Source organism: Symphalangus syndactylus, chromosome 2 (genome assembly GCF_028878055.3).
Source record: "Symphalangus syndactylus isolate Jambi chromosome 2, NHGRI_mSymSyn1-v2.1_pri, whole genome shotgun sequence".
In the NCBI taxonomy this organism is placed as follows: Eukaryota; Metazoa; Chordata; class Mammalia; order Primates; family Hylobatidae; genus Symphalangus; species Symphalangus syndactylus.
Genome location: NC_072424.2, coordinates 23,418,038 through 23,562,216, shown reverse-complemented (window position 1 = coordinate 23,562,216; position 144,179 = coordinate 23,418,038). Strand labels below are relative to the sequence as shown.

Genomic DNA, 144,179 nt, shown 5'->3' with positions numbered 1-144,179 from the left:
TAACCATTCAGTTCTCATTCTAATCCCGTCAAGAGGGGACCAGTATCCTGACTTTACAGTTGAAAAAATTGAGGCTCCAGAATCCATAAATGAGTTGCCCAAGGTTTTGCAGTGAGTATATACATGATAGCATTCAGACCCAGGTCTTATATCCATGTCTGGTGCTTGATCCAATTTAGCTGAACAACTATCCCTAAATGAGCAAAAAAGAAGATTCTGATCTGAGGTCTGAGGACCAGGGATGAAGTCCTGGCCCTTGCCTCTTGGTAGCACATGATGTAAGGCATATCAATTCGCCTCTCTGAATCATAGTTTTCTTATTTGAAAAACAGAGACAACTGTGCTGCTATCAATTTATTCTCATCACTCAGCCCCAAACCCACCCTTTATTGCCTGCTTTGTGAAACTGCTGCTTCCTGAGAGATGCAACAGCCACCTGGCCATTTGGGGTGACTTGTGCCACTGAGGCAACCAGCAGAAAAAGGTGTTACTCCATGGGCTAGAATGATTGATCCCAGTTACCAAGGGGAAATTGAGCTGCTACTACACAATGGGGGAGAGGAACCATGTCTGGAACACAGAGGATTATCTAGAGACCCTCTTAGTACTTCTATGCGCAATGGTAAAAGGTAATAGAAAACCATAGAAACAAACAAACAAACAAAAAGCAACAGGACTGAGGACTTAGACCAATGAAGGATTGGGTCATTTCACCCGGTAAAGAACCTTGACCATCTGAGGTTCTGCCTCAGGGTAAAATGAATACAGGATGGATTGTGGGAGGAGAAAATCATAGATTATTCTATGGCATCTTACAGAAATCAGGACTGTGGTCATGTGAAAGGAAACTGTCTTAGGCCCCCAAAATCACTAAGGAAAACTCAAGCTGGAAACTGCTTAGGGCCCACCGGCCTCCCATTCTATTCAAACTCATCCCTCTGCTCACTGAGATAGATGCATATCTGATTGCCTCCTTTGGAAAGGCTCATCAGAAACTCAAAAGAATGCAACCGTTTGTGTTTCACCTATCTGTGACCTGGAAGCCCCTCCCCTCTTCCTGCCTTTGCTTCAGGTTGTCCCGCCTTTCCAGACCGAACCAATGTACTTCTTATGTATATTGATTGGTGTCTCCTGTCTCCCTAAAATGTATAAAACCAAGCTGTGCCCTGACCACTTAGGGCACAGGTCGTCAGGACTTCCTGAGGCTGTGTCCTCAACCTTGGCAAAATAAACTCTCTAAATTAACTGAGACCTGTCCCAGATTTTCTGGGTTCACAGTAGCTTTGCAGATTTTCTCCTTATTTGTTATATGTGTATGTAAAAAGTAAAGTTTCCTCTTCAAAGAGACTCTCCTCCCTGACTAATTAGGAATATAGTAACTTCCCTTAGAAGCAAAATTTATTCAAAGACCTGTACTAACATTCTTAAATATCTGCTAGCCGTAATAAAAAAAAATCAGTGTACTTTATGTTCTTAGCTCCCACAACTTAGCCTCAATATTTGCCCTGGCATGCTTATACTGGTCCAAGCAAGCATTAGGTCATAGCCTGTTCCTCTTCCGTATTTGGCGGTGCTTTTACCTTTCTCAGCATTCCACAAGTTACTTCCTCCTTCCTTTGTTCTTCTCTGCCTTTGCCTCTTTTAGAGAGTTCTAAGTTGCTAGCCAATTGGGACAAATAGAGAATGCGAGGTCTCGTTCCAGCCAATGGAAACTGGACATAGCAGTAGGGTGGATGCGTCAGGTTATAAATGACCCTGTCTCCTTTATTCGGTGTACTTTCATGGCAAAACTGCTGGCAAGTGTACTCTTTCTGCAGAAAGTAAAAATGGCCTTGCTGAGGAAATTGAATTTATGTTCAAGTGCTATTTCTTTACAGAACTGGGACAAGCATTTTATTACTAAATAAGCATTTCAAACATATATATTCATTTGTATATTATAAAAATATTCATTTCTCTCCTTCCCACTCTTATTTTATATCTAAATTGTTGGAGGTTAACTTTATAATTTAGTGTTCGGGTAACAAAATATTCACTGGGGCCCAGCGCATTGGCATGCCCTGTAATCTCATCACTTTGGAAGGCCAAGATGGGCAGATTGCTTGAGCCCCTGAGTTTGAGACCAGCCTGGGCAACGTGGCAAAACCCTGTTTCAACAAAAAGTGCAAAAATTAGCCAGGCATGGTGGTGCACACCTGTAGTCCCAGCTACTCAGGAGGCTGAGGTGGGAGGATTGATTGAGCCTGGGAGGTCAAAGCTGCAGTGAGCCATGATTGCACCACTGCATTCCAGCCTGGATGACAAGACCCTATCTCAAAAACAAACAAAAATTCATTGGGACTGTGACTGAACTTGAGAATTATTACTATTGGGATTGTGTGTTTCCTTATTTTGAGGAAATGGTGAACACGTGTTCATTTTTACAAAGGGAAGCTGTATTATGTTAGGTGAAAACATAGAGGTGTTTTGTTTTCACGAAGGAGTTCAAATGTTTGTAAAAGGGTGAATATGGAAGCGAAGAAGCCAAAGAGATGGGCAGTGCCCCTTTTCAACAGATCGCTTCTCAGTTCTCTTTGTTGTTCTGCTTTGTGATACTGTGGAGCTGGACCCTATACATGTTGACCTCTGTCAGCCAGCACTGTGTACAGCTTTGTCAATAGAGAGTGCCATAGGGACTCTGCAGGTGCAAGAGGCTTCTTTTTCCAGTTCCAGTGTTATTCTTTCCCACTTGCTCCTATGGCACAGCTATGCATGGATGGCATGCATATAGGATGGCCAGGGACATTAATAATCTTGCAAGTTTGGCTGGCACACTGGTGAGAGACTCCTGGTTCCTTGCCCACCAGCCTCAGCCCACCAGCTGATAACCAGCTCTGGCCTGGGACAACTCAGCAAACTTCTCCTCTATCCAGTGGGCCATAGGTGCACTCCTCCTACATGTCACAAGGTGTGAGATTTGGCCTACCTTCCAAGTTTGTTCTTTTCTTGGTCACTCTCCCTGACTCTTAGGTTATTCTTCAGAGTTCTCTTTTATCTCCTCCCAGTCCCAGTTGCTAGTTCCTTATTACCAGTTGATAATTCTTTATATTACATTTTTTTCTGTTTAAATTTCTGACGATATTTCTCTCTCCTGATGGGAGCCTGACTGATACAAAAATGATATTGATTTTGAGTATTTCACAGGGTTATTATGATGTTTAAATAAGCTAATGCACAGAGAAGCACTTAGAAATTTTTTAAGAATTTGGTAAATCATTGCATACATGGTCTCAGTATATCATCCTTCTTTTATTCATGCTACTTTATAGCATGAATCACTGACGCTAGGATTGGTCGTAACATCTGTTTTGGCCAATGGGACATCTACACACATGATATAAGTAGAAGTTTGGTAAGCATTTGTATATTGATGTGTGTCCCTGAACACTGCCCTGACATTGCCATGTGAAGAGGAATAGTCTAGCCTCCTTGAGGATGGACAACCACATGCTGAGCGAAGCCCAGCCCTAAGCTGGTATACCAGTGGGGTGCAGCTTCACGGGTGAGCCTAAGCAAGGTCAACAGAAGACTCACTCATTTAGCTCACAGAATCACAGAAAGAAAACATCATTGTTATTTTAAGACCCTACGTTTAGGGGTGATTTGTTGCATAGCAATACATTACAGATGCAAATATAACTGAAACAATAACTGAAAAGATATATAAGTCAAAATATTGGTAAAAACTTTTTCTGTGGTAAGTGACTGAAATCTAACTTAAGCTAGTGTAAGCACAAAATAGTATGTATTGATTTACATAGTTGAAAGTCTAGGAGTTGGTTAAGCACACAGTTAGATCTGTATGCTCAGGCTACATCCTCAGGGGTCAGCCGTCTTACCTTCATTTCCTGATCTTCTTTCTTTTATCCTCAGGCAGGCTTTGCCTTCATGGTGGTAAGATGGATTCCAGAGTCTCTTATGTCCTCAAAGCTTCAAGCTCAGCCGAAAGAATCTTGATGGTTTCCACAAAAAATCTTGGGCCTTGGATCAACTGCCCACCCTTGAACCAATCCTTGTGGCCCCCAGGCTGATTGGCAGACCTGAATCACCTATCCCATGCCCAGAACTTTGGCTTGACCAGGCTCATCCAAAACAAGGGAATCCAGAGTGTTTCCCCAAAGAAAATCAGGGGGCTATTACTGGGAAAAAGAATTCCACCACAAGTATTAAAAATACTGTTATCAATAAAACATCACCTGATACTTTGGTTCATTAAAGATATATTACTTTGGTCTTTCTTGGTTGGGAATCATTTGGATACCAAGAATATAAATACTCTTGACTTAAGAAATGAGAAAGTTTATCAGAAGTATGCAGGATACTCCTGAATCCACAGGCAATGTGGCTAGGCATCATGAAGAATTATATCCAAGAACTAGAAAGTCCTAAGAGAGTCTTTTCTTTTTTTTCTCTCTCTCCCCCTCCACAATTACATGGTCTTTTATCTCTGCTTTTCATTGATATTAATTTTTAACTCTAATTTCTGTGGGGAACCCATTCTGCGAGGTTTGGTTAAAGGTGGCTCAACTTCCTGCCACAAGGGCAGTCTCATCTCCCAGACCAGCCAATCAGAGTACGTTATCTCTCAGACCAGCCAATCAGGGTATATCATCATCCTGGCCACAGTGATGAATCTAGCTTGATCATGTGATCCAAGCTAGGTCAATTGGAGTCCTCCTGGGACCTTTCTGCCATAGTGATCCTGAGTCCTTTTTCCTCAGGGGTTCCTAAGTTAATTCAATGTGTATTGAATTTCATGGCCATCATGCTTGGCATATGGAAGAGAGCTTGTCTGCGAGCAGAGAGAAGAAAAACAACCTAATGATAGAATTTGAGATCTCAGATCCAACCATGACCTGAAGGCTTAGGTCTTTTAATTGCTTGAGCCCGGGGGTGGTGCTTCAACTTGGCCTAACTTCTTAGAGTCGGCCTAACTTTGCTCAGTTGCTCTAAGGTTTTGCTATTTCTCTTGGGAGCAAAAATTCCCAAAGGAAAGAGAATTTATGAGGAGTAACTGTGGAGGAGTTAATTTTTTAAAAAATGTCCTCAAAAAAAAAAGTGTAAAAATATTTCTTTAGCGGAGAAAGTCTCTTTCCTTTCCACCTGGCGGCAGCCATCCATTAAACCAAGGTGGATGCACACAAGCACATCCAGGAGCTATGGAGGAAGAAGCAGTGTGATGCCATGCGCTTTCTTTTGAGGGTCCACTGCTGGCAGTACTGCCAGCTCTCTACTGTCCACAGGGCTCACCGCCGCACCAGGCTCCACCACAGCAGGCCTCATAAAGCTGGCTGACTGGGCTACAAGGCCAAGCAAGGTTATGCTATATGTAGGATTCGTGTGCGCCGTGGTGGCCAAAAATGCCCAGTTCCAAGGGTGCAACTTACAGCAAGCCTGTCTGTCATGGTGTTAACCAGCTAAAGTTTGCCCAAAACCTTCAATCTGTTGCAGAGGAGTGAGCTGGATGCCACTGTGGGGCTCTAAGAGTCCTGAATTCTTACTGGGTTGGTGAAGATTCCGCATACAAATTTTCTGAGGTTATCCTCATTGATCCATTCCATAAAGCCATCAGAAGAAATCCTGACACCCAGTGGATCACCACACCAGTCCACAAGCACAGGGAGATGTGTGGGCTGACATCTGCAGGCCAGAAGAGCCATGGCTTGGAAAGGGCCATAAGTTCCACCACACTGTTGGTGGTTCTCGCCGTGCAGCATGGAGAAGACACAACACTCTCCAGCTCCACCGTTACTGCTGATATAAGTAAAGTTTGTAAAATTCCTTCCTAATAAACAATTTAGGACAGTCCAAAAAAATATTTCTTTAAAGAGGCCCTACTCTTTAAAAAGAACTCCAGTGAAAAGTTCCTCTTACATTCCAGTTGTATTAGTTTCCTATTGCTGCTATAATCAAAATGCAACAAAGTTAGTGACTTGAAACAGCATAACTTTGTTCTCATACAGAGGTCAGAAGCTACCAGTGAGTTGGCAGAACTGTGTTCCTGCTGGAGGCTCTAGGTGAGAATTGGCTTCCTTGTTTTTTCCAGCTACCAAAAGCTGTCCCCATGCTTTTTGGTTCAGGGCCCCCTTCCAGAAGTGGCATCACCCCAACCCCTGCTTTCATCATCACATCTTCTTTTCTGATATTGAGCTTCCTTCTTACCTAGTATAAGGACCCATTTCACTACATTGGGCCTGCCCATGATAATCTCCCCATTGCAAACCCCTTAATTTAGCCACATCTGCAAAGAGCCTTTGCCATGTAAGATTAACAAATTCATGGGTTTCAGGCATTAGGATGTGGATATCTTGGGGGAGGGCATTATTTAGCCTACCCCACTGGTGGAATTATTTATTTATTAAAAAAATCTGTGTTACCCCCAAAATGTTGTAATAAGAATAGTGAGAAATTTGAAGTCACCCATTTAGAGGAAATGTTTGTCTTCTAAGTCAAAGTGTCTAACTCAAATAATCTGTCATTCTGCTTTATTCTGGGTGAGGAAAGACACTGGAATTTCAAGCATATTTAATTCCTTTGTAAAGATGATACTGCTCCTACTTTTCTTAAAATATACTCATTTTAATTTGTATTTGTGCAGAAAAGTAAAATGCAGACAGGGACAAGAAAAGACAGAAATACTTGAGCAAAATGTAGAATACAAAGGGCAAAAATTCACGAGCAACTTCTCAGCACTGCTTCAGAAAGGGAGGGGGAGTAAAAGAGAAACAGCAAGGACATACCACAAATATTTGCCATTCTCATAAAATGGAACTTGAGTGGAAAGTATAACCTCTGACTTGGTGGATGGAGAGGGCCAGAGAAAGCTTCTTTTCTCTTTTATCTGACCACATTTCAAAACAAAACCAGGCAATAATTGTCTCTTAGAGTAAATGGCAAAGGGAATTGATTTTTAAATTACTTTTAAATCATAAAATCCCACAATTGTAACTGCATTTTGGGTAGTCATCCGGCAGTATACCGGGAACTTTATTGGAGAAAAAAATCCAGGAAGGCATTGAGAAGCACTAATAAAGCATGTCTCTGTTGAATTGATATTAACTCTTCTCCTTAGTAATTGAGTTTTCATCCTAGGAAAATATTATTTATGAGAGGTGAGCATTTTTTTTAAAAGGCTGCCCTGAAAGAATAGCAGAAACTATGACATTTTTTAATTTGATAAAAGCATATAAGGAGATGCCTGACAACTTTGATGATTGGAAGCTTTAAAACCAAATTAAATCTGTAAGCAGGTTTTTCTCAAAAAGTAAAGGCTTGAATTCAATATACATTTTCTACATTTATGTCAATGTTCTTTCTTTTTTTGTTTTCTTTTTAAATTTATTTTTATTTTATTTATTTTTTGTTTTTTCTTTGTAATGTTCTTTCTTCATTAATGGAAACTGAATAATTTCTGAGTGAATTATCTGAAAATCAACTCGCCAAATGCCAATTTACAGAAATTTAATTTACTCAATGGTAATTTGTCAAATAAGCAATTCTCCAAATTTACCAAATGTATGGATTTATTAAAAAACTTGCTTTTAATAATTATTTCAATGTCATTTCTTACTTTTCAAACACTAAATTAACATTAAAGAGTATGCTAAAAAAACAAGAAGTGGCTTATAAAACCCTACCATGTAATAAATGCTAACATTTTTAGTTCTAACCAGGAAAAATTGTATACATAGCCTCAGTAGCAGTTTGCAGAAGAACTCAATGTAGAAAAGGAAAATTATTCAACTTAGTAGAAAGAATACCTGAAAGGGATTAGCATAACAGACTGTATGATTAATAGTTCAAACTTGAGTTACCTTAACCATAAACATGAAATTGTAGGCCCAGCATGGTGGCTCACACCTGTAATCCCAACACTTTGGGAAGCTGAGGTGGGTGGATCACCTGAGCTCAGGAGTTCAAGACCAGCCTGGGTGACATGGCAAAACCCCACCTCTACAAAAAATACAAAAAATTAGCTGGGCATAGTGGCATGTGCCTGTGGTTCCAGTTGCTTGGGAGGCTGAGGTGGAAGGATCGCTTGAGCCCGGGAGCTCAAGGCCGCAGGGAGCCGAGATCGTGCCACTGTACGCCAGCCTGGATGACAGAGGGAGACCTTGTCTCAAAAACAAACAAACAAAAAAAAACCACCACCACCACCAACAACAAACTGTAAAGGAGGAATTTTAAAAGGGTTGAAAAAAAACCTAAAAAGGCTAAATGAAGAAATGAACCAGACAGTGATGAGAGCAATCACATTATATAATAAACAAGGGCTATGGATAATAAAAATTACAAACAAACATTGATTTGTTACTTGAAAAGTAATGGAGAAAGTATCTTGAAAGTACTAAAATATTAGAAAATTAAACTTTAAGAGTGACCTAAAAAGAGTTAGAAAGAAATTAATGTAAACATAAAAATCCCTCAATGAAACATTAAGGTGTTGGTTAGAGTTGATTTATGATATTAAATATATTCATCAGAATACTAGGCCTCTCTACAATTTGTAGCCATTTGACTATCTGACCATTCCCTAATATGCTGCTAGGGAGATAAAATCAGAACCAGTCAACAAAAACTTCACAGGAATCTTCAAAAGCTGTTAAAAATACTGCATCCAATTTGAGACGCTGCAAGACAGGGAGAGAGCTCTAAACTTCATACATAAATTTAAATAAATAAATTAAAAGAACAAAGTTTTGGTCAATGTTTAAGTTTATTGAACAGGTCATCTTTTGGCAGACCACAAGACTCATATCATTGAAATCTCATAATGGCACCACTGTGCTCTTAGAAAAATCCAATCTCTTTCCATAGCCAATCAGATCTCCCCTTGGAAAGCTCCCACCTACTTAGCTGTTCTCATCTCACCTTCAGTCAGACGTGCTGGCTCCTTTATGTTCCAAAAAGTCCACTTCTGCCCGTTTTGGCTTTGAGATATTTGCTTTTGATAGTCCCTCTGCCTGGAAGACTCTTCCTTCACTTCTCACGACTGTCTTCTCATCTTTCAGGTTTTGGTTCAAACGTGACTTCATCAGGGTGGCCCTGCATGATCACCCTATATAAAACTTCCTTCCCCAGTATGAGTCTGTTTTGGGTTGCTATAAAGGAATACCTGAGACTAGGTAATTTATAAAGAAAAGAGTTTTATTTGGCTCAGAGTTCTGCAGGCTGTCAAGCATGGCACCAACATCTGCTTGGCTTCTGGTGAGGTCTCAGGAAGCTTAGAATCATGGTAGGATATGAAGGGGGAGCAGGTACGTCAAATGGTGAGAGAGGGAGCAAGAGAGAGGAAGACGGGAGGTCCCAAACTCATTTTAAACAACCAGCTGTCTTGTGAACTAATAGAGTGAAAACCTCACTCATTACACAAGAATGGTAGCAAGCCCTTAATAAGGATCCACCCCCATGACAAAAACACCTCCCACCGGGCCCTACCTCCAACACCAGGGATCACACTTCAACATGAGATTTGGAGGAGAAAAATATCCAAATGCTATCACCCAGTTACCCTCTAATTACCCTATTCATTTCTTTAAAAAAAATCCAAAACCTATCACTACCAGAAGCTGCTAGGTTTATTTGTGCCTTCACTTCCTTATTATCTATCTTCCTCACCAGAATATAAGCTCCATGAGAGTTTAAAGTTATACTTTAAACCTAGTGCCTCTTCCTACAAACATTGATTTGTTACTTGAAAAGTAATGGAGAAAGTATCTTAAAAGTATCTTCTGAGTAGCTACTAAATAAATATTTGTTGAATGAATCAAAGGATACATTTATCTTTGAGAACAGATTGCTCCTTAATTTTTTAAGAAATTCACTCAACTGCATCTTTTAGCAATGTCAAAATAAAGAGCTTTTGCTATGGAGTGTTTTCAGACAACACATTTTCTGCCAGTCATTTTTACCCCATGTCCAAATGAATGGAAGATTCCTTTTCCACTAGAAAAACATTCCCCCACCTAGTGGAAAAGTACTTGACTCCAGAATGCACTGACTACGGGGATTTGGAAGGATCTATAATAGGCTGTCTATGAAGAATCCGTGTAAGAATGACTCATCTTATACGAGTTGTCATTGAAGACAAATCTGTGAGGGTGTAGGTGCATGGATCAGCATTAATCAGCCAGTAGCCCATCTGGGAATTGTGTGTGCTTGTATTCATCAATACCTTCTTTGGGAGGCTTGGTTTCAAGGGATATTTTACAGACAACAGTATTAATCCCTAGAATTAGCACAGAGGAAGAGATGAAAGGAGTCCCATTACTTTTGCAACCTAAGTGCCCCACGCAGCCTCTCCGACTTTTTTTCACTTTCCACTAAACTCTTGTCCTTGAAGAAAGGCTAATTAGAAGTTAGAAAGAGGTTAAAGTTCCCCCAAAGACAGAATTTCAGAGAATTGGGAAAACTTTTTCAAGCTTGGCAATAAGAAATAGTTTTGATAGCCATTAAGGTGACCTCATGTTCACCTTGAAGCAAGATTTTGAGAAAACTGGGGTAAGCCTCAATCTATTTTTACTCAATGAACTGAAAGATAAAGGGAAAGAATGTAGACATTCTGTTGCCTGTCCTGGGTAAATCAATAAGGAAACTGCTCTTTTTTGAAGACTTATATGGGCTTAATGATCCTCAGATCCTGAGTTCAGAATTTAAAATACATATGTATATAATTGTTGCATAGCCCACTCTGAAGTACTAGTTGCAAATAAAAGATTCAATGAAAATGCATGTGGAATGCTGACTATAAATTATCACACATATTGTCATCATCTAGTCAAATATTTATCTTTTCTGGGGACTCTATGCTCATGGGGATTGATAATGAGATATTGAGCCTTTTGCCATTAATATTCTGTCTCAAATTGAGCCCAGCTTTACAGAGGAAAAAAAAAATTTTGTCATCTCAGTTTTCGCCACCTGCTCTTTGTAAAGAGGCAGGAGGATACTGTCAGAATTGGCTGTAGGGAAAATTGCAAAGTCGAGGTTGGCATTCACTTTTCCTTTTTCCTGTTTGTCACCCCTCACCCTGAGTCTCTCATTTCCTTAGGGTCTTCCTGTTATCCTCCCGCCTTCCTGAGGGTTTGCAGTATACTGTCCCAATGAGGCAGCCCCCTTTGCTGGGACCTCTACCTTCCTCTCCTCTGTTTGTTACTGCACTGTGGTCTGCAAGCCTTAGAAATGAAGTTGCCCTCAGAGAGTTAAACTCTAAATGAATTCCTAATGCATCAGAGCAGAGATTAGCAAGTACCTTAAAGCGGCCAAGTGGCTCCCCAGGCAATAAGAATGGACATTAACCAGATTGAAGATATAATAATGTATCTAACAAAAAAAGGGCAGGGGAGGATTTGGTCAGCCAAGGAGATAAAAATCACTTGTCAAAGACAAGACTAGCAGTGTTCGTCTAAGCACTGAGCAAAGGTGGAGGCCCTTCTGTCTTCTTATTGTAGTCCTGGGTGGATGCTACCAAATGTCCAAGTTGTAAAACTCCTGCCTCCGATTTCCCTACCTCCAGCTTCTTCCATTCTCTCCAAGCAACTGTCTGATAGTTTGACATCCCATGTAGCTTGCCTACATGCGAAAAAATGCAGTGATCAAGCCAACACAAACATTATGCATGTCTAATAATTGTTTTTCATATTGAAAATTTGCAAGCAAGTACCCTAATTATATGACAGTGTGGGATGAACTATAGAGATCCTTCACCTCTAGGACTCTACGAAGTTTCTGAGACTACCAGGCTAGTATAGAAGGAATGCCCAAATGGGACCAGTCCACTGTGGTCCACTGTGGGTTGTGTGTAGAGAAACCGTAGGATGTCACGGGATCTGTAATTAAAAGCAATGCAAATTTCCTACCATTATGAGTTGAATTGCATCCCCCAATAGATATGTTAAAGCCTTAGCCTCCCAGTACCACAAAATGTGACCTTATTTGGAAACAGAATCATTGCAGAAGTAATTAGTTAAGTGAAAATGAAGTCATACTGAAAAAGGGTGGGCTCTTAATCCAATATAACTGGTATTTTTACAAGGAGAGAGAAATTTGGACATAGACTCAGAGGGAAGACTGTCATGTGAAGTCGGAGGCCAGGCTGAGTGATGTTGCCTCCAGCCAAGGAATACCTGGGCTACCAGAAGCTAGAAGAGGTAATGACAACTTCTCCCTTAGAGACTTCAGAAGGAGCGTGGTCTTTCCAACACCTTGATTTTGGGCATCTAACCACCAGAACAAATTTCTGTTGTGTAAAGCCACCCAACTTATGGCAATTTGTTATGGCAACCCTAGGAAATGAATACACAAACGTAAGAAGAGAAGGCACTTGGTGGCCTCACAACCCTGCACTGTATGAAGTGAAGTGTGGCAGGAGAAAACAGCCTGTCAGACCTAGGGCTTAGTCCAAAGGAGAAGGGGAAGGATAAGAGGATTTGAGATGGAGAAGTTGGTGAAGTCCTGCCTTAGTCTGATTGAGCTGCTATCACAAAATACTTTAGGCTGGGTAAATTATAAACCACAGACGTCTACTGCTCACAGTTCTGAAGGCTGGGAAGTCCAAGATCAAAGTGTCAGCAGATTCAGTATCTGGTAATCCCATTCATAAGGACTCTGCCCTCATGACCTAATTATCTCCCAAAGGCTCAACCTCTTAATACCATCACCTTGGGGGTTCAGTTTCAGCATATGAATTTTGGGGTGACACAAACATTCAGACCGTAGTAAGTCCCCTCTCAGAAATAAAGTCTCAAGGCACAGAACCCATTTGGGCCTCTGTTTAGCATGACTGAATAAAATAAAGGAACCAGGAATTAGAATTTTAAAAGTTTTTATTATCTTTCTGACTGGGCACGGTGGCTCATGCCTGTAATCCCAGCACTTTGGGAGGCCAAGGCAAGTGGATCACCTGAGATCAGGAGTTCAAGACCAAGATCAGGAGTTCAAGACCAGCCTGGCCAACATGGCGAAACCCCATTTCTACTAAAAATATGAAAATTAGCCAGGAGTGGGGGCATGTGCCTGTAATCCCAGCTACTTGGGAGGCTGAGGCAGGAGAATCACTTGAACCCGGAAGGTGGAGGTTGCAGTGAGCCAAGATCACACCACTACACTCCAGCCTGGGCAACAAGAGCAAAACTCCGTCTCATAAATAATAAAAAAATAAAAGTTTTTATTATCTTTCTGTTTTCCTTTTGTGATTCAGTGAAATCCTGAAAAGTAATGTAGGTAGCAAGAAAGAGGAGTCAAGGGGGGCTGTGGTCTTGAGTTAGGTAACTGGGAAGATGATTGCACCCCATAGCCTAGTTTTGGGGAGAAGATTCCCAAAGAAGAGAGATCGTGGCCATAGGAAGAGAAAACTGGGTGTTGGTCCCGTAGTCTTCCCTTGGCCAGCTTCCTTAGAGGCGGATCCTGGGAAACTGCTTGAGGATCCCCACTTCAGTGGCCTCCTGAGCAATCTTTTCTTCACTTCCCAAGTCTTACTCATGTCTGTAAATTATATAACTACTCCCTCCATTACTCAAGCCAGAAACCTAGGAGTCATCCTGGATTCCTCCCTTTTCTTCACTCTCTCATCCCTCATATCAGGGAATCCCACAGAGCTTACCTCCAAATAAATGTCCTTTACTCACCATCTCCACAATCCCACTGTAGTCCGATTTTGCACCATCACTTGCCTGGAGCCCACAACAACCTTCCAACTGGCCTTCTCACGTCCACTCTTGCTCCTTTAATTGTTTCTTCACTCAACAGCAAAAGTGATCTTTTTAAAACAATAATCAGATAACTCCCCAGCTTAAAACCATCCATTTCAATGAAAATAAAACCTTAACTTTTTATAATGGCTTACAAAGCATTTTATTATTGAATCCTGCCTCTCTCTCCACCGTTTCCTCAGTTCTAGCTGCACTCTTCCTTCAGTTCCTCTGCCAGAAACTCTTCCTGCCACAGGGCCTTTGCACATACAGTTTCTTTTGACTGGACCATTCTACCCACAGTAGCATGGCTAGCTACTCCCTGTTCTCAGTTTCAGCTTAAATGTCACCTCAGAGAGGCCTTCCTTGGTGACCACCATTAATAGATATCAATGCATGTCTATTAATCTTTATCTCAGCACCTCATTTGTTTCTCCATAGTAAATATTTAACCTGCAATTACTTGGTCTCTCTCATCTCTGTCGATACGTAAGCTCCATAGAGGTAGGAACCATGATTGTCTTTTCTACCACTGTATCCCTGGCACATAGCACAGACCCACACTAAGTATCCAGTAAATATTGTTCCAATGAATGAATATTTAGTGTAACCACAACTGAACATGGCCCCAGAACCGAAAGTTGGGGGACAGGGAGCAGGATGGGGTGGGAGGATGGTTAGAATGATTTGCTGGGAAAAGGATTTTCTAAAATGTGCGTGAAGAATAATTTCACTCCGTATGACTATTTGCAATCCAAAATGCAGAAAAAAGTATTATCGGTACATGTTTATCAGGGTATTATTTACAATAGCAAAAAAGTTAAATGATCTCTTGGCTATAAGTGGAGAAAATGTATATTTGTGAAGACAATACTAGTCACAATATCAAACTTTAAAAACTTTCAATGAAGATATGTAGAAGCAAATCTCAGTGTGGTCTTTATCTGTTGTTATTTTGTCACATAAAAGGTCAAGTGTTTTCGCACATGTGCATAGGGTTTCTTTTTTTTTTTTTGAGACGGAGTCTTGCTTTGTCGCCCAGGCTGGAGTGCAGTGGTGCAATCTCAGCTCACTGCAACCTCCATCTCCTGTGTTTGAGCAATTCTCCTGCCACAGCCTCCCGAGTAGCTGGGATTACAGGCGCGTGCCACCATATCCGCCTAATTTTTTGTATTTTTAGTAGCAACGGGGTTCCACCATGTTAACCAGGATGGTCTTGATCTCCTCATCTCGTGATCTGCCCCCCTTGGCCTCCCAAAGTGCTGGGATTGCAGGCGTGAGCCACAGCACGTGGCCAGGGTTTCCTAATTATTTAGTTTTTGTATTTGTGGCTTAAAAGAATGACAAATGTATCTTTGGTTAACAATTGTATCATACTTTTTTTTTTTTTAGACAGAGTCTTGCTCTGTCACCCAGGCTGGAGTGCAGTGGCGCCATCTCAGCTTACTGCAATTTCTGGCTCCTGGGTTCAAGCGATTCTCGTGCCTCAGCCTCCGAAGTATCTGAGATTACAGGCACGTGCTGCTACACCTGTCTAATTTTTATATGTATTTTTTAACAGAGACAGAGTTTCACCATGTTGGTTGGGCTGGTCTCCAGCTACTGACCTCAAGTGATCCGCCTGCCTCGGCCTCCCAAAGTACTGAAATTACAGGTGTGAGCCACCATGCCCAGCCAATAGTACTGTACATTAATCCTGATGAAACCTAAAGAGTAGACACATCTTTCATACACACACACACACAAAATACAAGTGGATTCAGAAGTTTTCAGAAGGATATTAGTGGCCCAAAGGCATGGAAACTGCCTTGTAGAGGGAGAACCTAGTGGTTCTTCCTAAGATGGCCTAAGCAGTAGAGTTTAAAGTGTGGTCCCCAGATCAACAGAAACAGCGAATTCTCAGACCTATTGAGTTAGAAACTCTGGGGGTGGAGGCCAGCAATCTCTGTCTAAACACTCCTTCTGAGTCATTCTTATGCACACTAAGGTTTGAGAACCACTGGTTAAAGCAACATTCTGATGACCAGATCTAGGTTTGCTGAGATCTGCCAAAGGAAGGAAGTTCAGTTTCCACTCTTCGTGAGCAGGGATGAAGCCAGTTTCCCTGAGGATCCTCTGTAAGCAGAAGGGTCCACCCATCTTTCTCTACCTTGAGCAAGCCTCTGATACTGCCAGGAGTGGTGAGACTTACACCCCTTAAGCTCCTATCTTTGGCCAGGGCTCCTCCCCTTTTTCCCCACTGGCTCTTAGGAGGATGGGATTCAACAACAAAGCTTGTTTTATCCTGACTCTGTCACTCTATGTCTTTGGGTAAAAGGCTGCTTATCTAATGGGAGAAAGCTGCTTTTAGTGCCTTCTCTGGAACTACTATAGAAGACTTATTTTTAACCCAGAGTAATAAACTCCCTACACCTGTCCTTGAATTAGATGGAATGAAACCAGATCTAGAGTTCCCCAAAGCTAAAACCGAGACTCCAGTCATTCCCATTATACATTTTATCAAAGGAGGGGACAGAGGCCCAGACAGTGGATGTCTCTGAGGTTACACAGTTTGTAAGGGACGGACCTCAGATTAGCCCCCAGGCCTGCAGCTTCTAATTCAGTACTTTTGTGGCTGTACTTTATTCAGTGTCCTTTCTACTTCCCACTCAACAGCCCAGGGCTTTACTCCACATCTATGAGGTAGGGCCTGGGGATTTGGGCTGCTATGAATACTTATGCAGTTTTGTACTGAAAAAGTCAAAAATATGCCGCCCCAAAATACACCGCTCTGGCATAATGACTGTTTTGAATTAAAGACACTTTTATAAAAGCAGCAGGTGCAAGAAGATCACTCTGACCTTCATTCTGTTTCTTAGAAGCAGAGCATAAAAATCCCATGTGAAAGATGTCTGCCTTGTACCAAAAAGAATAACATTCTTATCATCAAGGACAGGAAGTTGAAGCTGAGGGAAATTTGTGCAAACCAACCTTGTCAAACGAACCCTTATCTGCCTCATCACTTCTCTAGCCAATTAACTACCCCAGCTCAAGCCCCTTTGCCTTCTTACGTTTCACAACTTACTATTATTTGTGCAATTCAGTATGTGATTGACTCTCTCAGCTGCTTCTTTGGGTCTTCATTTTTGTATGTGAGCTCCTGTGCCATGTAAAACTTCTACGGAATAACTTTGTATGGTTTTCTCCTGTTAATCTATGTTAGGTCAATTTAATCCTCAGGCCCAGCTGGGAAACCACGAAAAAGGAGGTGGAATTTTGCCCCCACTACAATACTAATCAAAGAGGTCATGATGAAGAACGGGGAGTAAGTGTAGGGCACAGCCTGAGCCAAACCCCAACCTCTGCCCTGGGGCTGCATCTGTCAGGAGAGAGGCCCTTTTACAAATGCAGATGCCTGGGTCACATTTTAGGCTAATGAAATCAAAAGCTCTATGAAAGGGGATTGCCATTAATACATATATGTGCATGTGTGTGTGTGTGTGTGTACATATGTATATATACACATATATATATTTTTTTGTTTTGTTTTGTTTTTTGTTTTGAGACAGACCCAGGCTGGAATGCAGTGGCGCAATCTTGGCTCACTGCAACCTCCACCTCCCTGATTCAAGAGATACTCCTGCCTCAGCTTCCCAAGTAGCTGGAATTACAGGCTTGCCACCAGGCCTGGCTAATTTTTTTTTTTTTTTTTTGAGACAGAGTCTTGCTCTGTCACCCAGGCTGGAGTGCAATGGCACGATCTCGGCTCATTGCAACCTCCGCCTCCCAGGTTCAAGCGATTCTCCCTGCCTCAGCCTCCCGAGTCGCTGGGATTGCAGGCACCTGCCACCATGCCCAGCTAATTTTTTTTTTTTGTATTTTTAGTAGAGACAGGATTTCGCCATGTTGGCCAGGCTGGTCTCAAACTCCTGACCTCAGGTGATCCACCCACCTCGGCCTCCCAAAGTGCTGGGATTACAGGCGTGAGCCATAGTGCCTGGCCATAATTTTTGTATTTTGAGTAGAGACAGGGTTTCACCGTGTTGGCCAGGCTGGGCATGAACTCCTGACCTCAACTGATCTGCCCGCCTTGGCCTCCCAAAGTGCTGATTACAAGCATGAGCCACAGCACCCAGCCAATACAATATTTTTTGAGACAGGTTTTACTATGTTGTCTAGGCTGGAGTGCAGTGGCTGTTCACAGGTGTGATCATAGCACACTACAGCCGTGAACTCCTGTCCTTAAGCTATCCTCTTGCCTCAGCCTCCTCAGTAGCTGGGACTACAGGCATGCACCACTGGGCCTGGCTCATTAATATTTATTTTTTAAAGCTTATCAGGTGATTTTAATGTTCAGCCAGAGTTGAGAAGAACTGTTTGAAATTATTCCCAAGCTTCCTTTACCATACTGTTACTTAAATGTCCAATCCTAACCTTGTTATCAAAAGCAAGAGACTGTAGATTTACTCAATAATTCAGGCTAATATAATCCGGTCATCACAAAAAAGCACTAGTTAATGAAGTTAAATACTTTCTCCAACTCTGAGCCAGAAATTCAATACTGCATTTCAAACGATCTTAGAAAAAAAAAAAATCTGTTTTAAGGAGAAAGACTATTTCTATTTCCATCCTTAAAGTATGATTACTAAAAACTGAAAAATTCAGTTCTCGTTTTGCAAAGCAGTGAGATATTTAGGTAGGTGGGAGTCATTTTCTCCTCCTGGTTTTTCAGCCTTGGCCCTCAAATTAGGGACTTCCAGGCTCTTGGAAGTGTCGGATAAAGGCTTCTGCCTTCCATCTTTTGCAGGCTGTTTCCTGCGGTGGGATTTATAGAGGCGCATTGAGCTACTGGCATACATCTTTTCTTAGCTAGGCTATTCACGGGACACAAACATCCTTTATTTCTTCAGGTGACAGGCACAAGGGCAAACCCTACCCCTGCAGACAGCTGGTCCTCAGGCATATCTATCTAGGAGAACTCAGAAAAGAGAAAGAGGAAGCCTGACTTTGTCATAGATTCAAGCCCCTTATTCTGGTCCAGCTTTACTAGCAATAAATCTAATATTTTGACCTCCATTTGACTTTGGGCCTATTTCTCACCTGATTCAGAATGAGCCCCCTTAAACCCTAACAGTTAAGTCAATCTACATGACCAAAATGACCAGCTTGACTGTCTTATTTGTTGTGATCCCACTAAAGCCCCGTGCTGCAAAACATTCACTCCAACTTTATTATCCTAGCTTTCAGTCAATCTAATAGGTTTTGGCTGAGAGAAATAAGGGCTGGATTAGCAGAGGCTTGGTCATCCTGATTGTACTCCTGTGTCGAGCTGAGGCTAATTAATTCAGTAGAATGCGTCTTTTGTGATGTTTTAGAACGATTCTGGACTAAACACATGAACACAGCTTGAACTGGTTTATAGCTCCCATGAATTGACAGAAATTAGTTTGTTGTTGTTTGGGGATGGGGTAGTTAGAATTGGTAGAGTCAGGATTACCTAGAAGTCTTCATAAAACTTTACAGTCTGACTTTCACTATTATTCTTGCTCTACTGGAAAGAAATGGTTGCTCTATTCCTAGAAAAGAGATGGAATGCAAAAGGTCTAGTGTTTTTGACTAGGACAACTAATTTAACCTTTTTATTGTACTGAGGTGTTTCCACCTATAAAAGAAACTGAGTAATTCTGTAATAATTGTTACCATGGGACTTATTAATATATTACTAAATAGCTGCAAAACTAGTAGAATATTAATGAAAATTTGTGCCAAAAATCCATAAGATGAGAATTTTAAAATGTATAATAACCTTAGATGATTTAGATACATAAATATATGTACCTAGAATTAAAGACATTGCCTTGATTCTAGAAGCTGCAAATTAACATTTAAAATAATGACTCACCTTTCTTCAAGTTTGAATCCTATGATGAAGCTAAATTTCTCAGGTTTTAAATTCTGAGGACTGCACTCAGAAGAAAATCGGATGTTTTCAGCCACAAACATTGATTAAAAGAAATTTCTGGGAAGAGAATATATTGATAGAAATTATGTAGTCAAAGATTTAGATAAATTTATGGGCAAAAGACTTTTTAGTGTCCTCAGCCTACATGATTAATAATTCAGAGCCAAATTTAGGGGCACTCCACCCAGAAGGAATTACATTATCCAATTTCTGTTATGTCATCCTGAAGTATAAGCAGCAAGCTCATTAAAAATGAATGAGGTAATCAGACAATTCTGACTATGCGTGAGCTTCTCATTAATGTTTTACTAGACAGCATTAAGAAAGACTAAATAGACTGCACTAGATCTAGAAGTAATAAATGGACTTCAAAAGCAAAGCAACTTAATGATCTTCCAGTAAACAGAAAGACTTGAAAGAGAAAGGATGAAGGATTTTAGAAACCTATCAGCTACATTTTTTGGCTGCATCTACAATGGAAAAGTGAAATGGAGCATGATCAATTACCTGCTTAATTTGATGAATCAACAGGCCAGGTTTAAATATTAGTTTGAAGCCTGAAATAACGGATTGGGCTGTTATCAGCAGGTTAAAGTTTCTAATTCTCCCTTCACTGAGTACTGTTTGACTAGTGCACAGTTTCTCAGCGGTAACAGTACCAGTGTTTTAGCCTGGGTAATTCTGTTCAGGGGGCTGTCCTATGCATTGCAGGGTGTTTAGCAGCATCCCTGGCTTCTACTCACTAGATGCCAGTAATATCGCCCAGCTGTGACTATTAAAATGTCTCCATACATTGCCAAATGTCCCCTGACATTTATACCTGAGCCTGGTGAAAGGAGTCACACCTGTTACAGCGGCAGAGAATTCCAAGAGTACCAATATCCCATTTCCAATCAGAGTGGGAGGCTGTACAAACCATTAAACGAAGGGATTAACTTGCAATTGTTTGGTCAATTTGGACTTTGCAGACAATTAAACTAGTTAATTCAGATCAAAATTTTTTCTTTGGGATTTGACTTATCAGGATTGGCATCTAAATTAATTCAATTAGTGGACTTACTGCTAGGCATATTTTTAATTTTGACTTGAGGTTTCAAGCTCAGAAATATCTCAAGTGCAATGATCAGGGCTCAGAAACAGATGGAGCTGCCTCATCAGCATGATTGTATTTGGGGGGCTTTGTTACTATGAGCACACACAAATACACACATACACACATTTCTCTAAGAATTCTTTCCATTGGTTTCTGGTTATCTGGTTTTTGCTCTGGTATCTATACCCCTTCTCCCCTTTGCATAAATGTCATTCCAGCTTGTCTTACCAGATAGCTTGATAATTAAAAGCATGTGCTTTAGAGCCAGGTAAAATTGTGCTTGAATTCTGACTCCAGATTAATCAGTCCTTCATCATGTTAACAATAATAATAAAAAAAATCAGTCATAATAGTACTTGCAAGGTGTGAGAATTATATGAACTGGTTAGGAGGTGTTAGGTCCACGACTATGCCAAATGTCATGCCGAGCTGAGCCGAGCCATACCCAGGAGCGCCTGTACAGCACAAGCAGGGCAGTTATACCTTAACAATAGTGGCTCCAAGTCAAATGTGCGCTTACACAAACAGGTTATGTAACAAGTGGAGGTGTGCACCTGCGCACCAATCCCGCCGAGTCATGCAGGCCTGAATAGCTGCCTTGGCCTATTCCTTGACTAAAGCACGCCATGCCCTTTACAGGAGGTTAGTGCTTCTGTCAATAACAGAGACGGATCGACAATGCGAAAAAAGGTAAGGGTTAATATCTCATGTAAAATTCTCGATGGAGGGAGCCCTGAGCTAGGAACTGGAGCCCTTCCTATATTCCTGCTCTGTAATTTTGAGTGAGTGGGTCTCATCCTCAGGATTAATAGATAGCTGTTGGACTTCCAGACATGATTTCCTCATTTCCAGCAGGAAGAAGGGAAAGCCCAAAGAGCATATGGCCTTTTTCTAAAGCCCCTGTTGATGACTTCTTTTCATTGACCACAGGTGCGAGACAGGTAGGTAATGCAGTGTTTAAGGCAGGTACAGCTGCCTCTGATAACTTAGCAGTTTTGTTATTTAGAAAGAATGAATACTGGATAGATGCTGGTAGTTTTTGTCACTTTGAAACTCCTTCCCAGTCTCCATTGGATCCTAAGCATCAAAGAATTTACTTGACTTTAAGAAAATAAGGACAGCCCGGATTCCACAATAATTGCCATCTTTCCTGATGGCTTCTTCAACTATATGCCCTGTTGCTGGGCACCAGTGCTTTGGGCGGGCTTCAAAAATCCTGCCACAGAAACTCCCATGGGCCAGAGGCTGCTCTCCAGGCCACAGTACTGGGGGTACGATCTCCATACGGGCATATCAGACAACTAGTCAGCTCCAAAGAGCTGGGTGGGAATGCACCTCACACACTGTAGAACTTGCCACCATGTTTTACTCCCCTACTCAGTCCCCGGGAATTTAACTCTCCCATGTTCGCTTGTCTCTGCCTCAACTCCCAGAAACACCCTGGGGCTTAGATTTTGAGACCTTAGGTTTTAAACCTCTATGGGCCTAGGTTTGAGAACTTATGCCAAATAATTCTTCCTGTAGCTAAGGAAATTCAAACCTTCAACATACAGAGTCTGGGCTGCTTTATTTGGGGTAAGAGTGGGGAGTACATACAATAAGGCTCACAAACAAGGTTATTATGGAAAAAAGAAAAGACTAATTTTACATTGACCAGTGAAAGTCCTCAGGGGTTTAAAGAGAACATCCAATAAAAATGTATGATCTTCTCTGTGGGAGAATGCAAATTATTTGATTGTTATTTTAATTTTAAAATAATGGGTCCTTTTTTGTCCTTTTCCACCAATGCCATTGTAATGCTAAAAGTGTAACACTTAATGAGTACTAATGCTATTCATCAAAAGGTAGCTCCTTTTATTTTTCTACAACTGTAGAAATAGAAATCTGCACCTGTAAATTAATGTTTAATGATTCATTCATTGTCTGCTGTCAGGCTTGTGTCTTGCCCTTTTGAAAGAAAATACTATTTAAGTAATGAGTGAGGTATGAAATTTCCTAAATATGTACAACTCAGGAGAACAGTTGTAAATCACTGCGTTTTGTAAAACAGAGTATGTGTGGCAAACAGGAACTTTTATGGATCCAATAGCCACTCCTCCCCACTTTCCTGCCTACCTCTTTTCTTCCTTAATAACTGAGCCCTGGTTTTGTTCAAGTATTTACCTTCCCACATACTGAACCCCAGGAGGGAATTATTGATGAGTCAGTCTAAACCAATTGTTGTAATCCATTACTTTTGCTAATGATTGGTTTAAGTGTGTGCATGTGATGCTCAGTGGGTCTGGTGGAAGAAATTCAGGGAAGGTTTCTTCTTGGAAGGAACACAAATGAGAACTTGTGCCTTCGCATGTTTGGATGCTGTAATGTGAGGGCATCCTACAGCCATTATGGTCTTTCTTTTGAGCATAAAGAAATATATTGTTGGTATATTATGACTGGCATAACAGAAAGATGGTTGGTACCTGAACCTTGATAACATTTGCTGAGCTGCTGCACTAACCCTGAACCACCCTTCGTTTGTAGGATAAAAGGTACTGTGTAAGCCATTTATTCTTAGGTATTCTGTTATTTGCAGCCAAAGCATTTTAACTGTTAAATAAAATAACTTGCTGTGGAAGAAGAGACTGCTACTTGCCTGTACAGTACCTGCTGTTCCTCTTTTATCTTGATTATATTCTTGGTAGCACTGACCACATTTTTCTATCTTCCCTTGAAACTACAGTTCAATTGAGATGTAAACAGAAATTGATGGATGTGGGTTCGGGGATATTGCTCCCTACAGGGCACTAACTCAGCCAAGATGCTCTCTCTCTCGTCCTTCTCTCTTTCTGTCTTTCCTCCTATTTCCTGTATGAACAATATGGAGGTATAGGGTAGCACTCCTGCTGCCATATTTGTACATAACTTTAAGAATAGAAGCCACGCGTGAAATAAAGTAGAGTAGGAAGAAATAAGGAGCTTGAGTCTCGGATTGACCATGGAATCACCATGCCACCACTGGACTACCTATTTCTGGACGTTTTCTTGTTTAAGTCACTATTGTTTAGGTTTACTAATATATGCAACCAAATCTAATCCTGACTTGACTGTTGCAGCTGCTAAATGGCATTTAAAGTGATCCTTTTTGAAGGAAATTAATATAAAAGCAGAAGTCTTATTTCTTAGAAGACTGATCTTTTTAATTTAAAAATTGCCATTTAGTTATTTTGAAACAGCAAAGAGCTACTCAAATTGTATTTGATATCTCTATTTTTTCCATAATTATCCTAAGATATTATCTTTTGAAGCTGATTGAGAAAGCAAGGAATGGAAGTCATTATATTACTTGTTACTATGTTTACAGGCATGCCCAAAAAAGGAGTCCAAAACTGGGTCACCAAATTCATTCCCTCTCCATATACTTATTGAGCACAGAAAACGTTGGAGGCACTATGTTAGGCACTGTGTGTGTGTGTGTGTGTGTGTGTGTGTGTGTGTCTGTTTTCGAGAGATAGAAAGATACAGGTCCTACTTTCAAAGAACAAAATTAGTTTAGCTGGCAGAAAATAATACAAAAAGATATCGCCAATTTTTTAGAAACACCAAAATAAAAAATACAAAGAACTGCCTAATGAATTGAAGGAAATAAGCAAGAATGTTGAGTTCTATATCTTATATGGTTTTTATTTCCTTTTTTTGTATTTTTTCAGACTTCCTATAAAGAACATACAGTTTTTAGTAAGGAAGAAAAGAATTTTGGCCAGGCATGGTGGCTCATACCTGTAATCCCAGCACTTTGGGAGGCTGAGGCAGGCAGATCATGACATCAGGAGCTCGAGACCAGCCTGGTCATCGTGGTAAAACCCCGTCTCTACTAAAAATATAAAAATTAGCCAGGTGTGGTAGCGTGTGCCTGTAATCCTAGCTACTTGGGAGGCTGAGGTAGGAGAATTGCTTGAACCCAGGAGGCAGATTGCGCCACTGCACTCCAGCCTGGGCGACAGAGCAAGACTCCATCTCAAAAAAAGAAAAGAAAAGAAAGGAAAAAAACTTTATAAAATATTTTTATTGCTCAAAAAATGTAGTTGTTACAAGTAAGGAATTTGGAGCCAAAGCTCCTCCACCCATTATGTCTGGGGAATTCTCAGCTTTCTGCAGTTCTCTCCCATAGCTACTTAAAATTCTTCATTTGATCATAGTGGGTTTAGTTGCAGGTTTTGGACCTATTAAAATGCAGAATCTAATGGAAGATAAGTATAATAATTCTTCATCAGAAATGCTCATGAGCTTTTTAAAAATCAAAATTCCTGGTTCTCACTCCCAGTGACTCAGGTTCCTTGTCTGGCATAGGGCCAGACCATGTGAATCTTTACTCCTCATGTGATTCTGATGTGCACCCTGGGTTGAGAACCCCAACCCAGGTTAAGTTTAGGTTGTTATCAGTTAATTGAATGTTAGTATAAACGAGGATCCAAAGAAAAGTGTGATGGAGGTGAGGGGATGTAAAAGGACAGTAGCACCTGAAATTGAAAAGATGTGAGACAGTCAGCCTTAGAGAGAAGTGCAAAAGCTTGCAACTTCACCATTCTCCCAGGGCCTTGCCTATAGAGATTATAAAGGAATAAGATGTATGAAAATATACATATACCTTTTGGCCAGGCGCGGTGGCTCATGCCTGTAATCCCAGCACTTTGAGAAGCTGAGGCAGGTGGGTCACCTGAGGTCAGGAGTTTGAGAACAGCCTGGCCAAGATGGTGAAACCCTGTCTCTACTAAAAATACAAAAAATTAGCCGGGCGTGGTGGCATGTGCCTGTAATCCCAGCTACTCAGGAGGCTGAGGCAGGAGAATTGCTTGACCCTGGGAGGCAGAAGTTGCAGTGAGCCAAGACCACGCCACTGCGCTCCAGCCTGGGCAACAAGAATGAAACCCCATCTCAAAATATATATATATATATATATACCTTTTAGGGTATTTCAGCTTATTGAGGCAATGAAACCACCACATCTAGGTCTCAGAGAGGTAAAACACGATGAAGAAAAAGAGAGAAAGGGTTTGAATCTCTTGATGAACAATGTAAAATCATCTTGAATTTGTCTCCTTTTTGAAAGCTAATTTAGGATCAAAAGTCACAAAAGGGTCACTGTAGGTATATCCAGAGGGTAGGATCTGGGTGTCTCCAGATACCATTAAAGATTGAGACTATAATTAACAATAATTTATTGTATATTTTATTCAAAAACTTATTGAATTATTACACGGTAGCCCCTAAACAGGTAAAATTATTGTGTGTAAATTTAAAAGATAATAAAAGCAAAAAAGAAAAAAAAGGAAAGGAAAAAGCAAACAAAGAAAAGCTGTGCTAAAAAAATTGAGAGATGGTGTTAAACACAGGACACTGCTTCCTTATGCTATTTAAGGGACGTATCTGGGGGCCATCGCAGTTTCAATACAGAGCCACATTCTGTGCCATGGTTTTTATAAACAATTCCCACTACAAATGCTGTGTATATATGTCAGTATAGGTCATAGTCTCCATCTTAGTTTATCACTGACAACGGAAGATAACTATTCAAATAATTTTCTCTTTTATATCTTGCTAAAACAAAAGAAGATCTGTCATGGGCCCTAAATAACCAGTGGTTTATATTGATAATTTTTTGAAAACTCTTAAAGCTCTACATCCCATTGTGTCCCAGTAATTTCTTCCTGAATTCTTAATTAGAGTATTACTACTTGAAAAATGAGCATATTTTTATTGCATGAGGAATGATAATACATCTTATCATTTTACACCAGGAATCAAAGCCCCTCTGAGTTAGGAGGAAATCAAAGGACTGTAAAATGTATTTCATTCGTTTTCCCCTGGGCGGTCTGATTCTTCTAATGTCAGACTCTGCCTGCTATCTTTTCATAATGGGCTGAACTATGCAGATATTCAAGATGAGACATTACATTTGTACGTTACTAATTATACACATAGAATTCTGATGCTTACAAACGTTTAATGCATCAAAGGGGAAAAGGCTTTTATTACATACTTTTGAGTTTGTCAGCTTCTAGGACTTAACATCCTCTTGGATTTAGTTTAGAAAGCTTTAGCTAACTGAAGAAGTAATTTTTAAAAAAATCAGAGTTAAAGAATGCTAAGGAATTTCCTAAATCCAACGTGATGAAAATTAGAATTCCTTGTGGGAATGGAGACTGATTCCTTAGTGTCCTGGTAAGCCTACACATTTTCCTTTACTCAGTCCTAGAAACAAAAGAGAATTACTTCACAGAGAAATGGTCATTTTCAATTCTATCCAGAGAAGTAATTACCATATTAAGTATTTGTTCAGCACAGAGCATTGTATTGTTGCTGGTAGGTGGATATTTTACTTTATTCTCAGTAAAAATTAAAATCTTTTCCTGATAGAAGCACCAAACTAAGTACTTTTTAAAAATCACAGAAAAGCAGTTTTTTGTAAGTGCAAGAAAAAGAGCTTTGTGTTACAGACTTCTACAGAATACTGAAAATGGCCAAATGTGATTTTTTAGACGAAAACAAAATGTACATTCTCCAATGGCAATTCTTCCCACAAAAGGAAAGTGAAGAAAAGGTTGTAGTCTTAAAATGAATCATTGAACACTAATACCCAGTTACAGGTTTTATTGCTGTAATCTCAAATGGCCAAAGACCAATATCATTTCCTATCACATCTGTAGCCAGGTAACAACCTTTTAGAAAAGATCATGGTCTGGGAACACACACCTAAATAACTGACGTATTCTGCAAAAAGAAAGAGTACTCTGCAGTGCCCATCAGCAATCCTGGAGAGAGATAAATAGTCTCACTCAGCCTATGCCACCACTTCTTTTTTTTTTCTTTTTTGAGATGCAGTCTCACTCTGTCACCCAGGATGAAGTACAGTGGCACGATCTCATCTCACTGCAACATCTGCCTCTCGGCTTCAAGTGATTCTCCTGCCTCAGCATCCCAAGCAGCTGGGATTATAACCACGCGCCCCCATGCCTGACTAATTTTCATATTTTTAGTAGAGGTGGAGTTTCGCCATGTTGGCCAGGCTGGTCTCAAACTCCTACCTCAAGTGATCTGCCTGCCTCGGCCTCCCAAAGTGCTGGGATTATAGGCGTGAGCCACCACTTCGGTCTGCAAAGCAAGCTCTGCTATGGTAGGGCATCCTGTGTAATGATACCCAGCTAAAGTTACACATTAGTGATCACTGATGGTCTTTCTTTATATTTGTCCATTAAAAAACGCTGAGTATGTCTCCTTTTAAAGCTATGAACAATTTGTAGTTTTCAAGAGCTATCAAGCTACGTAATCTTTTTTCATCTCCAATTAAATAGGTGTGTCCCAGAGCCATGCTACTCCACACTTTGCCTGCCTAGCACTGTGCTGGCTACACTGCTCAGTAAGTACCCACTGAAGGACAGTTCAATGACTGTGGTGTGGTGGCTAATGCCCAGTGAAGGATAGTGACCTCACTTTGAACCCTCATTGGCAGCTAACCAAGGAATTTATGTCTCACCCATTCCAATTTCTGCAAGTTATTAATATAATGAAGCACTTTCTGAAACTCGTTAAAGTGAGAAATCCCTTCGATTTTTCTCTGCTGGCATTGCCATTTTCCCTTGCTTCCTTTTTTGCTCTCTTCCTTCTTTTTTACAACTTCCCTTCCTTTTCCTTTCTCTTTACATTCATAAGCATTTATTGTTGGGCACTGAGCTAGAAATTGGGGCATATACAAAGAAAAAGATGTGGGTTTTTTTTTTTTCCACAACCTGCCTTAAAAGGAGCTCCCAGTTTAGTGAGTTGCCATTTATAATGATAGTTCCATTTATTGCCTATTCACTTCATACAAGATACACTTTATACATTGTTGCATTTAATCTTCATAACAGTCTTGAGAGGAAATTGTTATGGACACCCTATTTTACAGATTAGGAAAAAAAGCTCAGGGTGGTTAAGTAACTTGCTAAAGAGCCAATAAATAACAGATCGGGATTCAAACCTAGGTGTGATTCCCAAACCTGTGTTTATTCCACAATATTTCATCCCCAGAAAGGAAAAGATGAGTTCCATGTTGGCAGATATACCACCGAACTAACAAGGTATTTTTCCTCTGAAAAGATGAGTTCCATGTTGGCAGATACACCACCGAACTAACAAGGTATTTTTCCTCTTCTGAGACAAAATTTCCTTGAAAAAGTTTGCATCTCAGTTTGATTTCAATTTATCCAAGCATATAAGGATATATAAAGCACAAAAGGCAATGGTTCAGTTCGTGTTACTTAAAGCCTGACCTATAAACCTGCACCAGTGGGTGAACTATGTCTCAGTCTGTCATGAGTTAAATACAGAAATTGAGAATAAATATTTGAGAACTTTTATAGGAATTTAACACAGTTTAATAATAATAAATATGGCATTGTATTATGGGCTTTTAAAATTTTAATTAATTAATTAATCTTTATGTATTTATTTATTTTTAAGGCAGGGTCTCCTTTGTCCCTTTGTCGCTCGGGCTGGACTGCAGTCCATACATGATCATAGCTCACCGCAGCCTCAACTTCCCAGGCTCAGGTGATTCTCCTGCCTTAGCCTCCCAAGTAACTGGGACCACAGGCACACACCACCAAACCCAGCTAGTTTTTGTATTTTTTGTATAGATGGGGTTTCGTCATATTGCCCAGGCAGGTCTCAAACTCCTGGGCTTGAGCAATCCACCTGCCTCTGCCTTCCAAAGTGCTGGGATTACAAATGTGAGCCACCACTGTGCCCAGCTTCTTTTTTTTTTTTAATTTAATATTTTTAGTAGTTCATTTTCATTGTGTTTTATAAAAGTATGAGTGTACAATAGATTGGGCATTTTTAAAAACTCGTCCTTTTCCACAAGTAGTTTGTGAAGCACTAGTTTATATAAATATGTAACATTTAAATAATGTTAATAAATTGCCAATATGATTTTCCAGTGATACCACTAGGATTCCCAGAATAGATGATTTCCCTTTCCTGGGCCAGCTACTGTTGTTCTTGGGAGCTCTAGGAAGTATATTTGCCCCAGAACTTCTTTAGCATGGAACCTGAAACAAAGACTCTGTTTTCAAGAGGTGTTTGATGAATGTTGAATGGACCAATCAGTAACCAATGACCCCGAGATAAAAATGTTTCCTGAGTGTTAATTTATATTTCTCAGCTAAAAAAGAAATGTGGACACATTGGTGCACCTTCCAGTAATTTTGATCACGAGACTGAATGACAGACGTTGAAGACAGTTTTGAGTGGTGTAATTTACACACGACATTGACGCAGAGTTGTGTCCTTTACCCTACCATGGTGGAGTATGTCAGGGAATAACACACAGCAAAAAGATTCTCTCAGGGCTCTTCTCTGGGCAGAATATAGAGGTATAATTTGGTACTTGGAAGAGACGTCCTGGACAATTTATGTACCCAGGAATCAGAATTGGCTTATTCATGACTTCTAAGGGAAGTCATGCATTTAAGGAGTTAGTTATTGCAACTGATGATAAAATGCTGCTGCTGGCAGAAAAAGTTATTTTATGAAAGCTTTTAACAGAATTCTTCCCCCAGACCCTGAATGATAATATATTTAAGATTTCAATTGCATGTGTCATTTCCTTATTTTCACAGCTGTGTCCTGGCTGTGAAAACATCTTCTGCCAACAGTGACACCTTAATTGGAGTTGATAGGGTTGATTTTCTGCTGGTTGGTGACAAATGTGAAACCACAGAAAAATCTGCAGTTGCGTGGCTGGCCCTGCCCCCAGAGACCAGCAACTCTGGGGCACAAGACTGCTCTTTTATCTACGACTAAAGAAACTAACAGGATGACTCAGAGGCCAGGGGAAAACATGCTCGAGGGATTTCTTCTCTCAGACCCCTAAAATGGGAGGAAGATTAATGGCTGGCAAAGTCACACTGCAGATTATAATTCTCTTCCAGCAGGTTATAAAGGTGTACTGACAAACTCTGCAAGGTGGGGGAGATGAAGAAAAGCAAAGGCTATATGGCTGCTTTCAAAGCTGTTTATCAGAAAATAAGATATCTCTCAATAAAATGACACTATGTCTAAAAAGGCTTGCCTGGCATCCCTATCTGTTATATGCTGGAGTGTGAACTACATGTGCCTTCATTGTAATCAGAAAATAAAATGTATGCCCATGAAATATGTAAATATTAGACATGAATATGTGCTTAATACAACAGACTGGCTGTAAACTTTGAAATGGATCAAGACTAAAACTTTATATATGAGCTTGCCCTTCTGTTTGATGAATTGTATAGACTGGTAGCTTTGTGGATTCTATAGGTATCCCAGCTTTCTCCGAAAATATGGAATATTTATTACGTAATATCAGCAGCAGGATATTAATATTATTCTAAAAACTACATACAAATGCTCCTTGACTTATGATGGGGTTGTGTCCCAGTAAATCCATCATAAATTGAAAAGATCGTAAGTCAAAAATGCATTTAATATACCTAATTTACTGAGCACCATAGATTAGCCTAGCCTACCTTAAATGTGCTCAGAACACTTACATTAGCTTACAGTTGGGCAAAAGCCATCTAACACAAAGCCTATTTCATAATAAAATGTTGACTATCTCATGTAATTTATTGAACACTGTACTAAAATTGAAAAACAGAATGATTGTGTAGATATTTGAAGTACAGTTTTTACTGAATGGGCATCGCTTTTGCACCATACCACCTCTTTCTTTCTCCTTATATATATAAACATATATATATATATATAATATATTTAAGGTGGGAGGAGGAAAGAGAGAGAGGGGGAGAGAGGGGGGAGGGAGAGAGAGAGAGGAAGGGGAGAGAGAGAGAGAGAGAGAGAGAAAATGAGAGTTGTGCCCCCTGGAATAGTTCTTGGTTATCAAAGATAAATTTGTTAGGTGAGATATACCCTTTAGCAGAACAGGATAAAATAAATCAGTTCAGCTACTGACTGAGATGTCATGACCAATCACAAACCAGATATGAACTTTAAGTTCCCGTGGTACAGATTAAGAAACAGATCAAACCCCAGCAACACTGAGTTTTGAGTGTGGTCTTAAATGAACTAAGAAAGTATTGTTTTCTTTCTCTTTAGAAACTCTGTAAAGTAGAAGTAAATTTTATTTCTGGGTGATAAAGGATCAGGCGTTCATGGTTAATTAGTGCTGTTGAAAAGTACGAGAGTAAAATAGAAAAGAAGTCAGAAAATAACGTGTATTTTGGATATAAGATGTGAGTGTAGGTCAGAACTTATTCTTGAGTTATTCTTCATTATATTCTTCATTATTAGTATATTCTTCATTATTATTCTTCATAATAATGAAGTTCATAGAGTAATAATCTGCAATCCAATGTGAAGAGTAAAAAGTAATTTTGGGGTTGGTAATCAAGATTTGCTTTTTAAAATATTTTTCTCTACTTAAAGCTAACCATAAAAATCAAGACACTTAGGCAGATATGCCTTGGCTCCAAGGATGAGAACATATTTTTATTTTCTAACTTGGCCAAAACATTCAGATGTTTTTTAAATTGTGGAATAGATACCAAATCACAGATTAGAAGGAACATATCCAAACCAGCCAGCACCCCCACCCCCATCAATTTTACATGTAAAAGCCTGTAAAATATTTAAAAAGAAGATCACGATTTTCTAAATCCAATTAAGTAGTAATAGGAAAGGTTGAAGCTTTCAGTTTTGAGATAAAAAATGACAGAGGGTAAAGCCTTCTTCCTTGGTTCGCCTCTAGGCATAGACAATGCTAAATAAGAGGCTTTTCATTCAACCTGGTAATGGGAGACATCCATCACATCTGTCTCTGAAGCCGGCCTTAAACCCTTCCTCAAGTGAAGAATATTATTAAATGTTTAAAGAAAACTGAAGTCACAGAAGGACATTTCCCCAACCTATGATAGTGTAGATTAATCAAGGAAGACAATTTGTTCGTTATCTTCGAAATGTGAATATAAAATGGTTTTAAATATTCCAAATCCTCAGAGCCTACTCAAGAACAGATACTGATAGCACTTCTCCAAACTGTTTATAAGAATGCCTCTGTTTGCAGCAGTGCTCAATATGAAAGTTATCTCACGTGTCCATTACTGAGCAATTGCATAATAAACATTTGTTATACAAATGAATGTTAAATAACATAAAAACAGTCATAGCTACTGTGTTATTTTGGCAGCATTAAAGACAACATTTGACCAATTCCAGAGCAGTCTGTTCTATTGTATTTGTAATGTATCCAACATATATAATCACACATATTTAATATATGTTATATTATAAATATTTATATTAATGCAATTTAATAAAAATTCAATTTTTGTAATTGTATATATCAATTTAATTTGAGACTTTATTAAATGCCCTGAATGTCCCTGTATAACATTCTATACATTGTAGAGAATCGATTATGCCCCATGAATGAATGTTCTGAGGGCTCAGGAGTAATTACAGGGATTTCTTTATGGACTAAAAAGGAAAAAATTCTAGTACTCGTATTTTTATATGTTGTAAAATATCTTTATCCTCCCAGGCTTCTGCATCCTGTCCCCTCATTTCCACCTCTTTGCCCTTTAAAATGTTCACATTTGTCTTACTCCAAACTCCTACGCTGAGGGAGAGAGGATATGCTGTCTCTTTTTGCTTATTAATGTGAAAATGTGCTGTATACTTTTTGATAGAGAGGGTTGTGTGAGCCAGTGAATGCACTGGCAGGTGGACTAGTTTTTGCTGCCAAATGAGTCAGCTGAGATAGGAACAGTAATTTATTTGAATGGACATGGGTTGACAATGCCATAAAGAGGTACTGGTATAGCTTAATGGAAGAAACTGTCAAGAAAATGTAGGTTGAGCATGTTTGGCAAGCATCAGAGTGTCTCCATGTCCACAAGTGTCTGCCCTACCTAATCCGGGCCACTGTCTTCGGGATCCCTCGGCAAAAATGCAAATACCCCTAGAGGAGTGACACAGCAAATGATTATCAGGTGTTAATATTGTGTTGAAATCACTAATATTAATTTTTTTTTTGAGATAGAGTCTCAACCTGTTGCCCAGGCTGGAGTGCAATGGCACGATCTCGGCTTACTACAACCTCCGCCCTGGGTTCAAGCAATTCCCCTGCCTCAGCTTTCTGAGTATCTGGGATTACAGGTGCCCGCCACCACGCCCAGCTAATTTTTGTGTACTTTTAGTAGAGACAGGGTTTCACTGTGATGGCCAGGCTGGTCTCCAACTCCTGACCTCGTGATCCTCCCACCTCAGCCTTCCAAAGTGCTGGGATTACAGGCGTGAGCCACCGTGCCCAGCCAAGATTGCTTTTTTAACAAAAGCAGAGGACAAGACGTCTTTGAGACAGACAAAGACCTGGAATATGAACTGTTGCAGAGAGTCAGCCATGTTATGTTATCAGGACCTGATAACAACGCCCTCATTCTAGACACGATGAACCTGTTATTGCTGTCAAGATCACATTCACTGTTTTGGTGGCCATTTTATATTCACACAAAGCTTATATTGCACTCATGTAAGGCTCATTCTAGACTGAAATCCTCAAGACTTTTCATTTAGGTTGATTCTAACCTATATTTTCTATGACCTGATCTTGAAAATTGTTTTTCAGCATTCACATGTGAGGGCCTAATGGTCCATCTCTGTAAAAATTCGGTTGCATGTGGATTAAATGAATTGTGCTAATCACCATGGCTGACATATGCTAAGTGCTCAGAATTTACCATTCTGGAAGGTCTTTCTGTTCTCAAATGTGCTTACTCTTTTTTCCTAGCTTCTTGTCAATGGTAAATGATGTAAACATACTTTCTATAGCTTTATCCAAGTCCACGATACTTAAATTTTTGGTCAGAACAGGGCCCCAGATGCTGCCCTGTTACAAAACACCAAAAATCTCTTTTGAGTGACATTAATCCATTAAACAGCATCCTTTCCCAGTGGATATTCCATGTAATTTTCCCTACAATGCCCACATTTCATCATCTTGTTCTTAAGAATATCATTATAAACCTTACCAAATAGTTTGCTTAAGTGCAGGTAAACCATACCTGCTGATTTCCTTCACTTACCAGTCTAGTAAACTTATCAAAGAAGGAGCTGTGTTAGTATAACATAACTTGTTTAAAAGGAGTTCTGAGGGTAGGAACTTTTCCTTTTACATCTGGCACAGAAGCTCAAAACACATTTGCAGAATTCCAAACTCTGTACTGCTGAATCCCCAACGTTTTATACATAGTAGATTCTTGATAAATGTTTGTGGAATTAATAACCCATTCTGGTTTTTTATGACCACAACTTCCTTTCTATACAACTATTTTTTTTTTTTTTTTGAGACAGAGTTTCACTCTCATCCCCCAGGCTGGAGTGCAATGGTGCGATCTTGGCTCACTGAAACCTCTGCCTCCTTGGTTCCAGAAATTCTCCTGCCTCAGCCTTCCGAGTAGTTGGGATTACAGGCACCCACCACCACACCTGGCTAATTTTTGTATTTTTAGTAGAGACGGAGCTTCACCATGCTGGCCAGGCTTGTCTTGAACTCCTGACGTCGTGATCTGCCAGCCTCAGCCTCCCAAAGTGCTGGTATTACAGGCACGAGCCACCAGGCCCAGCCTATACAACTATCTTATAAGGAACTTATGTTAGAATTTTGCCCTCATTTATTGCTTGTAGTTCACTGAATCTGGCTTCAATTCCTTTTGAAAATTGAAATATGTACCCAATTTGTGTCTTCTGAAATTACTCCAGAGGTAATTCTTCAGTTTTGCTCTAAGATCTTTGGCAGTGGGTATAGCAGGCTTTGAAGGATTTGGAGGAGGCAGGGGTTCCAGTGCCAGCTTCTTTACTGTGCACTAAAGGGTTAAGGCCATGTGTTGGTTAATATTAAGTGTCAACTTGATTGGATGGATGCATGCAAAGTATGGTTTCTGGGAGTATCTGGGTGTTTCTGGGTGTGGCCAGAAAAGATTAACATTTGAGTCAGTGGACTGGGAGAATACCCACCCTCAGGAAGACCCACCCACACTGTGGGTGGGCACCATCCAACCGGCTGCCAGCACGGCTAGAAACAGCAGGCAGAAGAAGGTGGAAGGAGCCAACTTTCTGAGTCTTCCAGCCTTCATCATTCTCCTGTGCTGGATATTTCCTGCCCTCAAACATCAGACTCTACGTTCTTTGGCTTTTGGACTCTTGGACTTACACCAGTTGTTGCCAGGGGCTCTTGGGCCACCGGCCACAGACTGAAGGCTGCACTGTCAGCTTCCCTACTTTTGACATTTGGAGACTCGAACTGAGCCACTACTGGCTTCCTTGCTCCTCAGCTTGAGCCTATAGAGGGAGTTTACTTTGTGACTGTGTGAGTCACTTCCCCTTAATAAACTCCCCTTTATATATACCTCTATCCTATTAGTTCTGTCCCTCTAGAGAACCCTGACTAATACAGACAGTGAGCTTGGGGTACTCAAGTTCTGCACATTTCAAAGAAATGACTGACCCTTTACTGGCTCCTGGGAGACAATCTCTGAGCCCATGGAGTATCCTGCCTGATAAAAACGTTTTTGTGTACCTAAGGCCCTGAGCTACTGCTGTTATCAGTTTGATCTCTAGGGGACTAGAGACTGAGTACCTAAGGTCAGTCATGGAGGCACTGTGTCTACATGACTGATCCCCAATAAAAACTCTGGATGTCAAGGCTCAGGTGAGATTCCCTAATTGGCAGCACTTCATACACCTTTGTCACACTTCAGTGCTGGGAGAATTAAGCACGGTGCATGTGTCAGTTGAGAGAGGATAACTGGCCTTCATCCCACGTACTTTGCCTTTTGCTGATTTTAATCTGTACCCGCTCACTATAAGAAACTATAACCATGAGTATTATAGCTTTTCTGAATCCTTGAGTTTTTCTAGTGAAGCCAGCCTGAGATTGGTCTTGGGAACTCCTGACATATCCACTTACTCTATGTTAGCAATGTGTCCTTGGTCATATTATCTAATCTTATCTAGTTTCAGTTTCCTCACCTATAAAATGGGGATAATAATAATAACATCTCCCTTGTAGTGAAGTTCCAGCACCCAGCCTACACTTTATTTTCTTCACAAGTATAACTTGAGAATTGCTATAGAAATTATAAGAAAGCGCTATGTCAGCACGTAGTGGATGTTTAGCAAAAGTCTGTTTCCCTAAGCAATCCCTTTTGTAAGTTCCCATATTTCCCCTCTCCCCCAACCCTGAGATATAATTGTTGAGGTCAGGAGATCTCATCTCAGCTAGTCCAAAGAGATATCCTCTTCCAATCTTTTCACCCTTATGGACACCATTCTCTTTTTATCAATTGTTTGCTTTTTCCATTTCCATCCAAAAATTATTCTCTTTGATGAAGAAGACAGGAAAAGTCAGAGCTTTGCTTGGCATTTGTCTTCCATCATCTTTATCTTATTGGCCTTAAGCAGTAAATCTATCTCTTTTTCCATCTTTTTTAAAAGTTCAGTTTTGTTTTGTTCCACTCTCTCTGGGATGTTTTCCTATTCCCAGATCAATTGAATGTCAGCTTTTCTGGCCTTACTCCTACATGTTTGTGATGATTCCTGGTATTAGTTTTTTTTTTAATCTACCCTTCCTTTTTCAAAAAAAATAAAAGCATATTCTTTACTTAATGTTAAGATTTATTTTGTTGCTATTATTTTTCCTAATTACAAAAGGAACGTATGGTCAAAATCAAAACATTACAGGTATTTGTACCTTAGAAAGTAAAATTTTCTAGAAGCCTACTTCTAAAGATATCATATTTCCTTTAGACTCTTCAGTTCATAGCGAGTTCTTGTGCAACCAGCCACTGGTTTCTTTAATTACCTTACCGTTTTCTTCCCTGTTAGGAGAATTTTCAATTGCATAACAGAAGTTATTTTTAAAAGCGTTCCAGCTCTCTCAAATTTCATTATGGAAATCATGAAAAGATGGAACATGTTCATCCTTTTCTCTGGACTTTAAAACTATGTCTTTCTCAAGTCTGCACACAGATTTGAGCATACTCAGCTTTCTCGCCCTGGTTTTCAGGAATACCTTTTCGTGCTTCTTTTTTTAAATGAAGGACTTGGACTATGTGGTCTAAAAGCACTCATCATTTGCTACTTTCTCTGATTCTACCATCCACAGAAAGCTGCACAGGTGAACAACATTTGAACAAGCCTTTGTGAAGAACAGCTTTCCCAGGCATACATGCCTGTGACAGGGATCAGAGAAGTGCCCCAGGAATGCAGCCATGGGGGAGCTAGTAACAAATTTGCAGTAGCTAATTTTTGAATCTTATTAATTAACGACCCTTTGAGGTACATGGGTGGTTGAAGGCAGCATGGAAGCTGGTCTAGAAAGGTAGAGTCTTATTGTATGGCTTTAGGTGATATTATTCTCTTTGCCTCAGTTCCATATATGTAAAATGAGATAATGGAAATTGAAGCCAGGTGTGGTAAGCTACACTTGTGACTCACATCTATTATTTTATGTGTTCAGCACTCCACTGTTCTGGGAACAGGCACTAACTCGCTGTTTTAGTCAGGGTTCTTTCAAGGGACAGAACTAATAGGGTAGACATACATGAAGGGGAGTTTATTAAGGAGTATTAAATCACAGGATCACAAGCTGAAGTCCCACAATAGGCTGTCTGCTTGGCTGAGAAGCAAGGAAGCCAGTCCGAGTCTCAAAACTTCAAAAGCTGACAGTGGAGCCTTCAGTCTGTGGCCGAAGATCTGAGAACCCCTGGAAAACCACTGGTGTAAGCCCAAGAGTCCAAAAGCCAAAGAACATAGAGTCTGATGTTTGAGGGCAGGAGGCATCCAGCACAGGAGAAAGATGAAGGCTGGAAGACTCAGCAAGTCTGCTCTTCCATCTTCTCCTGCCTGCTTTATTCTAGCTGTGCTGGCAGCTGATTAGATGGGGCCCACCCAGATGGAGATGGGTCAGCTTCTCCCAGCCCACTGACTCAAATATTAATCTCGTTTGGCAACACCCTCACAGACACACCCAGGAGCCATAGTTTGCATCCTTCAATCCAAGCAAGTTGACACTCAGTATTAACCATCACACCTGCCTTTATAGAAGTTTCATTCATTCATTTATTCAACAATATTTATTGGCTGGGCATGGTGGCTCATGTCTGTAATCCCAGTACTTTGGGAGGCTGAGGCAGGCAGATCACCTAAAGTCAGGAGTTCAAGACCAGCCTGGCCAACATGGTGAAACCCCGTCTGTCTCTACTAAAAATACAAAAAAATTAGCCAGGTGTGGTGGCGGGCACCTGTAATTCCAGCTACTTGGGAGGCTGAGGCAGGATAATCACTTGAACTCAGGAGGTGGAGGTTGCAGTGAGCAGAGACTGTGCCATTGCACTCCAGCCTGGGCAACAAGAACAAAACTCCGTTTCAAAAAAACAAAACAAAACGAAACAACCCAGTATTTATTGAGTGCTATGTCTGACGCTATTCTAGGCCCTGGAGATATAGCAATGAATAAAATATTCCTGTCTGCATGAAGCTGATATTCTGATAGAAGGCATCAGACATCAAACAAAATTAGTAAAATATGTGGTATGTATTAGTCCATCTATGTTACTATAAAGGAATATCTGAGACTGGGTAATTTATAAAGAAAAGAAGCTTAATTGGCTCACAGTTCTGCAGGTTGTAGAGGAAGCACGGTGTGGGCATCTAATTCTGGTGAGGGCCTCAGGAAGCTTCCAATCATAGCAGGTGAATGGGGAGAAGGCATGTCATATGGCTGAGAGTAGGAGCAAGAGAGCAAGGGCAGGGAGGTCCCAGACTCTTAAACAACCAGCTCTCACATGAACTAACTGAGTGAGAACTCATTTGTCACCAAGGGGATGGCGCTAAACCATTCATGAGGGGTCCATTCCTATGATACAATCACCTACCACCAGGCCCAGCCTCCAACACTGGGAATCACATTTCAACATGAGATTTGGAGGGAACCAACATCCAAATCATATTTATGGTATGTCAGGTGAGATGTGCCATGGAAAAAAATAAAGCCAGAAAGTTAGCTAGGAAAGTGCCATGGTAGAGGGACAGAAAGAGTGAGGTATTATATTCTATAGGTGGTCAGGAGTGACTTCATCCAGAAGATTTTTGGAATTGGATCAAAATAGGATGGTTTAAAACAAGGATGTAGAATGAAGAGTTAGAGTAAAAGGCCTGTTAGAAACAGGAAAAAAGAATAAAGACACAAGTGGGCCGGGTGTGATGGCTCGTGCCTGTAATCCCAGCACTTTGGGAGGCCGAGGCAGGCAGATCACCTGAGGTTGGGAGTTCATGACCAGCCTGACGAACATGGAGAAACCCCGTCTCTACTCAAAATACAAAATTAGCTGGGCATGGTGCCACAAGCCTGTAATCCCAGCTACTCAGGAGTCTGAGGCAAGAGAATCACTTGAACCCTGGAGGCGGAGGTTACGGTGAGCTGAGATTGTGCCACTGCACTCCAGCCTGGGCAACAAGAGTGAAAGTCTGTCTCAAAAAAAAAAAAAAAAAAAAAAAAGACACAAGTGAGTAGCATAAAAGAAGGACGTGCAGCCAGAGACAGAGAACTTTCTAGGTTCTGAATAGTGTGCCAGTGTATTTCTGATAAATCGTCTCCCCCTGTGCCCCCCAAGCTGGTATGAATCACTTTTCTGTTGACCAAAGAGCCCAAACTCATACATGTATTGGAGCAAGAAAACCTGTGAATTCAAGGCCTGCCCAATGTGGGAGATGTTGGTTACCTTAGAAAAACAAAGCTTGGTGCTTCTGATCCCAAGAATGCTGATATGATAGCAGAGTAGCATTAATTTTGTTGTGTCCTAGCATCCCGGAAATCAAATGTGTAAGAGATATAGATTTCTTCATTTTCTTTAAATCAAATTAACTCTGGTCCTACACTGGGCTGATAGAAAATTCAAATATAAGCATCATATGTTACCCCTAGTTCTGCTCTCCCTCTGCATCCCTCATCCCCCAGAGCCACAAGAGAAATAGGGAGGCTTGCTGATGTCCGGACAATTGGGAAAAGGCCTCTAATCTCCAAGCGCCTTGGAGGCATCCAGTCATCATTGATGAAGCCTTGCAACCTTCCCTGCAAGTCCCTGGCTCTCTGCTTCCATGGCACAAGAACAGAGAACTCTTTCCTGAGGCTAATGGACACCATGCTCCTTTGGGTGCAGTCATCCCTTCTGAAGTCACAACATCTTCCTGGAAAAATTAACATCTTGAAGCAGGGCCAGGTGTCCACTAATCTTGTGATATGCCAATCTTTTCAGTTAGCTTAGGCTTTTATAATAGACCACAAGAGTAGGTGACTTCCTTCTAGGAGTTTCAGCTTTCCACCCTGAAAAAACCCCCTCAAAGATTTTTTTTTTTCCTTTTAATAAATTGTTCTGCCATGTGTTTGTTGCACGAATGGGTGCAAGTTCAAATGGGACCCCATAACTGGTGATTGTGAGCAGCTAAGGGGCATCACTAAAATACTAGATATTAAAGTCCAAGAGTATGATGAGGAGAAACAGTGGTTGTAAAGAAACCTAAAAAACAATGAGGGCGGACTTTATCTGTCTCACAGTACTTATGATAGCATTTAATGTATCTGGTGCAGAAGTAATTTTTCTCCACTCTGCCTTGTGCTGGAATCAAAACAATATTCCTCAATCTTGTTGGGGAGTGAATAACTTTTAGGGAGAAGGTCTCAAATGGAAAGTAGTTTAAAGTTTATGAATTGCAAGAATGCCTTTTGATATCTAAGCAATGTGTACTAAGGAATTCAACCCACAGAAGAGCTGATATTCAAAATCAGAATTATTAAAAATTGTAGTGGGGGCAGTGGGGGTTTGGGGAGGGTGAACAGGAGTGCCTGAAGAGTATCAAAATAAGCTCAAGTGATTTACCATTGGCTTGGTTTCTTCGGGGAATTTGAAGAATTCATACTTATTTATACGTTTTCAAATACTTATTTAAGTGCCTACAACATGTGAGGCATTTGGAAATGTCTCAGTTAATGTGGTATGTAAGTTCCTTGCTCTAATAGAGCTCACATTTGGATGTCTTCTAATTCTGAACCTGAATGTAAGAGCACAATACAGTCAATGAAGCAGTGAGCCCAGGAAGCCATGGATCTTCACAAGCCTCAGGAAAAGTCAACATTTAAAATTTTCTATTTAAAGTACAAGGGCACAGCAAGCTCTTGGTCTATATGGGAAGGCCACGGACTACAATTCCCACAAGTCCTTGCGACCTCTCCGTTCTGCGCAGCTTCGCGGTATGAGGAAGAGGGTCCTGTCAGGCGCATTCTTGTTGCATCATCAGCGTGCATCTCCGCGATGAAACAAGTCTGGGCTACGAAAGTATGGCCGCTTCTGAGGCGGGGGTGGTGTCTTCGTCGTCTTTGAAAACAGACACATCCCCTGTCCTTGAAACTGCAGGAAGGGTCGCAGCAATGGCTGCGACCCCGCCAGCAAGGGCTGCAGCCACGGTGGTTGCGGCCGCGGCCAGGACCGGATCCGAAGCCAGGGTCTCCAAGGCCGCTTTGGCCACCAAGCTGCTGTCCTTGAGCGGCGTGTTCGCCGTGCACAAGCCCAAAGGGCCCACTTCAGCCGAGCTGCTGAATCGGTTGAAGGAGAAGCTGCTGGCAGGTACTGCAGCCCGGGTGGGGACCAGGCTGAGGCGGCCGCTGCGAGAGGGGAAGCACATTAGGCTTTTTGCGACGCTCGTGATTCAAGAGACAAAAGGAGGAGAAAGGGAGAATGACCTTTGAATTAGCTCTGGACAGGAATCTCGGGCATCTCGGGCTTGGACTTGCCCTGGCACGAACTCTTGTAGCCTACTTGGCAGTTGTAGTTCTCAACGGGAGGAAAAAAACCCATACTTACACAATAAAACCCTGCCCTTGGGCGTGCAGACCTATTTTCTGTAATCTGATCGATCCGTCAGGAGGCTTTTGTTGGGTTCATGTGGATGAACCCCAAAAGGAAGTACTGGCTCTGCACCCCTAAAGTTGCATTCCTCAAAATGTATTGGAGATGCAGATATACTTCGTTAACCAAGACTTAATATAGTCGTTTTCACATTTTAGTGGGCCTAACAATTACTTAGTATCTTGTACGAATACAGATTCCTAATCCCTGCCGTGTCCGAGATTGTGATTCGGAGAGTTCGGGGTATTTTTAGGAAACTGCAATTCTAAATAGTTGCTCCAGGTGATTCCAGTGTAAGTAGTTTATGGACCACATTTGAGGAACGCTAAATATAACTTGGCCACTAAGCTGAGAGTGTTCATTTTATTGATTCGTTTATTCACGTACACTGGGAAAATACTAGAAAAGCCTAAAGAATCACCCCGTTAATCAGCTTGGATGATTTCACACATAAAGCATCCAGGATCCTTAGGTTCATTGGACATATACAATAAGCCAGGTCTATGCTAGCCTATAGAGACTTGGAAGATGAAAGATACTGTCTCTTACCTTAACTGAGCTGATAGCCTAGTAATTTCTGCACCTTGTGGTGGTAAAACTAGTTAGCTAGGTTATTCAAGGCCCTCCAGAGTTTGGCCGTATTCTGTCTCGCCATTAAACCAGTACAGGGACTTTCTTACATTGTTTGGTGTCCCATGGAAAACTTTACACTTAAAAAAAATGCAAAAACAAATTATTCTGATGGGAATTATAACTGACAGTACAGATTTAAATGTTTATGGGCAAATAGGTACACTCCTGCAGATGTTTAATTCCCGTATCACGACTACTCATTCTTTTATTAAAGTTTTGCTTTGTTGCCTGAAAGGATGGGTCATACAGAGGACGTCAAAGTGAGGAATTGCATCAAGGATATGTATTGTGGTGTCATCATAGTTTTTTAGTTTTCCTTCATAGAACTGCTGCTTTCCTGATTGGTTAGTTAAACTCTGGGTTTCTTTTTTTTTTATCCTTAAGGTAATGATTACCATTCTTTCAGACAAGTTTCTGACAAAGCCATATTCTGGCTTTCTGGCTAATCTGCCTCTAAGAACTGAAGTTTCTTGTTGAATCTTGGTTAAAATGATTGTTTCAAGGCTGTTGCTAGGCTAGAACCTTTAGCTAGAGACATTCTCATTATCCTCGATTTCTATATTGCTTGTGATTGGCCTATTCTGTATTTATGTTAGTTAGGCTAGGGCTTTCCAAATGTCATTGTAACTGGCTGTCAGAATTACTTGGTAAGTTTTTTTGTTTTGTTTTGTTTTGTTTTGTTTTTTGAGATGGAATTTTGCTGTTGTTGCCCAGGCTGGAGTGCAATGGCACAATCTCGGCTCACCGCAACCTTTGCCTCCCGGGTTCAAGTGATTCTCCTGCCTCAGCCTCCCAAGTAGCTGGGATTACAGGCATGCACCACCACCTCTGGCTGATTTGTATTTTTAGTACAGACGGGGTTTCTCCATGTTAGTCAGGCTGGTCTTGAACTCCCGACCTTAGGTGATCCACCCACCTCAGCCTCCCAAAGTGCTGGGATTACAGGCATGAGCCACTGCTCCCGGCCTTGGGAAGGTTCTTAAAGACATTCTAATGCCATGTTTGACAACCACAATCAGTGGTTGTGTTCTCTAATACCATTCCTTGTCTTTCTTTGCATTGATTCCTGTTATACTACAATCCCTATTCTTTGTCTGTTGGGATCCTTCAAAGCCCTAAGTGTACCAGAATTATATAGCTAGAAAATAATAAAAGTCCACAAATACTTAGTTCAGTGGGGTGAACCAAATTCCCAACTTTATATAGTAGAGGCAGTATGTCTGCAAGTTAGAAGGAGGTATATTTGGGCACAAAGGGAAGATAGTATATTTATGGGGCCTTCTTACTCCAAGGGGTGTCAAGTTGAAAATATAAAGAGTTCCCCAAAAGGTTTCTGTCAATTTATGAGTGAGAGATCCATGATGGATTGCAAGTGACAGGTCAAGGGTTTGAAACCGAGGTCTGGCCTTAGAAGTTTATGTCAAAGCAGACAACCATACCCTTCTAAGTATGGTGATGTCATAATTAGAGAATGACGCCAGGGTGTTCCAGAGACCATGGTTCTGACTCAGTAGCGTGGTAATTTTGTTGGGAGGCTGAGCCACTCAGCATAACCTTTTGGCCATTTAATCTGGCTTCTGCATTTCCACTGTTGCTTTGTTTTCCCTCCTCCCTTCTCTGTCCACTCTTTTCGTTTTGTTTGCTTTATTTTCTTTCTGCTCAGTGTCAGTGTTGATAAGGAAGGTTTGATGGGCTTGGGGGCAGGTATAGATCAATATAGCAGTTCCTGCTTTTCTCTTCTTTCTCACTTGAAGTCTAATAGCCAACACTCTCTCAGTATGTTATATGCCATCATCAAAACAATTTATATTTATCCAGAAGGAAGCACTGGCTCTGTCTCCCCAAAGTACTTTCAAGTAACATTATTTTGCATTATCTTTTTCTTTTTTTTTTTAAACAGGGCAGGATCTCACTCTGTTGCCCAGGCTGGAATACAGTGGCACAATCTTGGCTTACTGCAACCTCTGCCTCCTGAGCTCAAGCAGTCCTCTCACCTAAGCCTCTCCAGTAGCTGGTACTATAGGTGCACACCACCATGCCCAGCTAATTTTTGTGTTTTATTTTGGGTAGAGACAGGGTTTCCCTGTGTTGGCCAGGCTGGTCTCAAACTTCCAGGTTCAAGTGAGCCACTCATCTCGGCCTCCCAAAGTGCTGGGATTACAGGCATGAGCCACTGTGCCCGGCTCACTTTATATTTACAACAGGAATATGAGATAAGCCAGGCTGGCATCCTCTTTTTAAAAATCTAAATGCTTAGGAAGTTAAGGTGCAACTTAATCTTAGCTGCTTTCCGTGTAACGTTTTGTTGAGATTCGCTTCCTTCGTTTTTTTTTTTTTTTTGAGACGGAGTCTTGCTCTGTTGCCCAGGCTAGAGTGCAGTGGCACGATCTTAGCTCACTGCAAACTCCGCCTCCCAGGTTCACTCCATTCTCCTGCTTCAGCCTCCTAAATAGCTGGGACTACAGGCACCCACCACCGCGCCTGGCTAATTTTTTGTATTTTTAGTAGAGATGGGGTTTCACCATGTTAGCCAGGATGGTCTTGATCTCCTGACCTCGTGATCTGCCCGCCTCGGCCTCTCAAAGTGCTGGGATTACAGGTGTGAGCCACTGCACCCGGCCTAGATTCTCTTCTTTAATGAATTGAAAATTTTGGTTAGGAGAGGGAGACAGCGAATACAGGGAGTTTGGGAATTTAGTGTATTTAGAAGTAGCCCTGCATGAGATGTACTCGCAATGTTAGGTAGCTGGAGATAGCAGCAAAGACCATGGAAGAGATTTAGAAATGGAAATTGAGGACTTTTAAAAGTATCTTTCTATATAAAAATTAACTTCTTTTCGTGATTCTCTAACAGCCCACCACTACCAAGAATTTACTAGATTTTTGCGGGTTAGCTTGGATATTTACCCACCTTTTAAAAATGCCGTTTTTCTCTTAGAGAATGAATTCTACTGTCTTGATAGCTAATTTTGGAATACTCTTTCTTTATAATTTAGGGAATGTCTATTTTAAAATCTTTTCTTTGCTAGTAATGAGGTCATAGTCTCAACATGTAAAGTTTGTATAATACTTTTTGTTTTGAAAATGCCATTCCCTCTTCCTCCCAAGTTTACGGAGATCCTACTTCATTTGTCTTGGTAATCACCTTTTCTTCATCCCCATTTCTCTCGTAGAAGCTGGAATGCCTTGTCCAGAATGGACCAAGAGGAAAAAGCAGACTTTGAAAATTGGGCACGGAGGGACTCTAGACAGCGCAGCCCGAGGAGTTCTGGGTAAGAGATATGAAAGGAAGTGTCCACTGTCACTTAATATCAGAAAGAAACACTGGTTGAGAACAGATAGATTGACTAAAGCCTTCTATTTTTCAGTCTATTTTGGAATGTTTCAGATCTACTGGATATGTATAGTGCCATCTTTTAAAGAAGCCCTTAAATGGTACAAGGCCTACAAGGCTGTTAGAAATAGCTACTTTTATGTATGGATGGGACTTTGAAAAAAGGTTTCTCTCTGTGCAGAAAAGAGTTAACATAGCAGGCCTGAAATTACTATCTTTAGAAAGGCCTGCGTGGACAGCTTGCCCTTGGCTAGTATCTGGGAACTTGGATTTTGGGAGTGTTCCCACCCTTCTCTGTCTGATAAGGCTGGTTGGCTGTGCCTCAGATGTTTCTGAGAACACCAGCTTTCCTTCTAGGAATCTGGAATTTTGTTCCACTGCTAAGGCAGAGGGTGCCTGAGTGATCATCCTGTCAAATCCCCAATAAAAGCTTTGGGCACTGGGGCCGGGTGCAGTGGCTCATGCCTGTAATCCCAGCACTTTGGGAGGCTGAGGCGCGGTGGATCACGAGGTCAGGAATTCAAGACCAGCCTGACCAACATGGTGAAACCCTGTCTCTTCTAAAAATACAAAAATTGGCTGGGTGTGGTGGCATGTGCCTGTAATCCTAGCTACTTGGGAGGCTGAGGCAGGAGAATCGCTTGAACCTGGCAGGCAGAGTTTGCAGTAAGCCGAGATGGCACCACTGCTCTCCAGCCTGGGCGACAGAGGGAGACTCTGTCACAAAACCAAAACAAACCAAAACAAACAAAACAAAACACAGCTTTGGGCACTGAGTTTCTAATGAGCTTCCCTGAGAGAAACATTGCACACGTGTTACCGCTTTTTTTGTTGTTGGAGAAAGCAGCACGCGTCAGCATCCCCTCACAGGAGGGAGAGAGGATAAGGAAGCTTGTGCCCAGATTTCTCTGTGTCTTTTTCTCTTATGGTCCAGCTGTGTATTCTTACTACATCACTGTGAAATTCTGAGCTATATATCAATCTTCGAATGTGTGCTGGTCTTGGGGATTCCTGACAAGGTAGAAGGCTCCGTTTGTCTGCCTATCTCTAATCTAATCTCTGAGATCAACTCTCTTGAGAAGGGGAAGCTTGAGAGGAAGTCATTTTCTGCTCGAGATGTATTAGTTGACTGGTTTATTGCTTGTGAAGGAAAATTGGTAGAATTGATTGAAGGGAATAAAAATATTTTATCCTTTTTATTCCATCTCTTTTTTTTTTTTTTTTTTTGCACCTGGTAGAGATTCTGAAGTCCAACTTAATGGACTGCTAAAGTGTATATACACAGGCTAGGGTATATTTTACTCTGTAACTGCATCCTTAGTCACAGAACTACCTACATACATTGGGATCCCTCTCAGTGCCCCCTTCCCCACATATGAGAAACAAACTTTTATGGAACAATACTTATGTTTTTACATGCTCTGGTATTTTATATTTTATTCAGTTTCATTTAGAGCAAAAATTAGGTACAAAGAAACAACAGCAAACCTTGATCTAAGCTATCCAAAGTAAATGAGTGCTTATTTAAAAGGATAAAATTGGTGAAGAAAATGGTATGCTTCAAGAACATTATAAACTGTATGATTTTGTATTTTCTAAAATTATAGATTTATGTTGGCAATAATATTTTTACTTGAGGTTAAAATAGAAAAAATCAGTTCGAGACCAATCTGGCCAACACGGTGAGACCCTGTCTCTACTAAAAATACAAAAATTAGCCGGGCATGGTGGCGTGTGCCTGTAATGCCAGCTACTCGGGAGGCTGAGGCAGGAGAATCACTTGAACCCAGGAGACAGAGGTTGCAGTGATCTGAGATGGTGCCACTGCACTCCAGCCTGGGTGACAAGAGCGAAACTCCGTCTCAATAAATAAATAAATAAATAAATAAACAAACATAAAATAGAAAAAATCAGGCTGGGCACAGTGACTCATGCTTATAATCCCAGTACTTTAGGAGGCCGAGGTAGGTGGATTGCTTGAACCCAAGAGTCCAAGACCAGCTTAGACAATATGGTGAAACCCCATCTCTATAAAAAATTTAAAAATTAGCTGGGTGTGGTGACACATACCTATAGTCCCAGCTACTTGGGAGGCTGAGGTGGGAGGATCACTGGAGCCTGGGAAGTTGAGGCTGCAGTGATCTGTGATTGCACCACTGCACTCCAAAAAAACAAGCAAAACAAAACAAAAACCCCAGCTAATAATAACAAGCGTTTATTGAGCACTTACTGTATATAAGGTCTTCCGTTTTGGGCATTCATAAGTTCTATACTTTAATTCTCATTGTAACCTATAAGAGAGGTTATTACTATCCCCATTTTACAGAAGAAGAAAGGAAGACCCTGAGAGATAAAGTAACATGTTCACTGTCATAGAATTAGTGAGTGACAAAGTCAGGATATGAGCCCAGATCTGCTCAGTTCCAAAGCATCTGCCCTATTGTGGATGGCAGATACCTGGTGCTCCTGCTTTTGTTTCTCATGCCCTGTGCTCTTGGCAGGAATTAGGGCTTCATGATTCTTATCAGCTTAGCACTTCAGTAGCCTATACCAGTTGATTAGAGTTGGCCTTTGAGTTGAAGCCTGTGTTTCTAACCCTTCTGCTTTACTGTTTTCCAGGCGTGGCACCACAAATACAAGGAAAGAGAGGATAAGATTGGTTGCTTGTTTATGACTAGATCAATTCTATTAATTTCTGGTGGCGGTTCTTCATTGGTATGCAGAAAATAGTGATATTCAAGGCAGTGAATGAAAGTTTAGTTTTTACCCTGAACCTAAGGCTAGCTTGTCCAACCTTTGGCCTGTGGGCTGCATGTGGCCTAGGGTGGCTTTGAATGCAGCCCTACACAAATTTGTAAACTTTCTTAAAACATCATGAGTTTTTTGGGCGTGGTGGTGGGTGCCTGTAGTCCCAGCTACTCGGAGAGGCTGAGGCAGGAGAATGGCGTGAATCCGGGGGGCGGAGCTTGCAGTGAGCCGAGATCTTGCGCCCGCCACTGCACTCCAGCCTGGGCTACAGAGATTCTGTCTCAAAAAAAAAAACAAACCATGAGTTTTTTTGTGATTTTTATTTTTTTTTAAGCTCATCAGCTATTGTTAGTGTATTATGTATGTGGCCCAAGACAATTCTTCTTTCACTGTGACCCAGGGAAGCCAAAAGATTGGACACTCTTGGCCTAAGGGATCTTGTTGAAGCTTCCATTTTAGTATTATGAAGGGGCTGAGATTTGTATGCATGGAAGAAATTGTATTGGAAACAGTTTTCTGGTTGGAGGCTTAATTTATATTTGATCACACAGGGACTTTTATGATGATATAATATGTTCATATGTCAGATATATTAATTTTTCTTTTAATGCATGTGATTTCCGAGGAGAGATAAAGTTTAAAAAATTGTAGGTGTTTAGTCACAGAGTAAGGGATGTTTGTTGTCCAAGTTAGCAGTTCTGGAAACTTATGAGAAGTTGATTTTTGATTGTGTGGTAAAATAAACACTGAACTCTAATCATACTTCGGTTTGTACACTGGCTACTGGCTGCTTTAATTACTAACTATATACATCCTAAGAAAATCCCGTAACTTCACTGAATGTGTCTTCATCTCTTAAAAGAAGATAATGTCTACCAAAACTGAGTCAAAAGGTTTTCAAAAATATCTTACAAAATACCTGTAGTATATAGATATATACTTTATCCTGTGAAGTGCTGTATACAGGTCTTTTTTATTTTTATTTATTTATTTTTTTGAGATGAGTCTTGCTCTGTTGTCCAGGCTTGAGTGCAGTGGCGTGATCTCGGCTCACTGCAACCTCCATCTCCCAAATTCAACTGATTCTCCTGCTTCAGCCTCCTGACTAGCTGGGATTATAGGCGACTGCCACCACGCCCTGCTAATTTTTGTATTTTTAGTAGAGTCAGGGTTTCATCATGTTGACCAGGGTGGTCTTGAACTCCTGATCTCAAGTGATCTGCCCACCTCGGCCTCCCAAAGTGCTGGGATTACAGGTGTGAGCCACCATGCCCGGCCAAAAGGTCTTTTTTGAAAAAAACAAACAAACAAAAAACTAAAACTGTACCTGTGCGAAAAAAATATACCTTTACTTTCAACATTTTTTTTTGCAATATTAATGGTGCAGATTAAGAATTTAGCTGACAATTTAAGATTATAACCTGAAATTCAGGTTTATAATTCTACAGCATAATTGCTAGAGGGTTCACAAGTTTGTCAAAAATACGTGGTAGGCAAAATAATGGCCCTCTAAAGGTGTCCGTGTCCTAATTTCCATAACCTGTGAATATATTAGGTTACATCACAAGGAACATTAGGGTTGTAGATGGAATTGATGTTGCTAATCAGCTGACTTTATGATAGATTATCCTGGAATTTCCAAGTGGACCCAATGTAATCATAATCTTTAAAAGTGGAAGAGGAGGCAGAAGGGAGAGTCAGAGGAGATGTGACAGTGGAAGCAGAGGTTGGAGTAATGTGGTTGCTGGCTTTGAAGAGTGAAGGGGATCACAGGCAGAAGAATGGGGGCAGCCTCTAAAAGCTGGAGGAGGCAAAAAAAAAAAAAAGGTCCTCCAGAGAGGCTCTCGTGAAGGATTCTCCTCTAGCAGCTCCAGAGAAGAACAGAGTCAAGCCAACCCTTTGATTTGAGGCCTAGTTAAACCTCTTTCAGGGTTCTGACCTCTGCAACTGTATGATAAAAAGTTTGTATTGTTTTAAGACAGATTGGTAATTTGTTACAGTAGCAATAGGAAAGGAATATACCTATTTATCATAAATCACTTAAAATGTAAATAAAATTTCTATATACCATTTCAAAAAAATTGTTTTTAACTTTAGAGGTTATAGAAACAGTGGGAAAATTTAGAAAATACAAGAAAGTTGAAAATAAAAATTTATCCATTTTCCACCTTTCATCAGTAGTTAACATTTTTGCCATATTTCCTTGTAGCTTTTTGTCTATGCAGATTTTTAAAGTTGAGCACTACTTCACTGTGTATACTTATATATCCATTTTTTAAACTTAACATTGTAACATAAACATTGTTCATGTTGGTAAGCTCTTTGTAAACTTTATTTTTAATGGCTATAAAATGTTCCATCATATGGCTAAAATACAATTTATTAACCATTTCCCTGTTTGAGGTCACTGAGGTTATTACCAGAGTTTTGTCAGAACTGATTTTGTGAGAGATGTCTTTATAGATAGAACTTTTTGTTTGTTTTGTTTTTAGTTTTTACCCACATATCTGTGTCAGCCAGGTGTTTCAGATTCTTAAAATAGATTCCTACTATTGGAAAGATACAGATCTTGTAAGGTGATCCTACAGAAAGCTGGAAATACATGTATAGAGTCCATGCCTGTCCTAAAGAGACTCTCATCATAAACAAATTCTTTCTTTTTGATTTGAGAATAGGATACTAGCACATTGGATAAGTTTGGAGATAGTTGTTTTTGTTTTTGTTTTTTTAACGGAAAAGACATTTGAGTGAGCACAGAACACTTGGGAGACAGAGTAGGAGAGTAGTAATTGTGCGACAGTGCGTGGAAAACCCTGTTATTCATCTACTCTCTAAATTCTCCACACCTTTTCAAACGTGGTGCCTTTGCTCATGTTTTTCTTTTATAAGCTGCTCATCTCTCTCGGCACCTTTGGTTGTAGAAGTCCTACTGACCTTTCCAGGTTCAGCTGAAATGCTGTTTCCTACCTTTGAAGCCTGCCTGCTGCTCTTCTATACTGCTAATGTAAAATTTCATTTTGTTCTCTTAGTTTTTGTTAATATTTGTCTCCCTATAAGATTGTTAAATCACAGCTGAAGCCAGGTCTTATTTATTTCTGTGCCTGCACAATAAGTACTGAATACAATTTTGAATGATTGAAGGGAAAAAATGCTGAGTAAAAATTCTGTCCGGGAAACTAACCTGTGAATGAAAAGCTGCTGGTCCCAACTCCAGATAATTTTTCTATATGCCACCACCATATAGTCTTCCTAAAATTCTGCTTTCACTAATCACCTCACTTCAATGGCACTTGCTTATTCTTAGGTATAAAATGAGAGGATTAAGCTGGGTAACTCTAAGATACCTTCTTTTAAATTTTATCCTTCTGGGTCACTAAACTAGCTCAGAAACCATCATGAGTTCAGTATTTCAGCCATGTCAAAGTCAAACATGTCAGCCTGCTTCTAAGACACCCTGTGTTCAGTTGATAAACCTGCTGTTCTCATCCTTATATCTGAGAGTTTGTGCAATTATTTTCTTTTTTAGAACATGCTTCTCTTCTCTCTGTTGTGTTCCCTATACATGCTTTAAAGGCCTAATACAAACTCTGAAATGCTTGAATGAAGCATTCTCTGGCCTCTTTAGCCGTTTAGGATGCTCCCACCTTTGCCCTGCTTTGGCAGCAGTTCTCTCTCTGTTCATTTGACACTTAATCATATACTATCATATTGTTATTTAGCATTATTCACTCATTAGGCAACGTTTCTTGAGCACTGTGATTTTTCTGTATTTTATTTTCCTGATGAGATTATAAGCTGTTTCGAAGTTAGGAAATGTGTCACAGATTTCTTTGTTTTTACATTAGAAGTATTCCTCTTGGGATTATGTGCATAGTAGTTGTTAAAAAAAAAATTGGTTGGAGATTTATTTGAATGGAATTGAACTGCATTGAATCTTTCCTGTTTGCCTCATCAGCAGCAGTATCTACAAGTTCTGTCATTTGAAGAGTATTATGCTCTTCAGAGGATTACTGAGGACAGACTGTTTTTGATCCTAGACCTTGAGCTATATGACTTAGAAGGATCAATACAGATGAGTGTCATATAAGTTTTGAGGAGGTTGGAATAGACTTTATGAATGAGTTGGGGCTTGAGCTGGGCTTCAAAGGATTGACTTTGAATACTTTAATAAAGAGTTGGTGCTGTAGGCACTGGGACCCTACTAAGGATTGTTTGGGGGGCTTTGTAATGTGAAAAATAGGATTTCAGAAATGGTTATGAAGTGGTATGGATTGGAAGAGGAGGGGATAGGATGTAGAACTCTCAGGTTTGCCGGGATGTAGGCTGGTTGCAGTGAGAAGAAAGCCTAGGTGAGTTAAGGTGGCAGAGGGAATGGAAAGGAAGGGGGGTCTGCTCTTAGACCATTTGGTTTGAATCTTAACTCTACCAGGTACTGGTTGTGAGATGCTGGACGAAGTTCTTAGTCTCTTATTCCTGTTTCCTCATCTATCAACAGGGGTAATTATACTATCTTTTAAAGTTTTTTTTTTGTTTTTGTTTTTGTTTTGAGATGGTGTTTTGCTCTTGTCACCCAGGCTGGAGTGCAATGGTATGATATTGGCTCAACACAACCTCTGCCTCTTGGGTTCAAGCGATTCTCCTGCCTTAGCCTCCCAGGTAGCTGGGATTACAGGCATGCGCCACCATACCCAGCTAATTTTGTATTTTTAGTAGAGACGGGGTTTCTCCATGTTGGTCATGCAGGTCTCGAACTCCTGCCCTCAGGTGGTCCACCCACCTCAACCTCCCAAAATGCTGGGATTACAGGCGTGAGCCACCACACCTGGCCTTTTAAAGTTCTTATAAGGATTAAATGGGATAATGAAAGGAGAGCATTTAGAGTAGAATCTGATACGTGGTAAACTTACTGAATGATATTTGCTGTAAATATTGGAGCTATTTTTTCCAGTTTGCCAATCACTAGTCCTTGTTTGCTCTTATAATTCTGAATTGTGGTGGTTGTATTGTGTTCTTATGCACAGTTGTATCTGTTGATGACAAATATTTCTATTCTTACAAAAATGTGGCTTCTTAACAAAAAGAGAAGTGACTAAATCCTCTCACCCTCACCAAGTGAAATGTGTTGTCGTATGAATAATGTTTGAAATTTAAGAGAAAGGTAGGCCATTGTTGTACTTTGGTCTCTGTTAAAATACATTCTTCAGCCTTCATTTTACCTTGCATTCTTCTTTGTGTTAGACTGATTTGTTATGTTTCTCTTTTCTTGATTGTATATACTGCTGGGTGCTAATCATCTTTAAATGGTTCATTAGCTATGATAATGGCTTTTGCTTTGTTTAATAATGAATTCTGTCAAAAGACTTTATCATACCCACTTGAACATGGTTAATTGTGCCATGTGTTTTTCACTGGTGCCCATATAAAATTCCAGTACGTCCTTTGAGATTGTTCTAAGGCTTCATTATCTAATTGGCTGGGTTAAGGTTTCTACTGAGTTTAATACTTTGAGAATGGGGAGAAAGGTCTTCTCTCGTCCCTTCTTTAGAATTTCTTAGCTGCATGACAAGTTCAATTGTTTGGAGTAATAGGATCCCTAAAGTTTTGCTAAATATCTGCTCTTTCCCACTTCACATTACCTAAGCTGGGAAATTATGACCAAAATATATAGTTATTTTAAAAACCTAGTTTTCCTAACAGAGTGTCGTAATATTTCTTTCTTTGATTTGTAGTTGTTGGAATTGGAAGCGGAACAAAAATGTTGACCAGTATGTTGTCGGGGTCCAAGGTAAGAATACTGAAATAGTTCTGTTTTTCTTTAATGTTCTTAATGATCTACATGTATTGGATTTTTATCAAATAAAAAAACTGAGTAAACTGCATGAATGGGTATCATTCCTGAGTATTAATTATGTCTGTAAACATATCTGAGATTGAAAATATCGAGACTGAAAATTGGAAATTCTTCATTGAAAAACCAATTATACTTAAAGAAACAATGCTACAGTGCTCATCATTTACCAAAATTATATTTAGACTTTTAAAACATCATATTTCTTAGATGATTGGGACTTAGAGGTCATAAACTCTAGTGACAGACTTTTTTAAACCTTGGAATTTTTATAGAAACAATACTATTTTGTAAACCATGCCCCTTGAGCAAAAATATGCTTTGTTCAATGGTTATAAAATGTTTATTAAAGAAAAGAGTAGGGCCTCTTTAAGATGATAAAGTATGTTCATGTATGAGAGTAACCTTGAATAGATCCAAAAGCACTTTTCCAGGCACTTGATAGAAGAGAGAAGAGGTTATTTGGAGGCAGGAGAGGCTGGAAAGCTGTGAACTGCTGGTAGAAGGGGTCTCTTCCACCTCTCAAAGAGAGAATAATATCAGTATCCTAATGAGTAATTAGGTGCTGGTTATGAGTGCTGAGACTAAGGGCCAATGAAAATGCACGTGGAAGGAAGCTTAGTATGCCAAGAGGTAGCGAAAAATTTCATTATGTTCCTGGAATAAACTTTGTTTTAAAACTCTTTCTCTAAATGTGATATAAATTGTTGATAAAATGATTTTTGTTTCTTTAAAAAAATCTGTAGTCAAAGACCATTTAAAAAACAATTTCCAGTTCATTGCAGACTGATTGATGACTTTTGTAAAATATAATTAAAATATAGCAATGTAAAATTGCTAAATAAGTTTTATGCAACCTCATTTTCTGAACTTATTATAGATTCTGGCCTGTGGAAAACACTTGACACAGTAGTGGTTTAAGTATTAAAATAAAAGCCCTGGCCGAGCGTGGTGTCTCATGCCTGTAATCCTAACACTTTGGAAGGCTGAGGCGGGCAGATCACTTGAGGTCAGGATTTCGAGACTAGCCTGGCCAACATGGTGAAACCCGTCTCTGTTAAAAATACCAAAAAAATTATCCAGGCGTGGTGCTATACACCTTTAATACCAGCTACTCGGCAGGCTGAGGCAGGAGAATCACTTGAACCCAGGAGGTGGAGGTTGCAGTGAGCCAAGATCACTCCACTGCACACCAGCGTGGGTGACAGAGTGAGACGACTCCATCTCAATAAATAATAAGGTAGGTAGTTACGTAGGTAGGTAGGTAGGTAGGTAGATAGTTAGATAGGTAGGTAGGTAGGTAGGTAGATAGATAGATACATAGATACATAGATTAATTGATTGATTGATTGATTGGTTTTAAAAAGCCACAGAGAACATACTGCATGTGATATCTCATTTTGTTTATCAACTGGCATAAAAATCTGTGCCATTCAATTGGAAGGAATCTTAGTGCCTCTGATAAATGAAAAACTTCAGTGTGGCTTGCTCTGTAATCTTCAAAATATTGGTGTTGAAAAATTAGAGTATAAAAATTGCATTAGAATGCAGGCATTTGACAGTTTCTCAGTGAATTTGTATATTGTGCTTACAGACACACAGAGTTTAGAATCTGTTTCTGATACTGGTTTTTGCCAGTTGTTTAATATTTGTTTCTGAACTCCCAAAGATGAACAGTGTTTACTTTTAATATGGGATTATGGATGATTTTTTTTTTCACATTATTTGGGATTTTCTAAAATCTATACAATAAACAAGTCACTTTTATGTTAATAATAAAAAAGATATATTTACATTAAGGAATTTGTTTGTTTTTTTTTACCAAGATAAAATATGTTGAGTTCATTGAGATATTCGTTGTTCATCCCTCCTCACCCAAACCACAAACACAGCACACTACATATTACTGAAAGATTTTACTTGTAAATTTCAGGCATATTTTCAGAAATATTATGACTGAAAATGTAAATACATCATTGACTCTGGTATAAATTTTGTAATAGCCAATTTGCTGTTCAGCTACGAAACCTGAATGTCATACAGTGAAATCACTGATCCTCAAAATGACTGTAACATAAATAGAAATACCACAGGCACGTCTTGTTACAGAAACCTAGTTCTTAGGTATTTCAAAAATAGGCATCGTTGTCTTGTTAGCTATTTATATTTCTTATCCTTTTAATTTTATGTACATGTTAAAATAACTAAATCATTAAGAGTTTAATGTTGAAGATAATTTTTTAATATAAAGTAGTTAAAAACTGTTAATAAATATTTTTTCTTTTTTTAAAAGAACGAGAAGGAATCTTAGAGATCATCTTATCTAGTGACTTTCAAAATTTTTTTAACTAAGACCCATAGTAAGAAACATATGTAATGACCATATAGATACATACATTTATGAAAAGGAAAAATTTTATCAAACAACTTTGTGTTAGTCTGTTTGTGTTGCTGTAAAGGAATAGTCAAGGCTGGGTAATTTATAAAGAAAAGAGGTTTATTTGGCTCGTGGTTCTGAAGTCTGTACAAGAAACGTGGTGGTGGTATCTGCTTCTGGCGAGGGCCTCAGGAAGCTTACAGTTGTGGCCATGTCGCATGGTGAGAGAGAGAGTGAGAGAGAGAGAGGCGGAGGTGCCAGGCTCTTTTAAACAGCCAGATTTCGCATGAACTCATTATTGCAGGGAGGGCACCAAGCCATTCATGCGAGATCCGCCCTCATAACCCAGACAATTCCCACCATGCCCCACCTCCAACACTGGAGATTACATTTCAACATGAGATTTGGAGGGGACAGACATCCAAACTTTATCCAACTCTAACCCTATGTATGATGTATTCTTGATACTTTTCCTTCTATTTCATTAAAAAAAAAAATGGTGGCTGCAGCCCCCTAACTTGGCCCAGATCTAATGTCCACTTTTTCTTCACTTCCTATTTTGACAGATGAATTTTTATTTGCATCACAGTGCAACTAGAAAAATTAGACTTCTGGTATGTGTAGGATGGAGTTACATCAAAAGTAGAAATATTTAGTTCTAGGATGGCAAATATTCAGTGTTCTTGTTACAGCCATATTACAGGACAGCCTTCTCTCCCTAGCCAGTCCTAATTGGAGATATTGCTAATTGAACATGGCTAACATTTCTTCTTGCTGAATCAAGAAACACCCTTAGAATCTTCTTCAACATAGTGCAACTTCATATAACTACTGTCACTTACTAGATGAAATTCGGGCTTTTAAATAAAATCTCTAGGCCATCACATTATTTTGCTTCCATCTGTGAAGACTAGACACTAATCAGACCACCCAAATCATTTCTTGCATTTCCTCCCATTCAGATCAGGGTAAAAGTTAAGAAAAGAGCCACTGCTCTGTGTTCCTCATTGTCTTCCTCTCCTGCCTTGGAGTGAGCTTTGTTCTGCCAGTGATCATATTTCTCAAGTCTTTTTTTTTTTTTCCCCTGCCTGATCATTTAGGATTATGTGTATAATGTGTGTGAAAAGCATGTGAGCTTTTTGTACAGTGCCTTGTGTACGGAAATTGCTCATTAAATACTGTTATTACTATTCCTAAGTATTTTACTTATCCCCAAGTCTCTCTCTTGAGGTCCAGGCCTGTTGGAGCTTTCTAGCCACATGTTCTGTAGACACCTGAAATTAATTTTACTCATGCAAGTTCTGTTGGAACTCTTGAATACAGTTAACTTCATTTTTTTTTCATTGCTCTCTGTGATTGCTGGCGATGTAGGCAAAATATTGCACTCATCAGAAAGAGAAAGCATGCCGGTTCTTTAAGGGAGAGACAGACTTTCCTTGGACATTAAAGCCAGAAAGAAGTTTCTGACAATAAGGGATATTAAATGACAGATAGATGGTGATTTTCAAAAATAGTTTTACAACAGATGTAGAAATGGAGCTACATAACATTAAAGCCAGAAAGAAGTTTCTGACAATAAGGGATATTAAATGACAGATAGATGGTGATTTTCAAAAATAGTTTTACAACAGATGTAGAAATGGAGCTACATAAAATACAGTTTAGGTAAAATTCTGAGAGGTTAGGCTGATGTGTTCCTTTGGCCTAAGTTGATCTAAGTATAAAAATGTCACCTAGAGGAGGGCAAATAGTCCCTCTTCTATCTTCCCTAAATTACACTTTCTTTGAGCCAGTCATTCAGCAAAAGCTGGATAGCAGACGTTGTACTTTGAAGGAACAGACAAGGAACAGAAGAAAACAGATGAGGTTTTGGAGTGCTGTCTTTATTAGTTTTCTATATTGTTGATCAAAGTTGGTTATTTTACAGATGCTTTAGAAACCAGATGGAAAGGTTATGAAAACCTGAAGAATCTAACTAGCATGTCAAGATATAAAGGTACCTCCATATCTCTGTGCAGGTAAACCATAGTGGCACCTGCAGGCAAAGCCAGCATTTCCTCAGAAGGCAACTTTGTATCCCCCTCCAGTAGTTAAACAAGTGTCATCATTGGAGTGAATGAAGTTTCCCCTTCTTGGTGTGGTCAAAGGATAGTAACTTTCCCCAAGAACACAGTAACATTTTTAGGTTAACCAGTTATGAGAACTCTAAAGTGTGACTTGAGTAATGCTCCTATGAAACTTAGCCAACTCTTGAAGATTTCAGCATTTCTAATCAGTTTTCTCCAGAGGCTAGTCCAGTTTGTACCTTTTCTATATACTCTATTAATTTTCATATATTTCATAAATACTGTATTGACAATTTTAAAGGGCTTATACTTATGAACTATAAAAAAGAACTGTTCCTTCTTAATGAAGACATTCAAAGCCACATGTTTTTGGTTTGATAGGTTTTTTAAAAAGTGTTCTTTCTCATCCTCAGTAATAACCCTATTTTGTTTGTGAAGTTTTAAATCACAAGCTTTCAAAATCACACCTCAGTTGAGATCCAAGGAAATGATTGTGTATACTTTCTGTAGTAGAAACATTTTTCTTTCTCCTAAACAGAACAGAAGCTGATTTGCTGCTAGAGATGTCTAGCTAATATCTGCTGTGGGGTTTAGGGAGCTTGATGATGAGTAAAGTAGAGAGTAGAATAATACCAGTGAGAAACTATAAGTCCCAGAGAGTACACAGGTCAATGGAATGTTCTTCAGGACCTCTCTTTTGTTGCAGTAGAATTACATTGTAATGAATACAGTAGTCAAATTCACAATTCCCAGGTACATGTCTTGGAGAATTAACAACTCTAAAGCACAGACTCTATGTAGAATTTAAGCCAGTGAAAAGAAATATTTTAGACTCCATAAGATAAAATGTTAGGGTTGAATATGTATATCTCCATGTCTTTTTTCTTCTATCCCAATATCTTTTTGGTCGTAAGGCTTTGTTTCAGCTGAAGGCTTAACTGTGTGGGTGAATTTTTCTAAGTGGTTTGTGGATAATTGAATAAAATTGGAGGATAATTGTTACTAGATGCCAGGACAAGGGACAGCTAGGAAACAGCTGATTTCAATAATCGGTTCACAGGGTGTGGTCTAAGGACTCCTGAGACTCTTTCAGGGTCTGTTGAAATAGAAACTATTTTCATAGTTTTGCCTTTTTAACTTGCAATCCCACAAATACATGGTAGAGTTTTTCAGAGGTTACTAGATGTGCAATGACATCATTGCTCTGATGGCTAATGGAAGTTTTAAACATTTTTCAGCTTTAATTTCTAATACAGTAAATCTAGGCAGATATAACATGTATTTAAAAAATGTGTGCCAGGGTTTCTCAATACGTTTTAAGTGTGTGTAGGAGTTCTGAAAGCAAAATGTTTGAGAACATTTTGATTTGATTTGAGAATGTTGATTTAGATATTGTCTCCCCTAAAGAATCCAGCACGTAGCTACATACAGTATAATTGCAGACCCTGGAGTGGGTTGAGACTTAGCAGATAAAATCTAGATATTCAAAACTGTGGTGAAATGTGAAGAATTGCACACATAGGCACTTCTCTAGCATGTGTATCATTCTGTCAGCAACTTTTTATTAAGCTGCTACTGTGTTTCTATCTAGTAAAGAACACAATAGAACAGCAATGGGAAACTCTAGCTAAGAGTTCATACTTCGAGAAAGTAAGGATCAATAAAATATACTTGGAAAACAGTGAATCTCTCTGTAGGTCATCATGTGCTAAGCCATGTGATATGAGAGCTCAGTGAGATAAACCAGACATGTCTGTTGTTGCCATTATATCCAGTCCCCTCTGCAGTAGTTGTCTTTATTGAAGTTTTCCCGTTACACAGTAACCTCTTAGAGGGAGAGCAATCTATTTTATGTATCTGTGTATCCTTCCCTAGCACTTAGGAGAATACTTTGGACATTCATAGTCCTTAAGAAACATGATTGAATTTGTGGATTTGATATAGGCCTTCCTTCTTTCTATGTATGGAATTTGTATCGAGCACCTACTCTTAGTCATGCTGTGGAGGTGGGTAATTGGAAGTTGGATGGATTAAGGGATGGCTCTGAAAGCTGAATAAGGTTTGATCCTTAGAGGAGAGAGGGAGTTCAAGGCCAGGGAAGTGGCATATGTGCCCCAGGTGCACAAAACACCAAGAGTCCAGAGACTAGAATGGACATTGCATACTTGAAACATGTTAAGGTTCCTAGTTCAAACGTGTTGCAGAGCAGAATACTGCAGATACGTTCAAGGCATAGTCTGCAAGATTGCACCGTGGTTTTCTCATGCAACTAAACAGACTCTAAAGGCAAAAAAATCATAAAGCATTTTGATGCTTTGCTTTCCTTATGGGAGCTGACTGTAACCAGATGAGTCAACTCTAGCCACTGTTATTGCGAATCATTCTGTATTTTCTTTCTTAGAAAATAAAAATGATGATGGTGTTATTATCTGTTATTTACCAGGGCTAGATATTGTTGCTCTAAACTCTTTGCTTCTTCTCATGAGGCATTATTATTTTCCACATTTTAAGATAAGGAAATTAAGCTCCAGCAGGAAAGACTAACTTGACTGCAAATTGTGGTAGAGTCAGAATTCAAACCCGGCCAGTTGACCCTGAGCCTGTGCTGTTACCATTGTTGTACTTCTCTCGTACTTCCCCCTGTGGTATGCTTAATCAAGGTTGATTGTCCCAAAATATAGAAGCAGGAATGGGTGTCTCAGGTGATGAGACTGTGTTTAGTTACAAAAAACTAATTTTTGTCAATACCTATGCAACTTTAAAAAAATTAATTGAAATGCATTGGAATATTCCCTTCTGTATTATATTTATTTTAAAAAATCTGAGCTAGATAATATTAAGGTGATTTCTTCAAAGGGCCTTAAGCTGTTATAAAATGTCTGCATACTTATGAGGTTTTGAAGTTTTAATATTTTTCTCATTTTTGTCTTGGGTCCCTTCACTAGCCTAATAAATTTGTCATGAATAAGCTTATATTTCTGCAAAGTACTTTGAGCTTTCTTTTATAAAATTGCTCACATAAATACAGATTATTTTCAGTGGGAAATAAAGTTCTTACACTTTTTTCACTACTTCATGTGATGCCCCAAATAAAATTTGCATTTGACCAAAAGAGAGTAGTGAAAAGAATACGTACTACAAGTGCGTCCTAAGATGAGAAATAAGACAATCCTCACGTAACTAAGAATGATCTAATTCTTCACTTGTGAATAAAGATCAGTTCTTAGAAACGATTCTTGTTCCTGAGATCTTAAGTAGTAATTTATCTTTATTAAGAAAACACATGGCCGGGCGTGGTGGTTCACGCCTGTAATCCTAGCACTTTGGCTTTGGGAGGCCGAGGCGGGTGGATCACCTGAGGTCAGAAGTTCAAGACCAGCCTGACCAACATGGTGAAACCCCATCTCTACTAAAAATACAAAAAATTAGCCGGGCGTGGTGGCGGGTACCTGTAATCCCAGCTACTCCACGGGGTAAGGCAGGAGAATCGCTTGAACCCGGGGGACGGAGGTTGCAGTGAGCTGAGATCACACCACTGCACTGCAGCCTGGGCAACGAGCAAAACTCCATCTCAAAAAAAAAACAAAACAAAACACAAACAAACAAAAAACACATTTAATAGTTAAGTCACTAATTCTGTGACTATACTGGTTTTGCTGTTTTTCTGCAGATTTAGCTTTTGTTTAATACATGACCTAGTTACTAAGAATTGTCTTAGTATTTCATGTAAGAAGTACTAAGTTGGCTTATTTAAAATTAATTTTAATTGTTTATGTGGGAAGATTATTGAATCTTATGATGGCCGTGGTGTCAGGGCTATTGTACCATTCTCTCTACTCGTGGATAGACTTGAATATTTTCCTTAAACAAACTTCTCAGTATAAAGGTGGTTTGAGAAATTTGCTGACAATAATAATGGTCATAATTATTAAGCCATAATTATCAATAAAATCAGGTTTATCTTTCTCATATTGGCTAGTATGAGATGTTTGTGAATGTTCTTCAGTTCACACAATTGCTTTCCACATATTAAAAACAAAACAATTGCAGTCTGTTATTTTAGCCTGTATTTTGTATCAGGTTGGTAGTATTAGTGAAATTCTGTATAAACTTCAAGACATGGATAACAGTTTTTCTTGCCTCACAGCCCATTTTCTCTCGTTTCCCTTCCTCTAGAGATATACTGCCATTGGAGAACTGGGGAAAGCTACTGATACACTAGATTCTACGGGGAAGGTAACAGAAGAAAAACCTTACGGTATGAAGCTCATCTAATGTAGCCCTCTTTTCTAACATTTAGGAAAAGTTTCTGTGCAGGTAGAATTTTAAAACAAATCTCTGATATCATCAGCCATTTTAATTCTCAGTATGTTTCTTTGGGCTAAGAAGATTGGAAATTGTTTATCACATTGTTGCTTACTTGATAGGAGTTTTTGAATGAAGATTTATTGTGATTGCCTCTTTTTCTATAATGATTTTTTAAGTGTTCAGAATTATTCTTCCAAATAACCTCCTTGCAAAAGCACTTATGGCTAGGATTTAGGTTATTTTCCCTAGTAAACGAGAAACAAAGCAGAGATACTGTGTTAGATTTTATCTGTCTTGCCATTAAAAAAAAAAAATTACCTGTCAGCTGTTGAAATAAATGTACCAGGTTTAGTACTTTAAAACTTGTCATGTTTTTGTGCTTTTGGACTATGTAAAAAGAGGACAGAGGGCAAGCTATTTCTCTGGAAGTAAAGCAGAACTCACAGGGGCCCACCTTAAGTTTCCTACTATCCCTTCTTTTACTACCCTAAGGAAGGATAGATAAATGAAATGGTCTCCTAGCAACTCTCACAGTGCTTATGCTGTTTATAATGCAGCAACTGCAGTTTTCTAAGTCAGTTCACCTGCATCATTATGTCACCAATTTGTGGACTTTCTGTTTTTTTGTTTGTTCGTTTGTTTGCTGTTATCTCTTAGTCGTAGGTAAGCCAGCATTTGGCCCGCTTATATTTTTGTGTTGATTATCCTTATTACATATTGCATATTGCCCCAGTAGTGAGGCCAACCTTTTTATTGTTCATAATAGCTTCATTTATTCTGTTAACATTTATATGTAGCTTAGTATCTCGCTCAATTAAGCAACATAATGAAAAGAAAAATTGCTGATTGATTTCAAGACTTCTCAAAAACAGATGTTGAAATATTATTGGAATTATTATTATTAGCAAATAATAGCAGACCCTCACTTAATTGAAAACCAACTATAACCTTCAACCAGAAGACTTTTAAGATTAAGGAGGCATAGGGCAATAGGAGGACATCAGAGACTTCCAGAGTATACTAAAGTATTCGTGAGTACTTATGTAATTAAGTCTCCTGTATCTCTGACTCCATTTACCAAACCATAATAAGGAGAATGATTATTATTCAGAACAGTAGTCCTGGGGTAATATAATTAAGGCTGGGGGGGTACCACGTGATGAAAAATATAAGGCTCACTAGAGTAAACAAATCTGGGTTTAATTCCTAGCTCTGCCCTTATCTAGCTGCGCAAATTTGAAATTTTTTTAGTCTCTTTATGTTGCAGTTTTTCCATCTCCAAAATGACAATAATGATAGCAACCTCATAGTGTGATTATGAGGATTGATTGGAGGAGAATGAATTTGGAGGTCTCATAGACAAGTCATGAGGCTCTTATAGTAGAACAAGCAGAGATGATGGTAAGTTGGACCAGGGTGCCAGTGATAGAGACAGAGTTTTCCTATTAGAAAAATTTTCCATGGTTAGGAAGTAAAATTAGCAAGACTTGATTTTTAGTTGATTGGATAGGATAGTGAGGAAGTTGTCAACCATGACCTAGGTTTTGGGGTTTTAAAATTGGTTACGTGGTGGTGTAATTCATTGAGGATGCTGGAAGGGGCCCAGCGTGACAAAAATACTTAAACATATCCTTTCTTCCTATTCTTAAGCATTTTAGAATTTTAAAAAGCTCTATGCTGTATTAGGTAATTTGTAACCTTATTTACTTACCTTAAAGAAAGCTCAGTTTGTTAAATCATCTCATTGTAATGATGCAGTAAATCATAGAGAAACTAAGAACATTTTTCAGGCTGTGAAGAGAAGAGAGCTTCCTACAGTTCTTTGAATAGTATTTATAGTCCCAGAAAATGAGAGCTCAGAGAATTTTGCTGATTGGCATGATTTTTCTGTGTGCTTTCAGTAAATCAACAAATATTTTTTATTTGTTGAAGCTGTTATAGCAGGTACCAAGGGAAAGATAGATAAATGTAAGACCTAGCTTGTGTCCTTAAGGAACTTACTGTCTAACGGAGAACTCTGACCAATATTCTCAGCCTTCTGAGACCTGTGACCAATATCTTATAATGCCTTCTTTACTATCCTGAAATAAAATTCAGAGATACTTGAATTTACTTATACATTTAGAAAAATCAATATGATAGAGTAAATGGAATATAAGTAAGAAGTAAAAGTAATTTATAATAAAGTAGGTGCTTTCATATGTAAGCACACAGATATTAGCAGACTAAAAGTCTTTTGGCTGAGGTGCAGTGGCGTGATCTTGGCTCACTGTAACCTCTGCTTCCCGGGTTCAAGTGATTCTTCTGCCTCAGCCTCCTGAGTAGCTGGAACTACAGGCATACACCACCATGCCTGCCTATTTTTTTGTATTTTTAGTAGAGGCAGGGTTTCACTTTGTTGGCCAGGCTGGTCTTGAACTCCTGATCAGCACTCAAACATACAGCATAACTGTAAATAGTGAAAAATGCTATTTAGGAATAATAGAGTGTTATGATAGAGAACAAAGGGAAAGGCCCTGTTACAAGCTTTGATGTTTGAGTCTAAGCCAGAGACTCATTTTCTTATTCCTCTGAGCTAGCTTTCAGCTGTCTGAAATAACAGTTAAAAATAGTATTTGTCTAGATAGGACAAAATGACTTAAGAACATTAATTTGCCATTGACTGCATACTGAGTTACTTTAGCCAACATCAGTTGTTCTTGACAGGTCAATTAAAAACTGTGTTTCTAGTTGTTACAATGACTGGGTGGGGTGGTGACACCAGCTGCCTTCAGTGGGTGGAGACCAGGGATGCCAGATGTCCTGTAACACAGAGGATTGTAGAGCACAATGAAGAATTGTCCTGTGTACTGCCAGAGTTCAGGATGTCTGCCAGATAGTCATGCAGGTGTATTTCCGCCATGGGGCTGAAACCATGTCTCTTTTGGTCCTCAGTGTATTTTTGGTGTAGTATACGGCATACAGAATGACATATATGACATATAGAGTTTGAATTAAAAAAGATAGGCAGCAGAGGCATTCTCAGAAAAGATGACTGCAGATAAGCCGGGAAAGGCAAAGCATCTTCCTGCCTTCTGCTGCTGTCTTCTCATCCACATCTAGGTATTAAGTGTCTGCTACTATTGCTAGTGTCTCTGAGGACACACAGCTTCAGTGTGCTCATCTGTTCTCCGCTGAGCGACGGATACTAGGACCATAGCTTCCCAGGCTAGATGTGGACCAAGCATCTGGGAAGGCCTAACTGTCCCTGTACTGGGAGTAGTTTCTTCTGTCCCTCCCATGAGTCAAGAAAGGTAGAAGGAAAAGTGGAATCTCATGCTAATCTTTTATTCTAAACACCACCACTCCTTAGTCCTGAGATCAGATGTTACCAAGGTCTTCTCAAATGGTTGTAGCAGATGTTGTACCTAATGGTACTGGCTCCTCTTGGACTGTATGTGGTTTGGCTGCTGAAACTTATCCTGGAGTAAGCTCAAGAGTTGAATTTAGTTTCAAATTGTGATGTAAACCAATAGGGTATATGCTATAATTGGACTAGTGTGTAGCTGGGTATAAAAATTCTTACAGAGCTGTTTGCATTTAAACTTTTCATTATAAAATGTTGTACAAGTAAAGAAAACTGAACAAAAAATAAAGGTACAGCTCTATCAATTTGCACAAAACAAATATCTGTGTAGCTAGCTATTACGCTTAGTCAAGAAATAGAAGATTTCTAGAAACCACACTTGTGCCCTGTCATTACCCTGTCCTTTTGCAAAGATAACTACTATTCTAACATCCAACACTATGGAGATGGTTTTAAAACTAAGGCATAGTTTTGCCTGTTTTTGAATTTAGTATAAATGGAATTAAACACTATGTGTCCTTTTGTGTCTAAATTCTTCCACTTATTATATTTTTGAGATCCATGTTGGTACGCATATGAGTATTTTGGACTTTTTTATTGCTATGTAGTATGCCACTGTGTGAATATACTATACACATACTCTCCCAGTTTGGGGCTTTGTGAATAAAGTGCTGTGTATATTTTATACCTGCCTTTTGGTAGACACATTTCTGCCGTCATCTCTTTTGGATATATACCCAAGTGGAATATAGGTCGTGTGTGTGTGTGCGTGCGTGTGTGTGTGCGCACGTGTGTGTGCACGCATGTGTTCCTGGGTTATAGAGTGGGTGTATATTTAACTGTACTGGAAATTGTCAAACAGTTGTCCAAAGTGATTGTACTTGGAAAACTTTGCATTTCCACTAGCAGTGTATAAGCATTCCACTTGCTCCACATCCTTAGCTATTAATAGTGTTTTTAATTTTGGCTGTTCTGGCGAGTGTGTAGTGGTATTCCATTGTGGTTTTAATTTGATTATTGATGAGATTCGGCACCTTATTAAGTGTTTTTGGCTTACTAGCCATCTTCTTTTTTGTATTGTCTTTTCAGGTCTCTTACCCATTTTTTGTTTTTTCTTTTTTCCTTTTGAGTTGCCTTTTTCTTACACATTTGTATGAGTTTTTGTGTTTTATTAAGCACCTTCCATTCGAGGATGCATAGGTTCTTTATATAGTCTGGATATGTTCTCTTCTTTTGGCTATGTGTGTTGCAGATATTTCCCTTACTTTGTGGCTTGCATTTTTCCTCTCTTGTCTTTTGAAAAACACAAGTTCTTAGTTTTAATTTAGTCCAGTTTATCAGGCCTTCTCCTTTATGGTTGGTCCTTTTGGTGTCCTGTTTAAGAAAACTTTTCTGACTCTAAAAGCATGAAGATATTTTCCTATGTTCTAGAAGCTGTTATTGCTTTGCCTTTCATGTTCCCTCTGCAATCCACTTTTTCTTCCTGCATGGATGTCCAGTTGCTTCAGCACTTTCCCAGTACTCTTGTGTTCTCTCCTTTATTACACATCAAGTACCCACTTAGGCTATTGTTTAAAAAAATGTCTTTTTCTTTTACATTGATCAGTTTGTTTATACTTGTATATACACCAGACTATATTAATTGCTGTAGTTTTAGACTATCTGGATATCTGGAAGAACAAGTCCTTCCTACCTTATTTCTTATAGATTTTTTTCTATAGGTTTTTTTTTTTTTTTTTTTTTGAGACGGAGTCTTGCTCTGTCGCCCAGGCTGGAGTGCGGTGGCACAATCTTGGCTCACTGCAAGCTCCACCTCCCGGGTTCACGCCATTCTCCTGCCTCAGCCTCCCAAGTAGTTGGGACTACAGGTGCCAGCCACCACGCCTGGCTAATTTTTTGTATTTTTAGTAGAGATGAGGTTTCACCATATTAGCCAGGATGGTCTCAATCTCCTGACCTTGTGATCTGCCCGCCTCGGCCTCCCAAAGTGCTGAGATTACAGGCTTGAGCCACTGCGCCCAGCCTTATAGGGTTTTTTTAATAGCTTTCTTATCAAAGTAAAGAAGTTGCCTTTTATTCCTAATTTGCTGAGTTCTGGTTTTTTAAAATCATGAGCAGACATTAAATTGTATCAAATATTTTTTTCTGTATTGATTTTTCTCCTTATTCACATATTAAAGTAACTTTACATTTCTGGAATAAACCCAACTTAGTTGTAATATGTTATCCTTTATATAAATTGTTGCATTTGTTTTGCTAATATTTAGTTTAGGATTTTTGCGTCTGTGTTTGGATGACATTACCCTGTATTTTTCTTTTCTCTTAATGTCCTGGACCGGCTTTGATATCAAAGTTATGATGACCTCATACAATAGTTTGGGTGCTGTTCTCATTTTTTCTATTCTCAGGAAGAATTTCTGTCAGATTGGTGTTTTTTCTAATGTTTGGAAGAATTTACAGGTAGACATCTGTTCTTCAGTTTTCTTTGTTAGGAAGGTTTTAAACTATGGGTTGGATTTTTTTCTACTAGCTATTGGATATACTATTTTTTATTGCTTATATCAATGTAGATAATTTTTTCTCCTAGGAATTTGTCATTTCATCTAAAATTTCAAAAATATTGGTATAAAGCTGTTTATAATAGTCCCTTATGACCTTTCTTTTATTTTGAAATAATATCAAACTTACAGCAAATAACTTTTGCTAAATCACCCAAGAGCAAGCTGAGCCATGATGTCCCACCACCCCAAATTCATTACTGCAATTTAATTTGAAGACCCTATTTATTTTTTAAAAACAGCTTTCTAGAGGTATAATTGACATACAGAAATACTGTATTTAAAATATATAATTTTAAAAATTAATATACATTCACCTGTAAAATCATAGCTGTAATGAAAACAGTGAACATATTTATCATCATAAAAGTGTCTTTATGCCCCTCTCTCCATTGTGAGTTAATTTTTGAATATGATTTCAGATATGAATTCAAGGTCATTTTTTGCATATGTACATCGTTTTGTAACCATTTTTTAAAAGACTATCCTTTCTGTGGTTGCCTTTGAACCTGTGTCAAAAAACAGTTGTCCATATCTGCATACTTTTATTTTGAGACTTTTAATTCTATTCCATTGATGTATTTATTTTTAAATCAGTACCACACCGTCTTGATTATTGTAGCTTTGTAAGTCTTTAAATTAACGAGTGTTAGGCCTCCAACTTGTTCTTTTTCAAAGTTGCTTTTGCCATTCTTGGTCCTTTGCATTTCCATATGAATTTTTGAATCAGCTTGTCAATTTTTATACACACACACACTCAAAGTCTACTGGCAGTTTGAGATTGTTTTGAAGCTATAGATCAATTTCGGGAGAATTGACATCTAAACAATATTGAGTCTTCTGACCCATGAAATAAGGTATCTCTCTTCATTTATTTAGGTCTTTTATAGCCATATTTTTGTAGTTTTCAGTATCAGATCTTTACATCCTTTGTTTATGAAATCTCTTAGTACCTCAAATTCTGAAGTTTCAATTTCTAATAGTTCATTGGTGGTATATAGAAATGGAGTTGATTTTTGTATATTGACCTCGTGTTTTTCAACCTTGCTAAACTCACTTATTTGTTCTAGTTGTGTTTTGTATAGATTTTATATTAGGATGGCTCTAAAGTAGACTTTTTTTCCAGGTCTAGATTAGCTCTGCTCCTAAAGCATGACTTTTCTGAGGTGTCTATCAAATGACCTGTGCTTTCAACAAAGTTTCTTCATTCTGGATGGTTGAAATTAAAACATCCCCCAGCCTTGTAAGAGCTTTGGTAGTACTTCTTTAGTTAATTCTGTGGAGACCCTGTATATATGTACGTACAGCTTAGAATTTAGTCAGAGTATCAAGGGGGCCTTCATAGACATTTCTTTCTCTGTGTATATTCCTCAAAGTCCAGCTGCCACTACTTCCTCAGATTCTGATCTCTGTTCAGTGAGATCACTGTGCTTTGAAGTTTCCCTCTCTGTCCCACAGTTAAGAAAGCACCTCCAGACAAAAACAAGTTATCATGGGACTTGCTTTGTTTGTTTCTCTTTCCTAAGAGATTACAGTGCTTGCTGCCTGTTGTCTGTCTAAAAACTGTTGCTTAATATATTTTGTCCAGTTTAACAGCTGTTTATGGTGGCAAGATTCGTCTAGTCACAGTTACTCTTTCGTAGTCAAATATGGTTTTTAACTCAATCATATTGTTTTTAGCACTGTAGTCCGGTTAAGTCTCAACTATGATGTTGTGAGTTCACTGGAAGAGTAAAATTTTAAGCAAATAATGATGTATAACATGATCTTGTATATATTCATTTTATGAAAATGATTTTTAAAAGTTAATTTCAAATGAATGCTGTCACATTGATGGCTTATTAATTTGCTAAACAAAAAATAATTACCCAAGTCCTATGACACTTGTACCTCTTTTACCAAATATATTTATTCTGCCTAGTTATTGGATATATTTACTGCAGACATTTTATTCTGTTTCTTTTTAAATACTTTGGAAGTAGAGTCTTTATACTTATGTCATAAGAACAACTATTATTATTTTGATTGGACTTATATCATGTTTTAGATATAGCCAGTTTGTACTACATACTCATGTACCACAAGCTTAGATTTTATTATAAGATAACTTGCTGTGTAGGCTGCCTAGTAATTCAAACATCAGATGGATGATTGGCTTAGGTGACTTTTAAATGCCCTTCAGCCTTGAGATTCTATTATTCTTCAGCAAATTAAATTCAGCAGATGTCTTGAGTGCCATTTTAATAGTGTATGTTATATAAGAAAAATTGTCTTTGAGAAGCTTAGAATTTCATTGGTGAGATAATACGTACGTGTGTGTATGTGTGTGTGTGTAGAAATTAAATATGTAGAAAGAAGAGAAAATATATGTAGAAAGAGAGAATAGTTAAAAATTGTGTATGATTAATTACAGAGTGAACAGCACAACCCACAAATGCTTGACATGTTCAGTCAGAGAAAGAGACAATATGGCAGAAGTAGAATGAGAAAGAACACATCTTGTCATCGTGTGTGTGGTAATATCAGCAAAGGAGGGCCACCAAAGCAGCACAAAGGAGTACACAGTTGCAGGAGCATCAGTAAAGAGACCAGCTTAGCAGAAGTAGAAAGTCATTTGGCCTTGTTTTAAAAAGTATGTGGCTAAGTTGTGAACTATTGCAATTTAATCAACAGTGGCATTTCCTTCAGCAAGTGCCAGCATGCTGACAGCATTGGCTGTCTAGATCTGGAAATCTTACATTTGTATAACTAAGGTACCGCTAGTAATAATGTCTTAATGTTGCCATAGACTAAACTTTTTTCATGGAAAAATCCTCATCTGTATCATGAGATACATCTGTTTGAGAAACAGTATGAACAGATCAGCCATGTGAGGTCTGCCTTGTTGGAGCTGCTAGGTGCTAGAGAAATTCTTTTGAGTGTTATAGCTCTTCTGTCTGTTTGAGTCTAGTAGATTCTAGTCTTTTGTTTGTGTTTAGCTTTTAAGGGTCAAGGTCATACTGAGGTTAAAACTGTCTTGCTGGGTTGATATTAAAATCTGGACATAGTATTCCATGCTGACTTTTAATTCTGGTATTGGAAGAGTAATTCAAAGCATACTCATTTTTATTTAATATTGTTCAAATAAATTCAAATTAAGTACACTTATACCAGAATAAAAAGTTAGATAAATTTTCTACAAAATGGTAAAAGCACTGAAATTTCTTACCATTGGCTGTGAACTAAACAGATTATTGAATATTTCTATGATTTAGTTTATTACTAAATAGGAAATATGTGTGAAGACATCTTTGAGTATGAAAATTCTAAATTTCAGTGTATCATAGATTTTAGTTTTTAAAATTATAGAACTGTACTTTTTGTCTTTTTTTTTTTTAAATATGGAACACAGTCAGGTACAGTGGCTCACGCCTGTAATCCCAGAACTTTGGGAGGCTGAGGCAGGAGGATCACCTGAGGTCAGGAGTTTGAGACCAGCCTGGCCAACATGGTGAAACCCAGCCTCTACTAAAAAATACAAAAAGCAGGCATGTGTGGTGGCGCACGCCTGTAATCCCAGCTACTTGGGAGGCTGAGGCATGAGAATCGCTTGAACCCAGGAGGCAGAGGTTGCAGTGAGCCAAGATCACACCACTGCACTCCAGCCTGGGCAACAGATTGAGACCTGTCTCAAAAAAAAGAGAAAATAGATAAATAAAAATAAAATATGGAACACTTCTCTAATTTGCATGTCACCCTTGCTCAGGGGCCATGCTGGAACTCTACTTTAATATTGCATCATTTTGTTTGAAGCAATACCAAACAAAAGCTGAAAATATGACTAACAGATAGTAAAAGCTTTATGTGTATGTCTTCATTCATATTTTCTAAAATCATTGTTTAAAAAATGCTTGTTTAGTAAGCATGCTAAAATCCTTGCTTATGTGTGTTTTTTTTTTTGCACTGGCTTATTTTTAAGGCTGGCTGGGAGCGTTCATGTAAAATGAGAGAAATTCCAACAACAGAGAAGGGGGAGGCTGGGGCGGGGGGACAGATAAATGCAATTTTACTCGACAACAGAGTTGAATGTGAGTGTGTAAAATTTCTGCCATAACGTAAAACAGATTTGAAATCTTACCAGGTACAACTTAAAATGTGGATAATACTTGTTAAGTGCCACATTAAGTTATTTACCATATTTGATCCCTAGAGAAACTTAGAAAAGAACTTACAGGGATTATTTTGCTGCTTGTATTCTGATCACTTCATTATTAATTACTGCAGAATCATTTCTATAGCTAATGTGGAATTTTCCTCAGATATTCTTAAGGCCATAGTCAGAACCAACTGAATATATATATAAGATGATTGCATTATTTTTATTGGAGAGAAATTGAAGCAAATGAAATTGTTTTAATAAAGAATATAAGACTTTCTCCCTCTTTTATCTCATTAATACATATTTTATTCTTCTTAACAAGGTAGAATTTTGGCTATAAAACATATACTGTAATATATGCTTTTTTGGAAAAAATTTTAAATGAATTTTAAGGGCTGCTGGTGCTGTGAAAATAGTACATGTACTTCTGTGGTTGTTTTAGTGTCTTTTTTGCTGATTTTTGGCAGATAAAATAACACAAGAAGATATTGAAGGCATTCTACAGAAATTTACTGGGAATATAATGCAAGTGCCCCCCCTGTAAGTTCAATTAGTAAATTTGGAAAAATGTTTACGTTTCTTTTCCAATGGTTAACATCACTCTAGTTAAAATATGCGAGTTTCCTCTTAGCATATGGCGAGGCAGGTTTTAAATCTGATGTGCCAAATGTTCAAGTAAAGGTGAGACAGGATGTGGAGCTTTTGACACTCTAAGACGCAGTGGAATGTGGTCTCCTTTGTTTCTGAGTGTGGCCCCAGCCTGACGTCTGTGCTATTACAGTGTTTATTGGCTTTTCTGATTCTATCAACAGACATCAGGGCAGTTCTGGAGCCCAGAGATGTCTCTTTTCCTAGAACTGTTGTGAAGGGACCAGTCCCATCTGGGAGGGAAGTCAGAGCTGTGAGTCAGAGTCCTAATGTGCACTGCATGTCAGGTGCTGAGACCATTCCTATTGGGCACAATCTTTGCTTCACTATTCTCTGCAGCCAGCGAAACCGATGAGAGTTACAGCTTATTAAAAACACAAGTATATTGCTTTACTGCTTGTCTTAGTTTGGGCTGCAGTAACAAAATAACATAAACTGGGTAGCTTATAAACAACAGAAATTTATTTCTCACCGTTCTGGAGGCTGGGAAGTCCAAGATCACAGTGCAGTAGGCTCAGTGTCTGGTGAAGGCCTGCTTTTTCACAGATGGCACCTTCTTACCGTATCCCCCCATGGTAGAAGGGGCAAGGCAGCTCTCTGGAGCCTCCTTTATAAGCGTACTAATTTCTTTCATGAGGGCTGTGCCCTACGACCTAATTACCTCCCAGAAGACCCTACCTCCTAATATCAACACCTTGGGAGTTAGGATTTCAGTGTATAAATTTGGAGGTTTGGCATTCAGATCATAATACCATGTAGCCATATTTTCGTGCACATTACCATTTCAAGCAAATTGCCTCTTTTGAAAAAAATGGCTGAATTGGTTATAGGATATGTCAGGGTAAGTTTCTGACTTTTTTTTTAGAATTTAGTATTTATTTTGTATTTAAAATCTTGGGTTTTTTTCAGGAACATTGAAATATCTCTGAGGAGATGCTTTTTCATGATTTTGCCTCAAATGTAAAAATTTAAAAATTTTTGCAAGATCTGCATAAACGTTATTTTGGATCATTGTTAAACTTACGTATATTTATGTATAAGAATTGTTTTAATATTTTCTGTGATTATTGCAAGGATTTTGTTTTCTAGTAAAATTTTATCACAAAAAGCTAAGATACACTAAGTAGATTATTTGCTTATTAGCTTCTTAGAAATATTTTGGTAACTTATATAAAAATGAATATTATAGTAGAGATTGTTTCAAGGAAATATAGCTGACAGTATTATGACCAGAATCTACTAAATTCCTTGTGCCTTTTAACACAGAATGAGGACTAGTAAGGACAAGACATGAATAGATTGTCTCCAGAAAGATGATTAAAGAATAAAATTGGTAACACTGCATATTGTGTGCCAGAATGAGGTTATATCAGCCTTAGAAATATTTAGAAACTCTATCCATGACAGCATTATGGAGTAGATTAGAATTAAAAATTCATTCATTTTTTAGAAGGGTTTTCATTGTCAAGCACTGCCAGTCATCCTTCCCTTCCATGCCAAATCTGAAATTATCATCTCTCAATCTTTCCAAATCCCTCTCAATTCTTGCTCTCCTTTCCTTCCATTTCTCCTTCTCTCATCTCACAAGCTATTCTGCATTAAAGAAAGATGGACAGAGACTTTCAACTTTGATGAAGAGAGGTGAAGTTGTAGAAGCAAAACCTGCCAGGCCAGTGACTGTATACAGTATCTCCCTTCAAAAATTCCAGCCACCATTTTTCACATTAGGTAAGATGGAGAAATTTGAAATCATTTGTATTTACGTGTATTTTTAATTTGTATTTGGCTACTTTTGTGTCATTTTAATAGATCAGTAGGATGTTGGAGATTTTTAAAATTTGAATTTAAGGAAAGTTAGGATTTCTTTATACCTTTTTTGGTAGCACGTTTAATGAGATACCTGTAGCTATATGGAGGTTCAGAAATGCCTTTCTAGCTGGGCTGACTTTTTCATATATTGTTCTATGTTATCTTACTAGAAAGTTGAAAGTAACATACTTTAGATCTCTATAGAGAGGAGTAGGTAAGGAGTATATGCTTTTTAAATTTTAGGTTTTTATTATCTTTTGGATGCTTTTCCTCCCATTTTGGCTAGTACCCGATACATTCTATTTTAGAATTGACATTAATTTTCCAATGAAAACAAAGCATTTTTAGTTTTTGGACAAGAAATCCCTCACTCCCTTCTTCACCACCCATCACTTACTATTAAAGATCCTGAAAATATGGAAAAAAAATGGGTAAGGCAGAAATGTATTCTTGAATACATGGTCACATTTTTAATTCAAGTTATGAATTTTAATTTCTAATACATATTTGAAATGTAAAGACTAAAATGTTCGTTTCTGTTGTTTGGAAATTTTATGATCTGGCTGCAGAAAGTTGTAAACATGTAAGATCTGTGAAGAATCCAAAGCCATAGTTCTTAATCCTCAGACTCCTTTAAATTGAGTCTACCCTTAATATCACAGTGCACTGAATAGGATTCCTTTTAGAAATAATGTCCCCAAATCTTTTAATCTAAACTTTATTGCTTTTTTATTGGCATTATTGTTTTATCTGTGTTGTGTTTCTGCAGGATATGGTTTTGTACCATTAGAAAAAAAATGTCACTTTGTTTCTTCATGTTCCTGCTTCTAAAATATTTGACAGATAATGAAAAAAACACTTAAAAAGGTTGTGCTCCATTCCATGAAAATGAAGCAGCTGGTTTGACAGAGTAGATATTCTCTATGAAAGCAAGAAAAACTCAGATTTTTCAGATTGCATTTAAGTCAGAAATACTTTACTGACTAGGGAGAGCATAACGGGCCAAAAGAGCTGTCTTTTCACTCAAGTCAAATATCGTGCAAGAATGCTAGCACACCTGTATTTCATCCCAGTGCCCACTTTTAATCTCAGCAGTGGCCCCCAACCATGAGCTGACTAAAGAAAGCGGGGGTGATTAAAATCCCCAGGTGGTGAGTTTTGATTAATTCCCCCAAATGGCTTTATTTGTACCAGTAAGTCTTGAAGCAGCTAGAATGTAGTCCTTTTGTGTGGAAATGTGGCAGCTCTTTTCAGGAAGTCTTGCTGGTGGATAAAAATAACGGAGAGCTCTGTTCTTAACCAATAAACTTGTGTTGGATTGTGTTAAGAAGATATTTAGATTTACATTCAGTTCTGGGACATTGTGTAATTTTAAGTTGTTTTATGATTTCTTCAGGAGTATTTCCAAGAGAACATTTAAATAAACTGAGTTCTTCATGTGTAGTACAGTACCCCAAACATAATTCTTGTCACTGTGAAAAGGGGTTTTTGGTTGGTTGGTTGGTTGTATTTTTTTTGAATGTACAAATCAGAAAATATTTTAAAAATCTACAGCTCATGATGGCAAAGCTACCATTTCTAACCGCTTACAACCTATTAAATGAACAAGGCATACAAATCTGAAAATATTTTTTAAAATCTACAGCTCATGATAGCAAAGCTGAGATTTCTAACTATTTAAAACCTATTAAATGAACAAGGCTGAAGTATTAAAGTGGTATGACTTGCCAGTTAATTTAAAATGTGTTCATGAGTTTCTGCTGTTTGCTTTCTCCACACTGTGACTTTTCAATCTCACAAACACATATGCTACTGGATGAATAATTTATGTTTTAGTGCATAAATATTTTATCACTCAATTGTTTGCATAGTGCATTTTTACATTTGTTTAGGGACATCATTTCTATGTAAAGTGGATTTCATAGGATGTTAGCAATTTACTATGTCACTGTTAACATTCCAGATGTTGAATGTGGAGGAGGGTTTTATATCAGAAGCTTGGTCAGTGACATTGGAAAAGGTAAGCATAAAAATGAATTATGAATTATCATTTAGAGAATAATACTCCTTTTCAATGGGAAGAGGGAATTTTCCGTTTTTCTTATTTCTGAGTATTGGCCTTAGGAACTGAACTCTTGCTGCCTTCAGCTTTAGAAGCATTGTAGGTTTCTGGCTTGCAATTATCAGCCTCAGCAGCTGCAGTGAAATGCTTGTAATGGGAAAGAAGAGAAAGAGAGAACAGAAAATGAAGACAGGAATAATGAACGTAGGGCCGACATCTTTTCAAGTACAAAAGATTTTAACTCAAACTAGGAATTAAAAAAAAAAAAAGATTTAACCTTCTAAAAGTTATTTTCAAATTTTTTTAAACTGGAAACCGTAGTCTTACAAACAGCCAGAAGGTTTCGGTTCTGGCTGTGCCATTTACTGGCAGTTGTCGCACTGGACAGGTCATGTGATCTCATCTGTAAAGTGAGGCTAATCTTTACTCCATGGGGTTGCCGCATGAGTTAAATAACAAAAATGTGTGCAAGTTCTTTGTTGATTTTAAAGCAGCTTATAAGGTGGATTATTAAGTATTATTTTGCTACTTAATCATTTCTTTATCTCAGGCCTCTTGGCTCTTATATTGGATTATTATACTTTTACTTTTGGGTGGTTTTGAGAGATTTGAATTGAGTACGGTCATTTGAACAATTATAGACTATGAAATACTGAATCGTTTATCTTCTGGATTTTTTTTCCACCTTTTGTTGCCATAGAACTATCTTCCTGTGCCAATGTGCTAGAGCTGACCCGAACCAAACAGGGACCATTTACTCTAGAAGAACATGCCCTTCCTGAAGACAAATGGACAATTGATGACATTGCACAGTCTCTTGAGCATTGCTCATCTCTTTTCCCAGCAGAGTTGGCACTTAAAAAATCAAAACCTGAGTCTAATGAACAGGTTTTGAGCTGTGAATATATAACTCTAAATGAGCCAAAGGGAGAAGATGATGTAATTAAGACGTGTTGAGATTGGCCTGGGAATATCATCATTTTCTAGTTGACATTTGAATCCTGTGTGCAGATGCAGAATGACAAGCTACATTCAAAAGACAAACAATATTTCTAACTTTTTTTTTGCATGAAGAAAAATGTCTATCGTTTACAGTTTCAATAGCATATAATTTATTTGCTATGCATTATAAATGGCCTTGCAGTTGCTCAGTTGTTTGCTGTGTTGTGGAATGTTCTTTTAGGATTTTTTGTATTGTGAAAATATGAATATGATTGGATTCAGAAAAATTAACTTTCTGAATTTGATCTGTCTTCAGTCTTATGAAAAAGTTGAACAAATTTCCTAATCAAAGAAAAAATGTATGAGCTCCATGTTTCTTTAGTTTCACAAAAATGAACATAATTTAGTGTTATTTTTACTTTAGGCTTCCTGGTGGCTTCATTTTATTGAAATGCTTTTAATTGTTAAAAGTGGCCATTATCGATCTCTTTCTTGTGTTTTGGAGAGTTTATTATTAAAAACATTTCTTTGATAAAATGGCTATCATCTAGTAATACCTGTGTTTGTTTAGATCTTGGAAATGAATAAGCTTTGATAATATTTGTAAATGAACCAAATTATTACTGCTACCACTAACAGGATGTAAATAGAAGATTAATACTTCATTAAAGTCACCTTCCTACCATTAGAGCAGAAGACAGCTCCTATAGTTTTGTATTTTGGCAGCTATGAGATATTTTCATGGTAATTTCAACATGCTCAAGCACTTTGTACCAAATTATTAAGTAACATAATTTTTAAAATTTAAAGAATATGTCTTCAACTAAAAACTTTATTCTTTAGCATTTATTTATATCTCTCTGTAGGGCGTTATCCCTGTGACATTGTCTCTTTAATTTGCTCTTTCAAGAGATATTTACAGATGTTGAGATGGCTGCCCTGCATTTCCAGCTAATCTCTTTTGCTCTAAATATTTAAAAACAGTTCTTCTCAAACATTTTCATTCAGATAGCTTTCTGAAAGTTCCCTATCCCTCTTTACCATAATTTTTTTAATGTAGCCACATTATAATAGTAAACTTCATATATAATGAGTGCTTCATATTTTTGTTATGGGAAAGCAATGTATTATGCAGCCAGTCTGTAGAAACATTCAAATCCCTCTTCCTTTACTCAAATACGGTTTCAAAAGGAAGACTCATGAGAAATTTCATAAAATACAAGTTTTTAGATGTTTACGCTTTGCTTTTCTTTTTAAAGGTGTTTTCCTGCTTTGTAGTCTCTAACTCTGAAATGTAAAATATGTAAACTAAAGTGGTTTTATTTGTGCTTAACCCAATTTAAACTCAATGTAAAATATTATATATGCATCAGTACAGCATTTTCAACATATTGGCAACATATTTTAAATGAAAACATTAAAACAATTCTTAGTATGAGACAAAATTGTAAGGAAAAAGAATGTTAATGCCATGATACATTAACATAAAATATCAAACACACAAAGTCATAAAATGAAAATTTACAGTTTCACCTGTTCATATCTAGTGCCCCACAGTGTGTGTCAACCAAAGGTGGCAGTGGCTACACCTGCCTGTTGGAATGGTACAGGTTACAATATGTCCTCTTCCATTGCAAATTAAAGTCCAAATAGAGAAATAGTTAGGTTTTAGAACACATCAGAGGTATTTCTGCTGTATTTTTCACCTTAAAAATTGACACAGAGTTTACTAATAGAGGAGTAGAGATTGTTGACCATTTTTTAAAAACAATAGCCACTCTTTTTCTTTTATATTTAAAACTGAAGTTTTGCCAAATGGGAAAATTACTGTTACCTCTACCATCTTAATATAGTAACTTTAGAATTTAAATTTTTATATTACTGTTTTCTTTTTTGTTGTTCACATAGTCTTAAGGCACCTATACTTTTAAATTGACTTTTTCATTTGATATTATCTATATGTATGTAGTTGTGATAATGATTATTTTAATTATGTTACTTCATACTCTTAATTTATTTAAACTATTTCTCTATTGCTGAATACTTAAGTAGTTTTAAATTTTATTTTGATAAATTCCTGGGAGGGGGATTATTTAGTGAAATAATATGAAGAACTTTATGACTTATGTTTGCCTTATTGCATTCTCAAAGAGTTGTAACATTTTACAGTGTTACCATTTGAGTAGGGGTTTTATATGTTGTTGCTAATTTAGTAAATATAGGAGAGAAATAAAAGTTTTTCTGATTTGCTTTTGTGATTTATCTGTAAACTTTGTTCATTTATATAAACAAATGTCTTAATAGTTTCTATACATATTTGCATGAGTTATTTGTGTTGTAAATACCTGATAGAAGGATTTTTTATGGTCTGTTGTCCTTTTAGTTTTAATTTTCATTTTTGCTAACTAAATTTGCTAATTCTAATAATTCTTCCCCTTTAATCGTTGTCAGATTAATAAGTATGAAAAGTTTAAAATTTATTGAAACTTTAAAATCTTACTCTCATAAGCAGTTGAAACTGAGATACTCTGAAAAGTTCAAGACTCATTCATAAAACAAATTAGTTTTCCCTGATAGTCTGGTATTTAAATACCAACTCAGTTTTTTTTTCATTGTTATGAAAATATGCAAGAAATTTCTGTGTCTTATATTTTTCTGGGTCTAAACCTTCATGACATGATAAAGTTGTTTTACTTGTAAGAAAACGATAGATGATTTAAAAAATCCTGAAAATGTTTCAACCTAGAACATACCAAATCACTTCATTTTGACACTTTAAGTTTTTTATATTTGAAAAATAATGTCTTAAAAGTTGTTAAAAGTCATAGAATTGTTTTATTTATAGCCTTAAAATCCAGGACCTTTATGTAATAGAAATTTGCTCTTTGCAAATTCAAAGTTTTTAAATGTGAATAAAGGCTAAACACACTTTCCTCTACCTGTACTGACTAGGTCTTTTTTTTCTTAAATACTTGAATTAAAACAAGCCATTGACTCATCATCAGAAATGATTTACTGTATTAAATAAGAGTGCTTTGTATCAGATCTTCAGTACATTTTATGTCCCCTGACCAGTTTGAAATTTGTATCAGATTTACAATGAACATTTTGAGGTTCAATTAGATGGTGAATTGTTCTGTTTCAAAGAAAGTAAGTAATTTACCTCATATCATGATGTATATAATAGAAAGAGATGTGATTCAAAAGCACTGTAAAATGCCAAAACATTTAAATAGAGGAAAAGATAATAGATATGAGGTTTATGCACTGAAATGAGTATAATGGCCTTGTAGTTAAATTTAAAGAGAGGGATTGTCTTGAAACCATCTAAGGTATGTATGGGCAGAGCTCTAGTTTGTCCTAATTCTTCATTAAATACTATTTATCAAGCACATTTATTAAGGCAATTGAATCAGCAATACCTTCATTTGTTAATGTGTGAGCTAAATTCTCTTTATGAATAGGAATATCTTCAGATTGCTGCTATAAATAGTGATACTGGTCGGAAAGTTGAAGTTCAGGAATTATTTTGCTCTTATCCATAACCCTTAAAATGCAGCATATTAACTTTATTTCTGTCTTTACCGTTAGTCAACTTTTTGATCCTAGGTGAATCACTTAATCCGTTTGGGTCTCAGTTTCCTTATCCTTACGACAAAGGAGGCAGACTAGTCCGTCTCGAAGAATCTCTCCAACACTAAAATATTAGGCTTCCAAGTGTAGACAGTTTGTAATTGCTTTGCTGAGGAACTCATTCCTCATGAACTTTTATATTTACCAGTTCTGGAGAATTCCCGTCCTTCATTTCTTTGGATATTTCATCTCTTCCAGCTAGTAATCCTGTTTAAGTATTTTTCTTTTATTCTGTGTCTAATTACTCTTTCATATTTTCCATCTCTTTATCCCACTGTGCTGCATACTGGGGAATTTCCTTCAGTCTTTTTCCAGATAATGAATGCCTTCTGCTATTTTTATTTACTGTTTAACAATCATATATTTATTCCCATCACTCTTGGGTTTTATTTTTGTTTGTTTGTTTGTTTATTTATTTATTTATTTATTTTGAGACAGAGTCTCACTCTCTTGTCCAGGCTGGAGTGCAGTGGCGCAATCTTGGCTCACTGCAACCTCCGCCTCCCAGGTTCAAGCGATTCTCCTGCTTCAGCCTCCTGAGTAGCTGGGATTACAGACGTGCATCCCCGTGGCCAGCTAATTTTTTTTATTTTTTATTTTTAGTAGAGATGAGGTTTCACCATGTTGGCCAGGCTGGTCTTGAACTCCTGACCTCAGGTGATCCTCTCCTCTCGGCCTCCCAAAGTGTTAGGATTACAGACGTGAGTCACTGTGCCCCGGCCTTTTATTTTTATTTCTACACCAGGTTTTTTTCCTCCAAAATCTGCCTCTTCTTTTTTCGTGTGTTGTCTTACTCTTTCATTAAGGTTTTAGTAAAATGTATTTTTTTTTACTTTGGTATTTAATATACAGAAAGTCACACATAACTGTATAGCTTAGTGAATTTTCACAAACCAAGCATGTCTATAATCAGCAACCAAGTCAAGAAACAGAACATCACTAAGCCCTCCAGAAGCCCCTACTGCTCCATCAAGATTATGGATTAGTGTTTCATGTAACAATATAGATTAGTAATTTTGTCTGTTTTTGTGCTTCATATGAATAGAAGTATGTGGTATGTTTTATGTCTGGCTTCTTTTGCACAAAGCTACAATCATGAGGTTCTTCCATATTGTGGCTGTCTTAGCTTTGGCTGCTATGACAAAATGTCATAGACTGGTAACTTTAATGTACTTGTTTCTCACAGTTCTGGAGGCTGGAAGTCTGAGATCAGGGTGTCAGTGTGGTTGGGTTGTTGTGAGGGTTGTCTCACTGGCTTGGAGAGGGCTACCTTCTCATTTTGTCCTCACATGGCTGAGAGAGGAGGCTTTGTCTCTCTTCCTCCTCTTATAGGGATGCTAACCCCATCATGGTGGCTCCAACCTCATGACCTTGTCTAAATTTAATTACCTCCCAAAGGCCCCACTTCCTGTTCCTTGTCATTGTTTAGTATTATTCAGTTATTACCACTACTGATCTATTTTACTGAATGATGGATACTTGATTAGCTTTCAATTTTGACTATTTTGAATAATGCCTCTATGAGCAATCTAATACTTGTCTCCTGGTAAACATGCACACATTTATGTTGGAATTTTTTTTTTTTTTTTTAGACAGAGTCTCACTCCGTTGCCCAGGCTGGAGTGTAGTGGTGCCATCTCGGCTCACTGCAACCTCTGCCTCCCAGGTTCAAGCAATTCTCATGCCTCGGTCTCCCGAGTAGCTGGAAATACAGGCACACACCACCACACCCAGCTAATTTTTTTTGTATTTTTAGTAGAGACAGAGTTTCACCATATTGGCCAGGCTGGTCTCAAACTCCTGACCTCAAGTGATCTGCCTGCCTCAGCCTCCCAAAATGCTGGGATTACAGGCGTGAGCTACCGCAACCAGCCTCTGATGGATATTTCTAAGACTGGAATCTAGGTTGTAAAGTATACACATGTTAAGCTTTGGTAGATACTGCAAGCAGTTTTTCTAAGTTGCTGTACCAGCAGCATATGGGAATTCTGATGGTTCCACATCCTTATCACCACAAAGTATTTTACGTTTTCTTCTTAACCATTGGCATATGTTTACTTTATCACAATATGGTTTTGATGAACTTTTCTCTGATTTCTTAGGGTTATATGTATTTTTTACTCTAATTTTCAATGTAGTCTACTAATCTATTTAGTCTTATTGTCTATTTAGTCTAATAGTCTCTGTTAACTCAGTTATCTGAAATGCTTATGGAGTATGCTCTCATATTGCTTGTTGAATCTCCCAATTCTCAGCCAAGGCAGATTATGTCCTACCTTGTGTTCTTTGTGTTGCAAACTTGGATTATGAGGTAATTCAGTGAGACTTTATGGGAGTGTGTGTGCTTGGGTTGAGAGTGTCCTTCCAGAGAGATTTTGGGATTGTTTCTGCTAGGCACACCAGAGATATCACTGTTCCAAAATCCTCATCGTAAATGATCACTGCAGAGATGTTTTATTATTGTTGTGTTGTGTTTTGTTTAATTTAAAGCCTAAGTCAATAAAGAAAAGCTTCCTTGTTTTTGCCCTGTGTTTGTGGTAAGTTGTGTTGTAGTCTACCACTTTATTAAATGTATAGTCCTTTAAGGGTACCAGTTTTATGCCTGTGTTTGCGGGTGTCACAGTTCCAAAACCTACCTCTCAAGATCCACACTTCATTTCCATCCCCACTTAAAATGCAAACCCTTTGGTTACAGAGAGGAGTAAATCTTGCCTCCCTCCCACAGTATCTGGATTGCTGTAGCATCAAGAAGTGTGTTTACCACTCCGGTTTTCAGATCGTTCTTTATTTTGGACCCTGGTGAATTTCCTTAGTATAAGTTCAATTATTTTTTAAAGGAATTTTTAAAAAGTCACATTTATATGCAACAAAATTCACCATTTTAAGTGTATAGTTCAGTGAGCCAGCTTGAGGTTTAACTTGCTCTTTTTCTAGTTTTAAAGTAGAGACTTAGGTCACTTTTCAAACTTAAGCATTTAATCTTATCAGTTTTTCTTTGAGCACTGCTTTAGCTGCATCTCGTAAGTTATAATAAGTTGTGATTCAATTTAAAATAATTTCCATTGTGATATTTCACTTTACCTATTACTTAGAAGTATATCATTTACTTTCTGAATATTAGAGGGTTTTCTGTTTAAAATTATCTAGTTGATGTCTTGTTTAATTTCATTGTGGTGAAAGAATATAAAATACATGATGAACATAAAATGTGTGATTTCCATTCTTATAAATTTATTAAGACTTGTTTAATGACTCAGAAATGGTCTACCTTGGAATTTGTTCCATGTACATTGGTTAAGAATGTGCTTTCATGGTTGTTGGGTGGATCATTCTGTAAATATCAATTAGGTCAAGCTTGTTGCTTGGGTTATTCAGGTCTTCCATAGCCTTAATGGGGTTTGTTTTGCTTTGTTTTGTTTTCTGTTTTTGGTCTACTTTGCCTATCAGTTACAGTGAGAGGAGACCTGCAATCTCCAATTATAATGTTGGACTTGTCTGTTTCTTCTTTCGGTTCTTTTTTTTTTTTTTTTTTCCGAGAAGGAGGCTCACTCTGTTCCCCAGGCTGGAATGCAGTGGCGTGATCTTGGCTCACTGCAACCTCCACCTCCTGGGTTCAAGCAATTCTCCTGCCTCAGCCTCCCAAGTAGCTGAGATTACAGGTGCCAGCCACCATGTCCAGCTAATTTTTGTATTTTAGTAGAGACAGGGTTTCATCGTGTTTGCCAGGCTGGTATCGAACTCCTGACCTCAAGTGATCTGCCCGCCTCAGCCTCCCAAAATGCTAGGATTATAGGCGTGAGCCATCGCACCCAGCCTTTCTTTCAGGTCTATCACCTCTTTTTGCTATATTTGTATGAGAGCTTTATTATTAGGAGCATATACATTTAAAATTATGTCTTATTGATAGATTGATCTGTCATTATGAATGTCTGCATTCATTCCTGATAGTATTTCTTTTTCTAAATATTTTTCTGGATGTGTCTGCTATTAACATAGCCACTCTGGCTTTTTAAAATTAGTGTTTTTATGGTACATATTTTTTCTTTTTTTTTTTTTTAACTTTTAGATGTTATGTTTCCTTATACTTAATGTGGGTGTCTTATAGGGAGCATATATCTGGGTCTTGATTTATTATTTAATCTGATAATCTCAACCTTTTTGTTGGAGTGTTTAGACCATTTACATTTAATGTAATTATAGACATTATTTGATTTGCTATACCATCTTTTCATTTGTTTTATATGTGAGCCATCTTTTCATTGTTCTTTTTTCGTCTTTGACCATTTTCTTTAGTACTGAATACTTTTTTTGTATTTCATTATATCTATTGGCTTTTTAGTTATACCTCTTAAAATTTTTTTTCTGTTTTATGTAGGATTTATAATATACATCTTTAACTTATCACAGATTACCTTCAAATAGTATTTTACCACCTCATGGGTAATGTAGAAACCTTACAAGAGTATATTTTCATTTCTGTCTCCTAATTTTTATGCTATTGTTTTTATACATATAATTTTACATGTTAGAAACCCTATAATACATTGGGTTTGTTGTTGTTTGTTTTTACCTTATTGCTGCTGGCTGGGGTCAGCAAACATTTTCTGTAAAGGGCTAGATAGTACAGGCATACCTTGGAGATACTGTGGCTTTGGTTCCAGACCACCACAATAATACAAATATGCGAGAAGTGGATACCACAATAAAGTGAGTCACACAAGTCTTTTGGCTTCCCAGTGCATGTAAAAGTTCTGCTTATACCACACTGTAGTCTGTTAAGTGTGCAATAGTTTTATGTCTAAAAAAAATACATACCTTAATTTTAAAATGCTTTATTACTTAGCAAAGAGTTGGAACCAACCCAAATGTCCAACAACAATAGACTGGATTAAGAAAATGTGGCACATATACACCATGGAATACTATGCAGCCATAAAAAATGATGAGTTCGTGTCCTTTGTGGGGACATGGATGAAACTGGAAACCATCATTCTCAGTAAACTATCTCAAGGACAAAAAACCAAACACCACATGTTCTCACTCATAGGTGGGAATTGAACAATGAGAACTCATGGACACAGGAAGGGGAACGTCACACTCCGGGGACTGTTGTGGGGTGGGGGGAGGGGGGAGGGACAGCATTAGGAGATACACCTAGTGCTAAATGACGAGTTAATGGGTGCAGGAAATCAACATGGCACATGGATACATATGTAACAAACCTGCACATTGTGCACATGTACCCTAAAACCCTAAAGTATAATAAAAAAAATAAATAATTAAAAAAATGCTTTATTACTAAAAAATGCTAACAATCATTTGAGCATTCAGTGAGTCATAATATTTTTGCTGGTGGAAGGTCTTTTCTTATTGATGACGGATCAGGGGTCAGGTGCTGAAGCTTAGGGTGGCTGTGGCAGTTTCTTAAAACAACAGTGAAGATTGCAACATCAGTCGACTCTTCCTTTAATGAAAGATTTCTCTATAGTGTGTGATGCTTTTTGACAGCATTTTATGCACAGTAGAACTTCTTTGAAAATTGGGAGTCAGTCCTCTCAAACCCTGCTCTGCTTTAACAACTTAAGTTTATATAATATTCTAAGTCCATTGTTGTTATTTCAACAATTTTCACAGTGTCTTCACCAGGAGTAGATTCCATCTCATTTCCTGAGATGCAATCTTTGCTCATCCATAAGAAGAAATTGCTCATCTGTTCAAGTTTTATCGTGAGATTGCAGCAATACAGTCATGTCTTCAGGCCTCACTTCACTTTTAATTCTGGTTCTCTTGCTATTTCTACCACATCTGCGGTTCCTTCCTCCATTGAAGTCTTGAACCTCTCCAAGTCATCCATGAGGGTTGGAATCGACTTCTTCCAAATTCCTGTTAATATTTATATTTTGACCTCCCATGAATCATGAATGTTCTTAATGGCACCTAGAATGGTGAATCCTTTCCAAAAGATTTTCAATTTACTTAGTCCAGATCCATCCATCCAGAGGACCCACTTTCAATGCCAGTTATAGCCTTATGAAATGTATTTCTTCGATAATAAGGCTTGAAAGTTGAAATTACTCCTTGATCCATTTTCTGAAAAATAGATGTTGTGTTAGCAGGCATGAAAGCAACATTAATCTTTTTGTACATGTCCGTCAGAGCTCTTGGGTGACCAGGTATATTGCCAGTGAGCAGTAATACTTTGAAAGGAATTATTTTTCTTAGCAGTAGGTCTCAACAATGGGCTTAAAATATTTGGTCCACTGTTCTGTAAACAGATGTGCTGTCATCTAAACTTTGTAGTTTCATTTATAGAGCACAGGCAGAGTAGATGTAGCATACTTCTTAAGGGACTTAGGGTTTTCAGAATGGTAAATGAACATTGGCATCAATTTAAATCACTAGCTGTATTAGCCCCCAACAAGAGAGTCAGCCTATTTTTTGAAGCTTTGAAGCCAGGCATCGACTTCTCCTCCCTGGCTACAAAAGTCCTAGATGGCATCTTCTTTCGATATAAGGCTGTTTCATCTACATTGAAAATCTGTTGTTTAGTGTAGCCACCTTCATCAATGATACTATGTAGATCTCTTGGATAACTTGTGCAGCTTCTACATCAGCATTTGCTACTTCACCTCGTACTCTTTTTTTTTTTTTTTTGAGATGGAGTCTCGCTCTGTCGCCCAGGCTGGAGTGCAGTGGCGCAATCTGGGCTCACTGCAAGCTCCGCCTCCCGGGTTCACGCCATTCTCCTTTCTCAGCTTCTCCGAGTAGCTGGGACTACAGACACCCACCACCACACCCGGCTAATTTTTTGTATTTTTAGTAGAGACGGGGTTTCACCTGGTCTCGATCTCCTGACCTCGTGATCCACCCGCCTCGGCCTCCCAAAGTGCTGGGATTACAAGCATGAGCCACTGCGCCCGGCCGTACTCTTATGTAACGGAGTGGCATCTTTCCTCGTACCTCGTGAACCAACCTCTGCTAGCTTCCAACTTTTCTTCTATAGTTTCCTCACCTCTCTCAGCCTTCATAGAATCGAGGATAGTTAGGGACTTGCTTTTGATTAGACTTTGGCTTCAGGGAATGTTGTGGCTGGTTTAATCTTCTATCCAGACCACTGAAACTTTATCCATATCAGCAATAAGGCTGTTTTGCTTTCTTATTATTTGTGTGTTCACTGGAGTAGCACTTTTAATTTGCTTCAAGATATATTTCTTTGCATTCACCACTTGGCTGACTGGTGCAATAGGCCTAGCTTTCAGACTATCTTGGCTTTTGACATGCCTTCCTCACTAAGCTTAATCATTTCTAGCTTTTGATTTAAAATGAGAGATGTAGGCCAGGCACGGTGGCATATGCCTATAATTCCAACACATTAAGAGGCCAAGGCAGGAGGATTGCTTGAACCCAGGAGGTGGAGGTTGTAGAGATCACACCACTGTACTCCGTCCTGGATGACAGAGCAAGACCGTTTCTCAAAATAAAATGAGAGGTGCACTTCTTTTTGTTTGAGCTCATAGAAGCCATAGTACGGTTATTAATTGGCCTAATTTCAATACTGTTGTGTCTCAGAGAATAGGGAGGTCTGAGGAGAGGGAGAGAGGTGGGGGAATGGCTGGTCAGTGGAGCAGTCAGAACACACATAACACTAATAAATTGTTTGCTGTCTTATATGGGTGTGGTTTGTGATGCCCCCAAACAATTACAATAGTTACAGCAAATATCACTGATCACAGATCACCATAACAGATATAATAATCATGGAAAAGTTTGAAATATTTTGAGAATTAGCAAAGTGTGACACAGAGAAACAAAGTAAGCACGTGCTGTTGGAAGAAATTGGTGTTGCTAGACTTGCTCCATGTAAGTTTGCCATATGCCTTCAATTTATAAAAAACACAATATCTAGGAAGTTCAATAAAGTGAAGTGCAATAAGATGAGGTATGCCTGTAAATATTTTGGGCTTTCCAGACTATAGGGTTTCTGTTGCAACTGCTCACCTCTACCATTATAGCATGAAAGCAGCTATAGAAAATACACATAAATGAGGCCTGTAATCCCAACGCTTTGGGAGCCTGAGGTGGATGGATCACTCGAGGTCAGGAATTTGAGACCAGCTTGGCCAACATGGCAAAACACTGTCTCTACTAAAAATACAAAAATTAGCCAGGACTACGCATGCCTGTACTCCCAGCTACTTGGGAGGCTGAGACAGGAGAATCTCTTGAACCCGGGAGGGGGAGGTTACAGTGAGCTGAGATTGTGCCACTGCACTCCAGCCTGGGCAACAGAGTGAGACTGTCTCAAAAAAAAAGGAAAAGAAAATACACATAAATGAATGTGTGTGGCTGTGTACCAATATAACTATATTTATCCTCATGCTCTAGCTTGCCAACCCTTGCTTTACACTGTCAGTTACCTTCTAAAGAAATTAAAAATCATAACAATATCTATTACGTTTATTCACATCCTGGTGCCCTTTCTTCTTTATGTAGAATCAAATTTCATTCTGGTATCATATTTCTTCTTTCTAAATAATTTCCTTTAATTTTTTTATAGCACAGGTCTAACAGCAATGAATTATGCAATTCATGTTGCATAATTCATTGCTGTTAGACCTGTGCTATAAAATAGCAATGAATTATGTCAGTTTTTAGTTGTCTGAAAAAGTGTTTTGTTTTTGAAATATACTTTTGCTGGGTATATAAATCCATGTTAGATAACTTCTTTTTTCTTCAGCACTTTAATGAAGTCACTCAGTTATCTTCTGGCTTGTATAGTTTCTCTGGCTGCCTTCAAGATTTTTTCATTGTCTTTAATTTTTAGCAGTTTGATGTTTCTAGAAGTGATTTTCTTTATATTTATCTTTTGGGGGGTCTCTTAATTTCTCTGATCCTTTTTTTCTTTTTTTTAAAATCAGTTTTGGTCTGTCTCCTCAAGTGGGCTGAAAAAAAGGAAAAAGAAAATCATAGTTTAGAAAACGAATTTTGGAAAATTTTCAGCCATCATTTCTTCAAATATTTATCCTACTCCATGCTCCCCTCCTCCCCTTTCCTTCTGGGACTCAAATTACAGATATATTTAACCATTTTATTTGTTCACGGCACTTGGATGCTCTGCTTTTTTATTTTTTGTCTTTCATTTTGGATAATTTCTATTGACCTATCTTTAAGTTCACTGATTCTTTTCTCAGCCCTGTCTAGTGTGCTCAATGCCTGTTGAAGAAATTCTTTGTCTTTAATATCATGTTTTTTATTTCTAGCATTTTCATGTAACTCTTTGTTCTGGTTTCCATCTCTCTACTCACTTTTTTTTTTTTTTGAGACAGAGTCTCGCTCTGTCACCCAGGCTGGAGTGTAGTGGCGCGATCTCAGCTCACTGCAACTTCTGCCCCCTGGGTTCACGCGATTCTCCTGCCTCATCCTCCTGAGTAGTTGGGATTACAGGCACCCACCACCGTGGCTGGCTAATTTTTGTATTTTTTTAGTGGAAACAGGGTTTCATCATGTTGGCCAGGCTGGTCTTGAATTCCTGACCTCAGGTGATCCGCCTGCCTCAGCCTCCCCAAGTGTGGGGATTACTGGCATGAGCCACTGCACCCAGCTCTGCTGACATTTTTTATCTTTTGATGCATTTTGTCTACCTTTTCCATGAAATCCTTTAACATAGTAGTCATAGTTACTTTCAATTCCTTGTCTGACAGTTCTGACATTCAAGTCTAGGTCTGTTAATAGCTTTGTGAGTCTGTTAACAGCTTTTTTTCATTCTTGTCTGTGTGTTTTGTATTTCTTGATTGTATGCCAAATATTGTCTGTAAAATAAACTTAGATAAGTCATACTTCTATCCAGAAATAGGCACATTTTCTGTGTCCAGTCATTAGTGTGGAGGGAGGTTGGGGCAGTCTAGTCAGTGGCTGAACTGGGTTTGGATTTGTTGATGCTATACTTACAATGCACCAGACTTCCATTCACTGCAGGAGTGGGCTGCTGCGCTTTGTGCTTCATGTGAGGCCTGAATTGTGGAAAGGTTTTTCCTTAGTGTTTCCCTCCATGCTCAGATTTCAGCAAGTCTTCATATCTGTGCCACAGAAGGAATCTGACCCATGCTCTTTTTGACCTCCCCTAGTGATTGACTGTTGCTTGTTATAGCTCGTCATGGAGTAAGAGGGTGTTTTTTTAGTTTTCATCCTCCAGCCTGGGTCTTGGGCCCTGAGCTCATAGACTCCAGGGGTGGATGGATTTCTCAGTAATTCAGCCCCCTTCCCCAGTAGTGGCAGATCTCTGCTTTGTATCGGTGCAAGATCCTGGACTGAGCTCATTTTCTGCCCTTCCTCGAGTGGGAGACAGTGCTTGCTTTCACCTTTCTACCAAAGGCAGTGCATCTTTTCTTGGGCCTCTTCCCATTGAACTTATGACTTTCACGTAAGAGAAGGGCTTATGTATCAGAGAAGTCTGTGACTTTGTGCCACATACAGAGTCTCTCAGTTCTCTTGCCCTGCCCCAGTCTTTTTAGTTAGCACCTAGTAGAGACCCTTGGAGAAGAGCAAGGAAGCGAGTATGGACTTCTTTTGTGTCTGTTGATTGCTTTGTTTCTCAAATGCTACTCTTGGACTTTAAGAATTCATTAAAATTTCAGCTGTTTTCTTTTTTTTCTTTTCTTTCTTTCTTTTTTTTTTTTTTTAGATGGTGTCTTGCTCTGTCGCCCAGGCTGGAGTGCAGTGGTGTGATCTTGGCTGACTGCAACCTCCGCCTCCCGGGTTCAAGCGATTCTCCTGCCTCAGCCTCCCAAGTAGTTGGGATTACAGGTGCCCACCACCACACCTGGCTAATTTTTGTATTTTTAGTAGACACAGGGTTTCACCATTTTGGTCAGGCTGGTCTTGAACTCCTGACCTCGTGATCTGCCCGCCTCAGCCTCCCAAAGTGCTGGGATTACAGGCATGAGCCACCGCACCAGGCCTCAGCTGTTCTCTTTTTACCTGCTGGGATGGCTAGTTTTCTGTGTCAACTTGACTGGGCCATGGGATGTCCAGATATGTAATTAAACAGTATTTCTGGGTGTTTCTGTGAGGGTGTCTTCAGAAGAGATTTGCATTTGAATTGGTGAACTAAGTAAAGCAGAGGGCCCTGTCTAGTAGGGGTAGGCATCATCCAGTCTGTTGAGGACTTGAATAGAACAAAAGGCAGGGGAAGGTTGGAATTGCCCCCTCTCTGCTTGAGCTGAGACATCTATCCTGCCCTTGGCACTCCTGGTTCTCAGGGGTTCAGACCTGGATTCCTGGGTCTCCACCTTGCCCATGGCAGACTGTGGGACTTCTCAGCCTCCTATCTAATTAATAAATCTCTTCATACACACACACACACACACACACACCCTATGTATCCTTCTGTTTCTCTACAGAACCATATCTAATACACCTGCTTTTATGATGATTACCTATCGATTCTGTATTCTGCCAAAACTGAAAACAGTTCATTTTTCCATCTCTTCTCAGAGAGGCTTGTCACCCATTAGTTCTCTAATGGGCTCAAGAAGTTATGCATTTTTTTTTTTCTCACTGTTAGGATGGAATTGATATTCTGTTGAAACTTTCTATACCTAAGTGAAAACTTGTTTTGAGGTTATTTTCTCTACTTACTTTTGCTAGAAATGGAACACTCTGTATCTAGTTAAGACACATAAACTGACTTGTGATACCATAATGTTGTGTTGAATTTTATATATTCTTAGAAAATCATCTGTCAAGGTGTTGACTAATGGCAAAGCATTTAATAAATCAGCATTCATGTATTCAGGTGCTCTGAATTATCTGACTTTTAAATTCTTACTTTATAAATGAGAATATTGGGGCATGAAAAAGTAAACTCTCCTAACCCCAAATTATTACATTATTAAGGACAGGACTTAGAGGCCAGATATCTTAAGTCATTGATATTCTTTGGCTCACAGAATTGGCAGTATAACCTAAAGGTAATAACTAGGTGATTTTCTTTTATATCAATTAAATATGTCAGTTTTCAAATATTCACAAGTACCTACTGTGCAGGGAAAGAACACGCCATACAAAAGATGTAGTCCAGGCCTTTAAGAAGCTTTCATTTAATGGGAACTCAAGAAGTGTACATGTAAGGGGGGAAGTAGCAGTACAGTACAAGATAATACATACATATCAGTGAATGATATTGCCAAAAAGTGCTATTGATAGAGCAATACTTCATTTCTGCAAACATCTGCTGATCTACTGAAAACAGATGAGGGAGAACAGGATGCCTGGTGGTCAGGATAGAAGAGAAAGACCTTGAGTTGAGCCTTGAACAGTATTCAATATCAAAGGGTTAAGAGAGGAGAGCAATTGAGGAGGGGAGAATAGTTGCAGCACAAATGACGGTGTACAAGATGAACACAGTCAGTAAAGAGCAGACTGGTCTGGATGGAGAGGAGGATTTGCATCATTTGGGATTATGTCATTTAGACCCTTGAAAGCCAGGATTGAGTAAAGCCGCAGTGAAGCGACTGGCTCGTATGGAGGCTTTATTTTAAGAAGATTAATCTGGTAGTGACATGTGCCAAAAACTGAATAGGTAGAAATGAGATGCAGAGAACCCAGTTAGAACTGAGTCTGGTGCAGTAATGCAGGATTGAGGCAATAAACACCAAACTACAGTATCACCAGATAATGGATGTTTGAACGGACGGTTTAAAGGAAAATTGATGGTATTTGGTAATTTATTAGATAATCCAGAGCCATGGAATTAGAGGGGAAAATGACTAACCATGGTCATCAAATGGTTTTTCTTAATGAATCTGAATTTTGGTGTAAGAGCAGCATTTTCTTAGGCCTTGCCTAGTTGGTACAGTTGCCTATGATAATGACTCCCACCATGTTTGTTCCTCTTTTAATAGCTGTGAGCCCCCCACCAGCCAAACAATGAGCTTCTTAAAAAGGACAATGCCTTTTCACTTCTCTCCAAGTGCTTGGCAAATAGGAGGCCTTTTGAAGTTACTCTATAGTTAGGGGTTCCCAGTTAGTATTTGAAATATTAAGTCATGCCTGTGGTTGACAGCATGGCCTCTCGTGTTGTAGATTTTCCTGGCCCTACTGCTCATCATCAGCTATTAACCTTAGGCAAGTTAATGAAGTTTTCTAAGCCCCAGTCTACTCATTTATAAAGTGGGATTATTAATAATGTCTACTTTGTAAAATTATGAAGCCCGAGTTAGGTCATTCAGATAGTGTTTAGTCTGATTCTTAGAACCTAGTAAACAGTCAGTAAACAGAAGCAAATGCCACATGCCTGATTTATATCCAAGAGGAGAAAGGTACATCTGAAATTTTCATGATTTATGGATTCAAATTATACATTTCAAAGATGCTTTATAAGCTATTGTTTTGGTAAGAAGAATTGAGCTGAAACAAAGAATTTTCTGACAGCAGTGATTATTAAATGGTGAAATAGGCTATTGATGTCTTTAGAGGATATAGATGTTCACCTTTTGCATATAAGTTCACGAAAATTCACTAAGTAGATATGTCTATCTACACAGAGAGAGAGAGAGCATTAAAGTTAGTAAACATCCCCCTCGCTTTTTTTTTGAGACAGGGTCTTACTCTGTTGCCTAGGCTGGAGTGCAGTGGTGCAATCGTGGCTCGCTGCAGTCTCAACATCCTGGGCTCAAGCGATCCTCTCACTCAGCCTCCTGAGTGGCTGAGGTGTGCACCACCACACCCAGCTAATTTTAAATTTTTTTTTTTGTAAAGGTGAGGTTTCATCATGTTGCCCAGGCTGGTCTCAAACTCCTGAGCTCAAGCAATCTGCTCACTTCAGCCTCCAAAAATGCTGGGATTGCAGGCGTGAGCCACCACGCCTGGCCAGTAAACCCCATTCATTTACATCATCTTATTTGTCCCTCCAACAATCCTGCAAAGTAGGTAGGTTCTGTCTTTATTTGTTATTTAGGTGAAGAACTTGAAGTGGTGTTGAGGAATAGGTGTTTTGCCAAGAGTCACGCAGCTGGAATGGCAGAGCTATATACTCTTCTGATTCCACCAATGCTGCTGACATCACATCTGGAGAAAAGTGCTCTGAGGCACAGATGTCTAGTGGGAGGGATGAGACACAGGCTGCAATGCCTAAAGATAATCGGGAATAAAAGCAGAAAACAAGACGTTTGTTTCTGTTAAAATGAGACAGAAAATAAGGCGTTTGTGGTTTGGGATTGAGCACTTGGAGAAGTGGGGAGCGATTTGATTTGGGTGAGACTGCTCTTGGAATGCTGCATCTGCTTCTGGACTACTCATTACTAGGCTTATAGAAACTAGCTGGAGGAGGTTCAAAGAAAAGCTCTAAAATGATTAACTGGCTGACGGGATTGATATATAAGAAATATTAAAAGAATTAAATGTGTATAGCTCAGCTAAGCGAAGATGAAAGAGACCAGCTAAATGTATACAAATATCTGAAACGTGCAAACTTTAAAAAGAGGGATTAATTATTTATCATGATATACGGGGGCACAATATGCAGTCATAGGATGAAAATTTCAGCTGAGTATCGAGAAGAATTCCCCGATAGTGAATCTGTTAAGGCTGTCTGTAGCATGGCCTTTCCCTGGAGAGGCAATAGAAATTTCAAGCCTTACGATTTTAAAACTTTCTTGGGAACTAGGTATTAGATGATGTTAGAGAATTATTATTAATTTGGTCAGGTATGATAATCGTATTGTAGTTCTATAAGAAAAATTTTATTTTTTAGAGTTACATACCCTGAAATATAAGCATAGAATATGATGTAAGAGATTTGCTTTGAAATACTACAGTAAGGAAAGAAAGGAGGGAGGAAGAAAAGAAAGGAAGGGGAAGAAAGGGAAAAAGAGGCAAAGAAGGAGGAGAAGGTAAGAGAAAAGGAATGAAGGAAGAAGGCTGGGCACTGTGGTTCATGCCTATAATCCCAGCATTTGGGAGGCCAAGTTGGGAGGATCACTTAAGCCCAGGAGTTCAAGGCTGCAGTGAGCTGTGATTGCGCCACTGCACTCCAGCCTGGGTGGCAGAGTGAAGCCCTGTCTCTAAAAAAAAAAATAAGTTAAAAAGAAAGAAAAGGATAGATGAAGTGTGGCAAGATGTTGGTAATGTTGAACCTAAAGGAAGTTAATATGTGAGTTCACTTTCCTCTTCAATCTTCTTTATGTGTGTTTGCCAACTTTCATAATAAAAAATTTAAATTATATTTTCCTGATCAAAACTTAGTAGCAATATTAATCCCTGGGCTTCATGACTGGAACAGCCTCATTACCACATGGGCAGAGTTCTGGCTGACCAGGGACCACAGTGGTTCACCATCTTGCTCTGGTAATGTAGTCTGGGCTGAAGGGCCCTTTCTAAGGTTGTAGATAGAAATCCAGGAAACTTCTTAGAATTGCAGACCTCTCAGGGTACCTGCAGGAGGTGGGTCTACTAAGGTGAAAAAGCAGAGGGCAGAGGTCATGATTAGTAGCTGACCCCCCCTGCTTTTCTGTCCCTCATTCGTGGAAAATAGTAGACATTGAGTGGAGCTCTAAGTGTCTTTGGAATAGCAAAACACTAGTTTTCTTTTGCTTTTCTTTTTCTTTTTTTTTTTTTTTTGGAGACAGTCTTGCTCTGTCGCCCAGGCTGGAGTGCAATGGCGCAATCTCGGCTCACTGAACTCCACGTCCTGGGTTCAAGCGACTCTCCTGCCTCAGCCTCCCGAGTAGCTGGGATTACAGGTGCCCACCACCACGCCCAGCTAATTTTCGTATTTTTAGTAGAGATGAGGTTTCACCATGTTGTCCAGGCTGGTCTTGAACTCCTGGCCTCAAGTCATCCGCCTGCCTTGGCCTCCCAAAGTCCTGGGATTACAGGTGTGAGCCACCACACCCAGCTACAAAACCCTATTTTTCTTGAATGGAGAAACACTTTCCCCTTATTTATTGAGTTTGGGAAGCAAGAAGAGGGGTAATTCATTAAGTGAAAGTTCCCAAAAACCAGAAAACATCGATAAAGCGGAGGCTTTATTTTTTTAAGGAAGAATTTTTTAAACTGTCTTCTTTTGAGCCTCTTTAGGAAGACCTCACGTCCTTGCCGTAAATGTTGAGAGTGGGAAATCCAGGGAGGTTTTGGAATGCATGCCTTATGTCTGCTTTTTTGTTTGTTAGAGAAATATAAATATTTTATCTAGGTTTTGCTGATGGCAGTCAAGCATGAACACAACCCACTGTTTGAGGAGCTGTAATTTCTGAATTTCTCCAGAGTGCACATCTAGGCCAGCAAATGGCAGTAAGAGTGAGGTGGATTTAGCTCAGTGTAAGAATGAACTCCGGAACCACTGGCTCTGACTGAAAGTGAAGCAGTAGCTGCATTGTGGGAAAGCTGGCTGGAGTCTCTCATAAGCAGGCATTCTTTTTCTCCAGCCCGTCACTGTGTTGGTTCGGGCCCACAGTAAGCCTCCTGGCCTCTAGGCTGTAACCCCCACCATCCTCCTCTGCCTCACCTCCAGAGTGATTGTTCTGAAGCACAACTGGCTGTCATTCCCCATCCTGAACTCCTAGCATCTACAGGAACTCCATCCCTTGTGCCCCACACCATGCCTCACACATAGACATTCCTAATGAAGATTTGATTGAATTCTTGTAACCTCAGTGCCTCCCACTCTTCTAGTTGCCTCTCTGTGTGCCTTTGTACATTTATTTATTTATTTATTTATTTATTTATTGACAGGGTCTTACTCTATCACCCAGGCTGGAGTGTAGTGGCACCATCTCAGCTCACTGCAACCTCTACCTCCCAGACTCAAGCAATCCTCCCACCTCAGCCTCCCGAGTAGCTGGGACCACAGGCACATGCCACCATGCCCAGTTAATTTATTGTAATTTTTGTAGAGATGGGGTTTCATCGTGTTGCCCAGGCTGGTCTTGAACTCCTGGACTCAGGCGATTCGCCCGCCTCAGTCTCCCAAAGTGCTGGGATTACAGGCATGAGCCACCATGCCCAGCCGCTAGCACTCATCTTAATCATACATTTACTTATCTGTCTTTCCCACTGGACTGCGGGCTCTTTGAGAGTAAATGCCATGTTTTCACCTTTATTTCCCCAGTTTGTGGCACATTCTAGGCACTCGTCATCATCACATAAACCTCTGGAGCTGTGATATTACAATCGTGAAAAGATGATGAGCACTCAACAAGTTTCAGTGAGTAAACAAAGGCTTTCATTCAGCACAAATTTATTGACTACCCTGACTCTGGCCTGCCTTCCTGTCTGTGGTTCAAGGAGAGCATAGTCCACAGAACCAGAGACCTGGCTACTCTGGAAGTTAGACTTAAGCCCACCCTGGTCCTTGAATGGGGAAACATTTCCCTTCATTCCTGTGTTTTAGGGACAGAAAGATGAGTAATGCAGTGATACATGCTGGAAATGTTTATTCCGCTACCCTAAGCTGCCTCTCAACTTGAACAATCCATGAAAGAAACAAGATGGTATATAACTTTTTCTAATTTGTGATGCCTTTGTTTATTTGTTTCCAGTTAGAAGAGGAGGTGGTATTGAATTGTTTGTTTGGTTTGGTTTCTTCTTCAATAAGAAGCATCTTAATATAACTAGTCTGGACATCTGTCCCATTTTCAAAAATTACAAGTTTCGATCATTGCTAAATTGTACAGATCCCAATCTGTCTGCTCTGCATACATTTGCATTTATAAAAGCAGAAGCAGACTAGCAGTCTTTCTAATGCAATCCCCTAAATGCATGAAGTATTAGATTGCTTCTCCCTATTGGTTCATGCATTGCTAAAGGCTTAAAAGGATCATTGATTTGAATTATTTAATGTGTACAGCAGGCTGAGCTTTCTTTCTTTTTTAAGAGAAGAACCTTCAGGGGCATTGCTATAGTTTTTTAATGTTAAATCTCATTTTTCTTTGAAAATAAGAAGTTAAAGCTGTATTCACATAAGCTCCCAAAGTGCCAGATTTTCATTGTGTTTTTAAACGATCTAGGAAATGTTTGATTCTAATGAAACATTATTGCTGAAAATTGGGCTGAAATTGCTGGGCTGAAAATATTGTTATAACTTCACATGATTCTAATGTTGTATTATTTTTATTTTTATTTTTGACCTGATACAGATGAAGTGAAGAGACAAGGAGCAATCCAATGTGTAATAGAAAAAGGCATCCTGGACTGTTGTTGCTGTTTTTGAAATTTAAGCTGGTTTTCAATTAAATTCAGTAAATGGTCCGGGACTATAAATGTTGAACATTTTTTACCATGTAATTTAAATTTTAGTCTTTTTTTTTTTTTTGATGGTTTACATTTTCCCCACGGAAAGCAGCTATGTCACGTCGGCACGATTCATGATGGTAACATCTCGGGGTTATTTTGGTTTGTGTTATGTTCAGAAAGCGGAATGCCAGAAATAAAGAGTGGTTTGTGATGTCTAATATGTCTTCCTTTAACAAATCAAAGGCTCTTATTTAATCCACTTAATGGGACACTACAGAAATTTAAAAAATGGAAGTCCCATCCACAGAAGGCAGGTCCTATGATGTAAAAAGTTTAGGTGGGGGGATTAATAGAGTGATCATATAATTTATGAGCTAAACTGGAGACACTTTTTTTTTTTGGAGATCGAGTCTCACTGTTGCCCAGGCTGGAGTGCAGTGACGTGATTGCAGCTCACTGCAACCTCCATCTCCTGGGTTCAAGCCATTCTCATGCGTCAGCCTCCTGAGTAGCTGGGACTATAGGCGCCCGCCACCACGCCCTCCTAATTTTTGTTTTTTTTGTAGAGATGGGGTTTCACCATGTTGGCCAGGCTTGTCTCAAACTCCTGACCTCAGGTGATCCGCCCACCTCGACCTCCCAAAGTGCTGAGATTACAGGCGTAAGCCAACATGCCTGGCCCAGAGACACTTTCGAGACTGAAGGGGAAGCATGAAAATAATTCATTGATCTACAACTGGGACCATCCAGGGCAAGCCAGGTGCCATTACCACTAGCTAGAAAGCTTGCCAAGGTCTCATTTACCTTTGTATATAGCAAATTCTTCTTTGAATTCTGGAAATTCTGGTAAGTCATTGAGGTAGTTCTGTGCCAAGGAGCAATATGGTAGAATTCTAATATTTCAGGCAGTACAACACTTTCCTGCATTTGTAGCAGGTAAAGGGAGGTCAGGGCAGAAGACAAAACCACTGGGACTCGACAAAGGGCATAAACCTTTGATGATAAATCTGATGTAGCTGATGGTAAATTGTTATCAGCTAAAGATCTTTCATAATAAATAAACTTATCATTTGTAGGAGGGCACAGAAATCCTGGAAAGCTGGGAGTCAGGTTGCCTGTGGCTTTAATTCTGCAATCAGAAATATTAGTCAAGGATATCAGTCTATGAAATAAGTTTTAAATGTTATATGCCACAGATGCGGCTGTCCTATTTTCACTTCCAGTAATTCCTTCTGAATTAATATAACTTAAAAATAGCTGCAGCTTCTCAAATCTGTGGGAATCGTATGTGCTGCTTGCTACACTTGCCTTTTTCCTCAAGGTCTCTTTGAGGTCTTTCAAGAACTCAATTAATTGAGCAACAGTTAGGGGGTCTAAGGCATACAGACGCTGTGCAAAATGCTCCTGAGACACAAAGAGGATGTCCAGCCGCTGCCTTCAGGCACCTGTCTATGATATAGGAGGAGAAACAGAAGAAACACTAATACAACGCTACATAGGTAGGTGCCATTAAACGGGTACATACATTAAAGCCAGGTGGTAGGTGTAAGAAGATTTGTAACATTAGAATTTTCTGCATGTTTGAAATATCTTATAATTTTTAAAAATTAAAAAAGGGAGATACATATATATATAATGTATGTATATGTGTGTACATGCACACACATATACATACATAAATATATACATAAATATGTATATACGTGTGTATATACATAATTATGTGTGTACATATACACACGTATATACATACATAAATATATATGTATCTCCCATACACATATATGTATGTATATGTGTATATGTACATACATATGTATGTATATGTATATGCACATATTTGTATATGTATGTATATGTATGTATGTGTATATGTACATAGGTGTATATATACACATACATACATATGTATGTATATATTTGTGTTATATATCTGTGAGACTTTAGAGGACTGAGAAATCACATCTGATTATGGGGATCTGTGATGGCTTTATCTACCCTTTTCTGCAACATACCATTCACTTTGTAACCCATCTTCCCTAAAAACTGTCTCATGAAGAGTCTTCTTTTCCCTGCACCTATGCAATGGTAAGCAGCAAAACACACATTCTTTTGGGTCCCCATAACATTCCCTGTAGTTTGCCCTTAACAGTCTTTGATGTGAAATTTACTCTTTCTGTCTTAACCCTGTCTGTCTCGCGTACATGGAGTTTTGGCTCCTGGCTCCTAGTCTGCATCTTCACCCCATCCCTTGCCAAAAGAATCTGGTTGTGTGACCACTGCTCATCTTTTCCGCTGCCACAACTCCAGTCCAAGCCACAAACCTCTCTCGCCTGGACTCCTGCGGGGAGTTCCTTTCTCTCCCTGCATGAGTCGATTCTCCGCACAACTGGCAGAGGTAAGTGAGACTGCGGAAGAGGCAAGTGTGCAAGTCCAGAGGAAATGAAGACTCTGCTTGTGCACATGCCGGGTTTGACGGGTGCTGGATATCCGAGGGATGGCCCTTAAGGTGAGCTCGAGGCTTAAGGGAGAGATAGGGGCTGATGATCTGAGATTCATCAGTGTGTGGCTGATGTTTAAACCCAGGGGACAGGATAAGAGGGTTATTCCAGGACCGGAACAGAAGGGTAATCACTGGACCTGGAGAACTTGAATTTGAATTTTAAGGTTGGTAACCTTAAAAAAGAGCAATTTTAGATACCTTTTGAAATTATTTGCAAGATTTGTTTGGTATACGCATTATTCCAGGCAAAGGGACCAGAAAAGTAAAAAATACTTATTGAACAGTTACTGCGTGCCTGGCACTGTAATACCCTGTTTAATTCTCACAGCAACCCTATAGAGTAGGTGCCATCATCCCCATCTTACAGATGAGGATTTGAGGTGCAGCTAGATTAAGCAGTTTGCCTCAGGTTACACCAACTAGTTAACGTAGAGCTAGGATTTGAACTCAGATGGGCTGATCCCAGAGCCCATGCTTTAAATCACTAGTCTGGTGCTCACAGAAGACTGTGACCAAAAAAATTAATAAAAAAATAAGGAGCCCCCTGGGCTAGCAAATTAGGAGTTGTTTAGACAGATGTGAAAAGGAAAGCAAGGGAGGAGGGAAAGTCACTGTACAGAAGAGAGAGACCCATGACAGCAGAGACAGTGAGCTGGTAAAGTGGCTGGCGATCTAGCCCTTGAAAATACCTCCAGAGAGGCCGGGCACGGTGGCTCATGCCTGTAATCCCAGCACTTTGGGAGGCCGAGGTGGGCAGATCACCTGAGATCAGGAGTTTGAGACCAGCCTGGCCAATGGTGAAATCCCATCTCTACTAAAAATACAAAAATTAGCCGAGCATGGTGACAGGCACCTGTAATCCCAGCTACTTGGTTGGCTGAGTCAGGAGAATAGCCTGGATCTGGGAAGTGGAGGTTGTAGTGAGCCAAGATCGCGCCACTGCACTCCAGCCTGGGTGACAGAGCAATACTGTTCTTAAAACTAACAAAAAACAAAAAAGAAAAAGAAAGAAGAAAGAGAGAAAGAGACAAGGAAGGAAGGAAGGAAGAGAAAGAGAAAGAAAAAGGAAGGAAGAAAGAAAGAAAAAGAGAAAGAAAGAAAAAAGGAAGGAAGGAAGGAAGGAAGGAAGGAAAGAAGAAAGAAAATACCTCCAGAGAGCCAGGCCTCTTAGGCCTTCTGAGAAATTCACATTCCTTTTGATGAACACAAATGCTTCACACTCTCAATGTTATTGGTAATCCAAGTTATCAATATATCCAAATCACTTAGTACTGAATCTGGCATATAGTAATCACCTAATGAAGAGATAAGAGTCATGGAGTATTCTGTAGCAATTAGAATCAATAGACTCAATATACACATGGCAACAAAGTTGGATCTTAGAAACCGACCTGAGTGAAAAAGGAAAGGGAAAGATACATAACACAGTACCATTATGTAAATTGATAATATAGGCTTACACAATTTGTAAGAACACATGCAAATAAATACATGTACATTAAACATTCTCGAACAGTTACCTATGGGGTGGTGGCTGGAGTTGGGGGCAAGTCCATAAGCTGGAATGGAGCCTAAATAAATACACGAAACAAGAGTAGGAATTGGAAGGAGTAACAATAAAAATGTGCCATGAACTGAGGAGTGTAATTACTCAACTCACTGCATCTGAGGTTAAAATAGAAAGATAATAATTGTTATTGTTATTACTCTTAGGTCTTCCACTGGCACTCAGCTTTAGAATGGTGGACTATCCTTCAGATGGCCCCCTCCTTGCACTTGCTCAGGCAGGGCAGCTTTTTCCTTCAGCTTTCTAGGTGATTTAACATATCAGGGAATAAGTATAAAAAAAGGCACGGTGCTCCCTGGGTAGCCTTTCTGGACTTCAGAGCTAAATTGCAAAGTCAGTTTTACACATGTGATTTCATCTTTGAAATTAGGGCAAGGTAGAAAACTGGCACAGAAAAAAATGTGATTTATTATGGTGTTACTATCCCTTACAAGTGGAGTGTCAGCTGCCTCTTTTTGTCCACTGATTTAAGGAAGATGAACTGAAAGTGGCTATGATCATGTCTTCAAAAGCACACTCTGGCCCCTGGGCTGCAGGCGCCCTGCACATTCCCCAGCCGCATGTCTGGTGGTGATACAGTGCATAATTGCAGCGCCTTCATGGTGCAAACTGTCTCCCTTAGCTCCGTCATGCTGGCACAGCAGAAAGGAAGAAATCGAAAATGTTTGGATTTCAAAGGTAACAAGAAGCTGGAACACAACTACTGCCCGAGCCTGAGAGTTTCAGCGGAGACTGATGCAGCCTTGTGTTTTTCCACTGACAGCTGAAAATGAGCCCAGCTTCAGCGAAGCTTGTTTCCTTCCTTCCTCAAGGTTACCCACAATTCTCAGTTCTCTCAGGGAGCCAAAAAATGGATTTGAGGGTTTAGGATTGTGGTTCTTTTATCTATTATAGGATTGATAATATGTGCCTCCACCAAATGTTCTGCTTGTAACAATACTCACTTCCTGACACTACTGCATATGCAGGAGTGTTACTACCAAGGTAAACACAGAATTAGCTGCCCAATTCCAAATCCCTGAACTGAGTGAGAGAAATCACAATTATAATAGGGGATTCAACAGAGCTGTGGCTACTGATGTGCCAATGGTCAGATACTTTGCTCATCATACGCAGGTGCTGCTGCTCTAGCAGCTGCTCACTGCTTCATTTCCTGCCTTGGTCTTTAAATACTGCTTTTCTCAGTTCAATTGCCCTTCTTCCCTCTGGCAGTCACGTTTCTTTGGGTCAAACAGCAAATGATTCTCGTACTCAAAGGAGCTACAACAAGGCATTGGGCATCCACTTCCACTCTGTTGCAAGAACAATTTTACGGAAGCCAAGGTTGCCATAGTGCCTCTTGAGGTTGTTTGCTCAGCCAAGGCCCAAGCTTTGTGCTTCAAACATGAAATTAGAGAACTTCAGAACAAGATCGACATTTTCAGTGGCCTCACCCAACTGGATAAAAGAACAATTGCCATAGTTATCTCAGTGACCACCTTCTCCCAGGTGGGATGGTAGATGCTGGAATGGGTCACTGAGAATTGCCCAACCAAACTTTGCACAAGAGGCTGGAAGCTCTGACTGGGGACCCTAAATATGCGAAAGTTAATAGGCTCTTCATGCAGAATATGAACCCCGTGTATGGATATAGCTAAAGGGTTGGCCTTTATGTTTCTATTCCTTTACAAACCTGGTAGAATAGATATGCTTTTTTCCCTTTAAAAAATGTCAACAATTGCATTTATGATGCTATGTATAGTAACTCACAGATCATGCTCCATGAAAATGCTTCAGAACCCAATATAAGATTTTTTAGCCATGTGTGACAAAAGAGAGGCCATTTCAGCGTTGAAATCCTTCAGAGAAGTATTTGATTATGTTTTCTCAGATCTTTTTATTTTTTTTTTTGTGAAACAGAGTCTCACTTTGTCACCCAGGCTGGAGTACAGTGGCTGTGATCTCAGCTCACTGCAACCTCTGCCTCCCAGGTTCAAGCGATTCTCCTGTCAGCCTCCCGAGTAGCTGGGATTACAGGCGCGTGCACTACCATGCCTAATTTTTGTATTTTTAGTAGAGACAGGGTTTCGCCATGTTGACCAGGCTTGCCTTGAACTCCTGACCTCAGGTGATCCACCCGCCTCAGCCTCCCAGAGTACCGGGATTACAGGCGTGAGCCACCGTGCCCAGCCTGTTTTCTCAGATCCTATATTTTGTTTCTGAAGCCTTCATTTCTATCTCTTATTCATTTTGGAAGTAGTACACTTAAGTAAGGTTTTTAACAATCAAATATCTTTGGAAAATTCCCTGGTTCCTTTCTTATTCCTACAAAAATATGTTCAGTATAGCTGATGTTATGTTTCTTTCAAATTATTCATTTCTCTAACTCAGAATTTATCTCATGCCTAATTGTTATTTAATAGTCTTCACTTCTTGTCATCCAGTTTCTGGTCTCTTATTTCACTCTAGGTCTAACTGGCTATTAGAATAAAGAGCTTGTAACAGATTCTTTCTCCAATATGTCTTATCTTTTGACTGCATGCCAGTGACAAACTGTTAACTGTTTTGATTCTTCCTAACATTCCACAGAACATGCTGACTCCTCTCTTCCTGAAAGCAATGCCCAAGCACAGCCGTGTTAGATAGTATGTACGCAACAGGGACATGAGTGCATAGCAAAAATTAGAAGGGAGGAGGACCTTCCTTAGCAATGGGTGATACAGTCCCTGGACTTAGGCTCCAAAGGGTCGTGAGGTGAAACACACATCGTCCATGCCCAGGAAGCACAGAGGTGGGATGGAAGAGCTGTGCCTAATGAAAATTCATCCACATGGAGGTGGAGGAGGCTGCAGCTGCAAGAACTCAGAGCTGCCTTACCCAGACCAGGGACCAGGGAGGGTTTTCTGGAGGAAACAGCCTCTGAAGTGCCTGATAGAGGAACTCTACCTCAACTCTTCTGGTTCCCCAGGGCTGCTTTTCCGTACATTTATTGGCACTGCAGTTTGAATACCTTCAGGGGCCTGAAAGCCTGCCTGGTCCTCTTCTCTGCAGAGCAATCACACCAACCTGCAAAGGGCTAGGAAAGGGCTGTCATCATCTCCTACTCAGAAACTGGTTCACTGGAAGGACTCAGGGGCCACTGAATACATCCTGGCAGCTTTCACAAGAAGGGCTTCTGACTTGAGGATGTTTCCATCTTTGCCAGGTCACCTTTTCTCCTTCTCTTAGACTTAGAGTTTGAAGGACGCAAACGTGCTGAGAAGTCAACCTTTCCTGCAAGGTGAGACACAAGGGCCTTTCCCAGCAGAAAGAAAAGAGCAAATGGAAGGTCCATCTTCCTCCAGTAAAGGATGGACTCTGTCTGGCAGCCATCCAACAGGAAAAGCACAATGCCTGCCTGCCTGCTTCCCTCCCTCCCTCCCTCCCTTTCTCCCTCCCTCCCTTTCTCCCTCCCTCCCTCCTTCCTCCCTTCCGTTCTCTTCCCTTCCCCTCCCCTCCCCTTCCCTTCTCTTCCCTTTCCCCCTCTCCCCTCTCCTTCCCTCCCGTCCGCTCCTTTCCCCTCCCCTCCCCTTCCCTTCCTCCCTTCCTTCCCTCCTTCCTTTCTTCCTACTTTCCTACCTTTAGGGCTCTGTGTCTTTGGAGTCCATTCTGATTATGCTGTAATGTCTGCCCCTTCCTCTTCCCTGTCAAAAAAGGAAAGACATGGAAGCCACTTGCCTTTTACTGAATAAAAAATTAGTAAAAGAGCTAAAAAATTAATGATTAAAAATGTACGCATAAATTATGCAGTATACTAACCAATGAAAAGATAGACTTCTCTTAATTAAAAGCTGACAGGGAGGAAAACAAGAAAAGAGAAACACAAAACAATAATCTAAATGATCTATTAGTTGGAAGAACAACATCAGAGAAAATAGATACTGTGTGTAGTCATGTGTATGTCTGTGGAATAACATTTGTAGAGAAATCTGGACTGATCCTTTCTGAGTAAAGAGAGCTGTGGGTAAAATTAAGGGGAGATTGAAAGGAATCCAAAAGCATAGCAGATGCTGTGCCTCACTGGAATGGTTGCCGATCTCCTCCAAACTATGAAGTGTTTGAGGCTCAACTTTAATATAATTAAGATACAAAGACAGAATGAGAGAAAGAGAGCAGGGAGCTCACTGGAAGAACACTCAAGATTCCTTACTAATTATTCTCTAAAATTACAATTGTTCTAGATGGAAAAGAAAAAAAGCTTCTCTGTTAAAAAAGGAGCTTGTGCTATAGGAAGTTTAAAATATACTTCTGACCCATCTCCAACATTCTAAATCCTTCCCAGAAAAGCATGCCAATCCCAATAAATATTCAATCAAATTGCTGGAAAGAAAAATACAAAATATTAAAATGTATTAGGAAGCGACAGTAATTAAATCAGAACTGGAGCAGGAATAGACCAGCAGATCAATGAGACAGACATCAAGTCCCGGAATGTGGACTTGCAAATGCATTAAGTAATTTGATATGCAATAAAGGTGACACAGTGAACCAGTGGGAAAAAAAATTGATCTTATAATAATTGATATTGCAATAATTGTCTAGTAATTGGGGGAAGAAATAAGCTTATTCCTTATCTCATTTCTTTTTTTCTTTTTGAGACAGAGTCTCACTCTGGTAGCCCAGGCTGGAGTGCAGCGACGCGATCTCTGCCCACTGCAACCTTGCTCTCCCGGGCTCGAGCGATTCTCCCACCTCAGCCTCCCGAGTAGCTGAACTACAGGCGTGTGCCACCACTCCCGGCAATTTTTTTTTCTCATTTTTAGTAGAAATGGGGTTTCGCCATGTTGCCTGGGCTGGTCTTGAACTCCTGGGCTCAGGCAATCTACCCGCCTTGGCCTCCCAAAGTGCTAGGATTATAGGCGTAAGCCACCGCGCCTGGCAACTCATTTGTTATACTAAATAAATTGGAGATGGCTAAAAGGTTTCTATGTATGCTAACTATGTTTTTAAAAAGTTTTTTTTTTTTTTTTTAAGGATATCTGCTGGAACCAGTTATGCCACCAATCAAAGATGCAAGACTATTAAACATAACCAGTTTTTCAAAGCATTTAAAAATTATTCTAAAAATATTTTTTCTCCAGAAATTTTGCATTTATTCTCTGAAGAAGCATTAGTATGGGACTTGACTTATAAAATGATGAACTCAATCTCCCCACTCAAGGTAGGAGTCTCTCAGATTTAAAAAATAAGCAGCCTAGACCTCTTGTCCCTGTAAAAGTTAACCCTTACACCTGAAACACCAAGAGACTGGCAGTTCTTTGCATAGGATTTGCAATTAAACTTGAGCTACCTCTGACATCCGTTAACACCAAAATTAGTAAACTATACATGTATGGAGACTTTTATGATTGAACTAGTTTATTGAGCCAAGAGATGTAGTTTATAATGAAAATTTGGGGCATTTCAAAATGACCTTGGCTTAGCCTAGCAAAATCATACATTTTGCTGACGCTAACTATTTTCTTCAATGGGCTGATTTTAGTTGCTTAGGAAAAATACAAACACACACACTTTAAAATTATGTTAAAATGCAGTCCTAAACCTCAGAGTCCAGAACCACATCCTAACACCAGCCATGCATAATATGTTTATATTTTTGTGCTTTAAAAACTACAAATAAGGAATGTATTAATAGTTCCACGATCGATAAGGGAAGATTAGCATGGTTAAAGACTCAAAATGGCTTAACAACATATATCAAAAGGACAAAATAAAGGGAACAGAGTCTAGAAATGAGGAAATTGGGACACAGGCAAAAAAAAAAAAATGAGAGCTGGGACATGAATAACGCAAGGGATAAGACTAATACACGAAATACCCCAAATAAATAGCCAACATTTGCTGAGCTCTTACTGTGAGCCTGTTGTAAGCACTTTACATATATTAACTCATTTCATCCTCAAGGAACCATCTGAGGCAGGCACTATTATCATCTCCATTTTACAGGTAAGGAATAGACCCAGAGAGGCTGAGCAACTGGGCTGATTCCACAGCTACTATGGTGGAGACGGGTTTTGAATCTAATCATTGGCTCCAGAGCCCATGCACCGAATGGCTGCACTAAGTGAATGCATGCTCTATCAACGTTGCCAAAAGTGGGCCACAATTCGGATTCTGTGTTTTCCAGTAGCCAAAGCGGAAAGAGTGTGATCAGACCTCACTTTAATAAGCAAGTCTCAAGCCAGAGAAAGATGGTATCAGGAAGCACACAGGCTGCTAGTCAAAATCCCTCTTCTTCTCTGAGTGGTCCGTACAGTTTTACTCTACTTGCTTAATGAAAATGGCTGTAGTTCAGGTGCGCTTTCTATGCCCTATTGTCAGGATTGGGCTTTTCAAGTTTATTTTTTATTGTTGTTTTTAATAGACTATTTTTTGGAAAATTTTTAGATTTACAGAAAGATTGAGAGGATAGTACAGAGAGTTCCCGTATACCTCACACTCAGTTTCTGCAATTGTTAACCTCTTATATTCGTGCAGTACATTTGTTACAATTAATGAGCCAGGGCCGGCCGGGCACAGTGGTTCAGGCCCCTAATCCCAGCACTTTGGGAGGCAGAGGCAGGTGAATCACTTGAGGTCAGGAGTTCAAGACTAGCCTGACCAATATGGTAAACCCTGTCTGTATTAAAAATACAAAAAATTAGCCAGGCATGGGGCTGGTTGCCTGTATTCCCAGCTACTCAGGAGGCTGAGGCACAAGAATTGCTTGAACCGGGGAGGCGGAGGTTGCAGTGAGCCGAGATCGTGCCACTGCACTCCAGCCTGGGCGACAGAGCAAGACTCCATTAAAAAAAAAAAAAAAAGGAAGGAAGGAAGGAAGGAAGGAAGGAAGGAAGGAAGGAAGGAAGGAAGGAAAATTAATAAGCCAATATTGAGACATTATTATTACTAAAGTCCATGCTTTCTGCAGATTTTCTTAGTTTTTACCTACTGTCATTTTTCAGTTCCAGGAACGCATTCAGGATACCACATACCACATTTAGTTTTCATGTCTGCTTAGGCTCCTCTTGGCTAGACTTGAGTTTTAATCTACTTTCTGCAGAGCCTGAGAACTTTAGCATAATTTCCTTGAAATTACAGCTCAGTATTTTCAAGCACTTATACAAACAGCCTAATGTTATGATGGCCCATAACAGTGTTTCAAAGTAATAAACTTCTCTGTTTTCTGTGCTGACTGAAAGAACTGCTGCTTAGCCTCCTGCCAGATGATGAATTGGGTACATACAAGCACTTTTCCAGGTAAAGCGTATTTCATGCGACTTCTTAAGCTGCAGCCTTATATGCAATAATTGTCCATTTACAAGACTTATGTTCGAATTTCAGGCACTCTGTTTTCACTAACCGTATCTTCAACTTTGATAAGTACGGCTTTAATCACTCAGAAAATTTAACTTGACTAATTTTTTTCACCATCAGTTTTTTTTCTGTTGACTCTTTCTCGTTTGTCTGTTTGCCCAGCAACATGCTCGGGATTCTCTCAGGATTTAAAAAATGAAAAAATGTGTCCTGCGATCTAGTTACTCCTTGATCCTCTTGTTCTGTTTACCGCTGGAATTCTTGAAAGCTTGGTGTATTAGTCTTTTTTCACGCTGCTGATAAAGATATACTCGAGACTGGATAATTTATAAAGAAAAAGAGGTTTTAATGGACTCACAGTTCCACTTGGCTGGGGAAACCTCACAATCATGGTGGAAGGCAAAAGGCACTTCTTACATGGCAGCAGACAAGAGAGAATGAGAACCAAGGGGTTTCCCCTTATAAAACCATCAGATCTTGTGAGATTTATTCACTACCACAATAACAATATGGGGTAAACCACCCCCATGACTCAATTATCTCCCACTGGGGCCCTCCCACAACACGTGGGGATTATGGGAGCTACAATTCAAGATGAGATTTGGGTGGGGACATGGCCAAACCATATCACCTGGCCTATAGCATATTTCCATTTCTTCCCCATCCTTTTATTCCTCAAACTGGTATAACCAGACCTCCTTTTTTTTTTTCTACCTGAAACTGCTCTTTTGAGGGTAGCTGATAAGTCCAAAATACTGTGACCTTTTCTCAATTCCATTCCTTCTTATGCCTTTGGAGCAATTGACTGTGTTGGTTGCCCCCTCCTTTAAAGTGTCTCTCACTTGGTTTTTATGACTAATGATCATGATTTTCTTTTTCCTCTCTGAACATTCCGCTATCTTTTTAGCTTGCCTTCCCACTCCCATCACCTAAATGTCCTTGTTTCCCAGAATATGGCTCACCTCTTTGACTTCTCTATGCCATCTCATTCACTCATGGGTCTTTATTACATTATTACATCTGTGTCAATAACTCTGGTCTTTCTCTTAAGTTCCAGTCTCCCATTTTCAAATGTCCCCAGACATTTCCAATTGAGTATCTCTCCAATGTATTTAACCTGCTAAATATCTAACACATAATCTTTCCCATCAAATCATTTCCTCTTAAGCTTTTCTTACTTCCTATTAGTACTCCTGCACTTCTCCCAGGAGCCCAGACTTAAAACCTTGAATTTCTCACCATAACCTCATGTTTCCCATAATTAATTAGTAGCAAGTGTTATCAATAATTACTTGACAATATCTTTTTCTATTTCCCTCCCTCCTATTATCATTCATCTAGCAAGATGGCCCCTTGTATCTGTGGGTTCTGCATCCCTGGATTCAACCAACTGTAAATGGAAAATATTTGAAGAAAAAAGCATCTATACTGAGTATGAACAAATTTTATTTCTTGTCATTATTCCCTAATCAATACAGTATAACAACTACAGCATTTACATTGTAGTATATAAATCTTATAATCTAGAAATGATTTCAAGTACACCATTATATATAAGAGACTTGAGCATCTGTGAAGTTTGGTATTTGTGGGTCATCCTGGGACCAATTCCCCCATGGATACAGAGGGACAACTGTATTTATTCAGTGCTTACTAAATACCAGTTGGCCAGTGTATTTTTCTTTTTCTGTTTTCCTGTCTTTAGTTTGCCCCTTGCCAATTAATTCAATAGTGCTGCCAATGCCAGGTATATCTTCAGAATATTCTATTCTAATTTTGTCATCTCCAAGCTTAAAAATATTTAATGGGCCAGGCGCAGTGGCTTACACTTGTAATCCCAGCATTTTGGGAGGCCAAGGAGTGTGTATCACTCGAGGTCAGGAGTTCCAGACCAGCCTGGCCAACATGGCGAAACCCCATCTCTGCAAAAAAGTATAAAAATTAACCAGGTGCTGGAGCGTTTGCCTGTGGTCCCAGCTACTCAAGAGGCTGAGGCAGGAGAATCACTTGAATCCAGGAGGTGGAGTTTGCAGTGAGCCAAGATCTCTCCACTGCACTCCAGCCTGGGTGACAGAGCAAGACTCTGTCTCAAAACAACAACAACAGCAACAACAAACATTTAATGGCTACACCTTGCCTGTGCAAAATGCATTTCTTGGCCAGATGTTGTGGCTCAAGCCTGTAATCCCAACACTTTGGGAAGCTAAGGCCAGGAGTTCGAGGCGAGCTGGGTAATATAGGAAGACACAATCTCTACAAAAGAAAATCCACAAAATTAGTCAGGCTTAGTGTGCATGCTTGTAGTCCCAGCTACTCGGGAGGCTGAGGCAGGATTCCTCAAGCCCAGGAGTTCAAGGCTTCAGTGAGCTATGATGGCACAACTGCACTCCATCTTGGGTGACAGAGCAAGGTCCTATCTCTGGAGAAAAAAGAAAAAAAAAAAAAAAAAAAAAAAGAAGGCATTTCTTAGCAGAGTTCTTCTCCATAGAGTTTTAAGAGTTCCATGGAACTCCTTAAAAGCTTCAGAGTATGTGAGTGCGATGGGAGGAAGCATTTTAGCCAGAGCAGTTGTGCTCCCATTCCATACTAATTTTTTAAAAACAAAGCTATAAAAAAAGTTGAAAACTACTACGTTAGCATCAGCCTGACATTTAATGGCCTCTTCAATCAAACCTTAATTGACTTTTTAGCTAGATATACTACTAGCCAACTACAGACAACACACTTTTTAACCAAATTAGACTAATAGTTGTCATCAGTGGAAATCAAGTTTGCCATCCTTCCATACCTTCGCTCACACCATTACCTTTTCTGGAATGTCCTGTACTCATCTTCCCGTGTTGAATTCTATACCCAACTTTAAAAACCTAGCTCAAAGTTCAGCACCTCCATTCCATTTCAAAAAGAACTTTCTTCTTCCTAAAAGTTTAAGAACTCATTTTCATGAATCTTTTTCATATTTATTGCATACATGTTTGCTTTGTGTTATTTGTGTTCATGCCTCACATGCCCCCAAGGTGTTTTAGACTCCTTAAAGGCAAAAATGATGCTCTAAACACCTTTCTATCTTTCATAGTGTCTTAGTCTGTTTGTGTTGCTATAAAGGAATACCTGAGGCTGGGGAATTTATTTAAAAAAGAGGTTTATTTGGCTCACAGTTCTGCAGGCTATATAAGAAGCATAGTGTCAGCATCTGCTTCAGGTGAGGGCTTCAGGAAGTTTCCACCCATTGTAGAAGGCAAAGGGGAGTAGGCATCACATGTCAAGAGAGGAGGAAAAAAAGGAAGGAAGAAAGGAAGGTGCCATTCTCTTTCAACAATCAGTTCTTGTGGGAACTAATGGAGCAAGACGCTGGGCACGGTGGCTTATGCCTGTAATCCCAGCCCTTTGGGAGACCAAGGTGGGTGGATCACCTGAAGTCAGAAGTCTGAGACCAGCCTGGCCAATGTGGTGAAACTCCGTTTCTACTAAAAATACAAAAATTAGCTGGGCCTGGTGGCGTGTACCTGTAGTCCCAGATACCCAGGAGGCTGAGGTAGGATAATCACTTGAACCCAGAAGGCAGAGGTTGCAGTGAGCTGAGATTGTGCCACTGTACTCCAGCCGGGGCAACAGAGTGAGACTGTCTCAAAAAATTTAAAAAACTTTAAAAATAATAGAGCAAGAAAGCACCAAGCTATTCATGAGGGATCCACCCCCATGACTCAAATACGTCCCGCCAGGCCTCACTTCCAACACTGGGGATCAATTTCCATATGAGATTTGGAGGAGACAAATATCCACACTGTATCACATAGTAATGAACATAGTACCTTATCTATAGAAAGCAATGGCTAGACAACTGTTGAATGGCTAACCAAATCGGCTTTCCTATGGTCTCGCTCTAGAGGGGGTCAGTATGAGTTTCTGTCAAAATAAGAAAAAAAAAATATATCGTCAGTTTTGTGTTTGTGTGTGTTCATGTAAAAGAGACCAAGAGAAAAGAACAAGAGAAATCATGAAAAGGAGGGGGAATATAAGAATAATACATAGAAAAAAGCAAATTATCTTGTTTAATTCAGTAATACCCAAGGGAGTAGAAATGGTAAGTAATAATCCTTCTTCACTTTGTCTGTAGTTCACTTTTTTGCACCTTTATTTTGATGAATTCACATCGAAGACATTAACTCATTAAGGCTTCCAGCATTTTTGGAGATAAGAAGGGCTGCTATGCTCTTTATAGATGGAAAACTTGGGTCATTAATAACTCAAACAAGGACACAGCAAAGAAATGGAGCATAAACTGCCAGGTCCTGACTGTAGATTTGGATTCCCTGTTGGTGTCTTGTCATCCTTTGTTACTCTTCCTAAAGTTATGATCTTTTCTTGTGCATAGGAAAATCATAGTGATTTCCCATCACCCTTAGGATTATCATAGCTCCTGTAAGGTCCCTTCTATGCACTCCATAACATCAACAGTAAGTGTTCTTCGAGCACTTACTGAGTGTGTATCATTGTGTTCTCACGCAGCACCCACAGATCTCACCCAGAACCCAGCTGAAGCCTGTAGAATGAATAGGTTAGTACTGCCATGCCAATCTGGAGTACTCAAGCGATGCAAATGATTCCTTTAATCATACTTTTACGGGCTTGTCTGTTTTTCTCATGGAGAAGTGGCTAGTGCATCCATGTTATATCTATGTAATGTTGGACTGCGAAGCATCACTTGGCTTTTTCCAAGCAGAACTTATAGCTGATGACAAGCTGTTGCTGAGAAAATGGATATTTTTTCTGAATTCAGTTCTACGTGGAAACAGCTGACCAGTTTCCATTGCTGTAAGATGGCTCTTTTGCTCTTGGTTGATTTTGAGTAATGGCTTTACTTCTGTAGAAAGGAGATTTCATTTGAAGTCCACTCAGAGATTTGGTTCAACAAACTGGAGTACAGGTTTCAGAAAATATCTCTTTAATCCTCCAATAATAAATGTTCTCATCTATAATTCCTGGAACACTTCATCCTTTGCAGCTGAGCATATAGATAGATTTGCTGCTCACTGTGTTCTGTTTGCCACTTTGACCTGCTTTTTCAACTTAGGTTACAAATAGAACAGAATCTCTCTGATTTTTCTCATTAATTGTTTGAATTCCCACTTTTCCTCATTAGCAAGAAGTCCAATATCTTCCTGAGAACTTCCTTTTCTCAGTCTAGGAATTTACTTGGTCCATAAGGTAACAGTCTTATTTCTGACTATCAAGGAGAGAAATAACAGAAGCCATTATCATCTTCATGGTGTCACTTTTGAAAATTGGTCCTCTGTAGATCTTCAGATTCTTGCATTAGTCTATTCAGCTGCTATAACAAAATTGCATAGATAGCATGGCTTATAAATAACAGAAATGTATTTCTGACAGTTCTGAAGGCTGGGAAGTCAAAGATTAATACACTGGCTGATTTGGTGTCTGGCGAAGGCCCATTTGCTCATAGATGGACGATGACCTTTCATTCTGTCTGCACATGGCAGAAGGGGCAAGAGAGCTCTCTGGGTCTTTTTTTTATAAGGGCACTAATCTCATTTTTGAGGACTCTGCCCCCATGACTTAATCACCTCCCAAAGGCACTGTCTCCCAATACCATCACCTTGAGGGTTAGGATTTCAACATATGATTTTGGGGGGACACAAACATGCAGTCCATCTCGCTTGTCCACTCATGGTGGTATTCTTGCTGGATCAGTTTCCTCCTTGGGGTGCATTTGTGTTCCATGTCTAACTTGCAAGTTATAGCAGGCCCGATAGCAAAGTATTTCAATGTTGGTATGGCAGGGGCATTGAATAATCAGAATGAACCCAAGCCATAAACAACAGGTAGAGCTGCAGAGAGTACCAGCTGATTATGAGTCCTGGGTAACAGTCCTTTTTAGTTCCTATGTCCGCCAGCCCTTTTCTCCCATAGTAGCCCCACTGTGTTGAAGTGGCTGAATCAACGGAAGCTTCCAGCTTGGGCAAAATGCTCATGGAACCAGTTCTCCTCCTGAGCTGTACAAGAGCTGGGTTGCCATTCTGGATACCCTCTTTCTTCAAGAAATTTTATTTCAAGGATATTTTTTCTTTTATCAACTACAGGGATTATTTAGAATCTTAGGGCAGTGGTCCCCAACCTTTTTGGCCCCAGGGACAGGTTTTGTGGGAGACAGTTTCTCCATGGACCAGTGTCACGGGGGTGGGGGGCATGGTTTTGGGATGAGTCAAGTACATTACATTTGTTGTATACTTTATTTCTATTATTATTACATTGTAATATATAATGAAATAATTATACAACTCACCATAATGTAGAATCAGTGGGAGCCCTGAGTTTGTTTTCCTGCAACTAGACAGTCCCATCTGGGGGCAATGGGAGATAGTGACAGATCATCAAGCATTAGATTCTCATAAGGAGTGCTCAACCTAGATGCCCCACATGTGCAGTTCACAACAGGATTTGCTCACCTATGAGAATCTAATGCCACTGCTGATCTGACAGGAGGTGGAGCTTGGGCAGTAATGCGAGGGATGAAGCTTTGCTTGCTCACCTGCCACTCACCTCCTGCTGTGTGGTCCACTTCCTAACAGGTCACAGACTGGTACTGGTCCATGGCCAGGGAGTTGGGGACCCCTGTCTTAGGGAGTTGGGGTGGAGTTCCTTCACTTCTAGAAGGCCCTGGATTAGTATCCCAGAGCTGTCTTTACAGGGTATCACAAACAAGGTGGCTAAAAACAGACATGAATTCTCTTTTATTTCTGATGGCTTGGAAGTCCAAAGTCAAGGTGCTGCCAGGGCCATGCTCCCTCTGAAATGTCCTAGCTTCTGGTGGTTTGCTGGCAATCACTGGCATCACCTGGCTTGCAGCACTTCAACATCTGCCTCTACTGTCTCATAGTGTTCTCCCCTCGTGTCTCCAGGTCTCTGTGTCTCTCTTCTTTTTATAAGGAAACTAGTCATATTGGATTAAGGGCCAACCCTACTCTAGTATGACCTCATCTTAAGGTCACATGCAATGACTATTCCAGATAAGGTCACATTCTGAAGAACCGGCAGTTAGGACTTCATATCTTTTGGAAGAACACAGTTCAACCAATAACAGCCCCTGTACTGTTTTACAAATAGGTATTCCTCTCCTTCCCAAAGTTCTTCATAGCAGAAACAACTCGTACCAAAAGGCAAAATACCTTATTACGTAACCTTAACCTAGGATCATAGATCCCTACTTGTCTGGTGCTTTTATAAGCCACAGAACCACCCAAGAAACTCATTATTAAGACAAGGAAAGGCCGAGTGCAGTGGCTCATGCCTGTAATCCCAGCACTTTGGGAAATTGAGGCGAGTGGATCACCTGAGGTCAAGAGTTTGAGACCAAATTGACCAACATGACAGAACCCCATCTCTACTAAAAATACAAAAATTAGTTGGGCATGGTGGCATGTGCTTGTAATCCCAGCTACTCAAAAGGCTGAGACAGGAAAATCACTTGAACCCAGGATGCCAAGATAGCAGTGAGCCAAGATCGTGCCACTGCACTCCAGTCTGGATGACAGAGCAAGATCCTGTCTCAAAAAATTAATAAATAAATAAAAAGACAAGCAAAGCCCTTTCCCAAGGAGACCCTTCTCTTTGCTAGTTCAGAGAACTTCTCTTTGGAGAAAACAAACACCCAGTCCATTAGCAGCAACATCAGGGATTGAATTCTTAGGGCAGCAGGTCGGGCACAGTGGCTCATGCCTATAATCCCAGTAATTTGGGAGGCTGAGATGGGTGGATCACTTGACGTCAGGAGTTCGAGACCATCCTGACCAACATGGTGAAAACTTGTCTCTACAAAAAATATGAAAAAAAAAAAAATGCTGGGTGTGGTGGCTCATGCCTGTAGTCTCTCAGCTACTTGGGAGGCTGAAGCAAGAGAATCACTTGAACCTGGGAGCTGGAGGTTGCAGTGAGCTGAGATTGCACTACTGCACTCAAACCTGGGTGACAGAGAGAGACTCCATCTCAAAAAAATAAAGAAAGAAGTATTCGGGCAGCAGTCTTTCCTCCACCTCATAGACCATGGAGGTGAGCCAGCTCTGACAAACCATGAGAACAACGGCAGAGGCATACCTGTAATGTAACTGACTGGGGCAAAGACAAAGGTGAGGAAAATGACAAGTTTGAGGAACTATGAGACCAGGCAGTGGGGAACACCGTTAGCAGAAATGATGGAAGTTCTCAAGAATCACAACAGAGAAATAGACCATGGCCGGAGTCTAGAACCCTCCAGGGGAAGGAGATGGGCTCCAGAGGCAGAAGAGGACATTGAAGGGAATGGGGAGTGGGTGAAATATATAGACGATGGGGACCACCCAAGAGCAGTCGCCATTGCAAAACTGAGGAGAAGGGGAGTCTGGAGGGGGTGGTGGGAAGCTGGGTCTCCTAAGGAGGTTTTGACAAAAGCAGTCATAGAGAGGGGTTAGAAATCACAGCTGAGGACAGGGTAGAGTTCCTCAGGACATAGAGGATGAGATTAGAAGAGGTTCCAATGAGGGTAGTGTGGAGAAAAGCACTATTGACCCAAAAAGGAAGGAGAATGTGGGTGGAGGTGGCAGAGAAGAGGGGTTTGAGTGGAGAGTGGTGATTATTCTAATGCAGAGTTGAGGGAGGCGGAGTGCAGGGAGCCAGGCTGGGTGGCTGTGCTGATGTGATTAAGCACTTACTGACTGCCAGGCAATGGGCTAAGTACCTGAGATGCTTTGTCTGTTATCCCTCCCGAAACCCCTCTGAGGCAGGTACAGTTATTATTCTCATTTCACAGATGAGGAAATTGAGGCAGAGAGAAATTAAGTAACTTACCCAAGGTAACATAGCTCATATATGGTAAAGCAGGCTTTGAACTCAGTCTAGCTCCCGAACCTAAGCTTGTAACTACTTTGCTTTTCCCAAAAAAAAGGGGGCTGGCACAAAAAGAGCTGAGGTGGGCCGGGCATGGTGGCTCATGCCTGTAATCCCAGCACTTTGGGAGACTGAGGCAGGTAGTTCACCAGAGGTCAAGAGTTCGAGACCAGCCTGGTCAACATGGTGAAATCCTGTCTCTACTAAAAATACAAAAAGTAGCTGGGTGTGGTGGTGTGCACCTGTAGTCCCAAGTACTTTGGGAGGCTGAGGCAGGAGAATTGCTTGAACCCAGGAGGTGGATGTTGCAGTGAGCCAAGATCGTGCCACTGGACTCCAGCCTGGGTGACAGAGTGAGACTGCATCCAAAAAAAAAGAAGAGCTGAGGTGATGGCCACCATCAGCATCAGCCTGGAAGTTATAGCAGGATGCTAAGTTTCTCTAAAGCTCACTTTCTTAGGACTTGAAAAAGATAACTTGGGTTTGTATCCCATCTCTGCCATTAGTAGTTTACTGGCTTTGGATAAATTACTTAGCCTTACTGAACCAACTTTGGATTTTTATAGAGATACTGTAATGAAAGGAATAAGGTATCAGTCTTAGCAGAGCATCCAGAGTGTTCGTATTAAAACCTAAATCATACCCTGTCATTGTTCTGCCCCAAACCATTCAATGGCTTCCCAACTCAAAGTTAAAAACTCATCTTTCCAGTGGCCTGCAAGAGCCTATGCTATCCGGTGTCTGACCTCATCTGTTGTTCCTTTCTCCCTCCCTTTCTTGGCTCCAGACACACTCTGGTCTCCTTGCTGTTCCTTGAATACACCAGGCACACTCTCTTTGCCTGGAACACTTTCCCCCAGATAGCTTACTCTCTGCCTCCCCCAATTCACTGATGAAGTGTCTCAGTGAAGTCTTCTCTCTCTCGTCTGTAAAATTATACTCTCTGTTCCCCTTCTTTACTGTTCTAGCTACTATTGCTGTGTAACAAATCACTCCCCAAATTTAATGAGTTAAAACATCAGCCATCATCTTATTTCTCATGGTTTCTGAGGGTCAGGAATTCTGGAAGGGCTCAGCTGGGAGGTTCTGGCTCTATAATCTCTTATGCAGTCAGAGTCAGATGCTGGCTAAAACTGAAACAAAGCAGGGTGCTAGTAGCTGGGGGCTGGCTGGGTCTCTCAGATATAGTTCCGACCTCCTCCAGGACGTCTCTCCATGTGGGCTAGTCTGAACTTCCTCACAGCATGGTGGCCTCAGGGCAGTGGACTCTGCATAGTGGCTGAAGGCTTCACAGCTGGGTATTCCAGCAAGCAAAGTGGGAGCTGTATTGCCTCATATGACCCAACCTTGGAATCCACACAGCATCACTTCCATGTATTCTATGGGTTGAAAAGTCACAAAAACCAACCAGTTTCAAGGAGAAGGAACATAGATCACATTTCTCAATTGGAGAAGGGTCAAAGTCACATTGTAATCAGAGCCTATGGGATACGAAGTATTGCGGTCAGGTATGAAAAATTTGATTTGCTGCATCTGCTTTACTTTCTCCACAGCGTTCATCATCCCTTCTCACATGATATTGACTTACGTCATTTCTGCATTTCCTGTCTTCCTCACTAAAATGTCAGCCTGTTTTGTTCACTGCTATATCCCCAGAGCCCAGCACGGAGCCCAGCATGTAGTGGTATCCAATAAATACTTGTTGCATGAATGAATTCTGTCTTTTAATCCTAGCTATCGATTTCTAAGTTAAATATTACTATAATCATCTTACAGACGAGGGAAATGAGGCTCAAGAAGGTTTGGTAACTTATGCGGGATCACTCAGCCACATAATGGAAGAGACAGCATTGAGGTGCACGTGCTTGCTCTGTCTGCTCTTCCAAGCTGCTCATCACACAGCTGCACCTCTGAGGACTTCCCTCCTCACTCCACCTCCACCCTTACGCAGAGACACACATGGCCACAACCCACTAGCAGACCAAAATTCAATTTTTCCCCAGTTGGTTGCACTCAAGCTGAGAGCAAAGCAATTGCACTTTAAATCCCCTTACAGCAGATATTTCAGAGCATGTTGGGGAGAACCCATCACACTTGGCTTTTAGATCTTATTTCTGGTTTGTTACAAAAAGGCAATTAAATGAAAGGTTAGGTAGCTTTTAATGGCCAGCTCAAAGTTTTGGCTTATTTTTGTCTTGCTGTCTTTATAGGCATTTTACCAATATTTATCACTATTTCCCTTAGGGAACCCTTAGATCTGTAATATTTGAAATAATAAAGCCTCTCCGTTTGGCCCTTTAAAAGGTTTGTGGTAAAACCACACCATTAACATTCACAGTTCCTTATTTATGAGGCCTGATTGCACTTATTTCCATATTTCTCTCTGTTTCTCCGATGAGGATTTCACATAATAGTGTTTCAAGGCTAAAGACTTCAAAGCAGATTCTTTACTATTTTTATCTTGAAAAATATTCAATATTTGTGTAATTAAAGTGAAGTCTTCCTAGAGAAAATGACAACTCAAATAACCTTAAAGGTACCTCCAAGAAAAAAGCTGTCAAAGTGACATTTAGTTGTAGAGTCACATTCTCTAAGGGCTTTGCTTCTCCTTCTGAGTTCTTATAATCTTTGAAGGTTATGTCATGGTTGACTTCAAATCACTTTTAAAATTATTATGGCCTTCTTTAAATGTGAGTTCTGAAGGTGAGGGGCTTTATCTTTCTTTTGCTCCAGATTTTTTCTACCGCGTCATTACCAAGCATCTTAAAACAAAAGCTAAAACCAAAAATCTTCCTTGACCTGGTTTTTCCCACTAGCTAACATCCTATTTTTATCTTTCGCTTTGCACTAAATGTTTTTAAACGGATCTTTATACCCTCCGTCTCCATTTTCTCATCTGCTAACTTATATGGCAAAGATTACCACTGCCTTTCAACATAATTGGCCAATCAAAGAAAGTTTTCAAGTTCTCTTTTTAATTGACCACCTCCTGCCTACCTCCCCACCTTTGACATCTTGCTTCTCACTTGGCACCTTACCCAGTGTTCAAGATTCCCTCCTTTAGGATGTCTTCAGAGCAGCTACACAGTTGGTACTATAATTTATGCATCCTTGTACACGGGGCTTGCTGGGATATTGATGGAGAGAAGGAGGAAACTGGAAGTAGTTCAGGCCAGGGCTAGGGAAATTGACCCATCTCCAGGTCTCAGGTCTGCAAGGGGAGCTCACAGCTTAACACATGGAGTCTAGAAGGAGCTAGAAACTCATGCTGGACCTTGACCACCACCATCCCATGGAGTCCAATACAGTGCTCAATAGGGATTTCCAGGAAATTGCTATATTTATTCAAAGAGAATTTACCAAGTGTCAACTATGTGTTGAGCATTGTGCTAGGCACAGGGGCCACAGAGGTAAGATATTGTAGCTTTCCTTAATTAGCTCACTGAGTAGAGAGACAGAAAGGTAAACAGGCAAGTGCAAAAATACATACAATTCAGCAATAGTGTTCATAGTGGCTATGGAGAGAACGCTCACTAACTTTGTTTAAGCAGTTGTTCTTTCAAGGATTTGATATGGATTTGATTGGAAAAGCATGATACTGTTTTTTGCAATTAAACACAGGAATACATAAATAAAATGCCTCAGTATTTTTTACAAATAGCTACTAAGAGCTACTAGAAAACCTGGGAATTCTTAAAGCCTTACCATGCTGCTTGCTCTAAAATATTTTATTTTATGTTGTTTTGTACGTTTCCTTAACCACACAAACACCACTGTTTTCTTCATTTCTTAGTCTATTTAAACCTCACACCCTTTCAGCATCTCTTAATTATTTACTACCATCTGTTAGTTCTCCTGTCCTGAATGAAACAAAAATGGCAGAATGTAAAACAAGGGCAAACAGATTTTTGACAGGAAGTATTCAGAGGTAGAAGGAAATAGTCAAGACATATATGATAAACAAAAACGATAATAACTTTATACATAACAACTTATAGTCACACATTTAAAAAAATTCAGATCTCAAGAGATATGTCTGAATAGATAGAAATAAAAACTGTATTAAGTAATTAGGAAAATAACAAGAACAATGAATTTCTTAATGAATGGCATGTAGTCAAAGCTGTACTTATTGTCAAATTCATAATCTTGAATGTTTTTATTTTATTTATTTATTTATTTTCTGAGACACAGTCTTGCTCTGTCACCCAGGCTAGAGTGCAGTGGCGTGATCTCAGCTCACTGCAACCTCCACCTCCCGGGTTCAAGTGATTCTCCTGCCTCAGCCTCCCGAGTAGCTGGGATTACAGGGGCCTGCCACTGTGCCCGGCTAATTTTTATATTTTTAGTAGAGACGGGGGTTTCACCATCTTGGCCAGGCTGGTCTCGAACTCCTGACCTCGGGATCCACCAGCCTTGGCCTCCCAAAGTGCTGGGATTACAGGCGTGAGCCACCGTGCCCAGCCAGATGTTTTTATTATTTAAAGAGACAACATGGGCCTTAAATCTGTCTTCTATTTGACAGACTTTGATGGAGTCAAATCCCAATGCTGCCACTTACTGAATGGCCTTAAATGGCTTAGTCTCTCTCAGCTCTCTTTCTGCATACGTAAGATGCAATAATGATGGCTTCAAGAAGGAATACACCTATGAAAAGTGTTGAGGATAGTGTCTGATATGAAATAAGGATTCAACAAGTAGTAGCTGCTATTGAAGATTTAAGAGTTATTTATTACAACTATTTAATAAAATTTTAAAAACTAATACACTTAAATTATTCAAGAGCTTTGAAATGGGCTGGGCACAGTGGCTCCTGCCTGTAATCCCAACGTTTTGGGAGGCTGAGGTGGGCGGATCACCTGAGGTCAGGAGTTTAAGACCAGCCTGGCCAACATGGTGAAACCCTGTCTCTACTAAAAATACAAAAATTAACTAGGTGTGGTGGCATGCACCTGTAGTCCCAACTACTCAGGAGGTTGAGGCAGGAGAATTGCTTGAACCTAGGAGGTAGAGGTTGCAGTGACCCGAGATGGTGTCACTTCACTCCAGCCTGGCAACAGAGCAAGACTCCATAATAACAATAAAAAAAGCTTTGAAATTGTGTAAATGAATTGTATCTATCTTCATTTAAGAAATTCATCTTTGTTCATTTATTTTTACTTGACATGAGAGCTTCAGGCAATTTTTAATTAAGCCCTCACAGATTTTATGTCACTGGCTATGTGATAAACAAATTGTTTGCTAAAATAATATTCTTGCTTCTTTTTTAAGGAATTGTCTCCCTAGAAACGGTTTGTACCGAACAATACACCGACTTTGTACACAAAATCAGATCTGATTGGCAAGAGTTGCAGATGTTTTCAAAAGATTTTCATTTGAGAAGGGGCCCATTTGGGTTATTTAGATTCTAAGAACTGAAACTGCTTTGTTCTGTTTTCCTGGCTTCTGGGAGAGGAGGAGACATGAATTCAATTAGCACCTTGGTATTTTCTTTATCCTTCATTTCAATACAGAAGATGCTTCATATGCACAGTGGTGTCAGGTCACATCAAAAGAAAGAGAAACAGTTTCTTGGTTTTTAATTTTCAACCGGAAAGGAAAGGCACCCATTTTGTTCCGCTCTAATTAGCCAGTGCATGACTTAGAGAGCAGGCAGATGCTTTGAAGGCGTGGTAACACAGGTCTTCATTAATCTCCACGCAGGACTTGCACTTCTACTATGCCTAGGCTGAAGAAAATGGCTCAGGAAAACGAACAATCTCACAGAGCCCTAACTAACTCAAGCCAGTTATTACAAAAAACAAGTCAAGAGGGTGAGAAACTAACATTCTTGAAATCTCCCACTTCTTTCTACATCAGAAGAGCCAAGCTGATTATTTTAGTTCGAATTTAGAAATTTTTAAAAATTATTCTAAAGTCATGAACAAGCCTAATTATAAAGACAGTTGCTGTGAAGGTGCTGAGATAACTCGATTTTACCAACCCCCTCTTCTGGAGGAAGCCAGAATGGAATCCTGTAGAATGTTCACTCTACCAACAAACTCTTGTTTTTCTAATGAGGAAACAGAGGCCCACAGTAGTAAATAAGCTCTCTTGACCAAGACGAAATGACTGGTGCTCTGGTCCTTTTTTTAAGCACTAAAATTTTGATCCAATAATAAACCTGTCCAGTAGAAGGAGTTTCCCTAATGTACTGGTTCTAACTTGTTCCCTTCAAGGGGCCAATGTCCCGTACACATAGCTAAATGGGACTTCTCTCAAACTACCATTACCCAGGGGGCAGAGCCTAAAATGCTGTGAAGGACATTCTGCTGTTCACATCTCAGCAGCAGTGTTGCATCTGAGCTTCTGCAGGGCCACCTAGGACCTATATCTGCTCAGATGTTTAACCCATCTAATTCAGTGAACACTTCATTCTAGTTAACTGAACATCTACTTTGTACAAGGCACTGCAGCAGTTCAGAGATGAATAAAATCATGAGATTCCACTGTCTCCTATAAACCATCACTTTGGGAAATGTTAGAAATGTGGGTAAGCTCCAGGGCTTCCTGCAGCGTAGAAGTCACAAACTCAAATGCCTGCAGAGGCCCAGCTGACAACATAAGTAAATGATTCTGGCTGGGCGGAAAACAATTACGGGTGGGTAGGTTTCCAGCTGGGGAGTGCACGCCTGTGTTAAAGGACAGCTGCTACTCATTTCCAGCCAACTGTGTTCCCATGTAGAACTGCAGCCCAGTGTAGCCAGTGCTGAAGATTCCTCAGGAAAAGCCAGAAATCTCAATGTTAGTGTAAAATCTCTCAGATTTCCAAGAGGATTTTATGGGGCAAAGGTTCTCAGATCAGTTTGCAGTCTCTTACTTAGCCCACGTGCAGAGCAGTCGTAGAGGGTAGCGTGCAGTGCCCTACATAATAATTCTTTTTTGTTTTATTTTATGCCTTCCTCCTTCCTGTCTCTCTTTAACGTTTCTTCTTCCCTCAGGCTGGCTTCTTCCCTCAGCCTCCTCCGACCCCAGCCTGGGTTCAATGAACATTCGGTAAAGGAACACGGAATGTCAATTGCAGCTGCATTAGAGACAACCTTGAGACACACTCCTCTTGTGGTAAGCACTTCACTGTAGATTTTTAATTTTAAACAGGACAATGTTTACGACTTGCTTCTTTCAGGGAAGAGCAGTATCAATTTTAGTAAACACTTCAAGGCTGAGATACACTAGGAGAGTCGTGTGGTGTTGCACAGTAAAGAATTCCACTTTGAAGCGAGTGAAAAAAAAAGCATCAAATGCCACATGTAACTCACCACCTGAAGGGTTATATTGGTATTAAACCTGGGTTTAAAAAGGGACCGAATAGGCTAGCCATTAAAAGACATGCATACAACCTCTCTCTCTCTCTGAGAGATAATGTGAGTATCTGGACGATAAACACAAACAGAGTGGCGTCTATCCTATTTAAAACATTGCCTACTGTACAGGCACCAGGAGCTGAAGGGTCAGAATATTAGCAGTGAGAGCTTGATTAGAAGTTGATGAGAGATGGGTAACAGGAGGAAAGAGTGAGATAGAGGAAGAGGACATGGGGGTTACCCATAAGTGGAGAGTAGAAAAGTAGAATCAGCTGGCCATCAAAGGGCATGGGACTGAGGAACAATATGGCATGTATTAAATATAGTAAGCGCTGACATTGGAGGAGAACTAGGAAGGTAAATGAAATCAATAGGGGATGATGGAGAATAGTTAGGTGTGCAGGAATTAGGGTTATGATAGAAATACATGTGAATACATGCAGTATTGTAATGGAAAATGGTTAACAGCTGGTTCTCCTGGGGGGTGAGGGGAAGCCCTGATTTGTAATATTTGCTTATTTCTGTGGTGCAAATACTCCCACCATGACCAGTTTCAAGCTATGAATGTGAAGTCACTGAAAGCAGGGTTGGGAGGAGATGCGCACATTTGTTTCCCGGCAAGGTGGAAGGTAAGGAAGGTGAAATCAACAAGGTCAAAGAAAACTCAAGATTTTGAGGTGCCTTAGGTCTGATGGGCGATGAAGTCTAGGGAATGGCTGTGCTGAGGTGGCTGAAATAGAGGTGACTGCAGAGGTCATGAAGCTGAAGAGGTGAAAACAGCAATTAGAAAGGCAACTCCCCCACCACCCAACCCCCACCCCTGCAACCAGTTTCTGAGGGTGACCATAGAGGAAAGGGTGGAGATGGAGTTCAGGTCCAGAAGCCATAGAAGCAAGTGTGACATTGTGCTCAAGGTCAGCACATGTCAGTGTGGGATGTCACATGATGTTGTGAACCATCACTTATCGCCAATTATGGAAGACCTCCTATGGGCATCTTGCCATGTGCATTATAAAGATGTGTAAGAAGACATTTCCCTCCACTTGGTGAGGAGAATTAGGGCTGTACACAGATACTCTAGAGTGCCGTGTGCCTGGTATGGATAAGGTGTGTTAGAGATTAAAAAATGAGGTTAATATTAATCATAGATCCCACTTACCTGAGCCTGACTTACAATGTGCCTAGCATTAAGTGCTTTACCTGCATTCCCTTTGACCTTCAGAACAACCCATTTTACAGATAGGCAAATTGGGTCAGAAAGTTTCAGTAACTTATCCAAGGTCACACAATTGGCCAGTGCCAGAGCTGAGCCAGGAACTGAGGTCCTTCTAACACCAGACAGCTTGTCTCCCCAATCACTGTGCTATTTTCCCTCCCCTAGAAGATAATACTCTGATGGAAATGAAGGATAGTGTAATAGGAGATTCGGTGTTCCTTTTTTTAAAAAAAATTCAGCTTGCATATTCCTAGAGTCAATTCATGTTTAAAAAAAATTTCCCTTGTGCTTGCATGTGACATGTATTTTTAGGATCTGCTGTTAGCAAGTGTATTTTTGTGTGATTGAGTGGGAGAGTGGGAAAAGTTCTGCAGAGCTGTTGAAGCCAGAATGCAGGGGGGTGCGCAGCAGAGACTGTAAAATCTCTGCCATCTCAGGTCTTGGAACAAGCACAAAGAGATGTGTTCTCGATTTATTATTCTATGTACATCCCCAGATGAATGACTAGTTAAAGGTATTGTTAAAGCATTTTAAATGACCCACTTCCAGCAGCGAACAAAATCACTTGCTGTGCCAAGCCAACTGGCATTTCTGAGATGATAAAACCACAAAGTGAGGAAAATGTTAAAACTGCTAAAGCAAAAATGATACACAATAATGGAGAAGGAGAAAAATTGAGCTTTATCGTCTGCCTAGGCAGATGGCTGACCACTAGGTGGGCCTCGGCGTCACGTCCAGGGTAATTGGTTGCTGGGGTGTTTCTGGCGAGGAAGATTCAGGCTTCAGCTTGGTCCACATGATCCTGGCTCATTCTTTCCTAGATTCCGTTTTCTGCCTCCTCTCCATGACTGGGTCTGATGGTTGATACAAACGGGCAATTGAAATCAGAAGGTTACCTTTACCTTAAAATGCTTTTCTGGAAATAAAAGGACATGAAAAGTAACTAAGGACCGGATTTCCTAGCCTTCTTTCTCTCCTGCATGTACAATTTATCCCCAGAAATAAAATTGCCTGCTTTGATAATTATACCCTCCAAATGAGGGGCAAGTGGCTAATTATGCCCACATGTGGCCGATTGCACTCTCCATTAGCCAATTATGTGCACAATTATTTGTGCACATGAATAATTGCACTCATGGAAAATAGCAGCCCTCCTTTCAAATCCTCCTGCTTGGAGTGGCTGATGGAGGAATTGTCACACTGGAAATGTACTTGGTGGGGAGGGAAAGAGTATCAGATACCAGGAAACACACAAGTGACCAGAGCTCGCAGATGTTCACTGCCACAAATGGCCTTAGGAGCCAGAGAGAGCGGGAAGGACCACAGGATGGAACGGGCCAGCCTGTGAGTTAGGCAGCCTGCTTCTGAAGTTGCCTGGGCAGCTCATGTGCGGTGACCTTGGGCAAGTCATTAACTTTCCTTCAGGTCTAACTGGTTCTGCATACACAATGAGGATGGTAATAACGCCCAATTCCCAGCACTATCGTGGGATGGATCAGACTATTTAAAAGGATTTACAATCTGCTTGGGTAAAAGCTTTACATAAATATGAGGCATTATCATGTCACTTGGTACATCTCCAATTATGAAGGAAGGATGATGACCCTCCATAGCAATGCAGGACTCCTGGTTTGGAGGGAGGGAAAGTTTGAGAAGGACAGGAAGCTTGTCGCCCCAGCACTGATGTCTCTGCTGAGATATCAGAAAATGTCATGTGGTCATACAGAATTCATTTATTCATTCAACAAACATCTGTCAATTGTTACACTGTCCTGAGAATTTGGAAAAATGATGAAAGACTCAGTCCTGCCTTAGGAGGTCACTGGCACATTGGCCCGGGCCCCTGTTTTCGGCCTTTTACTCTGACCTGTGCTGGTTTGCAAATAGCAGGAAATTTTATCTCAAGTCTAGGAAATCTGGCATGCGTTTTCACAGTTTGATTGCCAGGTACATTCAATGGCAATGAGTCTTATAATGTTTGGTTACCTTCATTTACCTAAGAACTGTGGTTGTTGCTGTTGCTGTTGTTTTTGAGATGGAGTCTTGCTCTGTCATCCAGGCTGGAGTGCAGTGGCATGATCTCTGGTCACTGCAAACTCCACCTCCTGGGTTCAAGTGATTCTCACGCCTCAGCCCCCCTGAGTAGCTAGATTACAGGCACTCACCACCATGCCCAGCTAATTTTTGTATTTTTAGTGAAGACAGAGTTTCACCATGTTGGCCAGGCTGGTCTCGAACTCCTGACCTCTGGTGATCCGCCTGCCTCAGCCTCCCAAAGTGCTGGGATTACAGGCGTGAGCCACCGTGCCCAGCCAGAACTATGGTTTTAATGACAACGCTAACAAGTGGTATATGTCACAGTGTAAGGGGGTAGGGCTAGGAGGCACATTGCTGCAGTGATCCGTCATTGAGTTCCCACCATTCTTGCCTGGATTAGCGCAGCATCTCCCAGAGAGGCACCTCGCTTTGACTTTCTTCCTCAAAGACATTCTCTGTGACCTGCCTGGCCCTTATTACCTCTCTAGCTTTGCCACTTCCCTATGTCTCCATCTTCCCTCTCACACGTGGTAGAAAGAGACTCTCTACCTCATGGAGTAAGGAGAGGCTTCATAGAGGCAGGATTGCTGTTAGTCTTCAAAGATGAGGTATTTGCTAGATGAATGAGATACAGGGATTGGGGCCACATTACAGGAAACTGAGGTATGCAATAGCCTGGTGTAGGTTAAGAGTGTGGACTCTGAAACCAGACTCCGCCTGGAACTGAATCCTGGCTGTGTGATGTTGGGCCAGTGGCTTAACCTCTCTGTGCTTTTATTCAGTCTTCTATAAAATGGGGATTATAATAAACCTACCTTATAAAGTTATTATAAGAGTCAGTAAATATAAAAATAGAAGTTTTTGGAATGATGACTAGCACAGAGTAAACACTTGTTTGCCATTATTTTTATTACTTGACTAAAAATATACCAAAAAGACCATCCAAGAAAAGCCTTTAAGCTGCTAGTGCAGGAAGATTACCCTTGTGTGTGTGTGCTGGGGGGTCGGCGGTGCCTGTGGCCCACTGGAGAGGAGACAGCTGTGGCTGGAGTGATTCTCAAACTTTAGCATGTCTAAAATCATCACATGGACAACTTATTAAGGAAATCAAATGCCTGGGCTCCAACCTCAGAGGTTCTCATTCGCTGGGTCAGGATAGAGCCCAGGAATCTTCACCGTAAAGAACCATCCCACCTCCCACCTCATATGATCCTTATGCAGGTGATCTGGGGCCCACACTTTGAGAAATAGATTCAGGTAGATGTGGCTCTAACTGCATCTCGTTTCTTACCTCGCATATCTAATACTAGAGAAGAAGGCAATGCTAAGATCTTTTGTCGAAGATCTTTTGTCAAAGATCTTTTGTCGAAGATCTTTTGTCAAAAATCTTTTGCTGGGATTGCTGCTTCATTCATTCGCTTATTTATTTATTTTATTTGAAACAGAGTCTCACTTTGTCACCCAGGCTGGAGGGCAGTGGCACAATCTGAACTCACTGCAGCCTCAGGCTCCTGGGTTCAATCGATTCTCTTGCCTCAGCCTCCCGAGTAGCTGGGATTACAGGCATGCACCACCACGCCCAGCTAATTCTTGTATTTTTAGTAGTGACAGGGTTTCACCATGTTAGCTAGGCTGGTCTTGAACTCCTGACATCAGGTAATCTGCCTGCCTCGGCCTCAAAATTAGTAGCTGCAGTTACACGTGGGAGCCACTGTGCCTGGCCTACAGTTTCTTTTAGTTGGGCCTCTTCTGTAATAGAGTGTGAGAATTCTGACTTGCTGTGACAGTCCGCTTTGAAGCAGGGCTGTGTTTACACTGTCCTGGTCAGATGTGGAATTGTTGGGCACACTTAGCAGCTTGCTTCTCTAATTTTTATGTATTTTCAGGAGAACAATTTAAAAATTTTAATAAAAGTGCCTTAAAAATTAACATTATTATAAGATGAATCCCATTTTTCTAATCTTGTAAATTAAAACCAATCATAAGCATATAAGCGTCTGCACTTAGGGAATCAAGGTGGCAAAGCTAAACACTTCCAGCTCTAGGTGATTGGCGGCAATACGAATGCAGCTGGACTTTGGCCACAGTGCAAAAATATTGATCTGTTGTTAGATGCTCTGAAGTTTCCAGAAAGAATTGATTCTGCCTGCTGTGCTTCAGTGCTTAAGGGAAGTGGTTCCTCAAAATGTTAGTTTTTAAGCCCAGCTATCTTAAATAGGAAGATTCTAATAGTAGCAAAAATATAAACTGCTTCTAGGTTTAAAAAGGACCCAGCACACAATGGTTATCACACACCTTTCTCCTCAGGTGATGAGTGGATGAGTGGCCTGGTATATTTCATAACATCTCCCAGGGTCCAAATGCTAAAGGAATTGCTGAAAAGATACCAAGCGGAACCTTGCAGAGGTATTTTGTTGGCATAAAAAGAAATATTGATCATCTACAGTAAAAATGGTTCTACTTTAATACTACTGAGAAAAGAAATTTTCTTTTCCCAGATCTACATCCTGAATCTTCATGAAGACAAGATCCCCTAAACTTCCACTAACACCATAACGTGTGCTGTCGTTTGTAATGTAGTCCACAGATCTCATAAACTGTCAGAAATAGCAGAGATTGTAAGGTCATCCACTTCCCCTGTAAGGCCTGCATCCCTCACTTACATCCCTAATAATGTCCTCTAACCTCTGCTGGAGGGCAGATTTCGCTGCCAGCTGGGAAGAGCTCTGCCCACAGAGTCAACATTTTTATCTGTGACTTTCAGATGAGAACACTGAATGCTTATCTGAAAAAAGCTCCTCAGGCTGGAGGGAGGGATTGGCTCTAACAAGATGCAATGTGATAAGAATAAAAGCGAAGCCAAACTCCAAGCCCAAAGGCTCTAGCAACACACTTTTGAGAACCTTGGAGAAGAGTTTTGGCTGATGCGAGCTTCTCCGCCTGCTGAAGTAGCCCATTCCATTTGGACGGCTCCAGAGGCTGGCACGTTCTTCTCCACGTTGTGTTAATGTACTCCAGTTTCTTCCTGCCATGGGCTGGCATGCCCTGGCTCCTCCTACCTTCCCCACTTTGTCTTCCCTCCCTCCCTCTGACCTTCCCATTCCAGCCACACTGGCCTTTTGTCTGCTCCTAACAAACCATGCCTTTCCTGCCTCCAAGCCCTACATGTGCTATCCATCCCTCTGTCTGAGAGACACTCCCACCCCTTCACAAAGCCTGTTTCTCATCCTTCCAGTTCAGATGTCTTCTCAGCTTGCCTCAACTGACCTCTTTCAGCTATTCTCACTCTGTGTACTCTGTTCATTTCCTTCCTGGCAGTCACCATAATTTATCTTTATTTTAATCAATTTCTTAGTTGTATTATTTAGTTATTTGCACACTATCTATGCCTTTCTTATTCACTGCAGGCCTTCTTATGTAAGTAATTTATTTACTTAAATTTTAAAAAATAATTTCAACTTTTGGCCGGGCACAGTGGCTCACGCCTGTAATCCCAGCACTTTGGGAGGCCGAGGCGGGTGGATCACCTGAGGTCAGGAGTTCGAGACCAGCCTGGCCAACATGGTGAAATCCCGCCTCTTCTTAAAATATAAAAATTAGCCAGGCGTGGTGGTACGCACCTGTAATCCCAGCTACTTGGGAGGTTGAGGCAGGAGAATCACTTGAACCGGGGGGGCGGAGGTTGCAGTGAGCTGAGATCGAGCCATTGCACTCCAGTTCGGGGCACAAGATCGAGACTTCATCTCAAAAAAAAAAAACAAAAACAAAAAAAACCCTGCTTTTCAGAGGGGCTGAACTAATTCACATTCTCATCAATAGTGTATAAGCATTTCGCTTTCTCTGCAGCCTCACTAGCATTTGCTTTTTTAAAAAACTTTTTAATAATAGCCATTCTGACTGGTGTGAGATGGTATCTCCTTGTGGTTTTCACTTGCAATTCTCTAATGATTAGTGATATTGAGCATTGTTTCATGTTTGTTGGCTGTTCGTATGTCTTCTTTTGAGAAGTGTCTGTTCATATATTCTGCCCATTTTTTAAATGGGGTTGTTTTGTGCTTGTTGTATTAAGTTCCTTATAGATTCTAGATGTTAGACCTTTGTTGGATGCATAGTTTGTGAATATTTTCTCCCATCCTGTAGTTCTGTTTACTCTGTTGATAGTTCCTGTTTTGTTTTGCTTTGTTTTTGCTGTACAGAAGCTCTTTAATCTAATTAGGTCCCACTTGTCAATTTTTGTTTTTGTTGTAATTGCTTTTGAATTTTAATCATAAATTCTTTCCTAAGGCGATGCCCAGAACAGCGTTTTCTAGGTTTTCTTCTAGGAATCTTATAGTGCAAAGTCTTATATTTAAGCTTTTAATCCATCTTGAGTTAATTTTTATATATGGTGAAAGGTAGGGGTCCTGTTTCATTATTTTGCATGTGGCCAGCCAGCAATCCCAGCACCATTTACTGAATAAGGAATCTTTTCCTCATTGCTTATTTTGCCAACTTTGTCAAAGATCAGATGACTGTAGGAGTGTGGCTTTATTTCTGGGTTATCTACTCTGTTACATTGGTCTACGTGTCTGTTTTTGTATCGGTATCATGCTGCTTTGATTACTATGGTCTCATAACATAGTTTAAAGTTGGATAATGTTATGCCTCTGCTTTGCTGTTTTTGCTTAAGATTGTTTTGGCTATTGAGGCTCTTTTTTGGTTCCATATGAATTTTAGAATAGTTTTTTCTAATTCTTTGAAAAATGACCTTGGCAGTTTGATAGGAATAGCATTGAATCTATAGATTGCTTTGGGCAGTATGCTATTTTAATGATATTGATTCTTCCTATCCATGAGCATGGAATATTTTTCCATTTGTTTGTGTCATCTACTATTTCCTTCAGCAATGTTTTTTAGTTTTCCTTGTAGAGCTCTTCCTAGGTATTTCATTTTTTATGTGGCTATTGTAAATAGGATTGCATTCTTCATGTGGCTCTCAGTTTGAATGTTATTGGTGTATAGAAATGCTACAGAGTTTTGTACACTGATTCTGTATCCTGAAACCTTACTGAAGTCATTTATCAGTTCTAGGAGCCTTTGACAAAGTCTGTAGTGTTTTCTAGATATAGAATCATATCATTAGCAAAGAAAGATAGTTTGACTTCTTCTTTTCCTATTTGAATGCCTTTTATTTCTTTCCCTTGTCTGATTGCTCTGGCTAGTACTTCCAGTACTATGTTGAATAGGAGTGCTGAGAGTGAGCATCCTTGTCTTGTTCCACTTCTCAAGGGAAATGGTTCCAGCTTTTGCCCATTCAATATGATGTTGGCCGTGGGTCTGTCATAGAAGGCTCTTATTATTTTGAGGTGTATTCCTTTGATGCCTAGTTTGTCAAAGGCTTTTATCAAGAAGAGATGTTGGATTTTATTGAAAGCTTTTTCTGGGTCTTATGTGATGAATTGCATTTATTGATTTGTGCATGTTGAACCAAACTTGCATCCCAGGGATTAAACCTACTTGATCATGGTGTTAACTTTTTGATGTGCTGCTGGATTTGGTTTGCTAGTATTTTTTTTTTTTTTCTTTTTGAGATGGAATCTTGTTCTGTCGCCCAGGCTGGAGTGCAGTGGCACAATCTCGGCTAACTGCAAGCTCCACCTCCTGGGTTCACGCCATTCTCCTGCCTCAGCCTCCCGAGTAGCTGGGACTACAGGCGTCCACCACCACGCCCAGCTAATTTTTGTATTTTTTAGTAGAGACAGGATTTCACCATGTTAGCCAGGGTGGTCTCGATCTCCTGACCTCGTGATCTGCCTGCCTCAGTCTCCCAAAGTGGCTAGGATTTTTTTAATTACTATTTTTTCTCACCCTTGCTGCCATCTTATGGTTTGCTAGTATTTTGCTGAAGATTTTTGCAACTATGTTCATCAGGGATATTGGCCTGTAATTTTCTTTTTTTATTTCATCTTTACCACATTTTTGTATCAGGGTGATACTGGCTTCATAGAATGAGTTCAGGAAGGGTCCCTCCTCCTCGAATTTTCTCTGTAGAATTAGTACCAGCTCTTTGTGTGTCTGGGAGAAGTTGTATGCCAATAATTTAAACACAGTTAATATTTACTACAATTTCCTCCAGATAATTGTATATAATTTTTGGTCCACCCTGAGTTGATACATGTATTTTAATTGCATTATGGTATGAAAAGAGCAAGAGTATTTGGTCACCTAGTCTTGCCTATAGATGTGCCTAATGATTCAAAGTAGATATTTTGGGAGCCTAACAGGTGCCATGACTAGGCAGTTTCTTTCTTTTTTTTTTGAGACAGAGTCTCACTATGCTGCCCAGGCTGGAGTGCAGTGGCACGATCTCGGCTCACTGCAACCTCCGCCTCCTGAGTTCAAGCGATTCTCCTGCCTCAGCCTCCCCAGTAGCTGGGACTACAGGCACACGCCACCACGCCTGGCTAATTTTTGTATTTTTAGTAGAGATGGGGTTTCACTATATTGGCCAGGCTGGTCTTGAACTCCTGGCCTCATGATCCGCCCGCCTTGGCCTCCTAAAGTGCTGGGAATACAGGCATGAGCCACGGCACCCAGTGACTAGGCAGTTTTATATTCCCAAATATCCAACTCTTCTGACCTGCTTTCTCAGCTTGGGTGTGTCAGGCACAGGGCCTGTTCAGATTATGCAGTCTCTGAAGGCACGGCTCTCCAGGGTTGGCATTGTGGGTAAGGATTCACCTGGTTTAGGATTTACACATTCGCCTTGAATGTCTATTGCACCGAATAGCCAGTCCATCTCAGCTTGGCCATTTGGTCAGAGCTGTAAGGAGACAAGGAGGTGGGCAGCCACTGCTGTGAACTGTTTGGACAAAGACTGCCAAGTAGCTATCAGACAGCGTTAACAACAGCTGATTTAGGTTTGAACGGGGTAGTCTCTTGGGCCACTTACTGTGCTGCATCATCCTCTTTGGAAAATGCTCTTCAGGTAACTGCCGAGCAGACTGAGAAAATGAAATGCTCACAGAGAAAAAAGAGCCGGAAAGTCTGACTTCTCAGAACTCTGTGTTTAGGTGTGGAACTGGATTGTGAAAGGATTTTTAAGTTTTTTATATTCATTGCAGGGAACATTCATTTATTCCATCCCTCTCCACTCCCACCTGTCTGTCGTTGTCTTTGTCTCTCTCTCCCCACCTCTCTCTCTCTCTAGACACACACACACACACACACACACACACCCCCATTCATTGGCAACAGTAATAGAGTTGCTTCTTTACTTCTTGGAGAGAAAAGCCTCAATCTGAGGAAGCTGTGCTGACTAGCCTTGCTCTTAATCATGGAGACAATGCTTTATGCCTTTATCTTTGCACAGCTGAAAGCCATGGCAGAAGCAGTCCTCTAAACGAAATAAAATAGAAAGCTTCCTGCTAAGCCCTGGCAAATGCAGCCTTCCATCCCTCCCCCAACACTCACAGCTTCTGAGCAAGACATAGCTGCCTTCCAGGAGGCTGGGTGATGGGCAATAGTGAGTAGAGCCACGTGAAGGAAAGATGGGTGAAGAAATGTGTGTGGAGGTCATGCTGGCTGCACTGACCATGAAATAAAGGATCTACCTCTCTAGTAACTGCCCTACTCCTTTGGTAACTGTTCTGAAATTATAACTTGCCAGATGTTCAGAAGGACCTAGTACAGGTATTAGAGGAAATTCATGAGATTGAGCCATTTATTATTGCACAGATACATAAGAATGGACACGGGCCATGGTGGCCAGCATTCTTGCTCTTGACAATGGTGAAGGGATGGGTTGTAGGTCATGGCTATGCTCCCAGAGTTATAATGGAAAGTAACAGCTCCTAAGTGTTTACTATGAGCCAAGGGCTGTGCTAAACGCTTTACTGTATGATGACATCTTGTTCTCACAGGTATCAGAAGGGAGTGGGCATGAAGCAAAAAACAATAGGACATACTGGATAGCTACAATCTTTGGGCCCCTGCAAACACAGTAATGTGTATTCTCTTCTTCAAATCCTACGTATTGCTACAAACCCTATCCCTGAGGCATATTCATTGTAAAATAAAAACATATAAAGTACTACTTTTGTTTTTTGGGAGGCTGAGGCGGGTGGATCATGAGGTCAGGAGATCAAGACCATCCTGGCTGACACAGTGAAACCCCGTCTCTACTAAAAATACAAAAAATTAGCCGGGCATGGTGGCGGGCACCTGTAGTCCCAGCTACTCAGGAGGCTGAGGCAGGAGAATGGCATGAACCTGGGAGGAAAAGTTTGCAGTGAGCTGAGATTGTGCCACTGCACTCCAGCCTGGGCGACAGTGCGAGACTCTGTCTCAAAAAAAAAAAAGAAAAGAAAAAATATACTCCCGTCACCCAACTCACTCAAAGGTCAATTGATTCTAAAAGATATGTTTATTAATCAGCTGCCGATATCAGGAGAAAGCTCCAAAAGCAAGCCCTGGGCCCTGAACAAAATCTGGAGGCATTATTAAACTTGGCAACCTTGGTGTTCTATAATAGGGGCCAAGAGGAGCAGGCCAAAATGGAAAAGCGAGATAAGAGAAAGGCCACAGCCTTAGTCATGGCCCTCAGACAAACAAACCTTGGTGGTTCAGAGAGGACAGAAAATGGAGCAGGCCAATCACCCAGTAGGGCTTGTTATCAGTGTGGTTTGCAAGGACACTTTAAAAAAGATTGTCCAATGAGAAACAAGCTGCCCCCTCACCCATGTCCACTATGCCGAGGCAATCACTGGAAGCCACACTGCCCCAGAGGACAAATATTCCTGGGTCTGAAGCCCCCAAGCAGATGATCCAACAACAGGACTGAGAGTGCCCAGAGTTAGCACCAGCTCATGTCATCACCCTCGCTGAGCCCTGGGTACATTTAACCTTTGAGGGCCAGGAAATTGACTTCCTCCTGGACACTGGTGTAGCTTTCTCAGTGTTAAACTCCTGTCCTGGACAGCTGTCCTCAAGGTCTGTTACCATCCGAGGAATCCTGGGACAGCCTATAACCAGGTATTTCTCCCACCTCCTCAGTTGTAATTGGGAGAGTTTGCTACAGATAGTAAGTATGCTTACCTAGTCCTACATGCCCATGCCGCAATATGTAAAGAAAGGGAGTTCCTAACTTCTGGGTGAACCCCCATTAAATATCACAAGGAAACTATGGAGTTATTGCATGCTGTGCAAAAACCCAAGGAGGTGGCGGTCTTACACTGCCAAAGCCATCAAAAGGGAAAGGAGAGAGGAGAACCGCAGCATAAGTGGCTGGCAGAGGCAGGGAAAGACAAGTAGAAAGGAAAGAGAGAAAGAGACAGAAAGTGAGAGAGAAAGAGAGAGAGGAAGTGACAGAGACAAAGAGGGAGTCAGAAAAGAGAGGGGGGAAGACATAAAGAGAGAGACAGAGGAAGAGACAGAGACAGAAAGTCAAAGAGAGAAGGAAAGAGAGGAAGAGACAAAGAAGGAGTCAAAGACAGAGAAAGAGATATAAGTAGTAAAGAAAAAACAGTGTACCCTATTCCTTTAAAAGCCAGGTTAAATTTAAAACCTCTAATTGATAATTGAAGGCCTTTTCTGTAACCCTATAATACTCCAATACCACCTTGTTGTCAGTGTAAACAAGGGCATAGCCCAAAAGCACTGAGGCCACTGACAACCCATAGCCTTCTTATCAAAAATCCTTAACGCAGCAGGTTTCCTAACAGGGGATCTAAATCTTAAGGTCGGACCAGACATAGGAAGAACTCCCTTCAGGACAGGATGATAGATGGTTCCTCCCGGATGATTAAGGAAAAAGACACAATGGGTATTCAGTAAGTGATAAGGAAACTCTTATAGAAGCAGAGTTAGGAAAATTGCCTAATAAGTGGTCTGCTCAAACTTGGAAGCTGTTTGCACTCAGCTAAACCTTAAAGTACGTACAGAATCAGGAAGAAGCCATCTATACCAATTCTAAGTTAATATGGACTAAACGAGGTTTTATTAATAGCAAAGAAAAATTAAAATCTCAAACTTACAAGGTTTTCAACTAAAGTTTGCTAAAAGTTAACAGCGTAACGTGTATTATTCTACTACCACACACTCTCAAAGGATTTCTCAGACAGTTTGCAAGAAATAACGAAATCTATTCTTACTCTACAATCCCAAATAGACTCTTTGGCAACAGTGACTCTCCAAAACCGCTGAGGCCTAGACCTCCTCACTGCTGAGAAAGGAGGACTCTGCACCTTCTTAGGAGAAGAGTGTTGTTTTTATACTAACCAGTCAGGGATAGTATGAGCTGCCACCTGGTGTTTACAGGAAAAGGCTTCTGAAATCAGACAACACCTTTCAAACTCTTATACCAACCTCTGGAGTTGGGCGACATGGCTTCTCCCCTTTCTAAGTCCTGTGACAGCCATCTTGCTAATACTCGCCTTTGGGCCTTGTATTTTTAACCTCCTTGTCGAATTTGTTTCCTCTAGGATCGAGGCCATCAAGCTACAGACGATCTTACAAATGTAACCCCAAATGAGCTCAACTAACAACTTCTGCTGAGGACCCCTGGACCAACCCGCTGGCCCTTTCAATAGCCTAAAGAGCTCCTCTCTGGAGGACACTATCACTGCAGGGCCCCTTCTTCACCCGTATCCAGCAGGAAGTAGCTAGAGTGGTCATCACCCAATTCTTAACAGCAGTTGGGGTGTCCTGTTTACAGGAGGGATTGAGAGATGGAGCCAGCTGGGCTTCTGGGTTGGGTGCAGACTTGGAGAACTTTTGTGTCTAGCTAAAGGATTGTAAATGCACCAATCAGCACTCTGTAAAATGGACTAATCAGCACTCTGTAAAATGGACCAATCAGCAGGATATGGGCAGGGCCAAATAAGGGAGTAAAGACTGGCCACCCGAGCCAGCAGTGGAAACCGACTTGGGTCCCCTTCCACGCTGTGGAAGCTTTGTTCTTTCGCTCTTCACAATAAATCTTGCTGCTGCTCATTCTTTGTGTTCGCACTACCTTTATGAGCTGTAACACTCACCGTGAGGGTCTGCAGCTTCATTCCTGAAGTCAACGAGACCACGAACCCACTGGGAGGAACAAACAACTCTGGATGTGCCAACTTTAAGAGCTGTAACACTCACTGCGAAGGTCTGCAGCTTCACTCCTGAAGTCAGCGAGACCACAAACCCACCAGAAGGAAGAAACTCTGGACACACCTGAATATCTAAAGGAACAAACTCTGGACACACCATCTTTAAGAGCTGTAACACTCACCGCAAGGGTCTGCGGCTTCATTCTTGAAGTCAGCAAGACCAAGAACCCACCAGAAGGAACCAATTCTGGACACAATAGGAAATTTGTATTTTTGATCTGTGGCTTCCAGGGTTACTCCAGTCATTGAAGTCTCCATTGCAGCCTTAAGGAAACAGAGGATGGTTTGGAGGAGCACATGTGGGAATTGTTATGGACCAGGCTTGAGATGCACATAGGGCATTTCTGATCAAACCTAGCTGGAAGCAGGGCCCGGAAATATAATCTAAGGAAGACAGTTTTTGTAGACAGTTTTGTAGTCTTTGCACCTGAGACATGTGGATTATCAAGAATTAATTAGAAAAAATATAGCCGGGTGTGATGGCTCATGCTTGTAATCCCAGCACTTTGGGAGGCCAAGGGGTGCAGATCACGAGGTCAGGCATTCAAAATCAGCCTGGCCAACATGGTGAAACCCCGTCTCTACTAAAAATACAAAAATTAGCCTGGTGTGGTGGTGCGCACCTGTAATCCCAGTACTCAGAAGGCTGAGGCAGGGTAATCTCTTGAACTTGGGAGGCAGAGTTTGCAGTGAACCAAGATCATGCCACAGCACTCCAGCCTGGGTGACAGAGCGAGACTCTGTCTCAAAAAAAAGGAAAGGAAAATATAA

The 144,179-nt window shown here is 39.9% G+C and overlaps 1 protein-coding gene, 1 non-coding gene and 1 pseudogene across 5 annotated transcripts; 2 read left to right on the top strand and 1 right to left on the bottom strand.

Annotated features, from left to right (window-relative positions):
* The first annotated feature begins 4,393 nt into the window (after positions 1-4,393).
* LOC129461985 (large ribosomal subunit protein eL15-like) lies at positions 4,394-5,797 on the top strand (annotated as a pseudogene).
* Positions 5,798-42,083: 36,286 nt separating this feature from the next.
* On the top strand, positions 42,084-101,645 carry TRUB1 (TruB pseudouridine synthase family member 1). Of its 4 annotated transcripts, XR_008652025.2 has the most exons (10): positions 42,118-42,459; positions 46,548-46,646; positions 55,186-55,241; positions 63,924-64,005; positions 74,565-74,637; positions 76,334-76,473; positions 78,518-78,574; positions 100,299-100,394; positions 100,581-100,680; positions 101,326-101,645. XR_008652025.2 is itself a non-coding variant. In XM_055248268.2 (8 exons), exons 1-8 carry the CDS (start codon positions 42,174-42,176, stop codon positions 79,571-79,573), a joined length of 1,050 nt encoding a protein of 349 aa, XP_055104243.1. In that variant the 5' UTR covers positions 42,084-42,173; the 3' UTR covers positions 79,574-82,496. The 4 variants fall into 4 exon arrangements, 2 of the variants coding, with proteins under 2 accessions (XP_055104243.1, XP_055104253.1); XR_008652024.2 differs by lacking the exon at positions 100,581-100,680; XM_055248268.2 differs by lacking the exons at positions 100,299-100,394; positions 100,581-100,680; positions 101,326-101,645 and adding an exon at positions 79,317-82,496 and having other exon boundaries at positions 42,084-42,459.
* On the bottom strand, positions 73,660-73,767 carry LOC129478010 (U6 spliceosomal RNA). The gene has a single exon (XR_008656184.2). It is a non-coding gene; the product is annotated as a U6 spliceosomal RNA (small nuclear RNA).
* Positions 101,646-144,179: the final 42,534 nt, after the last annotated feature.

Excerpts from the sequence above, each read along its gene's own strand:
- TRUB1 (XM_055248268.2), top strand. The coding sequence starts at position 42,174 with ATGGCCGCTTCTGAGGCGGGGGTGGTGTCTTCGTCGTCTTTGAAAACA. Across the intron at positions 55,242-63,923 it reads GTATGTTGTCGGGGTCCAAG|AGATATACTGCCATTGGAGA; the intron begins GTAAGAATACTG and ends CCCTTCCTCTAG. Across the intron at positions 76,474-78,517 it reads GCCACCATTTTTCACATTAG|ATGTTGAATGTGGAGGAGGG; the intron begins GTAAGATGGAGA and ends TTAACATTCCAG.